The sequence below is a fragment of the Ixodes scapularis genome, unplaced genomic scaffold, assembly GCF_016920785.2.
Source record: "Ixodes scapularis isolate PalLabHiFi unplaced genomic scaffold, ASM1692078v2 PGA_scaffold7__128_contigs__length_106722199, whole genome shotgun sequence".
NCBI classification, from domain to species: Eukaryota; Metazoa; Arthropoda; class Arachnida; order Ixodida; family Ixodidae; genus Ixodes; species Ixodes scapularis.
This window is the reverse complement of record NW_024609882.1, coordinates 48923284-49067462: the sequence shown is the minus strand read 5'-3', so window position 1 is coordinate 49067462 and position 144179 is coordinate 48923284. Positions and strand designations below refer to the sequence as shown.

Below are 144179 nucleotides of genomic sequence, written 5' to 3'. Positions count from 1 at the left end.
TGTCTTGCATGCCGAAAAATATACTCACTTTTGAAAAAAAAAATATTTCGCACTTTCGACTCTCGATTTATCTTATTTTCATTAAAATAAAATAATTTAATAAGTGTATGGATGTAACTTCTTAGTATGCTTTTTTTCTTTTAGTTAGGGTACTCACGCTAGTGAATGTGCGGTGCGCGAACACGTTGTTTCTACTTGCGATTACACAATCATCAGCTGAAATTGGATTCTCGATTTTAACAATGAGTAATGTCAAAAAATGAGAGCTGTAGACAACGTAGAACGTCGCAACAAATATTTTATTCGTTCCGCACTAGTATATATTTTCGGCGAATCCCAATGATAGCATTTATCACGGTATGACAGTATAGCAACATTTATCGCTGAACACGACAATCAAACACTACACTTCCGAATGTCCTTCATCCAGCGAGCAGACTAAGGTTCGTTGGTTCAATCTTTTGGAATCATGTACAAACCATGTTGAATTAACCTGAGACTGGGGTAGGGAAGAAACATCAAAACGTAAAAGTGACAGAAAATAGACTGGACGACGCTCAAACTCAGCTAACTCGTTTATTTAGTCCACCTCCTTATATCGTCTCAATCTCAAGGCCATCTCCACTAACACAAAAGCACGAAGTCCATACAGTTCAAGCGCCACAGTCTTCAGGACACAATGCAAGAACGTTGACAACCTTTACAGATCGGCAAACGGATTGTTAAGCACGAAACACACGTACGACGAATCCGTCCGATCCGACGTCCGATCAGGAAATACGACGGTCGGACGCGGCTTGTTTGGTCGTGTCGCAACGTCGGGACGGCGTTGTGGCATGCAACCAACTGTTCAAAGATGGGGCCGATCAGAGTATATCAGTACAGAAAGAGAGTAAAAGAAACAGGGAGGAAGGTGGTGGAAAGAAAGAATGCAGGGAAAATCAGCTTTAACAATATACAGGACACAAAAACAAAAAATAAAGCAACAGTTGCATAATAATTCATTGGGGAGCTCATTACTGTTTTTAAGCTAGAACGGAGGTGCTAAGAACGAAAACATGTAGGGCTAAATTCCAAGAAATTGACACTCTATGCAACAAATGCAATTGCGAAAGGGAACTATATATAGAACATGTAATTTTAAGGTGCATGGGGCTTCGTCCCATCCTCTTGGGGTGAAGACTACGGATTTGGAGGGGGCACTGGGGGATTTGCAGATAATGATGGACGAATGGATGTGGAAAGAGTTGCGGTAACTAAGAGGAGATTGGGCGATTAGTGGCAAATATCTAGGGAGGGGTAAAAAATACAGATAAAAATAAGGAATGGAATAACCTTAAAGGGGGTGTGGTTGTGTTATTAAAAATTTAAACAAATTAAAAAAAAAGGATTTCCGAATATTAGCCTAAGTGGCGCAAGCTGCCACCCGTTAGAAAGGGTATGGCCATTACCTTCCATCCATCACTCCATCCAGCAAGTGCCAGATTTAGGCATCAAGGCTGATTCTTCTATTTATACGTGGGACCTTCAGCCCAGGATTTTCACTTTGAATTTATGTGGCGAGCATTATAAAAGCAATAAAGAAGCAAAGGTAAAATACTTTGGCACTAACCAACGCCTTGGAGCGTAGCTGTATTAGTTCTGAGTTAGGACCCTAGTATTGCCATGCTTGTGACAAGTAAGTGATGCTGTGAGGTGCTACCTGGAGTGTTCTTTCGAATGACGTTGAAGGAAGTAGCAGTTGCCACTGGTATAATAAAATGTCTTAATTATTGTATCGTATAATGGTTTTAAGATATTCCTACTCGGGTAATTGTTCTTGTGGGACCTCGGGACACAGTTAATCAAGCATATAGTTGTGGTTTGTAATTTTCTTTTGACCACAAGTCAGAATATTAACCTAATCGGAAAAGGCTTACTATTTCTTGTTGTATGCTCGTATAATAGTGTTAGCTATGTTTCGAGATTACCCGAGATGAACGAAAGATTGTAGCAGCCAAAAGATTTTTGTTGGTATCAAAGGTTTTACAAAGCGGCCGCTTAGTGTCGACTATTTCAAAATGTAATAATTGATTTTTTTTAAATGAAGTACGTACACTTCCAATTATGTGCCCTTAAACAAGATCCAAAATTTACCATTCACGTTTTATTTATTGTTTGTTATTTGTTTTATTCAAAGTACTATCCGTTCCTTTTTAGAACGGACAATGATAGAATTGAGCAATAACAAATAATAAAAAAAAATCACAAGTAGCTGACAAACCGAGCACACCTAACTCCACATATGTAAAATGCCAGGATAAAGACTAAAACTTACAGGAGGTTTGTTAGTTATATTTAGGCTTAAAACTCTCGTGACAAGTAAAGTGTTCGCCCTGAGGTGCTATCTGGAGTGTTCTCTTCTAGTTATTTCCTAGTTGTTTGAAATTATTCTTTCAAAGCACTCCAGTCAAAATGCCAGAAAAAGGCATATCTCCGACAAGTTTCGCAATCCTAGGCTCCTGACTTGGGCCTAATACGGATTTGCTCCTACCCGTGGGACGAATTCCATGGCTCATTTTGGAGCTCGCCCGGATCAGCAGACCATATCCGAGATGAGGCACGCGATCCGAACGGAGTTGATCCGCCACCGGATTCCTAGTGGAACGTTACTTTTCCTCCGAGATCGTCGGATACCTTCCTGTTATTCACCTTCCCGGGAATCCCCTTCCCTCGGTCTCGGATTACGAAGCGCAAGTTTCCCAAACCCGGACCTACCAACATGGGTTCAACGCAGGATCGAAGTTAATCATGATATGAAAGTTGTGTGTCGATCAGCGCTGTGCATCAGCGTAGCCCACTCGCCTCTTTATCGGAATACTTGTGAACGGTGTGCAAGTACGTTTAGATTTTCAGCTTCTTCTTCGGAGGTCAGTAAAGGCAGTGGAATTCAAGCGGGACATAGAGGCAAACCGCGTCGTCAGCTGCTATTCGAACCGCTGCTGCTCGAGGAGCTGCTCGAGCAACCTGACAATGAATTGTCATCAAGCAGCAGCAGCAGTAAAGTAGGAGACCCTTCACAAGTGGCCATTGCGAATTCTTCCTAGTCGAGATGCCCGGCGAGAAAGGAGGTCACCTGTGCGCGACGAGTGTTGGCCAGGCTGGCTTCCGGCCGAATTCAACGAAATTGACGCGGTGACATTTTCTGATCTTTATCGATATCTGGAGTGAGAGCTGATTCAAAGCGACCAGTGGGACACGTCCGTCTCTATCCCGATCGCCCAGTAAAATAGGCTCGTTCGAGAAAATTCGGTCCCGGCGCGCTTCAAAACCACCAGTTGAATTCGCAGGCGTTAGTGCCAGAAACTGTTCCTTTGCTTTTCTATGAGTTTCCTCTTGCACGTCACATAATTTCCGAAATGCCAAACTTGAGCCAAAGGTGCCACGTATCAACCGAAGAACCAGCAAGGAAGTGTAAATCTGGCACGTGTTTGTCAATTTAAGCCCAAAGTTGTCACATAAACATTGAAAAAAATCAAAAGGGGAAGCCAACCTCTGGAAGGTATTTTGCGATGTAGGCCCCAAGATGCGAGATGTGTGCCGTACCAGCAGCGAAGCCTAACTTTGGAACTTGTTCGGCTTGGCCAAGATGCCAAGACTCTGGACAAAGAAAGTCACACTTGGCTTTACTTTGGCTTCTTTGGGTTTGTAATGCACAAAATTGCCAGGCCAATACTAAATTTTGACCCAATGAACTGTGTTACGTGAAACAGCACACCCGTCGTTTATTAAAAAAACATAAAACGAAAGGAACTGAGAAAGTAGAATATTCCTAAAACCAGCATAGCCTAATCAAAATAAAAGAACTAAAAATAATGTGTTCAAAATTTGACTCATATCTTACTGAAGTGTCTAAAAAATGAACGAATGCCTTATACACTTCCTTTGTAGAAATATTTGAAGATGATATCTGGGTTTCAAGGAAAGTTCGGTTCTACCCATGCAAACCACAAAGAAAAAAGTATTATTTCTACTATATATATCCATATCCACTGAGAGTTTAAGAAACTCAGGGCGTGACTAATTACATTCATGCGTCTTGCTTCGTGGGTCGTTGTTCGGCCTTAATGTGGAATGAAGACGCTATCTCATTGTCCGCTGAGTGATAATATAATGTTCGGCCCTCGTAACGACCTGTATTTTTCAGGAAGTAACAGGCTACAGATATGTAATGTTAGAGCCCATTTAAACTGCTCCACGTGTCATTCGACGGCGGTCGAGGTAGGAGTGATTAACGTATCTCCCTAGCCATTTTTGATTTTACAAACAATATGTCGAAGTGGCTTTGTGAAATGTTCAGAAATTGTCATGATAAAAGTTTTTCACGATAATCCGTGAAAAAGAAACACCTTTTGAAAGCATTTTATACGTGAATGTTAAACAAATTCATGTCTCACAAATCACACGCATGGCCCATCTGCACGGGCGCACCAAGTGACAGTCCCCCAAACATTTGGGTAATGCTTATTTTCATTACGGAGCAGACGGGGACGCTCAAACCACACCCTAAAACACAGAGGGTGTAGTAACCGCCCGTCACATAAAATACTTCCCTGCCGCGAACACCTGCAGTGCGACACAACTTGGACAAAACGTGTTCGGGGGGAGTTTATTGGATGTTAATTATGCAACACGAGCCCAGTACACACAAGGAAGAACATTCTTGCAAAGGGCTCCCCGCTTAGGAAAAACAAAACACGAGCCACTCTCAAGCAAACCCAAACTACCTGCGAATGTTTAGCCCAGAACCGCGACTAGACACAGCTAAGAAGGCGTCCCTTCAACTCGAAAAAGAGGTATACAAATATGTAGAATAAAGCAATGATAAATATAAAATGTTGAGTCACGTTATATACAGCACTTTTTCCGCTTCCCGGGCAGGTAATAACTGTGGTCTTGCCACACGAAGTCCTTGTTCATTCAAGCGGACCGTATATCTCAATGCATGCGCCGAGTTGGCCTCCAGTTCTCTTTGGAACCAGGGACTTGCTAGCTTGTAATGTCTTTCTTCTCGAGCGTATATACGGGTACAATGCTAGCGTTTTTAGAGCCCAATAAACCAGTGTTTTCTGTTTTCGTGTGACGCTGATCGCGGTATGGTTAGTATGGAAGCTCTTCTATGTTTTTTTTTCTTTTTCTTTTTTTTTTTTGCAATCATGCTGTAACTTATTTTTTAGTCATGTTATAAAGTCGCTGAGAGAGTTGAAAGGCCTAAATCAGGATAATAATTACGTATACAAATTTACGCTGGGGCGTAATAATCACCGAGTCATCACCTAACGCGTTTCTGGCTCGAATAGTTCATTTGAGCCCAGGGATTTGCATTTGCTGCCCACTTTTAATAGAACAATTTCATTCTGTGTTTGCAGCATGCGTGACGCGCCTTATCTTTAATTCACTAGAAGTAGGTAACAGTACATGGGACATCTCGTGACGTCTGGGGTTTTGCACGCGAAGTGCTTCAGTGAGGTTTTCTTACGTGCTTAAAAACCCAAGTTCCCGCGATGCTTTGCGGCAGTGTCGGCGTAACCAAACTGGAAGGTGAGATCCGTCTATTTGTTAGTCCCAGTGATTGGCTTTGTGCCTAGTGTATAGAAAAGAAGTCGCTGCAAAATGTACTAATGTGTAGAAGATCTGATGGGGGAAGGTAGAACAACGAAAACTGTATACGATGAAGAAGAAAAATGAAAGCTTTTCGTGTTTTTTTTTTTTGTTTTGTTTGTTTTTTCGAGAGGCATGGCCGGGGCAACGTGGACTCCCAGCCAAATCTATAAAATATTTAAAATCGTAGATGAACCAACGTTGGCAACAGTTACAGCTAGGTGCATACATACGTCACCAAACCAAACACCATGTAAGCCAATACTGGCAACTCCCGCGGAGCGTGGGCGAAAAGTGATCGCAGCGCCCCTGGCGAGCTCGGAGTCTCCGCTAGCAGAAGAATTCTCCACAATGCATTGGTCTTGCCTATGTCCGTGCGAGGTGACCCATGAAAAAAAATTGTCACGGTTATTCGCTGCTTTGAATGTTAAATAAATAGGCGCAACCTCATGAGGGAAGGACATTTTCTTCGCGTGGGGAATACTTTAGAGCTTTCTGGGTGCTATATTAGGGCTTTCGTAAAGAAAACACTTTGTCACAACTTTTGTAAGCCAAGCAAAACACGAACGTACCTTCGCGCTGTTTTTGGAAGAAGGGCAATGCACAAAAATTTCAGAACATAGCTGCGTTTAAACTTTACTGTTCTTATCAGTCAATTGGTTTTGTTGTTGCAATTCCCATTTCTTGTGAATGTCTTGCTTATAAACGTTTTGTTGAATAGGCGAACTGGCTAATCCCGTTAAGAACGTCTCCGGATGAAGAAGCAAAAGGCAATTTGGAACCATGTACCTTATTACGATGTCAGTGTGCTCTGGAAGAAGTAGATTGCGCACCTGCAAATTTGGCGCTATACTGAAATTAATAAAAGCGGAGTTACAGAAAAAGCAGACTTCTTGCACGCGCAAACGGAAAAAAAGAGGAGCGCGCGTTGTAGTGCAAATTAAGGCTACACGGTGCACACATTTTGATTGTTATCACCGGGACGAGTAACGTCTTCTGCGTCTTTAATAAAAGCCGGCACCCGTTGGACCATTTGCAGCTCCTTCCATTTTTCACATTTCACTCTCTTTTTTTATGTTTGAGGCGACGCTACGCCGGCGTGGTCTGTCTTCATCCTGCTTTTATGTTGGGCTCTTTTTTTGTGTTGCTTTTTTTTTCTTTTTTTGTTTACTTGACATTGGACCCATCGCGCATTTTGCTTTGCCTTGTTTGGCTAGTTTTACTCTCTTTCCTTCACTTGGGTGCTTACTAGCGCCGGTTCGTTTGCTCTTCTGCTACGACGCTATCCTCGGACTGAGGGCCGTCTGCAACTTTATGGTTGTTTTTCTTCTCTACCACTGTCGTCTTTGGTGACCTCCTTATTTCCGCCTTCGATTGAGTTTCTAATCCGAAATATTCATATATGCTTTTGGATAGTTGCTAAATATATTAAAACGTGTAAGCTCGGTATACAGTTCGATTCAGATTTCATTTGTGTACGCGGGCATATCTCCCATGGGTCATCGGTTGTTGATCAACCAGGTGACTTCGGGAAAAAAAAGTGAAGCACTTTTTATATTAGTTTCGCTGTGTTGGTTCCGCTTTGTTTGTTGTGGACTCAACACCGACGGCGAAAACCACCTGCGCTACGATCGTCGATCATCGTCGTTGTAGGAGCTTCTTTGCTGGTGGTTTGTATCCTTTTATCGTGTGCTAACCTCTTTGTTTTATTCGCCGTTTCTCACGACTGTCCCCCATTTCTTTTTACTTTCTTCTGGGATAAGGCGCCCATCTTTCCTGCAAGGTTCGAAAAGTGCCCGCACGGTCATTTTTCTCGTTACATTTTGTTTTCGTTATGCTGCAGCGGCTGGTGCGCTTGCTCTAGTAATCTTAACATGTTGTTTGCGCACGTTTTAATGATCACCTATTCAGATAGGAAATTGTAATGACGCAGTTTGTAACGGATTAACAGTAACCTCTTACGACATAGTTCGAGAAGCTAAACGCTTTTTTCCCCGCTTCCCAGATGCCCTTCAAACACGTGTGATCCCCTGAGTGGCGTTTGAGACTGCTAAAAAAACTACTCTATCTTTGTTCCTGCGCGTCTTGTTATGTGATTGTCGTCACAGTTGTGATCAGTGGATTCCGATTTGCAAGCAGACTGACCGTAACGAATTGTTTCAGCTGTTGAGGTGGCGAAACGGGGCTCGCAAAGCTCAAGGACGTCGCGGAGCCTATACTTTTCCTTTGTTTTGTTTGTTTCCGTAGACTGCGAGTCCGCTAGAGACGCCACAGTCGCGTTCGCCGTTGCTCCAATGGGTTTTTAGAGGAGTTTCTAGTATTGGGGAAGCTATATGGTATTTGACCAAACCCTTGACGACCAAAATAAACAATAGAAAAATAGTACACGCTAAGCCTTGCGTCGACCAAAGCTGCGATCTGATGATGCCCAAAAGCGGGTATTGGGAGGTTTCTTTTCTCATCTCTACCCAAAATCGTCGTTGTTACCGCTGACGAAAGAAATGTACAGTCGCTTTGTTTGGAGTTCTGACTCGATCGTACACTTTTGCATCCTTTTACCCCGGAGCCAATGTTTTCGGAAGCGGTAACGATTTTAGGGCGAGGAGGTTTCGTGTCTTGTCCCGATTTAAAACAATGGGCATCGCCAATGGTTGTGACAGGTTTCGTGCACGTCGTCAGGGCTAATTCCGACTCTTTCCTGATCTCGGCTCTGGGGACACCATAATTTGCTGTAAAGATTACTCTTTTTTACCCTTCTGACATGATGGCATTGTTGTAGTTAAAATAGGGAACTTTTGAAAGTTCCGATTAAATGATTTCCGAGTCTATACTTCTCTGATACGTGTGGTCCTTTCCGACTTTAGAGAGCGATGCCGTAGCGACCATCGGCACAAAACACATATTCTTGAATCGGACGTCGGCATTGTAGCATAACTGTGGCCAACCGTGCTGCATGAGTTGTTCCTTTGAAATTTGTTCAGAAATCAGCGACCAAATGCAATGCAAGTGGATCGCTAGCTATATTTTGGGGTATTTTTTGTTGTGCATGCCCGAAACTAGCTCCCCCTTTTCTTCTGTCAAGATGTGAATGGATGTAATCAGCAATAATTTCCCCCAGACTGCATTCTACCCAACCAGGATCGTCGTCCTTGGCAGACATTAGGTAGAACATAGCTCTGCCAAGAACTCTTTGCATTTCTGGCCCCTCCCCCTCTTTCTCCCCCACAGCTAGAAAATTATAACCCGGCGTTGACTACGATTTTAAACATTATTGAAGTTGCGCACTACGATGACTTTCTGTTTTGTAAAGCGTGCGCCAGTCGGCGCTGGTTAAGGGAAAGTCAAAGAATGGCGTGTATAAGGCTGTACAACACTAGAGCGCACGACACAAGAGCGCTGACAGTAGAGCGGTACGACGTTAGCGCGCGCGACACTAGAGCGCCGCGACGTTGGAGCGCGCGACACATAGAGCGCAGCGACATTAGGGAGTTTTTTTAGATCGTTTTCACCGTCCCGCCACGCTCTCCGCAACCCGTTAAGTTACCCGGAACTGCACAGTCAAGGCCATCCGCGCGCAGACGCAGAGCGGTTTCTTCGTAGCGGAGGGTTTGGCGGAGGAGGAAACGCGGTCTACCAAAACTCCCTGCAGGCGTGTCCTTACTCCTTAGCGCCCGCCAAAAGAGCGCACAACCAGTCCAGCGCGAGTGGCCCGACCGGACCGACCACTTGTTCGGGCATCGCGTGTTTTGTATAAAATTGGCAGGGATTTATGCTGCGGAATTCAGCAATAACATTGCGAAATGAGTCGACGAAATTTTTGCGTGTGACAAACCAAGAAACTTTATAAGAAACTGACAGCAAAAAAAAGATGAATATCTGTAGCGTGCATTTTTGCAGAAAAAACACTGCAACTGACCTAGCTTCATTAATTCTTTGATTTTGTATATCACAGATTTGCAGGGGAGGTTTTCCTGTATCCGTCAAAAGACTGGAGATATCTGCATCCGATAAAGTTGCGCTGACCTTTCCTTCGATGTGTTTTTGACTGATACTTTTTTAGCAGTGAGCTCTCTTCATTATGGACGTGGACGTCAGAATACCATTTAAGCTTATGCGAGGGACGTCTAAATAGCCACCAAATATATCGGAGCCCAAATGCCTGTAAAGTATAGACCAAATATGGCAAACAGCGAACTATTTATAGTACATCCAAGAGGCGCACCGCAGCACTGTGAAGAAATCTCTCGCTGCTCCACTCAACTGCAACCTTTCCCGGTACCTATATGCCCCAGCCCACTCCCCTGCCCCCTTTTCTATCCGATGTCTGTAAACAATTGGTTATGAAGAGTCATAACCGTTTTATTTTTATTTTTTATTCAAGGAATATTCAATGAATCAAAAATCACCAATGCTTCAGTCCGACGATGCGCATAATTTTCTTATGTCTGTGGAGTCGCGGGTACATCACACATTTTGCGGTGTTGGCTCAAATGGGATGCGCGCTCAACTGGTCATGCGCTCTCGTGACATGCGCTCTAGTGTCAAGCGGGCTACTGTGGCAGCGCCCTCGTGTCGCGCGCTCTAACGTCGGCGCTCTAGTGTCGTGCGCTCTAAATGCGCTCTCCCGTGTATACGGGTCGTTGAAAGGGGGTGCGAAACCCATGCTTCAACCACGGTTTGAAGTCAACGCAAGGCGGTCTGTCTGTGCAGACATAGCCGGTGTCGTGGACTGCCGTCTCGAATCTGTGATGCTCCTCTGACTCGACAAACGCGGCACCAGCTGCAATCTTATTTTGGCGGTGAGATAAACATTTTTTACCTCTAGATTTGTGCGCTTTTCTTCGAGTTAGCCTCCCGTCAGCTGACAGGACCCCATGAGTATTCCGGCGAAAATGTTCCATCCCCACAATTTTTCGAAGGTCCGATTGGCTGCGTTCTCAGGTTATTTCTATTTAGAAAAACGTTGAAATGTGTTAAGCCGGGGTCATACTGCTCATACAACATATAAAACACAGTCTGCAAACACGAGTCACCGGAATATCAACAGTTCGAATGCCGAGTTCCTACTTTCTCCTTGGGCTCATTGCCATGGGGTACTCGAAGCACAGATCTCGCGGTGATTCGCGTTCGAAACTGTATTGAGATTGTATATTTTAATTCAGACTTTTCAATGCGATCGTTTCCTGATATTTTTTCGTTCGATGTTTGTGTGTCGGGCGATTTTGATAATTAATTGAATGTAAACATCGAGTAGGGGATTAAATATATCGGTTGACGTGTGCATGCTAAGTTCACAAGAGCAATCCTCCTCTCATAAATTGGATATTTTTATTGTAAAGAGCTATCACTCCTTACAATAAAAAGGAGTTCGTTATATTCGCATAATACTAAAAATCACCTAGAGTAGTTTGAAAACGTTTCTAATAATTGTAGATTATCGTAATATAACACAGCTGTCTTGTCTGCTTGTTCATTGATATTGCCAGGCGCGTCGCCGAGCAAGCGGGTGCATGGCCAAGTGGTTACCGCGCTTGACTTTCGTGCGGAAGGCCAAAGTTCGGTTCCTGGGAGTTATTCATTTTTTTTACTCTTTTTACTTACTTATTTATTTCAGTACCTTCAAGGCCCAGGGGGCGTTACAGAAGGGACTGGTGGAAAACATAAAAACAAACAAGAGGCAGTTAATTCAGAAATTTAACCGAGAATGAAAAATGCAGACAACGCAGGTTATTGAGAAAGTACATAACACTCAATGGCGGATGTGAAAGTGAAATCGTCGGTGGTCGTTGATACGGAGGCGGGCAGGTGGTTCCATTCGTTACTAGTCCTTGGGATAAATGAATAAAAAAACAAGTTAGTGCGACAATGTGGCACGCCTACATTGTTATGGTGGTCCGAACGAGATGAGACGTATGATGGTTCTGAAAAAAGTTCTGTTTTGAGTTGCGGGTTATAATTATATATGTTATGAAATAGCGTGAGTTGTGATATTTTTCTCCGCAGAGAAAGGTTCGGGAGGTTCAAGGTTGCCTTCATAGAAGATACGCTAGATGAACGGGAGTAGTTTCACAAGACAAAACGCGCGCTGCGATTGTGTATCAATTCTAAGTTATTGATAAGAAAATTGCAGGCGTCGGTCCCACACCGAAGATGCGTGCTCCAGTTTAGAGCGGACGAGAGTTTTGTATAGGAGAAGCTTTGAGACGTCGCCTCCTTGTGGCCTCTTTTCTTCTCGTCCCTTTTCCAAAATACCCCAGTCTCGGGTTAAACAAAACTATAATTAACTTCCACCAGCTCGCCTGCACCCTTACAATTTTTTCACTTTAAAGATGTTGGTGCCATAGAAACGTTACAACGCAAATATCCAAGCATACGGTTAGCGTTATTTCTTATATGTTTGAAATTCATTTGCCAAGACAGATTAGCTGTTATGTGAACCCTTGTATGACGTTGCTTGTACAAGTGAACTGTCTGAAAGTTGATAATCGTAAATGATGCCAGAGACGGTCTGACCCGTAATTTTCATTACTTTACACTTGTTAGTATTCAGACGCATTTTTCAGATATAACACGAATTAGAGATTTCGTTAAGGTCAGACTGAAGCACATAGGAATAGGAACTAGTAAAAATAACTCAAAAAATGACACAGTCGTCAGCAAACAACTTGATGGATGAGTCGATAGAGTTAGGAAGGTCATTAATGTAGATGAGAAAGAGAAGAGGGCCAAGCACAGACCCGTTTGGCACACCTGAAGTAACGGGGTACGAGGATGATATGAAGTCGTTAGCAACTACCAATTGGGTTCTGTCAGACAAGACACTTTCAATTCATGCGAGAATGTTAGGGTCAATATTTAATCTGCTTAATTTCAAACAGAGTAGCTGATGAGATACGAGGTCGAAAGCTCTAGAAAAGTCCAGAAATATGCAGTCAACATGAGATTCATTATCTAAAGCAGCGAAAAGTTCATGTGTAAATGAAATGAGTTGTGCCTCACAGGAGAACGTCTTACGAAAGCCGTGCCGGCATGATGTAAAAAATGCGTTACTCTCAAGGAAACTAACAAGGTTAGAATAAATTATATGCTCTAGGATTTTACAAGGAACACTAGTTAAAGATATCGGTCTGTAATTAAGGGGACATTGCGAAATTCCTGATTTAAACGAGGGTACCACCTTGACCACCTTCCAATCGCCGGGCACAATACAGATATCTAGGGACTGTGAAAAAAGTTTCGACAAAATTATGGAGGAGTATACTTTGATGTTCTTCAGAAACTTTGAGTTAATATCATCAGGTCCAGATGACAAAGAAACTTTTAAATTTCGGATTGAATGCATCACACCAACCCAGTCAATCAGCACAGGATCCAAAGGAAAAAAGCTCGAATGAGCAACATCAGGAAGACAAACGGAGGGTAGATTCAAGAACGACTTTGCAAACACTTCATTAAACACAGAGTAGCATTCAGACTGAGGAATAGTCACACTATTGTCGTCGTTTAGGTATATCTTATTCTGTTTCGGACCACCAACGACGTTCCAGAACTTTTTAGCGTTGTTTATTAGAAACGAAGAAAGCGTGTTATTAAAGAAAACCCTGTTAACTTCATTCACTGCGCTCTTAAACAGAGCTGTAAATTGACGATAAGCACACCGGTTGACATCACCCTTGCTTTGTTTGGCTTTGCGATATAATCGCTTTTTCGTATTTTAAAGACGCTTTAATGGAACGTTGAACCAAGCGGCTCGATGCTTGCATGAGATTACGCGTAATGGTATGTATTTTTGTACTAAGAAGTTCACCTTGTCCCTAAAAAGATACCAATTGGTTTCGATAGTACGTTTCGAAAAATCCAGCATGTGTTCATCTAAAAACGCTTCAAGCTCTCTGTTTTTGGATTGATAGCCGGCTTTGCTGTAGTCCCTAATATATTTGGTTTACTGACTGAACAATGAACAGATCCTTAAGGAGTGAAATTAATAAAGCAATGATCACATAGACCGGGCAAGTAGGTTATTAAGTTAACCAAGTCAGGAGATGTTGTCAAAATAAGATGAATATTGGAACTCGATGATAAAGTTCGTGTAAGTTCTGTTACCATTTGGGAAAAATTAAAATCAGAGCAAAGATTAACAAATGCCGTGGATTCACTATGTGACTCGGAAACAACCGGGCATCAATCATTTCAAAGTATTTTCGGAAAGTTCAAGTCCCCTAAAAAAAATAGACGAATGAGGGTACCTTACGACAATATTATTTAACAGGCCGTGATGGTCATTACATAACGTGGAGGATGCGTTTGGTTGCCGATAATAGGCGCAGAAAATCACGTCACGGTGGTTAATACGTATACCTGCGCAGACAACCTCTAAACACCGAAACAACGGGGACATAAAAAGATTGATCAGCAATACCGATTAGGACACCTCCTCCAGATCTAGTACCGCGATCACAGCGATAGATACTAAGCGACTTTTCACACTCAAACACTTCATTGTTAGAAATCTTGGCAGATAACCACGTTTCTGTTGGTATGACGACATCAGCTTTACAAGTATCAATAAGGGACGACAAGTCATCACGCTTGTTTACAACGCTCCACATGTTTGAAAAAAGAAAGCAGACGTCACGGAAAGGATTATGTTCACGAGGTGATTGTTATGTCGAATACGATTGAGACTCGTTTGGCACAGTTTCAAGATGAGTGGCAGGATCAGGTCCATCATTGTGGGAAAGCATTTCACAAACACTACCAGATGACGAAAGATAAACGTAACACCTCTTGTTAATAAATAACTCATCGTACCGAATTGAAAACTGCTGACCGCTAGCCTTGCCGTATTCCGTTGGTTTCCTGCGTGAAGTGCGAGTAGCAATGCAAAAGTCTTCGCTGACACTGATATCGGCAACTTTCAGTTTTAATCTCGCCTCAAATATAGCATCTTTGACCGTAAAACTGGAAAATGTAGCGATCACTGGACGACACTTGTTTGGTAGGTACAGTCGGCACGGAATGAAACGCGAACAGTGGGTGCATGGTTTACACTAGATGCTGCACCACCTGAACCAGATGGGAGCTGCAAGAAGATGGCTCCTTCTTCGATGTGTTAGACTCTTGCTCAGTGCATCCAAACCTTCGGTGTTGCGTCTCTAGGTGACTCACCGTGGGTCGAAAACCATGCGCTCCTTGTTCGCGTTTCATTCCGTGCCGACTGTACTTGTCCAAAATCTATGTGCTCGTGCAATCGACTCTTCAGAAAGCTGCATGTTCAGCGTGGACCAAAGGACTTCACGGACACGTTTTTCTAAATCAGACCACGACTCTGAGAATACGTCGGAAAAACCGTGAAAAAGCAAGTTTTCTCGCCGCGATCTGTCCTCGATTTCGTCGAAACGACGTGCAAGACTAGGTGTCTCAGAGCCTACAGCAACAGATACAGTGCTGGCAATGTCTTGCTCAGAGCAGCCCTCTGATGCAGCCATCTTTTGCTCAACGGTTGTTAGCCGCCCATTGATGTCGGTCATTTGTTTTTCCAGATTTATTTGAAATTGTTTAACTTCGCTAAGTTGCGAGAGAACGTCAGAGTGATTTTCATCATTTTTGACGACAGTTCTTTCAAAAAGAATGTTACATCGTTGAATTCCGCGCCAGAGTCCCCCTTACTAGGCCCGTGATTCAGTTCAATGTCCCCACCCAAAAGTAGCAGTTTAGTCACATACAGGAATTCACAGGCAGTGTTAAGAAGAACGGTTGCGCATGGAAAGAGCAGCAGATTCACATTGTTCGTTCGTTTACAATGCAAAGGAGAGCTTGGACTAACCTGCACAAGAAAGCAGAACATGATTTGGTGTCTGCATGGCTGCCGCTCTTTCAAGCCACTGGTGAAACAGGTCGACAGCACTTGCTTTAAAGGCCGCTGGAAACTTGATGTCTGTGCCGATGGAATCGATGAAGCCGAAGATGGTTGCGTATCGTAGGCGGAGCCAACTAATGAAGACGCTGGACAACGTTGATTGGTCTGCGATGAGTGATCCATGAGATTTGACGAACTCGCTGACTCACCACGCCGAAAAGGAGGAAGGCACGTGCCGTTCCCCGAGAAAATCTGCACAAGAAAGCAGAACATGATTTGGCGCGTCTTCATGGCTGCCGCTCTTTCATTCCCAGTTTAATGTTCTGTTAAATTCCAGAACTCTGTCACACGTTCGAGGTCAGAATGTTCTACGCACCGAATCTTCTACGCCGATTGTTCCAGAAGCCCATGTGCGTACGTCAGGGCCTGCGCGTGGCGAGCTGGGGTCAGTCTCGCCCCAGCGTTCACCCTGCTGTTTCGCCGCCATCGGCGCCTGCGGCGGTAGCCTTTTTCTATCTTGTTTTGGGCCCCAGTTCACCGCATTACACACTAAACATCGTAACACCCTTGTGGGTGTAAATGACTTGTCCTATAACTAACACCCATTTGGGTGTAGCAAACACCCCTAAAATAGGGTGTTTTTCCCTAACACCCTTAAAGGACGGCGTTACTCCGAACACCCTTAAGTTAGGGCGTGATTCCACTCTACACCTTTTTATTAGGGTGTTATGATTGCGCAGTACGCCCCCTAAATTGGGTTTATCACCGCCAGAAAGAGAAATGAAAAAAGGCGTGATTAGCAACCGCCATAAAGTAGGGCGTAATAACCCCAAAAAGTGCACGAAAAAATGACTGCAAATGCATGGTTCACTTTTGATTATTTGATCAAGGCTCTAACAGGTTCTACAAAATTCTCTATAGACGATTGCAAGCAGGTCATCTGGCCGCAGCCATGTCTCTGCTTATGCGAGCAAGTGTGTGCAATTACAAGCGTACCAAAGGGCAAAGCTACGGTCACGCGCACGTCATCATACTTGGCGAAGGCAAGACTGAAAGAAATAGTTCTCTTTTATCCTCTCAATTTCACCACGACCAAGGCGCTTATAAACCAGTGGCGGTCCGTGCGTGTAAGGTCATGAATATTTCAACCGGATATTGTTTTATAACCCCTTCAAATTGTACAACCAAAAGCCCTAATTGAATCGCAAACTGTACTTTTCTTGTGACGTTTATGCTTTCTTGCACTGGTCACGTGGACAAAACTGGCAGGCTTGCAAAGACGGTACGACCGGGAGTTTCTTGGGACGTAAGTGGCAGTTCATGTTTGTAAACAGTAAAATGGTTTATTGAAACGGAAACAGGGGGCTATGTTCGACAAATTTTTCGCTTCTCCTAAAAATAAACGGAAGTGACGATATCGCGTTTGATTGGTTATAGGTTCAAATGACGAAAGTCACCTATTTTCGCCATTTGACCTTCTAACCAATCAAACGCGATATCGTCGCTTCCGTCACTTCCGTTTCTTTTTAGGAGAAACGAAACATTTGTCGAACATAGCCCCCTTGGACTACTATCAGAAGCATGCTTGCAGAGTACTTACAGATAAAACAGTAATCTCATGTAATCCGTGATAGATGCATAATCCGATTCGGGCAGCACAGAACTATCCACAAACACAATGTCGAGGATGAAGGTGGTCGATCACATTCAACGAAAGTCTCGCGGTTGCCGATGAGCAGCTCTCTGTCGTGATAGATGCGTAATCCGATTCCAACAGCACAAAACAACGCAAAAACAGTGCCGAGGTTGAAGGCGGTCGATCACAGTCAACGGAAGTCTCGTGGCCGCCGATGAGCAGCTCTTTGTCGAAACGCGTTCAACAAACACAGCACAATAATTCCATGGACTCCGACGAAATAAACGACCATTTCCGAAAAGTTGGCATGGATGTATTCCGGCCGTTCACGACGAAAAATCACGGCCGCGACTGAAATGCACGAAAAACAGGAATACACTGACGGGCGCCCCTCTTTTTGTAAACCGGGCCTACGTGGCCCCTTCAACTCACCATAACTTGGCATGCGGCAAAGACTACGGCCCCAGTAGCCCATCAGCGCGTCAGAGCGAGTCACGTGACAAATTTTCGTTCAAGCGTCCTTGTCCTACGGAGAGCGGTCACGTGTTTCGCGCCACCCCTCTGATTTGCTAGAAGCGGCCTTCGCAATCGCTCACAGCAACACGAAGACACAAAAGAAGGTTTGGAGGCTTATCAGAAGACGAGGTCAAAGGGGGTCGGACAAAGCAGCTAATCTCCCTCTGCTGCTTTGTATTGCCACCTGCCCCGCCCAGGGAAGGTCGCGAAATCGGGCTCGCCAGGACTTGCTTTGCGTAGTACAACCTTGAGCGTCTCAAACTGCACTCATGTAGACGCGCATGCTCTGGTGCGGACCGCGAGATCACAAAATAAATACGAAAAACAATTTTGAACGCCGTCGAAGAAGCGGTTTCACGTGTACCAAAAAAAAAACCGGAAAAAAAGAAAGAAAAAAAAAAAAACGCCGGGAAGCTAGATATTTTGGTGTCATTACGCAGAGATAAGAGTCGCGTCCCTGGGGGTGTCATTAATCCGGCACTTTCGACTCTCTTGCGACATTGTTTCTTTAGAGCTACACTCCAAAATAAAGTCTAAGCGAAAGTGCAATAAGTAGTGCAAAACCCAGTCAGGTGAGTTTGTAATATCCGAAATGAGGGCGCCACAGTTTGTTCAAGTCTTCAGCTTAAAAGGTCTTTCTCAGGTTAAAAGTAAGCAGATTCTCTTTCGCTTAGTCTTGCTTTGTTTTGCTTTTTAACGTCGGATTTTGGGCAGTCAAGAAATAGAGATACCTCGCCGGCATAGCCGATTCACGCAGCACACTCTTGACAGTCAACCAAGAACGGCGCCACGTACGGTATGTCAGGATAGCGTCGGCGCGACCCATCCTAGTTTTCACAGATATTGGCTAGACCAAAATAGTACCAGCACAATCTTTCCGATTTAATTCCACAACAGCGCAATACTGTGTGCTGCCTAGGTTGTATATTTACACATCTTCGTTTTTTTTTCTTTTTCTGCGAGCGGAGATGATTTTTTCTTTTTTATTCAAAGTTGAACCGATAAAACTGATGCACGGGCGAAACGTACTTTTAGGCTCTTGTCGGACGAAGAGTTCAATAGGAGTTGCAAAAACTATTCTCTAGCACTTCCTAATCATACGCGACTCCGTGTGCGATTTATTATACTCGATGTTGGTACCGCCGTACATCAGCAACAGTTTCACCAAAGCAATAAAGATAAACGGTTATGAAATCATGGGTGTATTTGACAGCATCACCATTACGCCCCTTTCACACCGTGTGGATGAAGGGCGTAAAATTCCCCCATACACCCTTTTTACACGATTTCAGACGCCATCGCTGCAAGTGGGGCGTAAAGAGGGCCTGCAAAGGGTGTAAAACGGCAGCACACCCTTTTTACACCCACCGATATTCAGAAATCGTGTAAAAAGCGTGTAAAAAGGGTGTTTTTCCTAGCCTACACCCTTCTTGCACCCTTTTTACATGATTAAGGGTGTTACAATGTTTAGTGTGTAGACGTTTAGTTTGCTTCAGTTATCATCGCCTCATCAGTTGTCATTCGTGACAGTTTTGTGGATGTGCGGGGCACCGCATTCTATGCCCGTGAAGTATACCCTCTGAAGGCATCCCGGCAAATTGAGGTGCTCAGCACCCGAAAACTACCCTTCGAAGAAGACTCCGACGCCCCAGCAAGCCGCCGTATCAAAGGCCAACTCCCGAAATTCGGACCGCTGCCGCCAAAGCCGAAGAAGAAGATCCTGATGTTGACAACTCCCTTTGTCGTCGTCCTGCCCGTCGCTCGGCGGACATCTACCCCCCTCCTCGGCGAGATCTACGAGGACGTCGAAAACTGGATCAAACAGTAGGAACGCGTGGCTCGCCACAACGGGTGGAGTGACGAACAGCGCCTGCAAAACCTTTACTTCTCACTTGAAGGAACTTGAAGGCGCTGGTTTGAAAACCACGAAACTTCGTTTACCTCGTGGGACATTTGCAAGAACGAGATAACGCGTACCATCGCCAGTTAATACCGAAGAGAGAGGACCGATAACCTGCTGCAATCGAGGACTCAGGGCCCCAAATGAGAACGTCAGAAGCTTTGTGGAAGACGCCGTTCGCCTGAGCTCCCGCGCCGACCCTAAGGCCAGGGAGGAAAAGAAGCTGCGTATTCTCATGCGTGAGGTGAAGGACGACATTTGGTGGACTCGTACGCAACCCACCGACGACCGATCAAGGATTTGTCACGGAGGTGACAAATATGGAACGTGCCCTACTAGCACGCGCCAGAAACTACCGGCGACTTCCCGGCGTCACTTCCTGTCGTCTTCCAGATGCAACACCCTGGATATCTGTGAGATCATTCGGGACGCCGTGCGGGAAGAAAGTAAGAAGCTTCTACCTGCCGCCGCAAGCCCAGCTTCGCCCTCAAGGGCCGAGATTGTCAGGGAAGAAGTCCAGCAAGCACTGCAGCCAGAGATTCTCGGCAGCGCCGCTCCGGAACCACCGACGTTGAGCTACGCCGTAATGACCCGACGAACACCGCCAGCTGCTCAATATTACCCGGTGGCGCCTTGACAGGACTCGCCACCTCAAGGGTACCCCCAACGCCGCGACGAACTACATCAGTACGACCACCGTGAACAACCGCTGACAGAGAAAACCGACGTATGGAGGACAGTGGATCGTTGACCATGCATCTCCCCTCACTGCAGTGAAGCCAACCACATTTACCGTCGATGCCCCTACCGACAATTCGGGACCCGCGGGTTCCACCCAAGCGACCCGCGCTCAAGGCACGGCAAACGCCCTCGCGACACCAAGGAGTACCGTTTACGTTCCCCATCCTCAGCTCCACCTCTTCGCCGTGAATCCGGCTCACCATCGCCCAGACGTTCAGCGTCTCCAGCGCCACGATCCCGCCGAGAAAGCCTGTCTCCACTGCGTCACCGGGAAAACTAAGCGCAGCAACGCCTGGAGGTGGCGGTGCCGAAGACAACCGAAGTAAAGAGCCTCCAAGAACGCCGGCGCGCTCCCACTCTCACGACGAAACGTAGTGCAACGACGCTTCGGCAACGGTGCCCAACAACCTAAACGTTGTTATCGACGGCGATTACGATTCAGCACTCGTGGATATCGAAGCAGACTACTCAGTCTTGAGTGGAAGACTCTCGCCGATTTCGAAAAGTGGCAGCGCCGTGGGATGGGCCGCAAATATGGACCACTGGAGGACACCTCATCTCGCCGGTCGGAAAGTGTACTGCTCGCGTCGAGATCCATGTTGAGACGTTCCCTGTGAATTACGTCGTTCTACAAGACTGTGCCAGTGACGTCATTCTCGGCATGGAAATCTTTGTGAATATGGCGCCGTCATCGACCTTGGAGAATATTTACGCTGCGGACCCCTGTGCGCCTTCAGAGAAACCCCAAGCAGCGTCAGCCGCCGTCTGAGTCCCTGTCGACCAGGTGAACCTGCAGCGCTAATGAAGTGTTACTGTACCCGCCGTGACCGATGCAGCTACTTGCGGCGACGTTGTTCTGGAAGGCAACATTCAATTGCTGTTGGAAAGAGGAATAAGCGTCGCAAAAGGAGTAGCTGAACTTCGGGATGGGCGCACTGTGGTGCTCGTGATGAACTTAAGCCAAGAACCGGAACACTTAACGAAAAGTGTAGCTCTTGGCCAAGCTTTCGGAACTCCGGAACTCCGTTAAAATTGCCACGATTATTGAAGAATCCTCGCCACCTAAGTAAGACAGAACATCGCCAGTGCAGCTCGACATTCGCCCTAAGCTTCGGGACAGAAAAGACGTCAGCTGATTAACCTTCTCGCCGAATACCGCGACTGCTTTGAGGCGTCGTCGAAGGTGCTCCAAACCGCCGTTGCGAAGCACCGCATTGTTAACGAGGATAACGCGATGGACGTCACAGGTGTGCTGGTCCTATGATTCCAGATCGAAGAAAGTGTTAATTTCTTATGACTCGGTCCACTCGACATTGGCGAAAAGGGTCTTTGCTTGGTCGTGCCTTTGGGCGTATTTGTTAAAATCCTGTCACCACATGTGTGGGCTAAGTATTGTGTCTCAGGCTGAAAGGCCTGCCTCTGCGGGCTTCCCTTCGGTGGTTGTTGTGGGTGTTTCTGAGTCTCCTGTGAGAATGTTTAAAGGGTACACTAGTCATAGAAGAAAAAAAAAGCCATCTACCAGACACGTTGTACTCCGGTATATTCATGCCTTGTCGCACCGAATGAATCACGTTGCCAGTAAGTTTGAGGCGCCTGTCGTCTCCTCGGCGCCATCTAAGCTGTCCCGCCTTTGTGCCGCTGTAAGCAGAGAGGGACGCCCTTTCGTTTAATGTGACGTCAAACATCGCACCCCATACGTCGCTTGTGCGAGCGGGGTCGTGTACCAGCTACCCCTGTCCTGCGGCAAGGGTGAATATTGGTCAGACTGGGCGGTGTGCAAACATAATTGCGAGGGAGCAATCGATTTCTTTGCGTTCCTCGCCCTCAGGGAACTTAGCTTTCCATCGTGATTGGTGTGGCTTCTCGCCGTCATTTCATGATATAAAGATTTTGCCTCGTCACAAAAAGAAGTTTTGCAGAGAAACAGAGGAAGCGTGATTTATGGCGTCTGTCAGAGTTGCTGACACGTGTGCGAGCGCTCCTTCTGTAGCCCTTGCACATGACGAAGTAGGTTTTTTAAAAAAGTGTGACAGGTTCGTGTGACAGCGTGTGGCCGTGGCTGATGTCGAATGTTATCGGGTTGCTTTGTTCGCTTTCTTCCCTTGATCCTTTCGGTGTTTATTTCTCTTTTTGCAGAGCAATGAACTTTCAGTTGTAAGTCAGCACCCTGCCTGTGTGTTTCTTTGTCCTGGCCCTACGTCTTTTTTGCGCTGTTCCCACCAAACAGGATGACGCGCGCCCTGTGCATCGATCGCCGTAAAGAATAACCGTAAAATAAAGGCAGGGGATCCAGGAGTAAGTTCAAGAGATGCTGAACGACGACATAATTCAGCCATCAAGCAGTCCGTGGGCCTCTCCAGTCGTCCTGGGTAAAAATAAGGACGGAACTCTTAGGTTCTGCGTGGACTACAGGCAGCTGAACGCGGTGACGAAGAAAGACGTCTATCCACTCCCCCGCATCGACGACACTCTAGACCGGCTGCGCCATTTTCGATATTTTTCATCGATAAACGTGAAGAGCGGCTACTGGCAGACAGAAGTCGACGAACGGGACCAAGAGAAGACAGCTTTCGTCACGCCGGATTGGTTGTTCGAGTTCAAGGTTATGCCCTTCAGATTATGCAAGTCGCTTCTGAAACAGGTGCTGGAGGAAAGGGAGCGGGGTAGGAACAGAAGCATGCAGTTGAAGCTGTCAATCGTTTTGTTCCCGTACGGAACTCCCCATGTGGTAACTGGAAAGACGCCGGCAGAGCTCTCTCTTGGTTACTTGCCACAAAACACGTCCTGGCTTGTTGAAACCCTGTTCTGGTTCTTTTCAGCGAGAAAAACAAAATAAAGCCAAGAAGACCGTTGACACCAAACAGGCAAGGCCAGGGGAATTTAATGTCAGAGACAAAGCGTGGATGCGAAAACAGACAGGGGAGGAAACGGAATGCGCGAGAGGAAAGGTTACGAAGAAAATTACTACTCTCACATAATTGGTGCGAGTCTTTAGTGGGATTCTTTTTGTACACTGTGATCATCTGAGGCCAAGATCCCAAAATGGATTTGATACAGAACGAAGCTCGCCGGTGGACCACGGTGAGCCGGCAGCATCCACGGATTCAGATGACCAGACTCGGAGCCTGAGAAACATTGTTATAATCATGACGATGACGAACCTGGTGTGCCCACTGCTTCTGTAAGGCACAGCGCGCGACAGGCCTTCTTATTACCTGGTTGGCAGACCAAGTTGAAGTGTTGCTGTTGTATTGTGTAAACGTGTGTTTCGGATTCGCGTGGGGAAATGTAGTGACTGAATGAATTACCTCCGCTAGGAGGGCGTCGCGTGTTTTATCTTCCTCTTTGTCTCTCAAATAAACGCCCCGTGGCAGTTGTAACGCGAATGCGATCGAAGCCGGCTGTCTGTTGTCTGGATCCCGGTCGACGCCAACCGAGGCGAAGTTACAACAGGTTAGAAGGGGCAGCGGAAAGAAAAAAATATACTAGATATTCCATGAAGATGCTCGCCTAGTTTGGGGTCATTCTTTTCCCCATCGTGGTGCCACTACTTTGGAGACAGAAATTTTCGTGGAATTCAAAGCCATTACGTTCGAGCACGAGAGGCGAAGATATCCCTCCTAGATATTCCCTAGTTGTTTGAAGTTATTATTTTTAGAGGCACCCCAGGCAACACGCCAGAAAAAGGCAAATCTTCGACAAGGCACGTAGCCAGGATTTTCTTTCGGGGAGGGCCCGCCCATGACAAAATGTTGTATGAGGCGGAGGTGGGAGAAGAGGAGCCAGCAAAATGGAAGATTTCGGGGGGGGGGGGGGGGGGGCCATGGGCCACCTCCCTAGCTACGCGCCAGTCTTCGACAAGTTTGGTAATCCTAGGGACCTATTTTGATCCTAATACGGATTTGCTCTTACGCGTTAGACGAACTCCAAGGTCGTTTTGGAGCGCTCCCGGATAAGCAGACCAGATCGGAGATGGAACACGGGATCCGAACGGAGACCGCCACGCCGCCAGATCCCCCGTCGAAAATGACCACTCTTCCGAGATCGTCGGATACCTTCCCGTTATTCACCTTCCTGGGAATCCCCTTGGCACCGTCCCGGATCACGAAGCACATGTTTTCGAAATCTCGACGCTAGCAACATGTGTTCAACGCACGAGCAAAGTTAATCATGCTGTAAAAGATGCGGGTCTATAAGCGATGTGCATCAGCGTAACCCGCTTGTCTCTTGATTGGAATACTCGTGATCGGTGCCCAAGTACGCTCGGAAGTTTCGGCTTCTCCTGCGGAGGTCCGAAAAGGCAGTGCATTTCATGCCGGACATAAAAGCAATACTCGTAGTCAGCTGCTACTCGAGCCACTGCTGCAGGAGGAGCTGCTCGAGACTTGATAACGAACTGTCATCAAGCAGCAACCACAGAAACGCGGCCGGCACTTCGCAAGCCGCCATTGCGAATTCTTCCGAGTCGAGATGCCCGGTGAGAATGAAGTCACGTGTGCGCGACGAGTGCTGGCCAGGCTGGCTTTCGGCCGAATCCACGGAAATCGGCGGGGCGACATTTAAAGATCGGGATCGATATCTGGTGTGAGAGCTGATCCAAAGCGACCAGCGGGACACGTCCGTCTCGATCCCGGGACGCTTCAAAACGACCAGAGAATTTTCCTATGCCTTTCTATAGGCTTCCCTGGCTCGTCACATCATTTCCAAAAAGACAAACTTGAGCCAAAGGTGCAACGTTTGAACCGAAGAACCAGCAGCGAAGCCTAAATTTGGCACTTCTTTGGTAATTTAAGTCCAAATTTGACACGTAAAATACCTAAAAAATCAAAAGGGAAGCCTACCTATGGCACATACTTGGCGATGTAGGCCTAAAGATGAGAGATGACAGCCCTACCAGCAGTGAAGCCTAACTTTGGAACTTGTTTTGCTTATTAAGGCCAAGATGTCCAACCTCTGGAGAAAAAAAAAACAAGTTTTACTTTACTTTGGCTCCTTGCGATTGTAAGGCACTACATTACCAGGCAAATCTAAATTTTGACCCAAAAAACTGTGTTAAATAAAACTGCACACCCGCACTTAAAAAAAACAAACAAATGAAACGTGAAAGTGGAAGGTTACACTCCAAGAAAAAGGGAGCGTGACTTGCTCCCCTAAGGGAGCAAATGCGCTGACACAACCATTGGTTCCCTAGGGGAGCAACGGTAACGGGAGCAACTCTTGCTCCCCTACCGTTAGTCCTTCACAGTTAAACCCCCCGGAGTAACCTTTGCCCCATTGCATTTAGGCCCCTGGGACTAAATGTTGCGCCCTTACCTTATTTAGTACCAAATTGCGCGCTTGCACACCCAGGTGGCGCTAGTCAGCGTCAAATTCAAAGTTGGTAAAAAAATATAGTATCGCTGGGGTAGATCTTTTCCGCGCTCAGTACATTCACATACGAACAACGCTTATTTCACATTTGCACACGTTATACACATTTTAACATAGACGAGGAATTAGAACACAGATGACACACGCAACACACGCACAACATGCGCGCACAACACTCACGCGACGACACGCTATTTCAACCGTCACCCAAAAGCCTACCCATGCGCCTTTTATACTGATCATATGAGAGGAGTCGTTTTGTCAGTGACCATCTCAACCGTGAACGACGTTACAAATATGGTGCTGCTTTCGCACCAATATTGTTCTCCAATATTGTTGCCAAACTTTCCAAGGAGTGTATGTCTTACTAGGAAGTAACGGTACACACAGTAATTATTTGTGACAGTCTATAAAACAGCGTCCCCATAGGCTCCCAGGAGCCATGTTCTCGCTTCCCCGCATAGCTTCCCCACTGTGCGCATGCGCGTCTCCATGGCAACACCATCGTCTTTTTCGGAAAGAAAAAAAAAAGATAGTAAAGAATACAAAAAGAAAAGAAACCAGAATTTATCTTTTTTGTCTTGGAAACGTTTTTACCACGTGCTAAGTGATAAAAACATTTTTCTAGGTTCCAGTTAAACCAAAAAGAAAATATAAACGCTTTCACAGCACGCTCGCAAGTATGCAAAGGGGAAGGACGCCAGGGCAGTGCTCAAAAGCGGCATGGCCAGTGCATGAGCAATTGCTGCGCTTGAGTCAGCGGCGGCTTCCACGACGGGCTGGTAGGGCTCATTCACACTGGAAGCGGATCCGCGTTCGCAAAGCGGTTGCGAACGCGGTTGTATAAGGATTCAGTACAATTGCACGCGCACACGATGACACCAAATGCGCGTGCAATTGCACTGGATCTTTATACAACCGCTTTCGCAACCGCTTCGCGAACGCGGATCCGCTTCCAGTGTGAATGGGGGGGGGGGGGGTACAGAGGCTGCGATCGTTATAAAGACAGCTTCAACCCTTAAACATGCCCCCCTTGCAATTTTTGACGCTACGATTGTCTGTGGATACCTCCCCCTGCGTTCCGAAACAGTAAGTGCATCGCTAACGCTGGCCATCGGCAATGAAGCAGACGCCGCCATCTTGTCCGCGCGTCTTTTGCTCCCGCGCTCTCGCTCCCCCGCGCCTTTCGCTGCTTTTGCTGCTGAGCTTTTGCACCCGGGGCTGCTTTTGCTCCCGCGCGCCTTTCGGTTAGTCCTGGTCGAGTACAGTTAGTCCCCAGCATTTGCGCACGGTACCTAGCTCGAACCAGATGGTCTCTTCGGGGAGCAAATGGGAGTTCAGGGGACCAAATGCTGCCGTTAGTCCTTTGAGACCATCTTTTTCCTTAGAGTGTAGTAACACAAACATAGCCTAATCAAACTACAAAAACTAGAAATACTGTGTTCAACCTTCGTGTCATGACTTACTGAAGTGTTTAAAAAATGAACAAACGCCCGTTACACTTGCTTTGAAGAAATATTGGAAGACGATATCTGGGTTCTAAGCAAATTCCGGTTCACACATGCAAACAATAAAGATGATCTTATTTTTTACGATTTACATCTTTATGCACTGACCGCTTAAGAAACTCAGCATGTGTCTAATTACGTTCAATCATTTTGCTTCAAGGTTCGTTGTTTGGCCTTAATATGGGATTAAGGGGCTGTCCACTGTTCGTGGATTTATATTATGATGTTTGGCACTCGTAACGCCCTCTATTTCTCCGGATCTAACAGGCTACAGATATGTAATGTTAGAGCCAATTTAAACTGCGCCCCAAGTCATTGGACGGCTATCGAGGTAGGAGAGGTTAACGTGTCTCCCTAGCCATTTACGATTTCACAAACAAAATGTCAAAGTGTCTTCGTAATATTTTCATAAATTATCATGTTAAATTTTTTCCATGGTAATGAGTGAAAAAGATAACATTTTGAAAGCATTTATTACACAGATGTCTATCCCTTTTATGTCTCACAAATTACACGCATTGGCAAGCTGCACGGCCGTACCAAGTGACAGTCCCGCAAACATTGGGGTTATGCTTATTTTCACTACGGAGGAGACGGGGAAGCTCACAAACACACCCAGGAACACATACGTGTTAATACCGGCCCCTCACATAAAATACCTTCTTGCCGCGAAAACCTCCAGTGCGACACAGCTTGGATAAAACGTGTTCGGTGAGAAGGTTATTGTATGTTAATTATGCAACACAAGCCCCGTACACACAAGGCAGACCTTTCATGCAAAGGGCTCCCCGCTAAGGAAAAACCAACACGAACCACTCTGAAGCAAACCCAAACTGCCTGTGAAAGCTTACCCCGGACCGCGCGTAGACACTGCTAAAACGGCGTCTCTTCAACTCGAAGTAAATGTATACAAATATGTAGAATAAAGCAATGATAAATAGAAAAATGTTGAGTCACGTTATATATAGCACTTTTTCCGCTTCTCGGGCAGCTAATAACTGTGGACTTGCCACACGAAGTCCTTGTTCATTCAAGCAGACCGTATATCTCAATTCGTGCGTCAAGTTGGGCTCTAGCTCTCTTTGGAACCAGGGTCCTCATAGCTTGTAATGTCTTTTTTCTCGATCGTATACATGGCTACCATGCTAGCATTCTTAGAGCTGAATGAACCAGTATTTTCTGTTTTCGTGTGACAAACAAGGAGGAGACGCAGACACGGCGCTCAAGCTCTGTGTCTGTGTCTCCTCCTTGTTTGTCCGTCGTCTTGTTGCGCTTTTAAATCATTATGGGCCCCGGTTGTTCGAATGGTTCTTGGGATCAGGCTGTAAGTTATTCTTAGTCATCTTATAAAGTCGCTGGGAGAGTTGAAAGGCCTAAATCATGATAATAATTATATATAAAATTTACGCTGGGGAGTAATAATCGCCGAGTCATCACCTATCGCGTTTATGGCTCAGGTACTTTATTTGAGCCCAGGGATCAGCATTTGCTGCCCTCTTTCAAAATAACAATTTAATCCAGTGTTTGGCGCATGCGTGACGCGCCTTATCTTTAATTCACTGGAAGTAGGTGGCAGTATACGAGACATATCGTGTCGTCTAGGGTTTTGCACGCGCAGAGCTAAAGTGAGGTTTTCTCACGTCCCGAAAAATCCAAGTTCCCGCCATGCATTGCCGCAGCGGAGGCGTAACCAAACTGGAAGGTGAGGTTCGTCTATTTGTTAGTCCCAGTGACTGACCCTCTGCCTAGTATATAAGAAAAGAAGTCGCTGAGAAATTTACTAACATGTAGAAGCTCCCATGTGCGAAGGAAGAAGAGCGGAAACTGGATACGATGAAAGATAAAAATAAAAGGTGTTCGGTTTTTTTTTCTTGGTCGCAGTTACAACGTTTGTCGCAGTTACAGCTCAGGGCATAGATATATCAACAAACCCTTGATGAACAAAATAAACAATAGACAAATAGTCCAAGCTAAGCCTTTCGTCGACCAAAGATGCGATCAGTTCGTGCCCCACGGTGGGTATTGGGAGGTTTCTTGTCGCATCTCTTCCCGAAATAGTCGTTCCAACCGCTGAGGGAAGGAATGTGCAGACGACTTGCTTGGAGTTCCGACCCGCACGTGCACTGTTCCATCCTCTTACCCGGGAGCCTATGTTCTCGGAAGCGGTAACGATTTTTGGGCGAGGAGGTTTTGTGTCTTGTCTCGATTTTAAGAAGGGCATAGCCAATAGCTGTGACAGGATCCGTACACGTCGCCAGGGCTAACTTCGACGCTTCCCCGATCTCGGCTCTGGGGACACCATATTTTGCAGTTAAGATTACTCTTTCTTACCCTTTTGACCTGAAGGCATTTTTGTTGTGAAAATAGGGAACTTTTAAGGGAGTTCCGAATAAATGATTTCCGTGTCTATACTTCTGTGATACGTGCTGTCCTTTCCAACCTTACAGAGCGATCCTGTCGCGACCATTGGCACAAATACATTTTCTTGAAACGGACGTCGGCGTTGTAGCATAACTATGGTCAGCGGTGCTGCATAAAATGACACTTTTAAATGTGTTCGGAAATCAGCGAAACTATACAATGAAAGTGGATTGCTAGCCATACTTTAGGGTATTGTTCTTAGCGCATGCCTGTAACTGGCTCCCCTTTATCATAGGTCAAGGTGTGAATGAATGAAATCAGCAATTTCCCTCAGATTGCATTCTACCCTGCCAGTATCGTTTCCTTGGCAGACACTAAATGGTAGACGATAGCTCTGCAAAGCACTAGAAAACTGCAATTCGGCTATGCAACATATCCTAATCATTATTCAAGTGGTGCTTCACGATGACTTTCTGTTTTCCAAAGCTTGCGTCAGTTGGTGCTGGCAAAGGGAAAGTCAAGGGAGGGTGTGTATACGGGTCGTTGAAAGTACACTCTAAAAAAAGGGTATCACCTTACACCCTTTTGTCCCATTGAATACACCCCAAACCTTGACTTCGACGTACAGCGCCCTGTAGTCGAACAGACGGCCCCAAACTTTACGTCGGGCTTGATAACTGCGCGATATAACTTATTAAATTGCTAAAGTACGTATCATAGACCAAAGAAGGAAAACACGGAGTTTTCGCAGTAGGGCAAAGAAGACTCCGATAATCTTTTTTTGTATTCAATAATACGTACATTGGTTATCTTAATAAGTTGTACCAGACGGCTATCAAGCTCCTCGTAAAATTTGGGGCCGCCTGTTCGATTATAGGGCGCTGTACGTCGAATTGAAGTTTTGGGGTGTATTATATGGCACAAAGCGTGTAATAATATACCCATTTTTCTGAGAGTGTAGGTGCGAAACGAAGGCTCCAACCACGGTTTGAAGTCAACTCATGGCCCTCTGTCTGTGCAGACATAGCCCGTGTCGGAGACTGCCCTCTGCACTCTCTGATGCTCCTCTGACTGGACAAACACGGCACCAGTTGCAATCTGATTTTGGGGTGAGATAAAGTTTTTTCCTCTTGATTTGTGCGCTGTTGTTCGAGTTAGCAATCCGTCAGCTAATAGGACCCCATAAGTACTCCGGAAAACAAATGTTCAACCCTCATATTTTCTGGAATGTATGATTGGCTTCGTTCTCAGACTATTTCTATAGAGAAAAAAAAACAGAAAAAAAAAACATTGAGGATGTGCTAAGCCGGGGTCATACTGCTCATACATGATATAAAAGACAATCTCCAAACACGAGTCACCAGAATAACAACGGTTCGAATGCCGTGTGCCTAGTTTCTCATTGAACTCATTGCCATGGGGTATTCGAAGCACGGATCTCGCGTTGATTCCCGTTCGAAACTGTATGGAAACTGTATTTTTAATTCAGATTTTTCAATGCACTCTTCGCCTAAATTTTATATTATATGTTTTTGTGTCGGGCGATTGGGATAATTAATTTAATGTAAACATTTAGTAGGTAAAAAAACATAACACTTGACATGTGAACGTTAAAAGAACAATCATCCTCTCATAAATTCAGTACTCACTTGAGAGCTCTCACTTACAATATAAATTAATTCGTTATATTCACATAACATTACAAATTATCTAGAGTACAATGAAAACAACTTTTCTAATAATATTAGAATATCGTAATATAACACAACTGTTTTGTTTGCATTTTTTTATATTGCCACGCGCTTCGCTGAGCGCATGCGTGACCGAGTGGTTACAGCGCTTGACTTCCGTGCGGAAGAACAGGATCCAATTCCTAGGAGTTACCGGTCTTTTATTTATTATTTCAGTTTAATGTTCTGGTAAATTCGAGAACTCTGTCGCATGTTCGAGGTCAGAATGTTCTACGCTCCCAGACTTCTACACCGATTATTCCAGAAGCCCACGTGTGTACAAAAGGGGCTCCGTGTGGCACGCCGGAGTCAATTTCGCCCCAGCGTCCGATTATGCTGTTTCGCCGACATCGACGCCTACGACGCTAACTTACTTCTATTTTGTTTTGGTCACAAGTTCGCCCCATTAAACGTTTAGTTTGCTTCACTTATCATCGCTGTATCAATTGTCATTCGTGACAATATCATTAGAAGAATACTGGAAATGAGCGTAAACGTTTAAGTAAGAACGAAACCACCTTATTTGGCAAATTGGTCCCAAACAAAAAAAAATACTTTTGCAAAAAAAAAAAAAAATTTAGCACATTATCGATTATTTTTTTTTTGTTGTTTACTTCAGTCGCGTGGCACATCTTCTACTTCACTTTATTTTGAAATTGTGCTTGTTTGAATTTCGCTGCTTCTCAATTCTTTGGGAAATATGTCTCCAAAATATATTTTTCTGTAGATGTAATACACTCCTTAGACACTACAGTTTGTTCCATAATAATTGGGAGGATTTATATCAACTTTATACAATCATAACTATTTTGATACTCATAATAAGCTGTACATTTGATTAACTTGGATACTATTCGTAGTGGCAATACAGCAAAATGTTTATTCGATTGAGGAAGCTGCAGTTTACACATCATCATCTTGATATGTTGGTACATGGATAGCTGTATACGATAGAATTAAGTAGTAGCATGGCAAAGTATTCAAAACGTAACGTGTCCCTGTTATGGACAGTAGAGCGCTATATAGCTACTACGGAGCAGAGTAACGCAATCCCTTGATTCGTGTGTTTTGCCGACAGCATGGCCGACAGGGCAGCTAGGCGCGAGGAACATGGTACTAACGTTTTCAGGAGTTTATAGGAAAACACATGAAAAGCGACGCAAAAAAAAAAAACACAGCCGATTATCAAAAAAAAGCCTGAGTTCACATTTTTTTAAACTAGTTTGTCGTGAACTTGGTAAAGTACAAAACACTTTATAGAAGTTTTCATAATATTTTATGCTTGTGAAATATTTGTGAAGGTTATTTCCTAGGCAAAGGGCGTTTGAAGCAGACGATTTTTTTACGCAGCGGAAATGAACAGTTTAGGTTGGCCGGAGTGGGTCACGTGAACGATGTGACGTTTTTTTCACGCTTTTTCCGAACAGTGTGAACAAGCGTGGATGCACGTCGAGCAGCATCCAGGAGGTCGAGAAATCGAATCTCGGAAACTTGTCGGCTATAAAAAGATTCACAACTAGGGTCTACTTTGCGTTGGGCAGATTCTCAAACACGGCAGGCTGCTATGTGTTCAGTTGCAGAAACTGCGTTGAACAAGATAAGCAGCCTTCCAGAATCCCGGAAGGACGAGCAAAACGCAAGTGTCAGAGAATTTGGCTCTACCAGATCCGCCACGACAGCTTTGTTCCTTGGCGTTGAATCCGCCAGTACTCTGCGCACTCCATGCCGCTCGCCGAAGAACTTCCACAAGCGTAACGAAGCTCAGCTGTATAATTACGGTTCGAGCAGCAACAGGAGAGCAAAACTTCGTACTAATTTGTTTTTGATAATAGAGCGTTTGTCGAAGTGCGAACCAGTAGTAAAGAAACACGTACGAAATACAAGCATTCCAGAAATACTTTACCATTTCGAGTGTTTCCAGTCAATCGTACATTACAAAGCCGATTTAGAACACTTATTACCTTCGCGCACACGTAGTTTACTTGATTGAGAATTATATTTGCAACATTTGGCAACCGAGCCGGAGCACCTTGAGCTGAAATGACCGGAGCGGCCGATGAACCAGTGTTGCTGGTTATAACTGCTTCTGAGTGATCGTACTCTAATGCGCCGCGTCCTCTGATGCATGATGTCGCCTCGAAACTTTAAAAATATTATACGTACTTACGTCGCAGAAAACAGCGTACATTATTGTAAAGGGTTCCTTTATTATATCAAAAAGTATAGCTGTTCGGTGCAGCCTCAAAGTATTGAAGAAAAATGAATTTCTCACGTTCCCCATGCGTTTGTAACCGGAGTTGCAACCTCCAAGCGTTCGTCGGTAGTCGCCGAGAGATGGCATTCTAGATTCCGATACTCTGCTCTAATGAGGTATATAGTGCTCTAATGGTCAAATTTGTAAATAATTCGTAAGCTTCTACGGGAGCGCTGCTGCAACCCGCTAAGAGATGGCGCGAGCACACGATGGCACACATTTCTAAAAATGCATTTTTATCAGAGTGTCTGACGAGTGTCGTTTGGCGCCGAGAGCTCGACCTTGATATTCCAATTAGGGATAGTAAAAACGCATATGGATGGCGTTACATGTTGATATTGGTGTGTCGGCGCAGATCTATTTTTTTTTTCGACTTCATTTTATCATGGTATTGCTTTCCATTCAAAAACGGTGCGTCTGAAAAAGGAACTGGCCTAGAAGGGAACTCAAGCGTCCTTCACATTCGAATGTTTTAGTCATCCTGGTATTCAAACTTTATTTGTCTTTTACTGCAACATCAGACACAAATATATCAGGTCCTCCTCACTCTTGAAGAAATTCACCTGGCGCTTGCGGTAAGTGCCACATAAGGAACGAGTTGTTTAGCGGTACAATATTTATTATTCAAGAGTAGCATATTTAAACACGGTTGCTGGGCACATATCATTTGGCGTTGTTTTGTTGAAGCTAAATTAGTACGCCTTCTTATAAAAAAATGTAAGTATAAAAACAATTACAATTTATTGTTGAAGATAAACATGTATGGCGTGATTTACTCCCGAAGACTCTTTAGGAAAACAGTCAACAAATAAAATTACTATTATTTTAAAGGGCATTCGGTGGAATCAGTGATAATATTAAATGTATTTCATTTATTTTTAGCAGCGCAATGCGGTTAACATTTAGATATGTCCGAATCAATATGACATAAGTAACAGCTTCTCAGGCCAAAACATTGATTTTATTTATTTATCGAGCACCTGTTTCGACAGGATGTGGCCTGGTTTGTTCGCAGACCTTGCCAGTAATACAAAATAATCCTTTTCGAAATATCTTCTTTTGGCCACTCGGCCATGGAAAATGTGTTCACAAAATAAACACAATATTCAAAAATAAACATTTTGTGAAAACTTGCATCATGTAGCGCAAACCTACGGTTCAAATCAACTGAACAAATTAGTATCACATAATTTGAATCGTGATTCAACAGTGGAAGCCGCAGGCTAAGCTTCAAACTTTCATACTTTAAACATATATTTAATAATCCTCATAAGTTTTTATGCCTATTTTAGAATAAACTACGTTATACCGGATTCATATTCCTGTGAGTGCGGCGTTTATAGAGAGAGAAAAAAAACTGCTTCAGTTGCCAGTTTGTTGCAGCTCTTACTATTAAAACTTTAAACCAATTGAATACGGACCTTCACACTATGTATCTGATTAATGCAATTATCTTGCAGTTAATCACGCTTGCAGTTTATTGGTAATACTCGAATATGTAATGTCCTAGTTCTCAACTTTAATGGCGCCTCAATTCACCGAATAGACCTGATCAGTATCAGGAAAATATTTTCGTCTTCAGTCAGAAGGAACCTAAAAGCATCAAAATCCTCTCTACACACAAAACGTAGATATTTCGACTAAATTTGAATTGCAGAAACTATGTCGTCAGATAGGCGCATTTGCGATTCTGGGAACTCCATCGCCCTAAACGGCTCACATACAACCATTTCCACGTGTTCATACTTAGCGAGTCAATTTCAAGACAACGTAAAAGGGGTCCAAAAGCTCCATAGTCCACCGTATCGGCAAAGTGACAAGTCGCGAAATCTCCGCGCTTCGTCTACACACTAGGGACAGCGGGCAACATGAACCTTCACTTTCGCAAAGGTGATATTCCTGAGAGGGCTCTTCAGCTAAAAAGAATGGAGAAAAACAACAAAAAGCTATAAAGCCCTTAAAGGGTACTTTCAGCGACGTCTCTGGAGAAAAGCGCAGTCTCCTTGCGTCGATTATATGTTAAATTGTGGAAATGTAAGGACAAAACAAAAATAACTAAGTAAGGGCAAGCGAAGACAACTTCGCATCAAGGCGCAGCCTAAGGAAAGGGTTCGTTTAGGTGAAGAATATGGGTTAGAAAATAGTGGGGAAAAGACGCCGAGATTTTTGCTCGCCTTAGAGAAGCTCAGCCGCGATAAAATATAGAACTTGAACCGGTCTAAATCTTACCTACCGGTGGGTCCGATGGAAGTTTCTAGGACGACGTATTCTGCTTAGATGCCGATGTCAACGGTCGGTTAATTTGAAGCTTGCCCCCTGGTGGCATGACACTCGCTTTTGTTTGTCCGGTGCATCCGCTGCCATCGCTTGGGAGTTTTTCCGCTGGGAGGCGCGGGATCTATGAATCGAGAGGGAGGAGATCGGATTCGTCTATTTACAAAGTGTGTCGGGGACAACTCTATTTGGGCGTAAAAGCAATTGTATAAATAGATAAATGAACGGCGTGCAATGAAAAGATTTACAAGGGCGTCTTAGGTGGCCAATTTATTATACTCGAGTTTTACGAGTTAAGGTTTTAGTTAATATTTCATGCCTAAACGTTCTGGCTTTTTAATATCCAAACCAAACTAAAAGAAAAAAAAATGTTCTGGTTGACGCTGACACTCACAAATGGCAAAGCATAAAACGAAAACGTGAATGCTTCTTTGAGATAAACACTCAAAAGCCGATTCAGTTGATCGGGGCGTATGTGGCACAATCTAGCTATGAGTATTTGAACGTAAACTTTCGAAGGTTTTCCGGGACTTTCCGCGTGGTTACCTGAAGCCTTTCTTTGAAACGTCCATGGTCTTCGAGATATCACCAACTCAACAAAAAAAAAATCGCCACCATAAAAGGAGGCGAAAACAAATACAAACAACCCTTGCAGAACAGGCCGAGCTGGCCTCAAAACGTTGGGTTCACAACTACTTCTTGGTTGGACGTCCTCAGGACTCACTCTGTTGTCTGCTGGAGGCACCTATTTGGAAATGACGCCAAAAACACACGCATTACTGACTATGTTGTCTGCGAACACGTCCGTGTGGACTTCGGCAAGTTTTTTGGTCTCGATTTTTACAGAAAGGAAACCAAGTTTTTAAACTTTGCAAGAAAAAGATTGATCACGTGAACGCATTAATTATAATAGATTCAGCTTTGCTTGTGTAGGCCCCATTTTGTTTCGGTTTTTACAGTGTGAGATGAATTGGTAGGCACCAGATAAAGGAAATTGGTTATGTACATTTAGTTTGCAGAAGCACCAGCTGTACGGCACGGTAAAAAACTAAATAGATATATTTTTTTTTATTTTTACGCTTTTTGTTTTGTTCTGCACGGCGAGAACTATACCTCGTTGAATTATGTTCAATAGTACAGCGAAAGCTCGAGGATTGAGCACGGTGCCTTGTGCCGTTCTGCCTTTCGCGACATTTTGTGCTAATCAATTGCTATTCGATTAAATATTACCGCGCTGCAGTTTCGACTGCTTGTTTTTTTCACTAAAATGACATTGCATTGCTGTTCTTCTGGTAACCGTCTCCATCCGAGAAAGCTAGGGTCGCTCGCCTCAGTTGATGTTTTTCTTAGCGAACACTCAAGACCCATATTTAAGTTTTTTAACCTAGAAATATTAAAGAACTGTCGGTGCACTTTTGGCACTCAAATTAGGAAGATACGATTTTATATTTCGGGTGGTTTCTGACAACACAACTGATGTATATTTGGATACAAGGCGGTTTATTTAACGACCTTTACAATTACATTCATCATTTCGGAAAGATTTCCGAAATATCGTTAATATATACAGCACGAAAACTTGGTAGGATTTTATGTTGTGGGTTTGCGAGTTTGATGTGCAATTTCGAAGTTTGACGATAACCAAACAAGGAAACAATAAATCAATACATTTTTTAAAACTATGTGACTTTCACTGAGCAACAACAAGCCATCAGGGCGGCGGGCTCTAATTTATTATGCTCTTTGATTTTATTTTGAACGCTGAAAACAAAACAAAAATGTCACCCAACGTTGCATATAACGGAGACTTTATAATGCACGTTTGACATCATTTGAGGCACAACAATTTGTATAAAAGAATTATGCACATATTGTAATGAACATAAAAAATACCAAGGGGTGCGAGAAAAATATTTATTCGAAGCTTTGGTTGTAACAATACGTTACTTACTTTTAAAGCGTTTCATCCCCGCGATTTCACAACGCAGCTGCTTCTTAAAGAAAAAGAAAAGTCGCCTTTTTATGAGGAGGATTTAGTTTACATAAAAGTAACATTATATGAGTAAAAAAAATTAAGCATTCAAAATATACTCAGAAGTTTTCAGCATATTGTAGTGCATTCTAATACAGAGGAAATTTGAGGGCCTGCAAGTGCATGGAACACGTATTACGCAAATTCAGGATTCATGTGCCTTGGTAAGAAGCATTAGCCTCGCGCAGCGGTTTGTGAATGATGCATTCAGTGACCTAATATTTTATAACATGGTTCTGTGTTTGTGTTTTAATATGTTGCCCAGAAGCGTGCAATCTATTTTAGAATACGCTGCTAAGCATTTTTAAACCCTAAGAGAACGAGGAGGAACCACACTTCCACCCTATGCTAGATTTGGCTCCTTAAACAAGTATGAAAGTTATCTTGATCGCTCTGATAAATAAAAAGATTTTTAAGAAGGTAATTACATGTTGGTCTAGCAACGTTTGGTAAATAACAGTCATCAACAAATAGTAGAATGGTTTATTTAATTAAGGAAGGTAGATCTTTAATATAGGTTAGAAGGAGTAGGGGGCCGATAATGCTAGCTTAAGAGACATCTGAGGTAACCGGTAATAACCTAGATAAAAAAATTGTTTACCGCGACAAACTGCTCTCTGTTGGTTAGGAATGATGTTACCCATCTAACGAATGATGAGTTCATCTGGAGGACAGAGTGTTTCAGGAGTAGGAGGCGGTGCGGAACGGTATCTGATGTATTTGCGAAGTCTTTGAATATAACGGTAGAGAGTACTGAGGTATTACTGTTAAAATGAAGGTTTTTGACGAAATCGAATAGTTGACTGGTACAAAAGTATATTTTTAAAAAACAAACGATTTGGGAAATTTGAATTTACATTCGTCCATGTACTAGATGATATGAATATGAAGAACATGGCCTATGAGCTTATAGGGCAGATGATCATCGGAATATAACGGTACATGGACCTTATTTGACACGATTTAGAAATGAAAATTATATTGTTCTTATATGTTCTTATATAGTTGTCATATAATTATTAAGTGCCTCTTATATTTTCTTATATAAATTGTATTATTCATGAGTTTAATGGACACATAAATTTATCAAACAAATTTGATTTTTCAATAAGGCACTGCAACGTGCATACTGTTCTCTAGCATGCAGAGTTTGGTTCTAATTACCCACATTTTATTCTAACCGGGGGCGAGCACGAGGAAACAGGAACAGCGTGCTGCACCAGGCTGGGGCCAGGCAGGAACGATGGAGCCGTTCTGGCTGGTCTGGCCCATGGCGATCCCCGGAGCGTTCGGTCAGCGAAGTACGGATCAGGACCGGCGGAAACGGCGAGCCCTGTTCATGCTGGCCTAGACCATGACGATTCCACAGTGGTTCCACAGCGAGATCGGAGTGGTTCCACAGTGAGATGTGATAGCCCGGAAGAGCTTGCCTATGCTGCGCTGGCGAGGGAAGGCCGAACTGCGGGCATGGACACGGACTCCGACTACGAGCTGTGAACGACGGGTGATAGCCAGGGTCGGCGGGTCCATAGTGCCCGCTCTCGAAGCCGGACAACTGGGAAGTACAGTAAACCGATTTGCTCTCTTCTCGTTGTTTTTTGCCATTCACTGGGAGACGAGCGAAGCACATCTCGAGCGGGCGGCGATTCTTATAGAGTGACACCACAAGTGGTAACGACAAATCAAACTCGTGTCCAAATGACAACTCTAGAATATGCTTGCCGGCTGGCTTTGCTGGGTAACAAAGACTTTCGAACTGATAGCCGCCCGGAAATTGTTCTTTTGTAAAGCTATATATTCAGGCTCGTATCGTTCGCTGAAGATTAAGCTACAAGTGTCTCAGCAGATCTAATAATGCGAAATCCCCGAATTGCAACGCAGCAAACACAAAAAGAAACGAAGAAATATCCTTAACTTCCTCGTGACTTGCTTCCATGGATGTTCGTTATCCATCTTTCAAGCTCTAAGGAGCTGGCGGGCCGAAGGAAGTAATTACCGCCGCAAATTCAGCTTTCTAGAGCAGAAAAACAAACAAAAAATAATGTTCTCGAATCTATGTTTAACTATGCCACAAATACTCTGCACGCAATCGATGAGACGATGACATCTTCCTCCTAGCGGCCGTTTGCCCAGTGGACACAGACGCCGCCGACAATTCCCACCACTTCCAGCGACACAAAATTTTGGCATTCGCGTCTTTTTTTAACTTTTTAAGGCACAGTGCATCTCCCGGATACATTCAATATAATAACAGTTTTTTGGGACCCAAAGCAATACTCAGGCGAAATGTTCAACGTATTTCAGGAGATACATGTCTAGTTTCGTTTTCGTGGTCTCGAATTGTCGCCGCCAGGGGTTCTCCAGGTAGTCCGTCGGCTCCAATGTGCATGGCGGCGCACAGAATGCGTCCTTCTCGTCCACGCCGTGCTACGCACTTCGACCTGCTGTTTGAAAGGCAAGCAGTACCTTGCTATGAAATATGTTAATTTTGCATTTTTAAAGGTTATAAATTCCATAGCGCAGACGTATTTTACCCTGAAACGTATGTAAGTCGGGAAAAAGGTACATAGTAGGTATGCGTAACATGTGAGAGAGGAGTCGCATAGTAGCTCTGTGATTTCAGTGGTGTTCCCTTCCTTGCTTAGATTTGGCAGTTTTAAGATGATAAGTGCTTAGCCAGGTAAATAGATTGGGTGATAGTGTAGGGGCGGGCGGGCGTTCACTCTGAATTGGACAGACCTATGCACGAGGAATCAGCTGTAATTGTCGGGAAAAAGCTACATCCCTATGTTGACCTTTTTACTAATAGAACTTGACGCGGTGCTCTTTTATTTCAGATTTTGCTATCCTCTGCTGCCCGACGGAAACTACATTGGGATGTCTCTACCAGACACGGAGTCGGCAATTTCCCTGTGGGGTTTTAATTCCGGAAAGTGGAACAGTGTCCGATGTGGGATCTAGTGATAGTGAAGTGAGTGACGGTGCCGATTGGGCCTTGCTAACGAAGGGCCTAACAACAGAACTTCCAAGCGATAACGGAAGTGCAAGCGGAATGGCCGCCTGTCCAGTTCCGTCAACACCAAGAAAAAAAGCAAAAGTCACCGCCGAAAGTTTTCGACTGTCGAAAGGAAGACCGGCTTTTTGTGGAGCCTGCGGTATCCGTGTTTACGGCTTGTGATGACGTCAAAAGCCCACTGAAATATTTTCAAGTTTTCATTGATGACAAGCTACTGACGGTAATTGGCGACGAGACAAACCTCTATTCTATGCGTCAGGCTGGGGCGTATGGGTACACTTTTGTTACACTGTGTCAGCATCTTGCGCAAAGTGCATATTATTCCAACTGAATAGTTGCATCGCCCCTTCAATTAAGCACTTTATAAAATCAAATGTGGTGTTCGAGCTCAGTACATATTATTTAATTTTATAAGAAATTTCATTCAACACCAGACATATATCCCTAATGTAGGCTCACCACAGGCACCCTTGTGTGTATATCAGGCCAGTTTAGTGTGTCGTGGTGTGCACATTAGGTTTGTATGGTGGGGCAGAGTGAGCACATCATGCCATTCGAGTGTGCTGTAGTGTGCACATCAGACCTGCCTAGTGTGTTTTGGTGTGCACATCAGACAACACTATGATGGTGTGATGGACACACCAAGAAGCCTAACGTGTTCTGGTGGGCACACCATAACACGATAGGCTGGTTTGTTGTGTGCAACAGAACATATCAGGCAGGTCTCATGTTCACACCAGAAAACACTAGGGCACACACCAAATCGGTCTGGTGGATTTTTCAATAGGGGACACTATCCCGGCCAGTGCGATCAGATGATGTTTGGATTTCAGGGCGATTAAAAGACTTACGTTTTGCAGCGTGTCAGCCATTTGGTACACTAGTTTTGAAGCGCGGACAAAGCGATACAACTGAGTCACTGTCGTAATTGTGAACGTATACTTGTGTATCGAGATGTAGTTTTTGTTGTAATTTAGTTTCTACCTCGTCTTGCGTTCTGTGAATTTTTTTGCCCGGCTATCGTGCTTAATGTTGTAGACGTTCCCCAGAAAAGTAACGAAAGGTCGTCCCTCGTTCCTTGATTTTTTGAACGCATTCCCGTTACAAGTTTCAAATTTGAAAAAGGAACTCGTTCCCGGTAGAGTAAAAGAAAAAGATGGAACGTATCGCTACATATATGCGGCATTTTTAATTTGCTGATTAGCATATTTAAATAAATCGATTAATGTTTTATTCATTCCATCAAATGGGAATAAACGAATTTGAATGTCGTGATGGAAGGGCATCAGGAGACGAAAACAAACAGAAGCTGGGTTTTATTTGTTGATATATTCACTTGCATATATCTCAGCTGTTAACCATATTTATTTTTATGGTGGACGATTCAGACGAGCCAAATGTACTGGTATCCCACATTCCACGAGCATTTTACAACAACATCACACGTTTCAATCTAACAAAGTGGCTTATTCCAAATTAACAACAGCTGCTTCTTGATGTTGCTGTCCCCAAGGCGCGCAAGAGAAGAAAAGGGTAGGGCTTTTGGATAGTCAGTTTTGAGAACTACCAGTCTTTCTTGTGGAGGTTGGATTCGTTGTTCAGTTTGAACGTGGGGGACAAGGGGAGAAGAAATAAAGTTTAATTTTTTTTGTATCCTCTAGTTGACCAACGTACAGGATACCAGGGTGTGTTGGATGTCTGGTAGCCTGCCACTTTGTTGCACCTGTAGGTCTCTTTGCGGAAGTTCAGTGATGGCAATAGTTGTTCTTAGATTTCTGGGTGTATGAGGATTGGTAGAAGCAAAGAAAAGGGCAGAGTTTAAAACGTCCCTCTTTCTGTGTGTTTTCCTTCAACTTATCTTTGCTTTTTATACCGCAGTCTCGGCCGCTGAAAAAAGAATCGATGTCCACTAACTCTCTTTCACCCGACTGTTACCATAAACCCTAAAATAAACGCTAAACAATGACCTTACTGGACGAAGAAAAAAAGGAACGCCGTTCTGTTTTCCGTTTCAGTGAAAATGAAACGGCGTCGTTTCTTCGTTCTACCTAAAAATAATGCGTTTCAGGAACGCCGCTTCCTGGTACGCTGTTCGGTACAGCACTGATCGTACTTTATCAAAGAGATCTTCGAAAATGATTTCTCGGACTACGGGATATGTCCAAGGGCACGTGAGATTTAGGGAAGACAATGTGCTTAAAACTCGAAATTTTGAATGAGCAGCAAGGTTCAAAGTAGAATGTTCTAGGACAATAAATTTTAGAAGTTAGTTTGTTCGGGACAAAGGTTCTGCGCAATAAGCGCTAGGGCTCCCGTTTCTTTCGAGCTCTATCTACTCAGCTGATGACTCCGGTTGTTGTTCCTCCTTTTCAGCTAATAGCTTTTTTAAGATTTGTTATACTTAAATTACCTAGATTAGGGGCTGTATTTCTGTATTTCACTGACTATAGCCCTCCTTTTTTGTTCAGAGGCCTCTGCGAAAAGGGAGTCGTTATGACTTGTATTGTGAATACGTACTTTAGCGTCTCAGACTGCCACGCATGCCAGACATGCGAAAGCGAGACCACGAACAAACTTAAAAAAAGAAAAAAAAAGAACCTTTTGAACGCCGTCTAAGCACAGGTCAAGGCTAAAGGCTGGTTCACACATTTGCAACGGTTGCGTTCGCATGCAACCGAAACGACTGTAACGACAAAGTCACCGGGACAAGTGTTCGCCGTACACAGCATGGCAAGTGATGCAAGAGGTAGCTTCGTGAAGCCATCCATGAGTCACGGTTTTTACGGTGTTTTGGTCGTTACGGTCGTTTCGGTTGCATGCGAACGCAACCGTTGCAAATGTGTGAAACAGCCTTAAGACAAAAAAGGCCATTTCATACATGCAGTGGAACGCTTCAAGCATAGCGCTGACCTCGCGCTAATCGAGTACTGAGGAGAGCGTTCACCATCTTCGTATCACACCGTCAAATCTGTTGCTCGTGGCAGACGATAAGTCGCTGACGACACGTGAGCAGCGCTACATCAGCGCTTCGCTACCTGTGAGAGCCGGTCTTAGCCAAGAGACGCGGTTTCACGCGTTTCAAAGAAAGGAAGTGAGAAAAGAAAGCCTCAGGACGCCAGAAATTGTAACGTAACCACGCACGGATGGGAGAAGCGTACACTAGCGGTGTGGACATAAATCTGGCATAATCGGTTTTCTAGCGGCGTTTAATCTAGCTCATTTCGGACGGGGAAATATTTACCCGTTCTCTAGTACTACACAGAAGGCTAAAAGAAAGCAACGGTGCCATAACTAGTGCGAGGCCCAGTCAAGTGAGCTCGTACTACCCCAAATGAGGGCCCCACAATTTGTTTAGAGCTAGAGCGGAGGAGGCCTATGCGGAAAGGAAGTTCGTCTGCCTTTTGCACAGTGGTTGCGATGATAACAGAATTCCGAGCTCTAATTGGCTGATTTAAAATGGTAGACCTCAAGCAATCTAGAAGTGAGGTCTACCCACTGTCATTTCAATCAAAGCCAATCAGATCTTGGTGTCGTTCTGATGTCACAGGAAGTCCTGCGCAAGAAGCAGAAGACTTTCTCCGCATTGTCCGCACACGGTGCAAAGTGCACAAAAACAAACTTGGGGTAAAAAATAAAAAAAAAAGATCATTGGATAGTCCACACGCGGTGCATAGGTTGAGCTTAGTGCCTATTCCGAACGTAAAAAGTATCACACACGGTACACTCTGACAAATGCAAGCCGTACTAGCTCACAACAGATATTTATCATACATAAATCAACATTAATATACTCCAGGATTTATGAAATTTCCTTCGTCTTGTCACAGTGAACGATCCAAAAAAAAATCATTGTATAATCTGTAGATACTCCGCATCAGGTAAAATTTCAACTTATAAACATGTGTAGTCTGCGGAATATACTCGTGCAAATACGGTGCTTATATTTATAAGCGAATTAATAATGAAGGTGGTGACGTATAGTATTTTTAGAAGAGTGGTAATAGCCGTTCTGTTGTGACGTTCTGCAAGGATCCCCTAGAAAATATTTGTTTATTACTTTGCTGTTTGATAAAAATTCAGTCACGTAGAGCCCTCCTTTATACTGATAATGCCTGCCCAATGGTTGGCTTCCCCATGCTTCGTCGTCGTTGCGCCTGTTTCACATATTTGCTACTAGAGGCGCCAAAACCCCATACAACAATGCAGACGACGCTTCTCCGCTGCCCGCTGCTACAGTCCACTGTGACGCCATTTGTGAATTGAATACATTCGGAACCCGTGCTACATAGCTAGCGCAAAGCACCGTCAGTATAGTTTTCATATATAAAAGAAGTCTTAACCTTTCCTTTAGCTTTCACTTCTTGGTTTCCTTTCTATGCTGAAATGTTACCAGACCTCTGGTGCTTGTCATAGCGACAACAGTAATAGTCAATCTAAATTAAAAAGAAGACAGACAGGCTGGCGAACGTTCACGACGTTGCAACAGCAACCACTTAGCGTTTTTATTGCTTCTGGAGCAGAGCCGCAAAACATACGGCCTGCGGACCGCATGCGGCAGTCAAGGGATTTTTCTCAGGACCGCGAACGAGCTTTCGCTGATCGAAATCCGGCGCACCGGTCGGCAACGCTCTGACCGGTGACCTTAAAATACATTTTCAATCTTTTTTTTTAAGCTCACAGTTTTTTTTTTAATGTTTTTGACCGGTTTCTTCTGGTCTGCATTGTTTTTCACGGATGCAGTTCTAGAGCTTTAACGATTTCCTAGATAGTGGCTTGTTGAAGATCTTCTTGAGGTCATGCTTGTCAGTCACGGATGCAGAGTAGTTTGTGAAAATTGGCCTGAAATACTTAGTACACAGAATTTGCAGGAAATCTTTGTAACGATTGACATCTTTATCTGCCTTTGCGCATTTCAGAGCCCCATGGTGCAGAAGTGTATCTAACGCAGTCTCAACAGCTGCATGCAAAGGCTTTTTAAGCATAATTCGTTTTTTCAGTAAAACCTCTACGGAGTTCTTCAGCGCACTACTAGCTTCTCCGATGGATAGTATAGTCCTCCCCTGTCCTGGTGCCGGATGAGGGAATCACTGTGAGCCGTAGAAGCATGTTTAATGACCAGTAGGAAGCAGTCACTGCAGTTGACATGTTCCTTCACCACCCGTGCCAAATATCCACCTACTACTAGATGACGCCACACGCACACCGCGTGGCGTCACGGTGTGTGTGCCAGGAGCCGCAGACAGCCTCGTGCTATTGAGCTATGCCGGCTATGGCTAAGAGCTCTAGAGCTCTGCGAGTCGAACGACGACAGAAAGAAGTTACTCGTGTCACAAAAACATTACGTGATAACGTGACCTATTTGAACACGTAAGGTCACGTTACCGCGTAACCTAACATGGAAAACTTGCGTTATCACATAGCTTAATGTGATAACGTAGTTCACGCTAGCTACAGTGAACTGTAGTAGCAGACAGCGGAAAAGCGTCGTCTGCTTTTCTGTATGGGGTTTTGGCGCCCCTAGTAGCAAATATCTGAAGTAGGCGCGACGACGACAAAGAAACCATTGGGCAGGCATACGCATAAAGTTAAAGAAAATTAACTTTGCCACTAAACATACTATTGTCTGAGAAAGTAACGTAGAATTATGAATTGCAATACTTGAAAACTGCTATTTTATATCAGCTTTTCAGCAGATCCTGAACTCTAATCAGCGCGGAGCGTCCAAGGTCACCATGGGAGTACACGGGCGAACCGGCAACGAGAAATACGCAGCAGACAAAAAAGGGAGCGGACGAGCGGCTTGCGTGTACCTTGATTATAATGCAATTAAATGCAACGGTGTAAGCGAGCTGGACGAGAATGACGAAAATAATCCCTGGAGAAGGGGAACAAGAGGGACAAAGGACAAACACAAAGCTGTGTTTGTGTTTGGAGATTTGTTTGAAGTGTTTAGGAGCTGTGTTTGGAGATTTGTGTTTGTCCTTTGTACCTCTTGTACCCCTTCTCCAGGGATTATTTTCGGCATTCGTGTACCTCCATCATTTTTTTTTTTTACAGCGGAGCTGTTAAGGGCTAGGTTCCCGAGGATCGTGTTCGGTACCAAACAAATATCGACACAAAACTCTGGACAGTTACTGCCATCTATGAGCGCCGTGCCAACCAGAAAACCGGCTTGCCGGCCTCGCTCATGAAAGGCGGCAACCTTTCCACCCTTTCCACTCTGGTTCCCACCAGAGTGGAAAGGCTGAATTTCTCTAGGCGTCGTCCTAGACGTCGTCCTTAAGGTCGTCCTAGAATTCGTGTTTGAGGTCATCCCAGACGTCGCCCTTGAGGTTGTCCGAGAGGTCGTCCTCAATTTTGTCCTTGAAACCATCTTTGAGGTCGTCCTAAAGGTCGTCCTTGAGGTCGTCCTAGACGTCGTCCCTGAGGTTGACCTAAAAGTCGTCCTCTAGGCATCGTCCTTGAGGTCGTCGAAAAAGTTGTCCTTGAGGTCATCCTACCATAGTACAGCTTCACTGGTCCCCCTTTTCCAGCAGAGTGAAAAGGCTGAAAGTTTTTTTTCTGATATCGTCATCCTTTTCTCTGAAGCTTTTAAAGGGAAAAAGAAATGGAAAAAAAGTTTTTAAAGGCATATTCTTAACACGTATATTTTTATATAAGCGTCGCAGATTGTTTTTTTACAACATTTTCACGTAAAAAAATGTTTGCGCAGTAGTTACAGTGTCAGACACTGTAGGTGGATGTAACCCGCCCTAGACTCTGCCCTGGAATGTTGTCAACGACGTTTCGTTTCTCGACTCTCATTGGTTAGAGAGATAGTTGACATGTGGATTGTTTATTGTAAAATTGTTTCTCAGTGCCGTAATAGTATTTTGAAGCGACAGGTTTAAGGAGTTCATGTCACGGAAAATCTGGCGTCACTGTCAGTGGCGTAGGAGGGAAAAACTCTGATTGGACGGTACGGTCATGACGTCACAGTGGGTTGATGTGGGGGAACTAAGGATGACAAAACAATGCACTTGAAAACAGTGAGTTGGACTGAGCAAATGATGAGGAAGACGACGCAGTAAACGTCGTGAAGATGTGAATAACAAGAAGACAAAAACCGCAATGCGAGAGCTAGAATCATTAAATGACCTTCGCTTAGAGTATCGATCGGCACTCCGTTCCTTGACATTGTTGTGGGCCCCGACATTGTGGTGCTTGTGCAGAACCGACGCAACTGCCGATCGTTATCATACAAAACAGCGACTTCCTCAGCATTAGATTTGGTGTTAGGGAGCTCATTAAATATTGATCTACTTTGTCGCGAACAGTTTAAACATTTATGGAGGACGTAAAAAGTTTACTGAGATTTCAGATAAAGCTTCAGATAACTGGCAACCATGATTTTAAGCCACAATATGGCTGATTGTTGTTACTCTGAAGCGTAGCTTATTTAGTGGCACTAGAAAGAGCTAGAGATGGATATAACGAAAAATTAAAACGACGACGTAATGACGAAAAGAGGACACAGGCTCGTGGTACGTGAGAGGGCGGGCACGACACGGAACCCGGCTCGACAGCGCTCGTCCCGGCAGCCAAAGAAGAGCCCAGACGGACGAGTCCAGGCCCGTGGGGTTGTAACCAAGCTTGCTGGGAAACATCCGCTTGTGTCAAGGAAGCCTGCTAAGCATTTCCGGGAAAGGACTAGTTTCATGCCAACAGCGAAGTACAACACCGTGCCGTAAGCTGATTCGCCGGAATGAACTTTGTGTATATATCTACAGTTTTATTTCTTACTTATTTTTCTTACCACTGTAAATAATATCTTCCTTCTTATATTCACCACTCTGGAATTCCGAGTCCCTTTATCCCTTACACTGTGGGGTCCGCGACAGGACTCTCTTTTTTTAACATCTTATAGAAAGCAGAATTCTAGACGTTGGGGTAAGAACGATTACACTATCAATCCCGACAAATTGCTATCAGTCGGGAGAGAGCTCGGGTATGCGGGAAGGAACACCACGATTGGGTCGAAAAAAAAATAGTCAGTCAGAGAGAAGAACGGGCCACGATGAGAGAAGATGCCAGAGAGACAGCTAAGGAGGTGCAAGAGATGGCTGATAGAGAAGCTCACAGATTCCAACAAGAACAGGGAGGGCTGCAGCTACATCTGCAGTTGAGAGGAAACAACAGTTCAGCTCGAGATGAAAATCGGCAGGATAATAGCAGTAGAAAAAACCCAGGGAGGCAAACATGTTATCGCAGTCCTCAGAAATCAATCCCACCCTTTAATAAGAAAAGGGGCCGCCTAGATGCCTACATCCGACGTTACAAACGAGTGTTCGAGCTCTCAGGAATGGCCCCAAGAAAAGTGGGCGATGTCGTTAAATCTGTTACTCACCGGTGAGGCCTTAACGATTCATTGCAGGATAACACCTGAAGATTCGTAGGAGCTTTTTAAGCTTCAGGAAAATAATTTGACCAATGATCGCATTCAGGAGGAGTTCTGCTGGCCTGGAATAGCAATGAACTGTGAACATCAAACGATTTGTGAAGTCGTGAAGCAGTAATTACACGATTATTGAGGAAAGTTCTCGAAGTTGTGTCAAAAGTACATCACTATTTCGACGAAGTCCTAACCTCAACTGACACTCCGGAGGAGCACATGAGGAGAATGAGTTCATTCTTGACTAAAGTGAGGGAAGCTGGACTCACCGTCAAACCAAAGAAAACGGAATTCAAGTTCACTAGAATGACTTTTCTTGGCCAAAACGTTGGACAGGGGACTTTCCAGCCCCTAACAGAGACGCTAGATAAAATTCAAGTCGCAAGAAGACCAGAATCTAAAAGAGAAGTCCGATCCTTTCTAGGGCTAACCGGTTATTACCAGGAATTCATTCCCAATCACGCCGACACAAAGGTCCCACTGTTGAAGCTGAGAGGGAAAAGAGCTGCGAACAAGGTTATCTGGTAGGAAAAACAAGAGAGAGCGTTCGAGCAACTGCACAAACTCCCTCTCCAATAAACCAACTCCCAAACCTCCAGATCTGTCGAAGGAGTATAGTTTAAGAACAGACTCGTGGCAAAGGTGTCTGGGCGCCATCCTAACGCAAGAGCACGAATGGGTTTTACATCTGGTCGCGAGTGCAACCCGGAAGTTACTACCACGAGTAGTCACCTCTTCCACCATTGAGCGTGGATGCCTAGCCCTCCTGTGGGCAGTGCAGAAATTTTACACATTTTATTTGGCAAACGCTTCACTGTTCAGAGAGACCACCAGCCGCTTGAATACATTCACTCTGCGAGGTATCTGGATACTCGCGTATTGAGGTGGGGTTTATTACTCGCAGAGTACGATTTTAAAGTGGCGTACATAAATGGCTTCCACAACGTTGGAGCTGACTATTTAGGTCTTATGTAATGCACCCATGGCAGTTACGGGTTTTTGGAAAGTAATAGTTTACCTACGCATGAAACACGCTTCGTGTTTGTAGTTTTTGTTGGTACCAATTGTTTGCTTTTAATTACACAGGTCTTATTCACTAGTTTGCTGTAAAATTTTGGTAAACAATTGTCTTGAGACGGGGGTAATTGTGATTATTTGGGGGAACCAAGGATGTTAAAAACGATGCACGTAAAACTGTGAGTTGGACTGAGCAAAGGATGAGGAAGAAGACGCAGAAAACGAAGACTGCAAAGCAGAGCAAGAGATGGATATAACGAAAAAGGAAAATGACGACGTGATGAGGGGAATAGGACGCAGGCTCGTGATGCGTGCGAGAAGGGCAGGCACGACACGGAATCCGGGTCGACAGCGGTGGTCTCGACAGCTAAGGAAGAGCCCGGAGTGACGCGTCCAGGCCCATGGGGATATTAACCAAGCTTGCTGGGAAACCTCCGCCAGTGCCAAGAGAGCCTGCCAAGCATTTCTGGGAAAGGACTAACTCCATGCCAGCGATGACGTGCAACACCATGCCGTAAGCGGATTCGCCGAATTGAACTTTGTGTACATATCTCCACCGCTTTATTTATGACTTATCTCTTTCACGTCTGTAATAATACCTTCTTTCTTCTATTCACCGGCCTGGGATTCCGAGTCCATTTATTTTTTTTTTCTTCACACACAGCCACATACATGATATCGCGTGTGAATTACAATCGACACACAACGCTCACGTGAAATGGGACGTCACGTGTTGAATGAAAGTGAATAAAATAAATATATAATGCGAACTAAAGGTCGCCGCATGTCTCATTGAATTGCACTTTATAAATTAATTTATGTGCCTTACAAAATAAATCGGCTTCGAACGAACGGGGGTTTATATTTATAGCTATTATATTCCACTAATAAAGGCGAAGCTTAAGCGTCATCCTGTAATATTTATTGATAATATATTTATGTTTGTGCAGCAAATGATCCAGATGGAGTCATTAGTGTTTTCAAAAGTATGGCAAGATTGCCTTTTCAGTTGGTGTGAAACAATAACAAACATCGCTCCCTGTGTCTGCGGCGTGCTCAACGAGCCCAGCTCGTCAGGCTCGTCTATTTGTATGAGTGCGAGTGGTTTTTGTTCACTGAGGTGTTCAAAGGAAGACATCCTCGACCGACGTAGATTGCAACAAACAACTGTCGGAAGTACTCGCCTTCGGAAGTGTTGTGCGGATACTTGTTTTCTTAAAGCGACTGGCCTAGGTCTAGCGCCCCACGTCAACTATATTGCTCGATCTGGCTTGAATCGTATGTTTGCGCATGTTGATGCTGAATAAAAATGTAACTTTCTGTAAAAGTCGGCCCCGCTACCTTGTGAATTGTGAAACCGTCGTGATTGAAAATATGTTTTCAATACCGAGCCGATATTTACACAGGTAAGCACTTGTGAGCCGTTTGGCAGGAAGCGATGGTGCGATAGGAACGCATCAAATTTCTCAAGTATGCTCCCATCGTTTCACTTCGAAAGTCAAGTAGCTAAATATTTACAGTTCACCTGGCATTCCAAAGTAAATATTTTTAGGTCACGTTTTAATTGTGAATCAGAGCGCTGACTCACCTTAGTCCCGAATTCCGCGCGAAAAAAATAACAAGAACAGAAAAGCTGGAATGACTGCATACTGTAAACGACTTAATTTTCGCGGGCTCAAAATTTCGCGAATCGGGCCAAAGCTCAAAATTCGAAATTATTCGCGGGTTCTAATTTTCGCGAAACAAGTGTAGCTTCCGTAGCGTTCACATATTGTCCGGATTGTTCCCGGGACGTATTTTTTGTGAATTGTAGGCGATTCGCGAAATTCGCAAAAAATAGGTCCTCGCGAAAATTTAGTCGTTTACAGTATTTATTTAGTTGGTTCTTTTTACTCCTCATGATCACTTTTTACCCCAAATCTACACACGCTGACAGACGCATATATTAGACCGTGGCTCTTGCATGAGGAAATGCTTGAACAGCGCTTTTATGGTCGCGTCTTGGGAGCGTTGCTGAAGATTTGGAGGGACGAAGGCGAAAACGGACTCCGACGGGGAGCTTCCGTGTCCGCGTGTCACGACCATTACAGACGAAGACAGACGCTGTTGGAATAACAGACGATGCTGGAGGCTGCCGCGCGCCTTCTCCAACGAATGACGAGTTGTGCCAGATGCCAGGCTAGACGCACCGGATGTCGCGAAAGGGACACAGTAGTCTTGTTAGCGTGTTCACCCGACCAGCCAAGATAATCGTACAGCGTATATCGTTATGACGTCGGACCGACGGTACCAACATTCAGGAGCGGCTTGATAGCCCAGGTGTACAACGTTTTTTTTTTTTTTTTTTTTTTTTTGTTTTTTTTTATTGCTAATGCACGTATGACTTAGTGAAAATGAAGTAATCGTTTTTTTTTTGTGGCCTGATTGCAAATACCAGAGTTTTTTTCTCTATATTGTGATACGTACTTTAAGTGTTTATTATGGTATATCGCACCGTAATCAAGCCTCTCGTAAAAGTTGGGGTTGTCACTTCGACATCAGGGCGCTGCACGTTGAGCTGAAGTTTTGGTGTATAGTATATGTAACAAAAGGTATAATTGTTACAAAGCTTTTTTTTTTTAGGGGCGAAGCTCCTTAGGGTCTAGCCTTGTCCGTCCGGCGTCCGTGCTCACATTGATTGCCATCCCATCTGTCTTCAAAAGAAAAAATATTTGCGCAGTCGACAGGATTCGAACCTGTGCGGGGAGACCCCAATGGATTTCTAGTCCATCGCCTTAACCACTCGACTACGACTGCGGGACGAGTAGGGGGCTCTGAGATGTGGTAGTAACTCAAGAGCTGGGGTTTCTGTCATGGATGAAACGTTGTATGTAGCCGCTCAACGTCTATACAGGAGAAGGCGCTGCGGTCAAATGCGTATATAATCGCGTTAAACTTTGCAGGCATTGGCTCAACGTTTATAGACGAGAGGGCGCAGCGGTCAAATGCTGAAATGCGTATGATGTGACTCAATTTTATAGATATGACAATTTAATCGTGGAGACGTCAGTGAGCATTGTAGTCATTCTAACCCGTGTCTCCTCGTGATGATCATTGTCCCGAGGGCTCGAGGAAGACGTTTTCTTCTTCTTCCGCAGCCACCACAGATACTCCCCTCGGTAGAAACGAAGTTATATGCTAGACACATACATTGCAACTAAATATTTTGGCACTGGACACTGCCATAAGGAATATGTACAATTATTTACACCGCTAGAAAAATTGTTAAGTGTTAATCCCAATGCACATGCAAGTTGCGTTTCACCGAATGCGATGGTTGTAACCGACTTGCTGGTTTGTTTCTGTTAAAGTATTGTTTGTAGCTGCATTCGTCTGTATAAGCAGGTTTCAATCTATCAGTAGAGATGGTTTCATGGCGGTCGCCCATGTCAATGGTGAAGAACTTCGACTTTTGGTTGAGGACCTTGAAAGGACCTTGGTATGGCTGTTCAAGTGGCTTCTTTGTTCTATCGATGCGAACAAAAACATGAGTGCAGGTGTCAAGGTCGGGGCTGATGAAGGAAGGGCTGTTCTTAATCTCTCGTGGTGCACATGTGCGAAGTTGTCTGAAATGTTGTCTGAGACTGTGAGCATAGTTTGTAAAATGCTGGGCACACGTGGGCACATCATGTGACGTGTTGTGAAGAAATTCGCCAGGTAGACGTAGCGTAGTGCCGTAGACAAGCTCAGCAGTAGAGACCCCAATGTCCACTTTGAGCGTGGAACGAATTCCTTGTAGAGCAATGGGTAGCGCTTCAGTCCAGGGGATGAAGCTGTGAGCACGCAGTGATGATTTTAGTTGGCGGTGAAATCGTTCAACTATTCCATTTGCGGCAGGATGGTACGCCGTTGTGCGAAGGCGTTTGATGCCAAGGAGTCGCATCAGTTCAGCAAAAAGGTGCGACTCGAGCTGTCGTCCGCGGTCCGTAGTGACTATTGATGGTACTCCAAAACGGGCAATCCACCCTGTGACGAAAGCTTGGGCAACTGTTGCAGCTGTCATGTCGGGAATCGGGACTGCCTCGGGCCAGCGTGTAAAACGATCCACACATGTTAAGAGGTATGTGAAGCCGTTGGAATGAGGTAATGGACCGACCAAATCTAGATGAACATGCTCAAAACGTCCCGTAACTTGTGGAAATTTCGCGAATGGCGTTATGGTATGACGATGAACCTTTGATTTTTGACAAGTTGTACATGATCTTGACCACGTTCGGATATCTGTATTCATCTTTGGCCAGACAAAACGGGTGCTGATAAGTTTCTGCGTAGCTCGTATTCAGGAATGGGACAGTCCGGGTAGGGCATCGAAGATTTTCTTGCGGAATGCGGGTGGAATATAGGGTCGTGCTGTTCCCGTTGAAAAATCACACAGGAGTGAAATATCTGTGTACGGTATGTTTGTTTTCTTTAGGTGCGGAGATGTACCTTGTTACCCAGTGTCCTGGAGTTGGTGTTTTGCAATAGCCGGAAAATCAATCTGTTCGACGCCCGGTAGCTTCAAAGCAGCAATCTCCACTCGTGATAACGCATCAGCAACCACGTCGTGCTTCCCTTTGATGTGCCGGATGTCGGCCGTGAATTCACTGATGAATGCCAACTGCCTTTGTTCTCTAGGTGTATAAGCATTGCCGTTCGATGTTATGGCAAATGTCAGTGGTTTGTGATCCGTGAGGATAAAAAATGTGCGACCTTCAACGAAATAACGGAAATGTTTGACGCTGAGGTAAGTGGCAAGAAGTTCACGCCCAAATGCGCTGTAGCGGTTTTCTGTCGCAGTTAATTTTTTTGAGAAGAAAGCGAGAGGTTTCCATTGTCCACTCATGTATTGTTGTAGTACTGCTCCGACGGCTGTACCAGAAGCATCTACCATAATATTGGTCGGTGCTTCAGGCTTAGGGTACACTAGCAAGGTGGCGTTGGCAATCGCAGTCTTAATGGTGCTGAATGCGGCTGAGGCTGAATCAGGCCACGTGAATGGAGGTTTGGAATCTCTTGGGCCAACCAATAAATCATTCAGCGGTTGGACGATTTCCGCGCAACCGGGAATGAAGCGGCGTTAAAAATTTACCAGTCCGAGAAACTCTCTCAGCTGCCGTATGCTGGACGGTGTTGGATAGTCGCGAATAGCTTTCACCTTGTTGTCGAGTGGTCGAAGCCCCTGATTGTCAACATGGTGGCCTAAAAACTCTAGAGTTGGTACCCCGAATTCACATTTTGCGATAATAATAACGACGCCATGTTCATCTAAACGTTTGAATAGTTGATATAGGTGTCGTTCGTGTTCTTCGTTGGATGCGCTGGCCACTAGAATATCATCCAGATAAGCGAAGCAGAAGTCGAGTCCTCTGAGAACTTGGTCAATGAACCGTTGGAAGGTCTGGGCAGCATTACGTAACCCAAACGGCATCCGAACGAATTCGAAGAGGCCAAGTGGAGTTACAATTGCTGTTTTTGGAATATCGTCAGGTGCGATGGGCACTTGATGGTATGCTCTGACAAGATCTATTTTTGAAAATACCGACATACCATAAAGATTTGCAGAGAAGTCTTGGAGATGAGGAATTGGGTACCGGTCAGGGATTGTGTTGTCGTTGAGGGCACGGTAATCTCCGCATGGTCTCCAGTCACCACTTTTCTTTGGTACTAGGTGTAACGGAGATGCCCAGTTGCTAGAGGAAGGTCGTATCAGTCCCAAGTCCATCATGTGCTGAAATTCTTGACGTGCCACTTGCAGTTTTTTGGGAGCTAGGCGACGGGCGTGGGCATGCACGGGAGGCCCGGTGGTTGTGATGAAGTGTTGCACATCGCGTTTGACTGGTCGCTCCGTGTTGCATGGTTGTGTCAGGCTGGGAGAGTTTCCAATGATGGTGTCGTAGTTTGTCTTTGTCCTCAGACGGAAGAGTGTAGGACTCAGCAGTGGTGGATTAGACACGACACCGCGCACGCCAATTTGAGTAGTGGCGTCTAACGGTTTGTGGTGCATCATGTCCACCAGCAGACCGAAATGAGTTAGAAAATCAGCTCCAATGAGGGGATATTGAATATTTGCAATTATAAAGACCCATCGGAGCGTACGTCGTAGTCCGAAATCTACAGTTACTGATTTCTCACCGTAGGTGGTGATGGCAGTTCCATTGGCTGCTTGCAGAGCGTTAGTAGTAGTTTTGATTTTGCGGTCTTGTGAGGTGGCAGGAATAACACTGACTTCTGCTCCTGTATCAATTAGAAATCGGACATGTGTTTGGCGATCAGAAACGAAGAAGAACGTGGGGCGGCCGGAGGACGAGCCAACTGAACTGGCCGCCGTCAGTGGTTGGTCCGAGTGTTTCCCTGAAAAGAGCACGGGTTCTGGCACTGGCGTGCGTAGTTACCAAACTTGCGATGGTACCAGCATATTTGACTGTTCGGAGACGATGCTCGTGGGCTGCCGCGAGAGAAATTTCTACGAGGCGATCGGCTGTCTCGTCGAGTTGAGAAATTATCTGTCTGATGCTGGTTTGTGCTGCGACGGCTCGGTTAGCGTGGCAGTCGCAGAGTTGTCTCAACCAAATGAGTGAGGTGGCGTACTTCCTCTCGGAGTTGCTGAACTTCTGACGTTTGAGGGCTGACTGGAACCAGTGCGGTAGTGGCCACAGAAGGTACAGCAATATCCAAAATTTTGTCCGCGAGCTCGGCTAAGCAATCCAAAGAAATGTCGCTGGACGTCGCCAAAATCGTGCGCGCGTTTCTCGGGATTCGTTGCAGAAAGAGTTCTCGCAGTATGGTGTCGTCGAAGGAAGCTGCCCGATCTCCGAGAAGTCGCCGCATCAATCTTAGCAATTGAGATGGCTTGCGGTCCCCTAACTCTTCAGTTGTGAGAAGTTGTTGAAGACGTCGTTGCTCTGATGCCGTCGTGCGCTTTATGAGCTCTTCTTTGATCTTGCCGTATGGGTGAGTGGCGGGGGGGTTCATAATAATATCCCGTGCTTCTCCAGCTTCACTTGGTTGGAGGGCGCTGATTACGTAATGAATTTTTGTCTCTTGTCGTGATATGTTGCGTGTTGCGAAAAGAGACTCAATGTGCGCCAACCAAAGACCTGGATCTGCTGGCCAAAAGGGCGGGAGCTTGACCGTCACGGCAGTAATGGCTGAAGGGGGCTCACCGGCAGCTTGCATGGCCTGTGTTCTTTGTCCGGGTCACCACTTGATGTGACTCAATTTTATAGATATCACAATTTAATCGGGCAGACGGCAGTGAGCGTTGTAGTCATTCTAACCCGTATCTCCTCGTGATGATCATTGTCTCGAGGGCTCGAGGAAGACGTTTTCTTCTTCTTCCGCGGCCACCACACGTATATAACCACGTTCCATACCACACATTCTCTTTCTTACATGGACCGTTGGCTTAAGCGGTGGAGATGCGTTCCCACGGCTTCTAACGGATCCAAGCTGATCCGCTAGAAGAACCACTGGCTCTGCATTTCACCGACCATAAAGCAGTAATAATGAAGTCCAACGCAACCCGCAATTCAGCGCTACCTATGAGCAATAATAAAAAAAAATCAGCACCATTAATGCTACCTATGAACAAAATCACTATCATCAGCACCACCAGAGCTTCGCCCCAATCAACATCATTCACCACGGGGAGATACGGTAATTTTTTTAGAGTGCGGTAATTAGCAGGGTCACTGATCCATGGGCGGCACTTAGAGTGTGCCATGACCTCACCCTACATTGCGTGTAACAGCGTAATTATTTCCCGAACATTTATTTTGTTTCGTGCAAACATTACAAACAAGTTGTGACCCATTTTTCTTTTAAAAAACGTATTTTTTTCGTTCATGTGTCCCATTAAATCAGTGTGGCCGTGTCGGTCTTACATTTTTCAGGTGCGCAGGTGGCGTAGAACGCAGGCGTCACCGCATGAGCAACAAAGGGATTTTTCTCACGTCCCTGGGGTGTCCCTCTTCGACAAAGCGCCAGATTAGACCCGCTGACTTTTCAAGCAGCCTTTTCAGTGTCTGAATAGAATAGAGTAGAATAGAATAGAATATAATGGCTTTATTTCCAATACATACATGCGGTCAATATGCGTAACGAGGACCTGAGGCCAGATGGTGCAACCCAAAGCTTTCTGAGAAATGTCTGGAATCCGCAGAAGCAAATCGACTGCAGTTATCCGATATCAAAACTTGGGGAATGCCATGGCTCACAAAAAAAAAGTTTCAACTTTGTAACAAACACAAGAGAACTTGCTGACGGAAGCAGTGCAATCGTGAAAAGAAGGACAAATAGTCAAGAATCGTAAGGTACCTTTACCTCTAAAATTACAAACCGGCGCCCCAACTTTCGCAACGGTAGAGCAGGAATTTCTGACATCATTGGTTCTGACCTTTGAACACAGAGTTTCGAACATTCCAGGTTATAATTCACTAGACTATACACATTCGAAATCAAAACGGGACACCAGACAGATTAGCGAGCTCTAGTGGCGATTATGATCGGTCTTAAATTGTAAATCTATCGCTTTTAGACAGCCTTCAAATCTTTCTGCTACCCACGTCAGGGCTAAGGCTTTATTTTCTTTTTCCGCATAGCGCTCCCCATATTGGAGATTTAAAGAACGTCCAAGGATAAGCATTGCGGTGTCTTTGCCGATCTCGCTGTACATGAGTTAAAACCGCGCCGACGCGAAACGATGATGCATCGCCTGATACGACAGTGGGTAGCCTTGAATCAAGTTTGGCAAGAAATTTCTTGGATGAGATGAGCTCTTCCAAGGTAACGAATCATTTTTGCTGCGACATATTCAAAACCAAATCCTTATCTTTCACAAGCAACACACGTAGTGGCCTTGATATGTTGGCCAGATTCGGCATGAACCATGTCAAGTAGTTAAACATATCGTGCACCGTGTTAGTTACTTCCGCCAATCCGTCGTCCAACAGTTCCCTCACCCGCCTATGATAGTAGGGAACGCGACAGAACAGCGCACGACAAAACAGCACGCGACAAAACAGCACGGTCAAAACAGCACGCGTCAAAACAGCACAGCGTAAAAACAGCACGGCGACAAAACAGCACGCGTCAAAATAGCACGCGACAAAACAGCACGGCGTCAAAACAGCACAACGACAAAACAGCACGCATGTAAAAAGACTGTAATAGGTAGCGTTTTATGAAAACAAAACAGAACGTAAAGAAAAAGGATTGGACATTGCATGGCATTATTTAGCAGCTAGTGGAGAAACAATAAAAAAAAATTGTACGCTGGCGGTGAAGGTATCGCACTAAAGTTAGTGTCCCGAGCGCTGCTGCTGCGTGATTGCTAAAAACAAATAAAGTTAGCAGTAGTTACTACTACTTAAGTACGCTAATCTCTGAAGAGATTGGGTAGTTAGAGGGGATACCTTCGCGTCGATGTTGGCTGCGTTGTCTGGTCTTTTTTGAAGTATCAGGGAAAGAGGAAAAGTCATTGGCAAAAAAAAAATATCCCTAAGTGCAAGTTATGAACTGCCTGGTTTGTGGCGGTCCGGTCAGGTTCCGTAGTACTCATCGTTTCGTAATTACCACCTAAGCGTTGAACGTCCCCTCTCTCCCCCCCCCCCCCCCCCCAGAAAAAAAAAAAGAAAAAAAAAAGCGGTAGATGCGCCGATTACAGATGCACTGATAGAACCGGTAGGATAAGGTGACATTAATGTGGAGCGTATTCAAGGTGTACCATGGGCACCAATTCTGCGGGGATCATTCGCCTTGAATAAAATCTTCTGGAAACACGCGGCTGGAGCTTGCAGGCGAGAAGTTGTAAGGTTTTGAGTTAAATTCACAGATTATTGCGGACGAAGGCCTTGATCGAGTGGAAACCGGTGGAGCAGTAACATGCCGCAGCCTCAATGCTGTGGCCTTACACTGCAGCATCGGCTGAACACACCGTTGCCGCACACGCTTTCTGTTTTTTTTTTTTTTTCTTTTAACAGCTAACGACAGCGCATTGCCGTGCGATTGAAATATTTATTGTAGACGATATCACCAGCAAACTTGCGCCTCAAAATGAGCAAAACTGCTCGAAAAAATTGCGGTGGCTTAGCTCGGTTATGCCAGGATATACGTAGCATGAGCTTATGCGAACAAAAGGAGAGGCGCTATCAAGCGGCTCTGGTGCAGCGTCAGACTTGGCTACTGCGCAACAGAGGCGCACAGCTGGGCACGCGGTGGCGCCTGTGCGTCTGCCGCGGCTATGATGTCACTCCTCTGGAATGCGCAGACCGGCGAGGCGGGCGCGGAGGCGGCCTCGGCGCGCCAGCTGTGCGCCTTGTGACGTCACTGCTCCTCGCGCATGCGCAGCACGAAGCACGGCTCATTATGCGAGCCACGCGAAACTGCTCAACCTCGGCCAGTCTAGCTCACGCTACATAATAGACAGAATACGCACCAGCGGGGGGGGGGGGGGGGGGGGGGGGGGCTTCGGTACTGCCCAGGGAACCGTCATGCGCGCATCGAGTATACTCCCCACTCCGAACTTGTTTCCAAAAGAACAGATTCGAAAAATTGACCGTCGACAAGTTTGCCTTCGACAAATTGGCAAAAAAGAACCCGGTAAAGGTTTCGTCTATTCAGATTTATCTGATAAATTCTGAATTTCGAAGTGCCAATCCCCTCCCCCTCCCCCTCCCCCCCCCCATCTGCCACACACACACACACACATATATATATATTACAATTAATGGTTTAATCAGCGCGTAGGGTAAATGGTCCTGGGAAAATGCCACCACACATATCTTTCAAATTTCGTTCAGGACAACAGGTCATTGTACTATCGGGTCAAGACAAAAGTCACTGTTTATGTTTCCGGTTTGGGTCATACTATTTGTGCCTGAGAGGAAGGAGAGGCTGTGTTCTTGTAACCGTGAAAGCTATGGACCATAGAAATTACATAAAGCGGGGGAGAGGACAGTTGAAACTTCTCTACTTCATCCTTTTCCCCTCTACCTCTTGCGGCCGTGTGGTAGGTTGATGGAATAGCATGGAATGAATACAGACTTCCAGAGACTACCTCCAGTAGGTTATTAATTTTAAGGTATCGACATTTATTAAAATAACACTTGTGTGCCACTTTTGTTGTAGGACAAATTAGTAATGTCAGTCGTTATGGCACCAACGCCAAATCCAACTGAAAAAAAAAATTAATTGATACAATCGCATTTTTTTTTTCTTTTTTGTCCAGCAAACGTTTACGTTTGGATGTTATTTGTTTACTTTTAATAAGAAACACTGCGAAATTGAGCTCCCAATTTTGGAGAATTCGGAATGAAACAAAAATAAACACTGATAAACTCCGAATTTTCGGCAAAAAATAAACTCAGAAAAACATCCTCCGAACTTGACGAATACTAAACTCCGAAAACACGGAACCCAACTCATTATCGACCATATGACCACTTCCTTTCGCAGTTTTCAGCGTGTCTGCCGAGATCGGTTCACCTTTTAACAAAAGCGCCGGGGGCGCAGGGGTCTTCAGGACGAAATCTGGGTTTTTCACCTGATAGGGATGTGTGCCGAATTCTTTGTTAAAGAAGAGAGTTTAATCGTGAAATCAAACAAGGGAAATGAAGAGCGTCCGTAAATGCCACGCATTGTTTAGCACCCCTTGCTTCCGTCTACTAGAGGAGGGCATAAATTCGAGAGTTTTATTGTGTTTTCTGCCGTCGGCGGGAATTTATTACCTCTCGCAGTCGCGAAAATCGGGGAAAACGCAACAAGTACAATGCTTGCTAATTTCTGCATTTTTATATTTGCCTCTCCGACCGAACGGGTACTGAAGCTCATGCTCGTCTTGTGTACAAATACGAGCACACGACGATAATCTCAGATCACGATAAGGCCCCCGTGCGTCTTACATAACAGGTCGCGTCGGCTGCCAAAGACGGCAACAAATAAGAAGACCAGTACCTGGAACTCAATATACAATTTACACAAACGCTTTTAATTATTGCATATTCGTTAGTATACTGGTTTTCGCCAATAGACTTAGCTAATACAACTGAGAAATTTATGAGTCTAGAAATATTCACCGCAATAAACCGAAAACTTGTGTTTGGAATAAAAACCGAAAAAAGTGCGTGGAATTTCAAATAATACAAACCGAAAACGCTGAACCCTAGCTATATTGCCAATGTCACGCTTTGACGCTGTGCTGTTTGGTCGCTGTGCTGTTTCGACGTCGTGCTGTTTTGACGCCGTGCTGTTTTGGCACGTGCTCTTCTGTCGCTGTGCCGTTTTGACGCTGTGCTGTTTTGTCGCGTGCTATTTTGACGCGTGCTGTTTTGTCGCCGTGCTGTTCTGACGCTGTGCTGTTTTGACGCGTGCTGTTTTGACCGTGCTGTTTTGTCGCGTGCTGTTATGTCGTGTGCGGTTCTGTCATGGTGCCATGATAGTAGACTGGACCAACGCCGATTTTAAATGTCAACCGTCGGAGCCTGTATCGGCCAGAGAAGGTAATGAAGGTTCTTGATATCTGGCTTTCAGTCGCCCCAAACTGAACCTGGTGAAAACCAGAATGAGCTTCTAACTTCGTGAACTACGAAACTACAGCCAATTGACCTTGTGTATCGTCAACTGTTGGCAAGAGAAAGCGTTCGCGCAGCAAGCATTTGTTCAGCTGACTCAGGTTTAGACAGAGACGAACTTCACTTAAAAGTTTAAATACAAACACCTGGGGAAGGGCGATTCTCCGGGGGGCGAACATCGGGAAAGGTGCGGCGTCCATTTTCAGTCGAATGGTGTACTTGCCAGACATTTGCCAAGACCAGAAAAAAAGCAGAGGGTACGTGAATTCGTATTCTTTATCTTTAAGTGAATGGAAACATTTCGCCAGTCCGAGATACTTGATGTACGAGAATCCTAGCAATACACTATGTACCGGCTCTATAACGTAGACGGTCTATCGCGTAGTCCGGCGCTTCCAAACAATATCCGCTTCAAACGTCCCTTTGAAGCAAACGGGCTGGTTCCCTTCTTCATATAGCACTGCAAGAGAGGCCGTTATCCGAGACGGCACACCAGGAAAGTTGGGCGGTAATACCGACACTTTTGTTCCAGAGTCCACTTTTGCAGATATCGGCACGCCGGTAATGGACAGTTGCACAATCCTAGCTCTTAAACCGCTAACTGAACCAATAAAATAGCTGAAGTGGAAGCCTCACATGGAAGAAACGCGTACCTTTTGGCACTCCTTGCTACGGAAAACCACGGCAAAATGTCCTTCGACGTCACAGTAGTTGCACCGTGCCGAACGTTCAGGGAACCAAGTCCTGATATGGGTTGAGTGTACTGAAAACTGACACTGCTGCTGCTGCTGAAAAGACAGCTCATTATTCGTGTTACCAGATGTGCCGTATCTTTGGCGTGTTACTTATATTGAGACTCGTTGACCCAGAGCGTTGATTTCCCTCGGCTGCACAACACAAGAGCGCACGACACAAGAGCGCCGACATTAGAGCGCCGACAGTAGAGTGGCAGGACGTTAGCGCGCGCGACACGAGAGCGCCGCGACGTTAGAGCGCGCGACTAGAGAGCGCGGAGACATTAGCTCGCGTTTTATTAGAGCACCCGTCAGGAGAGCGAGCAATGATTCCAGTGCGGGTGGCCCGACCAGACCGACCACTTGTTCGGACATCGCGTGTTTTATGTGAAATTGGCAAGGATTTACGCCACGGCATTGAGCAAGAACATTGCGAAATGAGTCGACGAGACATTTGAGTGTGACAATCCAAGAGAAGTTACAAAAACTGACATCAGAAAAAAAAAATCAATATCTGTAGCGTCCATTTTCGCAAAAAAAAACAACAAAAAAAACACTGCAGCTGACCTATTTTCATTAGTTCTTTCATTCTGATTGATAAAGTTCACCACCGACTTTACTAACATGTACTTTTAAATATTTGTAAACGTTTAAAAGGAAAGATGTAACATGTAACAAGCTTCGCCGTATTCTGGCGCTTTTAAGATCAATTTTGGGAAAGGAGCTCCCGTGCCAAGTGTCATACGCCAACCATGCATATTGTCACAAACAGGGATGAGCAGTATTTGAAATAAAAGTATTTGAAATACGAATTTCACATACTTTGTGTATTTTGCATTTGTATTTAATTACAAAATTTGTAAAGCTTTTGACGTGTGTATTTAGATACTAAAACGTGGGTATTTCAAATACACTTGTAATTAAATACAATTTTGTGGGCGAAAATAGATCTAGTTTTTATGCATCTGGTTGTAAGATATAGTCTCCATCCCTTATGCGGCAATGGAGCTTTTTCTTTTTCTCCTCCGGCTTTATTTTAAAGGCACTGTCCAGAGCAGGAAGAAAACTACGTCTGCACCGAATGCAGTGTCTCTCAATCAAGCACAAGCGTTTAGTGACTTAGTGATTACGGTGCTAGTCCAGGGCAAGAATAGGGACGAAATCGACGTTCACAGGCAGACTGGCTAAGTAAGTGCCTGTGACAACTTGTGATGCTTTCCAGCCTGATTTCCATCCATATTTTTGCCTGGAACGTTCTAAATGCGGGTGTCGTCCAAATTTTCGTAACTGGTGCGAGTTGCAACAATAAAAATTCTCTAGCTAGTACAGCGCGTCTTGGTGGTCTCGATTCTTTGTTGGTCCACACCAAAACGTAATCCACAAAAAAAGCTGCTTGAAGCTCTGTACCTTTTTCACCTATTACGTCCAAGCTGATTACTTTTTTTTTTGTGATTATCGCACACTAACTCTCGAGTGTGCGATGCAAAATTAAAATCAGATGCCCAGAAACCCGTTTCAGGAGCCCTGAAGTCGCTGACGGAAATTTTGAGGAATGTATTCGCAAAAGTATGTGGAGGAGACCAAATACATTTGGTTGTATTTGTATATTGTACATAAATGCTTCTTAGAAATGTAATTAGATTTGTAATTAAATACATTTTTTGGCGAAGTATTTCGTATCTGTATTTCGATACATATTTGCATGTATTTTGCCCATCCCTGGTCACAAATAACAATTGTACCAAACGCTTATTCTGGGAACCTGTGCCGACAATGACATATAAATATGCGTTAATGCCAGCGTAGCAGAGGGATAGAGCGCTGGGTGAGACCGACAGCATCCGGTGCGGCAGGCACAGTAGTCTCTCCGCTTCCACGAGCATTCTGAATCAAAGCACTCTCGTTCGGCCCTAGAAAATTGGACTACTTTCTAAGAACAAAGTTGGAGAAGCTACGGTTTTTTAGAATGCAAAGAACGGAAAAAGCGATAGACAACTCTTTTTTCTTTGTAGACTCTTTTCTGAGGCATGCTAAACGGGCATTGCCTTAAGGTTGTGTTCTATGAACAACAAAAAGTGACGTCGTCACCGTACCGGACGTGTCAACGAATTAAGATTTTCGAAAACAATTCCTAAATATATTTCAGAGATTTACAGGGGAGGTTTTCTTGTATCCTTCTAAAGGCTGGAAGGCTCTGCATCCAATAATATTGCGCTGAGCTTTCCTTCGATGATTTTTTGACTAATAGTCCTTCGAGGTGGTCTTTCTTTATTACTGTCATGGACATGACAATAGTGATTAAAATTATGCGAGGAAATCTAAATAGCCACCAAATATATTGAAGCCTAAATACCTGTCAAGAATCGACCAAATATAGCCAAAAAAACAAATTATCTCTACAGTATATCCGAAAGGTGCACCGCAGCACCGTGAAGAAATCCTCGCGATTCCACCCCAACTGCAAACATCCCCGGTACCTATATGCCCCACCCTACTCCCTTCCCCGCTTTTCTTTTCGACGTCAGAAAACGTTTGGTTAGAAAGAGTCGTGCTCGTTTTATTTTTTATTACAGTCATATTCAATCAATTAAAGATCACCAATACTCCAATCCGATGAGTCGCAAAATTTTGTTCTGTCTTCGGAGCCGCGGCTACATCAAACATTTTGCGGTGTTCGCTCTAGGTTGCGTTCTCGTATCACACACTCAACTGGTAGTGCGCTCTTGTGTCGCGCGCTCAAGTTGTCATGCGCTCTCGTGACATGCGCTGTAGTGTCAAGCGTGCTTCTGTCGCAGCGCCCTCGTGTCGCACGCTCTAACGTCGTCGCTCTAATGTTGCGCACTCTAATGGCGCTCTCCTGACTTCTCCCAGGGCGGAGGGTGGGACCGTAGCTCTTGCTGCTAGCGATGAACACTTTCCTTGAGATAGGCTTTCGCTAGGGCCGTTTCCAGCGAGAGGCCGGAATCCATCTTAAGTGATGCGGATAACTTAGCATACGTAAGTCCCACGACGAGGCGATCCAGGATCACTCGGTTTCTGAACGCTGCGAAGTCGTAGCGGCTGCCGAGTTCGTGAGGGCGGTTACAAACTGGTGTACTCTTTGCCCGCATTCTTGGCTTGGACGATGGAAACATCCGCTCTCGTAAACCCCAATTCTGGCGGCACCAAAATAGCATCAAGCTTGTTCTTGACCATCAAGCTTGTTCTTGCAAAGACGGACGTGCCTGAACCCGCTTCTTTTCCTGCTTCAGGTTGGTGAGCCTTATTGCATTCCCACATTCAAGAGCAATCGTCTATGTCTTGTTGTGCTGCCCTGCCCAAAAGTGTTGTGTGCGAGTGTTACGGGTTGCTTTGACACATTCTGTCTCTTAGTCTTACTCCTAAGTGGTGATGTCGAACTAAACCCCGGTCCCTCAATGCAAGAACAGCTCGCTGCAATTCTGGAGAACCAAAAAGGCATTTCCGCTGATATAAGCTCAATGCAAGCAAAGCTTGAGACGCACATGGCCGATTCCAACAGGCGATTGGAGGTGATTGAATCCAGATTGAACGCGTTAACGGCGACTTCCCAAAAGGCAGAGCAGTGTGATAAGAACTTAAGGCAACTCCAGGATATTGTAGCGGCATTAACGGAAAAAGTTGACGACCTGGAAAACAGAGGAAGGCGAAATAATATAATCATCCACGGAATTGAAGAGTCTCAAGATGAAAATACAGAATCGCTGAAAGGACTGGTGCTTACCGAAATTTTTGAGAACAAGCTAGGACTTAAGGTTACCAGCGTCGAGCGTATTCACAGGATTGGGAGAGCTGATGGTCGCAGGCCATGACCTGTGATCTTGCGACTCTATGACTTTAATGAAAAACTAAACCTGCTCCGCAATTCACGTAGGCTGAAGGGTACGAGAATATTCCTATCCGAGGATTTTTCCCGTAGGGTTCAGCTTGTGCGTAGGCAACTCTGGGACACTATAAAGGGCACACGTACATCAGATGATAAAGTCTTCTTACGGTACGACAAGTTATTTATAAATGGTGAAGCATTTACGTGGGATGAAACAACACAAAGCCGAATTAAATTACAAAACTCTGCACCCGCACTACAGGGAAGCGCATAACTAGTTCCGCGGAAAAGGCTAAAGTTAAGGGCTAACCAGTCGAACCTCGATGTACTTCTAATCAACTGTCGGAGCATAAAAAACAAAATCGATGAGTTTGCAGAACTTGTCTCAACAACAGAACCGTCCATTGTAATAGGTACCGAATCTTGGTTATCAGAGGCTATAAGTGACGCTGAGATCTTCCCTGAGCAGTATGTTGCCTATCGCAAAGATAGAAATACGCATGGAGGCGGCGTCTTTGTTCTGGTCTCCAGTGCCCTTCAGAGCTCGGAATTAAATGTATCCCGCCCAATTTGTGAATCTGTCTGGTGTAAAATTTATCTGTCCTCTGGAGAGACTCTAGCTGTTGGTTCATATTACCGGCCACCTGGATCAAACAATGAGTCACTAATGCACTTATCCGAAATACTATCCTCTATTGCAAGTGATTACCTAGTATTGGGGGGCGATTTTAACCTCCCTGATGTTACCTGGCGTGATGGCCAAGTTAGTGACTGCAACTCTTCAGTATTGTACTCCACATTTTCCCATCTTGTTTCAAGCTTTGGACTGATTCAACACGTTACGGAACCGACCCGAGCTGACTCGAGGCGCTCGAGCACGCTTGACCTTCTTTTTTGTAATTCCCAGACAGCTATATCCTCAGTCACCCACCTTCCAGGAATCAGTGATCATGACATAGTAACTGCAAGAGTGAAGTGCAAGCGTGTTATGGCGGTACGACCATGCCCACGGAAAGTACATTTTTATAACCAGGGCAACTATGCTGATCTTGCAGATGAATTGTTCGACTTTTTTGCCGAATTTGAAATGAGCTCCTACGAGATGGATGTTGACAATTTGTGGAAACTCTTTAGGTTTAAGCTCAGAGCTCTAATGGACACTTATATTCCGAACAAAGTAATTAGACCCAAGAAGCGAAACCACAAACCATGGATAGATAAAAATCTGCGCCGTTTATTACATAAGAAGCAACGTGCATATCAAACACATCGCAGAATGTCTAATGCAGCATCACTGGCAAGGTTACGTAACCTAGGGAAACTATTTAAAGTCAAACTAAAAATCGCTAAGAGGATTTTTCATAGCACTCTAAGTGACCGCCTAAAGAGAAGTCCCAAGGAATTCTGGAAGTTGGTAAAGAGCAACAAGAAGGACCAAGTTGGTATCCCGCCGATTGATGTATCTGGTCAGACCCTGCACGATGGCCAGGAGAAGGCAACTTGTTTCAGTAGTTACTTCCAGTCGGTATTTTCTCCATCTCCTGGCTCAAATGATTGTCCCGTTATGGCCCCTACCGCCACCCCGTTACACGATATGAAGGAACTTGTGCTTAACTCTGATGGTCTAGTTAAACTTCTACAATTACTTAACCCCAATAAATCAACTGGTCCTGATGGCATACCAAATAGGGTTCTCAGAGAATGTTCAGGTGTGATTGCAATGTTTTTATATGTCTTGTTCACTAAATCACTCTCTGATTGTACTTTGCCTAGCGCTTGGGAAGAAGCATATGTAGTGCCCGTACATAAAAATGGTCCCAGAAACAAAGTAGAAAATTATAGGCCTATCTCGCTCCTTAGCACGTCCTCCAAACTGATGGAGCACGTCATTTACACCAGCATTGTACAGCATTTAAACGCTAACAATTTCTTCACCCCTTTCCAACATGAATTTCGCCCGGGATTGCCTTGCACAACCCAGATGGTAGAATTTTTTCACGAATTGGCACAAGCATATGACAAGGGCCTTCAGACAGACTGTATTTTTCTTGACTTTCGGAAGGCCTTCGATCTTGTACCACACAAATTTATTCTTCATAAATTATCAGCCCTCAAAATATCTCCTAACGTTTATGGATGGCTCGTTGACTATCTTAGATCTAGGACTCAAGCAGTGGTAATTAACGGGAAATTGTCCGATTCTACCCCAGTTACCTCCGGTGTGCCCCAGGGCTCCGTGTTGGGACCGCTTCTATTTTTGATATTTATTAATGACATTGTTGAAAACGTTTCATCTTCTATACGGTTGTATGCAGATGACTGTGTTATTTATCGCGCAATAAGAGATTCCGATGAATGTGCTGCCCTCCAGGAGGACATCGATCGTATAGCGACCTGGTGCTTCACTTGGGGAATGGAATTGAATGTAGCGAAATGTCACTTTGTGAGGTTCACGAAGAAACAAAAACCTGTAATTACCACGTACAATATAAACAACATTGTAATCAACTTGTCACTCAAAGTAAAATACCTGGGCGTCTACTTCTCTCATAATCTTTCGTGGAATCACCACATAGAATATATGACAGCTAAGGCAAACCGGATGTTAGGTTTCATCAGGCGTAACTTTAAAGATTGCCCACGCGAAGTAAAAAATACCCTTTACCTCACGAACATCAGGCCGATTCTTGAATATGCCTCCGAGCTATGGGACCCTTACCAACAGTACCTCATCAACGACATAGAAAGTATTCAGAATAGGTCTGCCAGGTTCGTTCTTAACTCCTATAATTGGCGTCAAAGCGTGACCGCCTTAAAAGAGGAGCTCAAGTGGGAGCTTCTCCAAACTCGCCGTAAATGCCTTCGATTAAAACTACTACACGCGATCCATTACGAACTCTCTGGAATTGATAAAGGAACATACTTACTTGAACCACATTTCATTTCCCAAAGACGTGATCACTCGAGGAAAATTAGACCTTTCTCATCCAAAACTGACATTTTTAAACATTCTTTCTTCCCGAGCACTATTCAGAGCTGGAATGAATTACCGGAGGAATTAGTGTTAGAGAAAAACAACTCAAACATTTTTCAAGCTCTGCTAGGCCTTTAGCACTCAATGTATGCTGTCTTCGTTATGTGTTATTCCTTGTTACGTGTATATTGGTGCAACAATGAGCGCGTTTCTCTGCATTACATTTTCGCAGGGCTGGTTTCATGTTGTTCTATGCCTTGCTGCAGGCTGCGAGTGCCTTTACTTAATGTTCTGTGACGCCTTTTGTTTTTCTTCTTTTTGCCCCTCCCCCACTATAATGCCTTCACGGGCGCTGTGGGGTACATGTAATAAATAAATAAATAAATAAATAAATCTCAAAACGTTTTGACCGCACTTCCCTGAGGCTTAATGTCTGGAAACCTTTCCTTGCCGGCCTTCCATGATATACAGGAGCGTCCATACCCCGGCTTCTTCAGATATTTCGTTCAATCCGGAAGCGTAGAGATACTCATCGAACTCCAGTATCCACTTAGGCCATTCTGATGTTCTGTCGAAGTTGAAATTCTTCGGCGGAGGAATCGCCGGAGGAGCGAATGCCGGTGGAGCTGTCATTATGCAGACCAAATGTCAGATTAGGGACGTTGGAGCAATACAGACCAGGGCAAAATGGACCGAAAGCATCACACCACTCCTGACACCACACTAAAAAAAAAATCGTGTATTTTTACTCTTTGTGTCATATAAGACGCTCCAAAACTTCAGTTCGACGCACAGCACACTGACATCGATCTGATTATGGTACTACCTTTCACAAGAGGCTTGATAGCCGTGTGGTACAACTTATTAAAATAGCTAATGTACGTGTTACTGATTGCGAAAAAAAAAATCGGGGTTTTCTTAGCGCTACTGCCACCCATCAGTGCTTTCTGTTTGTGGTCTTTGATACGTACTTTAACTATTTAATAAGTTATATCGCGCCGCTATCAAGCCCCTCGTTAAATTTGCGCCGTATGTTCGATTATAGGGCGCTGTACGTCGAAATGAGGTTTTGGAGTGCATTATATGGGACAAAAGGGTGTAAGGTGATACCCTTTTTTAGAGTGTATGTCATGTGCCCTTAAAGGGACACTGACACGCCCCAAAATGTTCGTTTCACTTTTTGCCAGGTGATTCATTATAGTGTCGAAAGATTACCTAAATAATCTTTCGCTACAGAGTCACGTATATCTTTAATAAAGTAAAAAAACGCAACTGCTCGGAACCGGAACCCAAACCTACGCACGGAGGTCGGAGAAGAAGAGAGGGGAGAGTGAGCGGCGGAAGGCACGTAGCTACACCCGACCGTGCGCTTTTTTTTTTTTTCCTCAGTTTTCCTCTGTTATGTTTATTCCGCTCGTGGTTCTGTACTTCAAAATGAGTTCTTTTGTACATTGAAGAGTTGGAAATGAGTAGTGTGCCCGTGGTGTCTTCCCGTGGTTGAATCTAAAGAAAATAACCCCAAGATGTTGCGCGCAGAGCTGCCTCACAGGTTCTGCATCCAAAGTGGCATTGTGCGGCAGAGTCTGCATAAGTGTCCGGAAGATCAGCGGGATCGGGGCCAATGGCTGGCTACAATTTCTGTAGAATATTTAGGGGCACCCCAGAAAGGGGACGCTACCCGATTTACATGCTCCTTGCATTTTGTGGAAAGTGACTACATTGAGTTCGCTGGTGTCAAAAAGGGAATCCCATACCATTTAGTTCAGCGACGATCCGTTCGCATCATTTGTTTCTTTCAGTGATAATTGTAAAAACAGAAATATGAACATCGCAAAATGCTTGACAAAAAAAGAAAAAAAAGAAATTGGTACATCCACACTTGGGATCGCACTTGGGTCCGGTGCGTGTGACACGAACATCCTTCCACTTAGCTACTGGGGGAACCCTTTGTAGCAATGCAGCCGGTCGACTGTAGGCCGGAAGGTTTGCTGCCGATTTCCCTCCAGAAAAGGCTCTCCCGGCTCGAAGTCGGGCAGCACCACGCATTGGCCACATTCGCGCATATTAAAGAAATCGTACAAGTGGATATTCAACTCGAAGAACGCACTTCGTGCTTGGAATTTGCGCGAACGATATCTTCAGCCACGAGAAGGAGACGACGCCTTAGCGACGACTCCGTGCAAATCGGCTTGGAGGTCGGACGTGTCGTACGGAATGAATTCCGGTTATTTTGATCGGTCCAAAATGTATCTTTCAAAGGAAGACAGAATTCGTCGGTACCAAGAACGACAGTTCCGAAGCAGGAGTCCCACACCCATCGTCCGCTGCCATCGCCGTCCAGCCCACGTTTCGCGTCCCACGATACGCGAATCGACGCCATATTGAATATAGCAAAGTGAACGCAAAGATTACTTCCGGTTCTCCGTGTAACTTATTTTCCAGTCAACGTATGTGCAGCTTTTTAAAAGGCAAAAAAAAAAAAAGGTTTCATTTTCTTCTTGTTTTTAATGCTGAGTGTGTGCCTTCAATAACTTACGCCGTTGATTATATTTGGTGGTTGTGTCTAAACCTTAGAAAACGGCCCGTGACCAGGGACAAGAGAGTGAGCGTCACTCAAACCGGCCAGTTCTCGATGGGCGGTTTTCTGGCAGAAAGGAACCGAATTTCGAGCCACGAATTTTGTTCTGGGTAGTTCATTTCATTTTCATATTATTTTATTAACCTCACTGTCGCCCAAAGGACCTATTACATGCGGGGAGGTTCAAAACAAGTGACAGAGGTTAAAAAACAAACAGGATACCAAGAAACGGAAGAGTGAAATGTGATCACGAATGCACCCAATGTCGTCGTTAATCAAAGCAAAATAAGGAAATAATAAAGCAAGAACAGAGTACAAAAGCTATTATACAAAAAAGAAATCAAGGTGAGTAATCATATAATGGGGAACACTGGTCTCTAAATGAAATGGGATTGTTTTCAGTAACAATATGATCAGGTAATGAATTCCAGTCTCTGATGCAAAGTACTACGGGGGAGAAAATGAAAGTGCTAGTGCGACCGAAGAATGGTTCTAGTTTCCAAGGATGATCTAATCTTGGCGATGCAAGACTGTCAGGACGGCAGTAAAGTGATTTAAAATGTGAATCGTTGTAATAGATGCCATGAAAAAAAAACACCTTTGAGCTATTCTGTCTTTGTTCTAGGGGAGTGAGATTATTGCTAGCTTTTTAAGGCCGTGACACTACACTGTTAGCAAAAATAACACGCCCAGACGTGTAAACTGTTGTCCCATAGCGGACACGTGGAAACGTGTTCGTTTTACACGGAGCCATCTGTGTTTTTCGTCTACACATGAGGTGCTGTGTAACGTTAACACGCTACACCGTGTTTGCCTTCCGAGAAGCACGGTTCAACGTGTTCCTTACGAAACATGGCGGCCAGCAGCCGAGAACAGGCGAGGGACGAGCCCAGCCAGCCGCGCCTTTCAGCCGAACTGAAAGCATACAGGACGCGTTCGTTCTCGTTCGATGTCTTTTATGCACAGTAAACAGTCTCCGAGCGGCGGACGTAGCTACGTGCAAAGGTACCTACGTTCATCGTCGGCGGTCGGTGGCGTCGGCAGCTACGACAAAACCGCTAGACAAAAACAAAAACAAAAAAAGAAAAACGAATATTGAACTTACATGGATAAATAGCTCAAGCAAACTCTTGTAATCGGGCGGTAACTTGCGCCACCTAGTGCGATTTCTAGCAACCAATGAAAAAAACAAAAAGCAGGAGTCGGTTAATAGGCTGGGAACTATCACGAGTAGACTGCTACTCTACATACATCACAGACAACACGAGCACCACGTAGGACACAGCAGCGACACATACACAAACACAACACCGACACTACACCCGACACTTCCTACTAACAACGGACTCTCCCCGCGGCGTATATAGACCTTTCCAATAAACGCCGTCTGCGAGCTGCCATTTTTCTTTGCTGGGCTGTGGAACGCCTTCTGAGCACGCGCAATAGCTCCCTTTGCAATATATCGTACGCTGCGCCTGCGTCCACAGCCCAGTGACTCGGCATTTTTCGCCCCAGTGATAAGCGATGGAAAGGTGTATATGCTTGACATGTACGGGTGAGCTCTTTGGTCGCTGACCGTTACCGATTTATAGAAGAAGACACAAAACACGGCACAATGGACAGCCGTATGTAAGAACTGTTTGCATTTAAAAAGTATGCAGGCAAAATCTGTAAAATTAGTCCTTTGCGAAAAACAGCGATGTACTAACAATAAATCTTAAACCGGCCATGAAAAAGTTCAAATTTTTGTTATTTTCATGCTCGACCAGTGTTATGAGCAGTCCGACTCGCTTGAATCAGATAGAAAAACAAATGATTGGGATTTTATCAGTACGTATTCAATAATCAATGGAAATTATACTTGCGCAAGGCATTTTTTATATATATTATTGTGAAGGACATCCACCCAACACTTCACTTCCGCTAGTTGTAGTACGCGTACGGGAGCAGACGCCTTCACTTTTGGGGCGTTTTGATGCAGATTGTTGTCGTATGTCGTGTTGGTGTCGAGCGAAGTGGTGAGGCTTGGGAGTTTGTGACCGGTGTTATTCGTGATCATTAATGTGACGCTGATGCGTTTTTTTTTTTTTTTTTTTAATATTTCTATATAGCCACATTGAAAATTCACGAGCCCGTGGCACTGCATTATGCTAAAATCGCGAGCTCCTTCTCTGTTGACGTCGTTTTTCTGGTAGCACTCGTGCATACTGCAAGCGTTTAAACAGTGCACAGTCTCGCCTACATCCGCGGTGACGTACTCGACCTGGTGAAACTTATTGCTTGCGTCATTTTGGAGTACGCAAGGCAATTATCTCGCTGCTCTGGTTTCGGTTATAAAAGCAAGGCAAAACGCTCGTAGTTCCCGCCCTCAGTACACGTTGGACATCTTCCACACTTTGACACTGGATAACTGGATGAACGAGGATTTGCATTTACTTCAGAGGTCACACTCGCCGCTTCCTCACCGTCGAGCAGCAGGATCAGCTGGCGACAAGCCGCGTATGAAAGGCTCGAGCATCTACAGCCCTTGTGCACTCGGTGCCGATGCGGGCGATGCGGGTTTCTGTCAACCGCTAGCCCAGCACAGACCGTGACCGTTCCAGCTCTTCGTCATGACGCGGTATTGCAGAAAGCAGCGTATAATACCACTACACGGACCACCGAAGCGAACGCACTGTTATCGTAAATCTTGGCTTGTGATTGCACCTAAATTTGTAAATAATCTTATTCTTTTTTCTGGAGACGCAAACGAAGGGCATAACAAAATCATTTGCATATTCCGCATACCTCGCAAAAGCATCAGTCACCTTGCGAGAAGCGCAAAACACGGTGTCCGCACCGTCCTGACTTCCCAGTATTTTACCTGCTTTAGAGCAGTTTGTACCTGTTAGTAGGTATGTCTACTGAAACTGCAACTTGAAACTTGGGGCAGTGCCAGAGGGAAAAGAGACAAATTCGGGCCTCTTCCCAATGTAAAGAAAAACCACTATGTTCTCTACGTAAAAAATTGGTCTCAGTTCATGCATCTGTGGGCAGGTAGAAAATCTTGCCCTAGTTTATTCACACCGCATGATGAGCGCAACAAACTCACACGAGTCACACGAGAGTTACAGGAAAACATCGGTGGTGACTTAAGTTTCCCTGAAATTCTGTATAACCGGTCGTTTGCGGGACCGAATCATCTACTCGAGCGGTGTGCGTCGCTGTGCGAACACGTCGCTGTGCAAATGCAGTCTAACGACACGAAGCATAGAAACGGCAGATTTAGGGAAACTATCCGAAGTCCCTTGTTCAATTAAAACGACGTAATTTTGTTGAAAACGTCCGCAGCATTTTACTCACGGTATGCGGCATTCTTCCACATTTTGAAACGGAACGAAGGAAGATTTACTTTTAAGAACGCTCGCTGCGTCCTCCCCGACCAGCTGGACCGGATCAGCTGACGACGACGGGGCTAAACCCGTCAAACGCAACCCCACAACAACCAATATGAGCTCCGCGTTAGTGCGGGTTTCTACCTACAAGCACCGCACCACACACCACGAACGTTTCGGCCCTTTCTCGGATCGCCGTGTTGCCCCAAACAGAACGAGATCGCCGAAGAACGCAGCGCTGTCGTGAACCTTGGCTTGTGGTTGCGCACTCGTGGACCCTGTGACTCCCCTCGCTTTCAAAGCACACACGACGAATGGTACTTTCCGTCTTCCGGGAACATCACAGGGGCACTTCTCCGGTCACGTCTTCACTATGTGCTCGCAAACTGCGAAGCTCTATGGGAAGCTTCTCGCGTCCCGTCAAACCAAAACAAAGCGGCTGCCAGAAATTTCTCCGGTCAAACAAAAAGAACGAAAGCCAACCGGCTCTTGCTTCCACCGTACATCGACGTTGCGCTTGCGCCATGGCCAGATCGGCCAGATCGCTTGCAGTTGAAGCAGTTGAAGGTTGAAGCAAAAACGAAACCAACTGCAATGTCACGTGTTCACATCGAAGAAACGCTTTTTATATCCATTTTAACTGTTTTGAACAAATAATTGGACCCATGACTTTATTTGTGGTGTGTAAAAAACTATTATCAAGAGCCCTAAACTAAATGCAAACATGGGCGACATGAGGGAAGCCGCATTGCCATCGACCAGAAAATGGCGGCGAGCCACGGTAAGCGCGGGTTTCGCCAACGTCCCGCGACATGGCGTAATTGCTTTTGGTGCATATCTGTTTCCGAGACATGTTTCTTTCCGCGGCATTTGTCTCGACGGTCCTTTCTAAGTGTGTCCCCAAGCATTCCGGTGCTTCGATAGCCGGCGATGCCGCGGTCGTCGCCGGAGGCGATGCGTGTTATCGAGGTCGGCTACACGGTTATGCGTGTATGACCGAACCAAAACACGTTTTTTACAACCTCGCATGATATCTGAAGGTATTATCCGTTACTCATCGTGTAAATTTATGGTAATTTGTGTAAATAGCGTGTTTTTCACCCCAAATATTCACCAAATACACGGCACTTGCTAACAGTGTAGTTTCCGGTGAGTAGTTGTTGCATATAAAACTTGCTGCTTTGTTTCTTGACAGATTCGAGTCTTTGTAGAAAGTAAGTTTTGTGGGGGTTCCAAATGGTATATGCATATTCTAATTTGGGAAGGACTATCGTCTTGTATGCGAGTAGTTTGTTTCAGGTGGGGCAAGATATATGGTTCGTCGCAAGAAGCCAAACGTTTTCAATGCATTGATTGAGATGTGTTAAATGTGCTCGTTTCATGATAGAGTGTCTGTAAAATCTATTCACAAGACCCTTGCAGGATGCTACATGTTCCAAGTGCTTTGATAAGAACGAATATTGTAATTGTTTTTTTTGTAGAAGACTTAGTGATTGACATTTGTTTACATTTGCGAATGTTTATGTTCATCTGCTACATACAGCACCACGAAGATGTAGTATTTAAATCGTCTTGAAGTAGAGTTGAATCTTTATTTGTAATACTTTTTTCGGTAAATAACGCAATCGTCGGCGAAACGCCCAAATGCGGAGTTTATGGAAGACGGAAGGTCAGTGATGGTTATTAAAAACAAGGGATCGAGAACACCACGCTGGGGACCCCGGGTACAACAGTGGACGGACGCGATGATGATTGGTTAATTTTGACTACTTGTTTTGTGTTTTCAAGAAAGAAAGAAATCCAACAAATGACAAAAGGATCAATTTGCAGACGAGAAAGTTTAAGAAGTTTCTGATGAGGAACAGTATCGAATGCTTTGACGAAGTCAATAAAGTTGATATAGGTATGAGCAGTAAGATGAGTATTAAAGTGGAGATCCGTTACAAATTCGAAAAGTTGACTAGTGCGCGAGTGACCTGTTTGAAACCCATGTTCATTAGAAAAAGAAAGAAGTTACACTTGTCTAGGTCAGATATGATATGGCACGCTGGTATGGGAAATAGGGCGATAATTTGTAGGATCGGATTATCGCCCTATTGTGTTGGGCTCTCACATGTCACGTACAGCTAAAAGCTTCTCGAGCATAAATATACCCTGCCAGTGTCCCTTTAAGAATTGACGAGCGAATCTCACAAGCAGACAGTGTGACCATGTGCAAAGTACCCCATAGCTTTTCTCCGAGATCGTATTCGCTCACATCCGCCGCTTGTCCGTCCAGATAAGACGTGAGCGCAGGCTACCAGGCAAGCGCAGGGCAGCCACCATAGCAATAGCGTAGGATGGCATGCAAATACCACGAATTGTATCAGTTATATAAAATATCCTGTCTTATATCTCGCCTTTTATAACATAATATAAAGACTGCATAAGGCATTTTAATTCAGCATACCCTTCTAATTCAAGCGTAAATCCCCTTTTAACCTTTCGCATTGCACTTGAGGGTCATAAAAGTCTACGTGTGCACTTATTATATCGAACAAAGAAAAAAAGTACCTTTGTGCTTTGTAAAATTAACCCCGTATAACTTAGCATGCGTGAGTAATAGTAAGAGTACCAGCTACAAGCGGTTTTTGAAGATTAAACAAATTGTGTATAGTGCCAGGAAAATTCACCATCGCAATTGCTGTAAATGATACAACTTCAGTTGAGATTATTTATAAATTAGTCCTCAAAACTCAATATTCCACGTAAGCTCCTACATTATAGGGACGAAAAGGCAAACAGCGCACAGTAAACGGAGACTAAAGGAAGTGCAAACAGGACAAGTGCTGGTCTTATCACCCACGCTCAAAGAAGGGTCTTCTTCCGTATGATTCACCGCACTCTAAGCTGGTCAAGAGAAGCATTGCCTCGTCTTGCCTACAAGCTGCACTCGAGAAGTCATGTCATCATGTGGTTAACGATAGTTTTTCCAGGCAGGTTGAGAGACTGACAGTGGCAGGTTTCCCAACTTCGGTTTTATTGAGCGTTGCGGAGAGTTTGTTAAAGAAACTCAAGGGTGAACCCCGTCCCCGGAGGGAAAGGCCAAATAAGAGAACGCTTGTAATACCGTATCTCCATAAAATTTCACGCAACTTGAAAAAAGTTGCCTTGAGGTACGATGTGCCATTGGTGTTTTCCGCTCCGTGTAAGCTGGCGCAACTTTGCGCAAGAGTTGCAGATAAGAAGGACAAAGGCCCCGCTTGCTCGGTGAAGCATGAGAATCAATATGTTGTTTGCAAGGTTGGAGTTGTTTACACGATTCCACTAACCTGTGGGAAAGCCTACGTCGGTCAGACGGGCCGATGTGTTAATCACACACTGCGGGAGCATGACTTGTCGTTGCGATCATTGGTGGGAGTTGTAGGGGGACGTCTGGCCACTCCATTGTCATGGATGTGGGTGTGAACCTATCTTCAGTAAGACGGGTATCATTGGCTATGGAAGGGACAGAGTGAATCGAGAAATTTTAGAGGCGCATGCAATTATAAAAGCAGGCGCGAACTGCGTAAGCCAAACGTCACTGGGCTTGAGCAGTAAAGAGATGGTTTTTTTGGACACATGGTGAATGTATCATGTGGCATGGGCGGAGTTGCTGTTTTCTTTGTTTTGTTTTCATGTGATTAAATTTCAGTTGAGAACAGCGCTTGTCCTGTTTGCACTTACTTTAGTCGCCGTTTACTGTGCGCTGTTTGCCTTTTCGTCAGTATGAACCAACTAACCCACATCGCCACCCTTATACATTATAGGTAAGTGCTTGCACGGTTTACACCACTTGTCAGCCTGCTGTCGTGTTTAGACCTTCGCGTTAATGACGTTGTTCTCTTAATTACCCTTTCATTATGCTTGATTTGCCCCCGCTCAATAAGAAGTTTTTTTTTTTTAAGTTTTGGGACAGTTTGTATTAAACCTAGTCACAGAAAACACATCATAGCCAGGCTTAAGAACGTTATTAATGATTAACTTTCTAATTGTACACACAATATTTAGCAAATATTCACATTGGTATGGTATGAAGACAACCATATCTCAAAGTTAATAGGATCTTTCACGAGTAAGAGCGCCTTTTAGAAAAACATAAAAAATGAATGTCCAGTTAAGAGCGATCCTCAAAGAATTTATTTAGTTTCAAGTAATTTCCGTCAGTTAAGTTGTCCGGATCATAATCCCCAAAACAAGCTCCGGCACCTAATATATAAAAAGATAGTATTCTAAAGGGTGTAAAATACACGTGTGCATACTGCAGAATTTACGAAATAAAAACTGATTTTCCAGTCCTTTAAGATTTTATATGTCCTTTTGGCCATAGGGATAGGAGTATATATACAAACATATACTCGTTTCATCTGTTGAAAAAAAAAACACAAAAGCATGGTGTAGCTAAAATTGGAATGTTAGAGAATCTTTGTGTGGTATCTCGATAAGCTCAGAGATAACCAATACCCGTAGAAAGGTAATATATAAATATTTGACAAGTTTCTGAGTAATGAACCACTAATCTGACAATGGGTGTTTCATACGTTAGTGTTTTGTTTAGTTCATAGCTCTACCTAAAAGATGTAGATGATATCTGTCAACATATTTGTTTAATGATTTTAACACTGTCATTTCCTCGCAAATGAATGCGTGAAGATTAGGCTAGCACTCACACTCGTTCGTTCGCGTAAGTCCCTGGAAAGAGCAGGAAAAGATCTCAGTACACAAAAAAAAAAAAACATGTTGTGAGTAGCAGACAAATCTCTGTGCTCTCTGAATGGCCAAGGTAATAAAAAGTTCGAAGTGACGTTGAAGTATTTCGTTCTTCTTTTTAACCCTTTTAGGGAGAGTTCCTAGGACTGGTCTTTAAAGTGCACTTCATTTGAGCCACTCCCTCTTCATTTGGCGAAGTTTGACAGTTTACCCCAGGACGCCGTTTGAAACGCGGCGCAGTAAGAACTAAATCATTCTTTTTTTTAATTTTTACATTAGCCGCAGTTGTTGTAAGCAATATTTCTTCCTTTCTTTTTGCTTAGAACAGATTTTTTGGAAGATAAAGATCTACAGTTATGTTCTGTATCATAGACCACTCTGCCTCTGCAAAATAGTATCATAAAATTGCTCTTTACCCTCATCAAATTGTTAAAATAAATTCAAGAAAAACTACAATTTAGGGTGACCGGGACTTTAGTATGGTCATAGGCACTATAATATATATTAAAACATACAAAAAATTTCCCAAGATTGATCCCTAAAAAAATAAAAGACGAAATAAAATTTGAAGTAACACTCAGAAACCGGAACAGTCTCTAAGCAATATGGCACAAGTTTCATATAACTTATATTTGTCCATATAGACTCCTCGTCAAAATATTGATGACTCAATTTGCTAGACATATATTCATATCAAGATGTATTGCATTGCACTGTCATCCATTTGATACAAACGTACCACCCTATTACAAATTTGAAGAAAAGTTAATCTCAAAAACAGGCGAAAACTGTTTGGCTCTTTGTAATATAACACTCGCCAAATCAAGAAATAAAATAAAATCTTTAAAAAAGTTTGTTTACTGGCTGATCCAATTCTTTTCAATGGAAGACGAACTCTTGAATAGCAGTAATTTTTATTTCCTCCGCATAAAAGCTAAAGAGCTTTTATGCGGAGACGGACGCTAAAGAGCCAAGTAATTATTGAAGTTGTGCCGGGTAGTCTACATGTGCCCTAATTTTAAGAAATAACCATATACCTAGTCAGATTCGGTAGCAATAATTGATATTACACGATACTGTCCACGTAAACAAGAAATCGCCATTTTTATTCTTTTTTTTTTATTTTTAAAGATCAAAAGGCTGAGAATGAAACCTCTGACAGAGTGGAAATGCTCATAGAACTAACAGAAGCGGTGAAGGTGGGTGTTCGGGAACAGCTTTTCGTTAGAGCAACCTCTTTCCTCCCGGAGAAGGAAGACGAAGTTTCAAGTGTTCGGACGAGCTGACATTGAGCTCCGCCAAAACACTGGATTTTCACCAGTTTCAGTCACTGGATCGCATTGAAACAGCCGTTAATTATCTACGGAACACGTCTTAGACACGTGAGTAAATTTTTGACCAACCACGTAGAATTTTCGCCCTCTTACGAAGAATATTTAAACACGGAAGTAAGAGGTGGCGCTTGGCCTAGCGCCGGCTAGGTCAAAGAGCGCTTCGAGCTCGCCCAACCTGGCTGTCGCTTCTGCTCTTCACACCATGGAAATCGATGATCTCAACGAAAATGACGGATCATGGCAGACAGTTGGTCTGGCACCCCGATCTTCCCAAGCGGCCACCATCATCATCCGCTTTGGGTCGGCCATACACCTCGAAAAAATTGACGCCCATAACCTAGGAGCCACAATTCTGGAGGCAGCGCGCCTTACACCCAAAGAGATCGGAGATACCTATGTCAAGGTACGCTCCCTGCAAAACCTAATTGCCATCGACACGTACCGCACTTCCGCCGAAACTAAAATCCTAGCGCTCAGTTCGCTAACCTACCAAAACGTCAAGCTTCATGTGAGGTCTTACAAGGCCAACAGTCCAAACAACGCTAGGGGGGTTATCCACGGCATCAGGCCCCACTACTCCGACCAGTACATCCAAGACTCTCTCATTCTTGAGCAAGCCAAGCTCCTTGCTGCACGAAGGATTGGGGAGTCTCAAACCATTCTCATCACGGTAGAGGGACCCAGGCTACCCAGATATGCATTTGTTAACCGAGTCGCCTACCGTCTGTATCCCCATCGACCACGCAGCACCCAGTGCGCGCACTGCTACGATATAGGCCACCGTGCGGACGTCTGCCCATTCAAAGTTGCACACCACACATGCCCCCGATGCAGCAAACGCAACCCCTCAAACCAGGACCCCACGCAGACCCCCCACGAATGTGAACCGCACTGTGTTAACTGTCAAGGCGAACACCCTCCCAACTCTCCCCTATGTCCTAGAAGACAGCAAGCTGACCAAGCCGTCCAACAAGCCGCAATCGAACGCCGCAACGCCTGGAAAATCTCCAACGGATCCTCCACAAGAAACCACTCCACGCTGGCAGGATTCTCCAACAACTACGAAAAATGGCCAAAGCTGCCGACGTCAAATCGCTTCTCCCTACTCCAAAGTGAGGAGATTCCACCCAGAGGATCTCAAGCTGGCGCCAACAACCCCAAACATAAACCAATCGACCCTCAGTTTGTCGGAGAAACTGGCATGCATCATACAAGAAACACCTACCCCAAGGAGGCGCACCCCCCCAGCTCAAGACCGGGAAGCACGAACCCCCCAACACATGAACAAGAACAGGGCAACAAGCCACACCAGAAGAACATCAAAGTGACGCACTTAGAGCACCCGTCGTGCAGCTATGCTCATGCCCTACAGATTGCACGAGAAAATCCACAAACAGAAAACATTGCAGAAGCCATAAAAGAAGGGATTATATCAAGAAACAACGGATTAGAAATTCCCCAGCACACAAAAAGCACGCACGAGGCACGCCTTAACGCACTTGAAACCAAAATGAACAGCCTAGAGACCAAGGTCGACAACATTATGGTCAAACTCGACTCTTTCATTAACGTCGTCCAAACTTCGATAGAGGCAAACAACGCTAGTAATCAAGCTAGAGACAACCTCATACAAGAGATCGCCAATAGCCTAACCCAGATATCCAAACAAGTTGAGGACATAGAGGCCGCCACGATCAAAAACGAGCAGCTTATTGCCAACCTCCAAATCACCAGGAAAAGACACGCGCTCTCACCGAACAGGCCCCACAAAGCTCTGGCCGCATTACCTGAGAACGACGACGGAACCATCAACGATGAATAACTCACCAACGGAAACTAATACTCATCCTCGAAAACACACATCACATGTTTATATACTTCAGTGGAACTGCAGAGGTATCCGCCGCAAGAGAGGAATATTCATACAGCATCTCAATTCACTAGAGTTCAAACCCGACATCATAGCCTTGCAGGAAACGAACGGGCCAGTCTCTTTACCTGGCTATGACTCATACGCGCAACCAAGCATAACCAGCAAGAAGGGAGACCAAACACAAGCCAAATCCATGGCAGTTACTCTAGTATCCAAAAGTCTGGCCTCCATCCAACTGGACACTACCCATCTCAACACGACAACACAAGAAACAGTCGCGGTCAAGATTAAGCATCCGGACTCACCAGACTCCGCCTCAGAGATCCTTGTTATTAACTGCTACTGGACACCACGACAGTACAAAGCAGAGACCAAGCTATTAAGAAAGCTAATGAAAGACAACAATAGAGCTGCAACATTGCTACTTGGAGACTTTAACAGTCAACATCAATCATGGGGTTACACAACTAATACCCCAAACGGAAGGAAATTGGACACCCTGGCCTCGGAACAAGCACTGACACTCCTCAACGACACGACAACCTCAACACGGGAAGGCAACAGCGTCGAGAAAGATACTTCCCCCGACCTGACATTTTACAAGGGCCAACTTAATGTCTCTTGGACAAACACGCAAGAAAATCTTGGAAGTGACCACTTTATTCTTGAAGTCACCGTCCAGATTGGAAAGGGACGCACAAAAAGCGGACCCACAACCAATATTACAAACTGGGACTCCTTTAGACAGGAACTCGCAGAACAAACGGACTATCCGGAAAACCTTAGTTCATGGATTCAAACTCTTCACAGAACCCGAGACAAAAACACAAAAAAAATATGCAGATCTGAAGACTTCCCTCAGATTGACACACACCTCGTGGCGCTATGGGATAAAAGGCATAAAATCGTTCAAAAATGGCGCAAGAACAATAAAAACCGTAAATTCAAGAAAGCCATACAAGACATAACAGAAGAAGCACAGGACTACGCACAGACACTCGTGACGAACAACTGGCTCGACCTTTGCGATAATCTAAACAACCAATTCCACACAGCAAGGGCATGGAACATACTCCGCACGCTCCTCGGACAGGCTAAACCCAAACACTCTCTAACCAAGATACAGCTCCGAACGGGAAACACTAAAGAACAAATAGGGAGAGCACTGATCGACCAGTTCTATCCTAGCATTGCATCTGAAGACGCTGCAAATACAGAAGAAGAAACACCTAGGGAAACGGACGAAGCAGAAGGAATAAGCTCGCCTTTTACGTTGAACGAGCTCACCAGAACCCTCGCCAACATCAAACGAAACTCTTCCCCAGGAGAAGACGGTGTAAGCTACCGAATGCTCCGTAACCTTCCAGACAACCAACTTGAACACTTACTAAAAATCATCAACGCCGCTTGGGAAACTGGCAAAATTCCCCAAGAATGGAAAATAGCCACAATTGTACCAATCCCCAAACCAGGTAAATCGCCCGACCAAATCTCAAATCTCAGGCCTATCTCATTAACATCATGTATAGGCAAAGTTATGGAGAAGTTGGTCCTTGAAAGACTGCTTTGGCACATCGACAAGAACGAATGTTTACCTCACACGATGGTAGGATTCAGATCCCACGTCAGCACACAGGAAGTCATGCTCCGCGTTAAAGAGGACATATATGACCCTGAAAGCACCACCCAGATGCGGACGATCGTTGGACTTGACATCAAAGGGGCCTTTGATAACGTCGCTCACGAAGCAATAATCCAAAAGACAAAAGACCTAGGAGTCAGAAATAGACTAATCAGATACGTCCAAGATTTTTTACGAGACAGATTTGTTCAGGTCAGAGTCGACGACCATACTACTCAGCAACACAGAGCTGAGAAAGGAGTCCCACAGGGAGCGATATTGTCGCCCACTCTTTTTAATATAGTCATGAAAGACCTTCCGAACAGACTTCAGAACATACCCAACCTTAAACACGCCGTGTATGCAGACGATATTACACTATGGTGTAACAATGGATCCCCAGGGGAACAACAGGAAACAATTCAAAGGGGTATTGACGCTGTACATAAATACACTAGTGAGCTCGGGCTAACCCTCTCCCAAGAAAAATCCGAATACATAGTTGTAACTAACGCGACCGGTAGGAAGGCCGAAGAAACTAGAAACCACATATATCTCAACATCGCAAACACACAGATAAAACGCAAAGACGGCATACGCATCCTGGGCTTCTGGCTTCAGGACAATGGAAAATGGAACGTTTGGCTAACGAAACTCACCGTACAAATACAACAAATACATCACATGATAAAGAGAATCACACGCAAGAACAGAGGCGTACGAGAAGAACATCTGAGACGTATACTTGAGGCCCTCGTATACTCTAGGACTTTATACCAACTACCACACATCCGACTCACCAAGACTCAAACATCCAAACTTGAAACGATTCTTCGCAAAGGCCACAGGCTTGCACTGGGCATCCCACGATTCTCAGCGAATTACCGTATCGAAGCAACCGGCACCTTTAACACGCTGGAGGAGCGGTGCGACATACAACGGCAATCCCAACATGACCGCCTACTTACCTCGAAGCAAGGAAGACAGATCCTCAGGCAGCAGGGTTACCTTACACCTCCCCCTGAAGAGATCCCCGACATCCCTCCACCGTGGGAATACATCCCGAGACTAACGGTTCTACCTATCCCTCGGAACATGGACAACGAAAGATACGCCACAAGGAGGGCGGCAAGGATCAATAGACTCCGCACCTCTCCAATCCCGGCCCACGTCACACTATACTACACAGACGCCTCACACAAAGAAGAAATGAGCACCACATCAGTCTCCAGTCACTACCTCAACTGGCGGAACAAACACGTAGAAATCCCCACTCCAGAGGAAGCAGAGATAACAGCTATCGGCGAGGCAATAACACTACCCTACCACCCTACTGAAGACATCCTCATCCGGACGGATAGCCAAGCTGCATGCAGGGCTTTCCGAGATAACACGTTGCCTTCACACATTAGGCAACATATCCAGGATTACCTGCATCTGCGAAGGAACATAACGGTCACGATACAATGGACACCAGGCCATGATGGCCTAGAGGGGAACGAGGAGGCTCACCTCCTCACCCGAGAACCTTTGCCGGGACCCCCTGCTATATGGCCGCCTGAGTACAACCCACGCACCGAGAGAGCCATCTGCAGAACTACAAGGAAATTCACACTTAAGCAACTAAAGGAAAATGTCAGAACTCTGCCCCTTCCTCAACGCTCGCTTGGGAGGAAGGAAGAAGTACTCCTAAGAAGAGCGCAGACATTATCGCTGCTTACAGACAACTTCGTCCATTATATATCTAGAAGTGCTGGACACCCAACCTGCAAACATTGTGGAGGATACCCAGACAACCACCATACACTCTGGGCATGTCCCAATGCCCAATCTTCAAAACGCACGGCTTTATCTTGCATATCACCTACTCTGCGGCCCTCATCCTACGAAGAATGGCTCCGTCCACCCAAACACCTCGTCACCGTGTACCAAGATACTCTCCTCCAACACATCATAACCACCCTCCCAGAAGAGGAATCGTAAACACCCCACAATCTAAAAAAGGCCCGTGTGTCGGCTTTCCCGCGCAGCGCTTGGGGGGCCGGTCGCCGCGACTTGCGGAGGCGGCTCGGCTGGTGGCGTTGCCGAGGCGTGTGTTTGGGCAGGGGGGCGCGGTCTGAGTTGTGACATTGGGCATTGCAAAGCGTCACGCTTGCATTGCTTGGTGTCACGGCTTGGAGTGCGTTTTTTGGTCTGGACATGTGTTTCGGCATCGCCGTTCGCTGGGCTGCCTCCGTGGGTTGCGGTGGTTGGCTCTACGGGTGTTGTGCGGAAGAGTGGACTCACGAGTTTTTTTTTTTTTTTTTTTTTGTTTAGAGTGCAAAACCTTTTCAGCGAGCGCCGGACCAGGCGTACAAAAATAAAGTTTACTCTCTCTCTCTCTCTCTTTCCTCCCCGACCTTTGGCTTATGCGAAAATAGTTACAATATACCTGCAAAAATGTTACCTTCGCGACTCTTATCAACGTTGTGTCTATTAGTGGGCGGGTTAGAGTCCGGCGTTCAAACGCAGGCCCTGCGCGAGGGGCAGAGGACGCTGTTGTTTACTGTTACTGGCGCGAGGCAGAGGGTAGAAAAGTAGACAGCTATACTCTGTTTCACCTTTTGATGTACCGCAGGAAAGGCTACAAGCGCGAGCTCCTTGCTCTATGGCACGTCTCGGCGGCACAAGCTCTCGTGCGTTAAAAGCAGCTTCCAACGCTAAGAGCTCGCGCTTCTAGCCTTCTCTGCGGTACAACATAAGGTGAAACGGAGTATAGCATTTGCGTCTACCCACCATCAATCCTGTCGGAGCTCGGCGCTCTAGTGCACGCTCTGATCTTCTCATCTCCCGTAAATCTTATTTGTACATAAACGGAACGGCAGCGCCGTTCAAAGAAGGTGCAGTGTGGGTCTGATAAACCCAATTTATAGTGCTGTCATTTAGTACATTCGTGGAGATTTGTGGTAGATATTTTTTTTCTGCATGATGTATTAATGCAGCGAAATGCAACATAAAAAATAATCTTTGTACAATCTAAGACGGAATTTCGCGTGCAGTTTTCGCCTACTTGAATGTACTGTTGACAGATATCGGAAGCGTCAAAGGCGCAACGGCGCCAAACTTCGGTTCCTTCAGGGGTCCCCGAGTGAGATTTTGGATGTCGGAAAAAAACTTCCTAGAGTTTTCATCCCGCGTCCTCTAGAGCGGCGCATCTTTTTAATGAAGACCATCCGAAGTCCGAGGATCACCTTATCTTAAATAAATAAATGCAAACAAAACTAGCTACAAAATATAGAATTTATCCGCAAAGGTCCCCCACCATTTGTCATAGGGAGGTGATAGGGCGAGGCGCCTCATCCTCTAGTTTGTGACGGTGCGCCAACTGTCGGCGATAAATTGAAGCATTCGAGCACCGCCTCCGGAGTGTCTTCGTAGATGGCTCGAAACAGGCTAAGTTATTACCTTTAGATAGAGGTAAGTTTATCGAATAAGATTTTCACAAAAGAATTACCCAGCTAGCGCTATCTCTGTAATAAATCGCAACGCGAAATGTTGAAGACATATTTTTGTTGCTTTAAATTTATTAGAATCATTGGCCGAAACGAATGGCGCTGGTTACTTCATCATGAAACATCTGTGGTTAAACATTACAGACTGCTTCTCGTTTTCTTTAATTCTAATTGGTTTGAGCGTTATGTGCGGCGAGCTAAACCAATATTTTCTTGTATTTCCCCCCCGACGTCTAAACTCATTATGTTCCCAGTGTGTTCTATAACCTCGGTATTTTATTTAAATTTGACATTCGACAAATATAAAAACTAACAAAAAAACAAACAAAAAAACAAACAAACAATATACAATTAGAGAAACATATTTATTGCCAGGCTACTTTCCTTGCGCTAATAATGCAATACCCTATATATTCAATCAAACCCACTTGTACACAACATACTCTATTTGACCAACCGAAGACCAACTTATCGCTGTATGGACGCCTTTTTAGTGATCTACTTATGAAAGCTATCCCTATTGAAAAATATTTTTTACCGGAATGTAATTTCCAGTAAAAGTCTATTTTACTAAATTATGGGACTGTTTTCACTTCAAGTAAAGCCGTAGTTTACCGGAATGTCGCCGGATTTTTTACTGGAATGTCACCGGTTCTTTTACAGGAATGTTACCAGATTTTTGCCGGAATGTAACCATATATTTTACCAGAATGTCACCGGATTTTTACCGGAATATTATTTCCAGTAAAGATCTATTTTACTGGATTATGGGACTTTTTCTCTTCCAGTAAAGCCAGAATTTACCAGATGATTAACAGATTGGCCGGAATTTACCGTGTTTTTTCTTTCTTTTTTCGGACGTCAACGTAAGGCACTTAGGAGGAAGCCTGTGAACCGTGGTTGATTATGTTTACCGGATGCTGGACGATTCTGTAACAATTAAAGTAGTTAGTTCATGTAGACCTGATGGTTCTATGTATTTATTTAACAGCGTCGATACCAGTGAAACGATTTACACAGCTGTAGACAAGAGCTATCAGACCAAATAGAAACAACCAGTGGCGTAGACTTTCCATTTTCCCGGGGGGGGGGGGGGGGGAACAGGCTGAGTTCTCCCGGGGGGGGGGGGGCGGGGGGGGGGGGGGGGCAAGAGGGGGGGTTCTGCGCGTTATTTTTTCGCCAGAACTAGAGATTGAAGCTAACGAAAACACGCTGGAATTCCTTTTTAATGTAATTTGTCAATAAAGGCGACGCGCGCGTTATTTTGTTTACATGTCGCTACTAGAAGCTCGTTACATGGCACATAAACAGCGTCTCGGTAAGGATCATGGCCCGGGCCCGGGGGGGGGGGCTGTGCCCCCCCCCCGGATTTATTTAGGAGGGGCACGAGCCCCGTTGCCCCCCCCCCCCCCCATAGTCTACACCTATGGGGACAACCGAGTTCTTTGCCGCAAAAGATATCTTTCACGGTACTCACAATGCCGCTGGGTAAACTCCTAGACGCACGGTAGTTCAACTAATAAAACCGCGCAGGTGCACCACACGGAAACACACATGTATACTGTCAGCAGCACGTTTAGCGAAAACCACAAACGCGCGGGGCGAACATGCGCCGCCATTAAGAAATACCGGGCACACTCACGATGTCGTCCCTGATGCCGTCACCGCGGGTGCACCAGGCGTCAGTAGCACGCTTAGCGAAAACCACGACTGCGCGGAACGAATATCCGCCGCCGTTGAGAAATCCCGGGCACACTCACGATGTCGTCCCTGATGCCGTCACCGCGGGTGCACCAGGCGTCAGTAGCACGCTTAGCGAAAACCACGACCGCGCGGAACGAACATCCGCCGCCGTTGAGAAATCCCGGGCACACTCACGATGCCGTCCCTGATGCCGTCACCGCGGGTGCACCAGGCGTCAGTAGCACGCTTAGCGAAAACCACGACTGCGCGGAACGAACATCCGCCGCCGTTGAGAAATCCCGGGCACACTCACGATGTCGTCCCTGATGCCGTCACCGCGGGTGCACCAGGCGTCAGTAGCACGCTTAGCGAAAACCACGACCGCGCGGAACGAACATCCGCCGCCGTTGAGAAATCCCGGGCACACTCACGATGTCGTCCCTGATGCCGTCACCGCGGGTGCACCAGGCGTCAGTAGCACGCTTAGCGAAAACCACGACTGCGCGGAACGAACATCCGCCGCCGTTGAGAAATCCCGGGCACACTCACGATGTCGTCCCTGATGCCGTCACCGCGGGTGCACCAGGCGTCAGTAGCACGCTTAGCGAAAACCACGACCGCGCGGAACGAACATCCGCCGCCGTTGAGAAATCCCGGGCACACTCACGATGTCGTCCCTGATGCCGTCACCGCGGGTGCACCAGGCGTCAGTAGCACGCTTAGCGAAAACCACGACTGCGCGGAACGAACATCCGCCGCCGTTGAGAAATCCCGGGCACACTCACGATGTTGTGCCTGATGCCGTCACCGCGGGTGCACCAGGCGTCAGTAGCACGCTTAGCGAAAACCACGAACGCGCGGAACGAACATCGGCCGCCGTTAAGAGATCCCGGGCACACTCACGATGTCGTCCCTGATGCCGTCACCGCGGGTGCACCAGGCGTCAGTAGCACGCTTAGCGAAAACCACGACTGCGCGGAACGAACATCCGCCGCCGTTGAGAAATCCCGGGCACACTCACGATGTTGTGCCTGATGCCGTCACCGCGGGTGCACCAGGCGTCAGTAGCACGCTTAGCGAAAACCACGACCGCGCGGAACGAACATCCGCCGCCGTTGAGAAATCCCGGGCACACTCACGATGTTGTGCCTGATGCCGTCACCGCGGGTGCACCAGGCGTCAGTAGCACGCGTAGCGAAAACCACGACTGCGCGGAACGAACATCCGCCGCCGTTGAGAAATCCCGGGCACACTCACGATGTTGTGCCTGATGCCGTCACCGCGGGTGCACCAGGCGTCAGTAGCACGCTTAGCGAAAACAACGACCGCGCGGAACGAACATCCGCCGCCATTGAGAAATCCCGGGCACACTCACGATGTCGTCCCTGATGCCGTCACCGCGGGTGCACCAGGCATCAGTAGCGCGCTTAGCGAAAACCACGACCGCGCGGAACGAACATCCGCCGCCGTTGAGAAATCGCAGGAACACTCCCGATGTCGTCCCTGATGCCGTCACCGCGGGTGCACCAGGCATCAGTAGCACGCTTAGCGAAAACTACGACCGCGCGGAACGAACATCCGCTGCCGTTGAGAAATCGCAGGAACACTCACGATGTCGTCCCTGATGCCGTCACCGCGGGTGCACCAGGCATCAGTAGCACGCTTAGCGAAAACAACGACCGCGCGGAACGAACATCCGCCGCCATTGAGAAATCCCGGGCACACTCACGGTGTCGTCCCTGATGCCGTCACCGCGGGTGCACCAGGCATCAGTAGCACGCTTAGCGAAAACAACGACCGCGCGGAACGAACATCCGCCGCCGTTGAGAAATCGCAGGAACACTCCCAATGTCGTCCCTGATGCCGTCACCGCGGGTGCACCAGGCATCAGTAGCACGCTTAGCGAAAACCACGACCGCGCGGAACGAACATCCGCCGCCATTGAGAAATCCCGGGCACACTCACGATGTCGTCCCTGATGCCGTCACCGCGGGTGCACCAGGCATCAGTAGCACGCTTAGCGAAAACCACGACCGCGCGGAACGAACATCCGCCGCCGTTGAGAAATCGCAGGAACACTCACGATGTCGTCCCTGATGCCGTCACCGCGGGTGCAACAGGCATCAGTAGCACGCTTAGCGAAAACCACGACCGCGCGGAACGAACATCCGCCGCCATTGAGAAATCCCGGGCACACTCACGATGTCGTCCCTGATGCCGTCACCGCGGGTGCACCAGGCATCAGTAGCACGCTTAGCGAAAACAACGACCGCGCGGAACGAACATCCGCCGCCGTTGAGAAATCGCAGGAACACTCACGATGTCGTCCCTGATGCCGTCACCGCTGGTGCACCAGGCATCAGTAGCACGCTTAGCGAAAACCACGACCGCGCGGAACGAACATCCGCCGCCGTTGAGAAATCGCAGGAACACTCACGATGTCGTCCCTGATGCCGTCACCGCGCGTGCACCAGGCATCAGTAGCACGCTTAGCGAAAACCACGACCGCGCGGAACGAACATTCGCCGCCATTGAGAAATCCCGGACACACTCACGATGTCGTCCCTGATGCCGTCACCGCGGGTGCACCAGGCATCAGTAGCACGCTTAGCGAAAACTACGACCGCGCGGAACGAACATCCGCCGCCGTTGAGAAATCCCGGGCACACTCACGATGTCGTCCCTGATGCCGACGCCGCGGGTGCACCAGGCATCAGTAGCACGCTTAGCGAAAACCACGACCGTGCGGAACGAACATCCGCCACCATTGAGAAATCCCGGCACACTCACGATGTCGTCCCTGATGCCGTCACCGCGGGTGCACCAGGCATCAGTAGCACGCTTAGCGAAAACCACGACCGCGCGGAACGAACATCCGCCGCCGTTGACAAATCGCAGGAAAACTCACGATGTCGTCCCTGATGCCGTCACCACGGGTGCACCAGGCATCAGTAGCACGCTTAGCGAAAACCACGACCGCGCGGAACGAACATCCGCCGCCGTTGAGAAATCGCAGGAACACTCACGATGTCGTCCCTGATGCCGTCACCGCGGGTGCACCAGGCATCAGTAGCACGCTTAGCGAAAACCACGACCGCGCGGAACGAAAATCCGCCGCCATTGAGAAATCCCGGGCACACTCACGATGTCGTCCCTGATGCCGTCACCGCGGGTGCACCAGGCATCAGTAGCACGCTTAGCGAAAACAACGACCGCGCGGAACGAACATCCGCCGCCGTTGAGAAATCGCAGGAACACTCACGATGTCGTCCCTGATGCCGTCACCGCTGGTGCACCAGGCATCAGTAGCACGCTTAGCGAAAACCACGACCGCGCAGAACGAACATCCGCCGCCGTTGAGAAATCGCAGGAACACTCATGATGTCGTCCCTGATGCCGTCACCGCGCGTGCACCAGGCATCAGTAGCACGCTTAGCGAAAACCACGACCGCGCGGAACGAACATTCGCCGCCATTGAGAAATCCCGGACACACTCACGATGTCGTCCCTGATGCCGTCACCGCGGGTGCACCAGGCATCAGTAGCACGCTTAGCGAAAACTACGACCGCGCGGAACGAACATCCGCCGCCGTTGAGAAATCCCGGGCACACTCACGATGTCGTCCCTGATGCCGACGCCGCGGGTGCACCAGGCATCAGTAGCACGCTTAGCGAAAACCACGACCGCGCGGAACGAACATCCGCCACCATTGAGAAATCCCGGCACACTCACGATGTCGTCCCTGATGCCGTCACCGCGGGTGCACCAGGCATCAGTAGCACGCTTAGCGAAAACCACGACCGCGCGGAACGAACATCCGCCGCCGTTGACAAATCGCAGGAAAACTCACGATGTCGTCCCTGATGCCGTCACCACGGGTGCACCAGGCATCAGTAGCACGCTTAGCGAAAACCACGACCGCGCGGAACGAACATCCGCCGCCGTTGAGAAATCGCAGGAACACTCACGATGTCGTCCCTGATGCCGTCACCGCGGGTGCACCAGGCATCAGTAGCACGCTTAGCGAAAACCACGAGCGCGCGGAACGAAAATCCGCCGCCATTGAGAAATCCCGGGCACACTCACGATGTCGTCCCTGATGCCGTCACCGCGGGTGCACCAGGCATCAGTAGCACGCTTAGCGAAAACCACGACCGCGCGAAACGAACATCCGCCGCCGTTGAGAAATCGCAGGAACACTCACGATGTCGTCCCTGATGCCGTCACCACGGGTGCACCAGGCATCAGTAGCACGCTTAGCGAAAACCACGACCGCGCGGAACGAACATCCGCCGCCGTTGAGAAATCGCAGGAACACTCACGATGTCCTTCCTGATGCCTTCACCGCGGGTGCACCAGGGATCAGTAGCACGCTTAGCGAAAACCACGACCACGCGGAACGAACATCCGCCGCCATTGAGAAATCCCGGGCACACTCACGATGTCGTCCCTGATGCCGTCACCGCGGGTGCACCAGGCATCAGTAGCACGCTTAGCAAAAACAACGACCGCGCGGAACGAACATCCGCCGCCGTTGAGAAATCGCAGGAACACTCACGATGTCGTCCCTGATGCCGTCACCACGGGTGCACCCGGCATCAGTAGCACGCTTAGCGAAAACAACGACCGCGCGGAACGAACATCCGCCGCCATTGAGAAATCCCGGGCACACTCACGATGTCGTCCCTGATGCCGTCACCGCGGGTGCACCAGGCATCAGTAGCACGCTTAGCGAAAACAACGACCGCGCGGAACGAACATCCGCCGCCGTTGAGAAATCGCAGGAACACTCCCGATGTCGTTTCTGATGCCGTCACCGCGGGTGCACCAGGCATCAGTAGCACGCTTAGCGAAAGCCACGACCGCGCGGAACGAACATCCGCCGCCATTGAGAAATCCCGGGCACACTCACGATGTCGTCCCTGATGCCGTCACCGCGGGTGCACCAGGCATCAGTAGCACGCTTAGCGAAAACCACGACCGCGCGGAACGAACATCCGCCGCCGTTGAGAAATCGCAGGAACACTCACGATGTCGTCCCTGATGCCGTCGCCGCGGGTGCACCAGGCATCAGTAGCGCGCTTAGCGAAAATCACGACCGCGCGGAACGAACATCCGCCGCCATTGAGAAATCCCGGGCACACTCACTATGTCGTCCCTGATGCCGTCACCGTGGGTGCACCAGGCATCAGTAGCACGCTTAGCGAAAACCACGACCGCGCGGAACGAACATCCGCCGCCATTGAGAAATCCCGGGCACACTCACGATGTCGTCCCTGATGCCGTCACAGCGGGTGCACCAGGCATCAGTAGCACGCTTAGCGAAAACAACGACCGCGCGGAACGAACATCCGCCGCCGTTGAGAAATCGCAGGAACACTCACGATGTCGTCCCTGATGCCGTCACCGCGGGTGCACCCGGCATCACTAGCACGCTTAGCGAAAACAACGACCGCGCGGAACGAACATCCGCCGCCATTGAGAAATCCCGGGCACACTCACGATGTCGTCCCTGATGCCGTCACCGCGGGTGCACCAGGCATCAGTAGCACGCTTAGCGAAAACAACGACCGCGCGGAACGAACATCCGCCGCCGTTGAGAAATCGCAGGAACACTCCCGATGTCGTTTCTGATGCCGTCACCGCGGGTGCACCAGGCATCAGTAGCACGCTTAGCGAAAGCCACGACCGCGCGGAACGAACATCCGCCGCCATTGAGAAATCCCGGGCACACTCACGATGTCGTCCCTGATGCCGTCACCGCGGGTGCACCAGGCATCAGTAGCACGCTTAGCGAAAACCACGACCGCGCGGAACGAACATCCGCCGCCGTTGAGAAATCGCAGGAACACTCACGATGTCGTCCCTGATGCCGTCGCCGCGGGTGCACCAGGCATCAGTAGCGCGCTTAGCGAAAACCACGACCGCGCGGAACGAACATCCGCCGCCATTGAGAAATCCCGGGCACACTCACGATGTCGTCCCTGATGCCGTCACCGCGGGTGCACCAGGCATCAGTAGCACGCTTAGCGAAAACAACGACCGCGCGGAACGAACATCCGCCGCCGTTGAGAAATCGCAGGAACACTCACGATGTCGTCCCTGATGCCGTCACCGCGGGTGCATCAGGCATCAGTAGCACGCTTAGCGAAAACCACGACCGCGCGGAACGAACATCCGCCGCCGTTGAGAAATCGCAGGAACACTCACGATGTCGTCCCTGATGCCGTCACCGCGGGTGCACCAGGCATCAGTAGCACGCTTAGCGAAAACCACGACCGCGCGGAACGAACATTCGCCGCCATTGAGAAATCCCGGGCACACTCACGATGTCGTCCCTGATGCCGTCACCGCGGGTGCACCAGGCATCAGTAGCACGCTTAGCGAAAACCACGACCGCGCGGAACGAACATCCGCCGCCGTTGAGAAATCGCAGGAACACTCACGATGTCGTCCCTGATGCCGTCGCCGCGGGTGCACCAGGCATCAGTAGCACGCTTAGCGAAAACCACGACCGCGCGGAACGAACATCCGCCGCCATTGAGAAATCCCGGGCACACTCACGATGTCGTCCCTGATGCCGTCACCGCGGGTGCACCAGGCATCAGTAGCACGCATAGCGAAAACCACGACCGCGCGGAACGAACATCCGCCGCCGTTGAGAAATCGCAGGAACACTCACGATGTCGTCCCTGATGCCGTCACCGCGGGTGCACCAGGCATCAGTAGCACGCTTAGCGAAAACCACGACCGCGCGGAACGAACATCCGCCGCCGTTGAGAAATCGCAGGAACACTCACGATGTCGTCCCTGATGCCGTCACCGCGGGTGCAACAGGCATCAGTAGCACGCTTAGGGAAAACGACGACCGCGCGGAACGAACATCCGCCGCCATTGAGAAATCCCGGGCACACTCACGATGTCGTCCCTGATGCCGTCACCGCGGGTGCACCAGGCATCAGTAGCACGCTTAGCGAAAACAACGACCGCGCGGAACGAACATCCGCCGCCGTTGAGAAATCGCAGGAACACTCACGATGTCGTCCCTGATGCCGTCACCGCGGGTGCACCAGGCATCAGTAGCACGCTTAGCGAAAACCACGACCGCGCGGAACGAACATCCGCCGCCGTTGAGAAATCGCAGGAACACTCACGATGTCGTCCCTGATGCCGTCACCGCGCGTGCACCAGGCATCAGTAGCACGCTTAGCGAAAACCACGACCGCGCGGAACGAACATTCGCCGCCATTGAGAAATCCCGGGCACACTCACGATGTCGTCCCTGATGCCGTCACCGCGGGTGCACCAGGCATCAGTAGCACGCTTAGCGAAAACTACGACCGCGCGGAACGAACATCCGCCGCCGTTGAGAAATCCCGGGCACACTCACGATGTCGTCCCTGATGCCGACGCCGCGGGTGCACCAGGCATCAGTAGCACGCTTAGCGAAAACCACGACCGCGCGGAACAAACATCCGCCACCATTGAGAAATCCCGGCACACTCACGATGTCGTCCCTGATGCCGTCACCGCGGGTGCACCAGGCATCAGTAGCACGCTTAGCGAAAACCACGACCGCGCGGAACGAACATCCGCCGCCGTTGAGAAATCGCAGGAACACTCACGATGTCGTCCCTCATGCCGTCACCACGGGTGCACCAGGCATCAGTAGCACGCTTAGCGAAAACCACGACCGCGCGGAACGAACATCCGCCGCCGTTGAGAAATCGCAGGAACACTCACGATGTCGTCCCTGATGCCGTCACCGCGGGTGCACCAGGCATCAGTAGCACGCTTAGTGAAAACCACGACCGCGCGGAACGAAAATCCGCCGCCATTGAGAAATCCCGGGCACACTCACGATGTCGTCCCTGATGCCGTCACCGCGGGTGCACCAGGCATCAGTAGCACGCTTAGCGAAAACCACGACCGCGCGGAACGAACATCCGCCGCCGTTGAGAAATCGCAGGAACACTCACGATGTCGTCCCTGATGCCGTCACCACGGGTGCACCAGGCATCAGTAGCACGCTTAGCGAAAACCACGACCGCGCGGAACGAACATCCGCCGCCGTTGAGAAATCGGAGGAACACTCACGATGTCCTTCCTGATGCCTTCACCGCGGGTGCACCAGGGATCAGTAGCACGCTTAGCGAAAACCACGACCGCGCGGAACGAACATCCGCCGCCATTGAGAAATCCCGGGCACACTCACGATGTCGTCCCTGATGCCGTCACCGCGGGTGCACCAGGCATCAGTAGCACGCTTAGCGAAAACAACGACCGCGCGGAACGAACATCCGCCGCCGTTGAGAAATCGCAGGAACACTCACGATGTCGTCCCTGATGCCGTCACCGCGGGTGCACCCGGCATCAGTAGCACGCTTAGCGAAAACAACGACCGCGCGGAACGAACATCCGCCGCCATTGAGAAATCCCGGGCACACTCACGATGTCGTCCCTGATTCCGTCACCGCGGGTGCACCAGGCATCAGTAGCACGCTTAGCGAAAACAACGACCGCGCGGAACGAACATCCGTCGCCGTTGAGGAATCGCAGGAACACTCCCGATGTCGTTTCTGATGCCGTCACCGCGGGTGCACCAGGCATCAGTAGCACGCTTAGCGAAAGCCACGACCGCGCGGAACGAACATCCGCCGCCATTGAGAAATCCCGGGCACACTCACGATGTCGTCCCTGATGCCGTCACCGCGGGTGCACCAGGCATCAGTAGCACGCTTAGCGAAAACCACGACCGCGCGGAACGAACATCCGCCGCCGTTGAGAAATCGCAGAAACACTAACGATGTCGTCCCTCATGCCGTCGCCGCGGGTGCACCAGGCATCAGTAGCGCGCTTAGCGAAAACCACGAACGCGCGGAACGAACATCCGCCGCCATTGAGAAATCCCGGGCACACTCACGATGTCGTCCCTGATGCCGTCACCGCGGGTGCACCAGGCATCAGTAGCACGCTTAGCGAAAACAACGACCGCGCGGAACGAACATCCGCCGCCGTTGAGAAATCGCAGGAACACTCACGATGTCATTCCTGATGCCGTCACCGCGGGTGCACCAGGCATCAGTAGCACGCTTAGCGAAAACCACGACCGCGCGGAACGAACATCCGCCGCCGTTGAGAAATCGCAGGAACACTCACGATGTCGTCCCTGATGCCGTCACCGCGGGTGCACAAGGCATCAGTAGCACGCTTAGCGAAAACCACGACCGCGCGGAACGAACATCCGCCGCCATTGAGAAATCCCGGGCACACTCACGATGTCGTCCCTGATGCCGTCACCGCGGGTGCACCAGATATCAGTAGCACGCTTAGCGAAAACAACGACCGCGCGGAACGAACATTCGCCGCCGTTGAGAAATCCCGGGCACACTCACGATGTCGTCCCTGATGCCGTCGCCACGGGTGCACCAGGCATCAGTAGCACGCTTAGCGAAAACTACGACCGCGCGGAACTAACATCCGCCGCCGTTGAGAAATCCCGGGCACACTCACGATGTCGTCCCTGATGCCGTCGCCGCGGGTGCACCAGGCATCAGTAGCACGCTTAGCGAAAACCACGACCGCGCGGAACGAACATCCGCCACCACTGAGAAATCCCGGGCACACTCACGATGTCATCCCTGATGACGTCACCGCGGGTGCACCAGGCATCAGTAGCACGCTTAGCGAAAACCACGACCGCGCGGAACGAACATCCGCCGCCGTTGAGAAATCGCAGGAACACTCACGATGTCGTCCCTGATGCCGTCACCACGGGTGCACCAGGCATCAGTAGCGCGCTTAGCGAAAACCAGGACCGCGCGGAACGAACATCCGCCGCCGCTGAGAAATCGCAGGAACACTCACGATGTCGTCCATGATGCCGTCACCGCGGATGCACCAGGCATCAGTAGCACGCTTAGCGAAAACCACGACCGCGCGGAACGAACATCCGCCGCCATTGAGAAATCCCGGGCACACTCACGATGTCGTCCCTGATGCCGTCACCGCGGGTGCACCAGGCATCAGTAGCACGCTTAGCGAAAACCACGACCGCGCGGAACGAACATCCGCCGCCGTTGAGAAATCGCAGGAACACTCACGATGTCGTCCCTGATGCCGTCACCTCGGGTGCACCAGGCATCAGTAGCACGCTTAGCGAAAACCACGACCGCGCGGAACGAACATCCGCCGCCGTTGAGAAATCGCAGGAACACTCACGATGTCGTCCCTGATGCCGTCACCGCGGGTGCACCAGGCATCAGTAGCACGCTTAGCGAAAACCACGACCGCGCGGAACGAACATCCGCCGCCATTGAGAAATCCCGGGCACACTCACGATGTCGTCCCTGATGCCGTCACCGCGGGTGCACCAGGCATCAGTAGCACGCTTAGCGAAAACAACGACCGCGCGGAACGAACATCCGCCGCCGTTGAGAAATCGCCGGAACACTCACGATGTCGTCCCTGATGCCGTCACCGCGGGTGCACCAGGCATCAGTAGCACGCTTAGCGAAAACCACGACCGCGCGGAACGAACATCCGCCGCCATTGAGAAATCCCGGGCACACTCACGATGTCGTCCGTGATGCCGTCACCGCGGGTGCACCAGGCATCAGTAGCACGCTTAGCGAAAACTGCGACCGCGCTGAACGAACATCCGCCGCCGTTGAGAAATCCCGGGCACACTCACGATGTCGTCCCTGATGCCGTCGCCGCGGGTGCACCAGGCATCAGTAGCACGCTTAGCGAAAACCACGACCACGCGGAACGAACATCCGCCACCATTGAGAAATCCCGGGCAAACTCACGATGTCGTCCCTGATGCCGTCACCGCGGGTGCACCAGGCGTCAGTAGCACGCTTAGCGAAAACCACGACCGCGCGTAACGAACATCCGCCGCCGTTGAGAAATCCCGGGCACACTCACGATGTCGTCCCTGATGCCGTCACGACGTGTGCACCAGGCGTCAGTAGCACGCTTAGCGAAAACCACGACCGCGCGGAACGAACATCCGCCGCCGTTGAGAAATCTTGGGCACACTCACGATGTCGTCCCTGATGCCGTCACCGCGGGTGCACCAGGCACCAGTAGCACGCTTAGCGAAAACCACGACCGCGCGGAACGAACATCCGCCGCCGTTGAGAAATCCCGGGCACACTCACGATGTCGTCCCTGATGCCGTCACCACGGGTCCACCAGGCATCAGTAGCACGCTTAGCGAAAACTACGACCGCGCGGAACGAACATCCGCCGCCGTTGAGAAATCCCGGGCACAGTCACGATGTCGTCCCTGATGCCGTCACCGCGGGTGTACCAGGCATCCGTAGCACGCTTAGCGAAAACCACGACCGCGCGGAACGAACATCGGCCGCCATTGAGAATTCCCGGGCACACTCAACATGTCGTCCCTGATACCGTCACCGCGGGTGCACCAGGCGTCAGTAGCACGCTTAGCGAAAACCACGACCGCGCGGAACGAACATCCGCCGCCGTTGAGAAATCCCGGGCACACTCACGATGTCGTCCCTGATGCCGTCACCACGGGTCCACCAGGCATCAGTAGCACGCTTAGCGAAAACTACGACCGCGCGGAACGAACATCCGCCACCATTGAGAAATCCCGGGCACACTCACGATGTCGTCCCTGATGCCGTCACCGCGGGTGCACCAGGCATCAGTAGCACGCTTAGTGAAAACCACGACCGCGCGGAACGAACATCCGCCGCCGTTGAGAAATCCCGGGCACAGTCACGATGTCGTCCCTGATGCCGTCACCGCGGGTGTACCAGGCATCCGTAGCACGCTTAGTGAAAACCACGACCGCGCGGAACGAACATCCGCCACCATTGAGAAATCCCGGGCACAGTCACGATGTCGTCCCTGATGCCGTCACCACGGGTCCACCAGGCATCAGTAGCACGCTTAGCGAAAACTACGACCGCGCGGAACGAACATCCGCCACCATTGAGAAATCCCGGGCACAGTCACGATGTCGTCCCTGATGCCGTCACCGCGGGTGTACCAGGCATCCGTAGCACGCTTAGTGAAAACCACGACCGCGCGGAACGAACATCCGCCGCCGTTGAGAAATCCCGGGCACAGTCACGATGTCGTCCCTGATGCCGTCACCGCGGGTGTACCAGGCATCCGTAGCACGCTTAGTGAAAACCACGACCGCGCGGAACGAACATCCGCCGCCGTTGAGAAATCCCGGGCACAGTCACGATGTCGTCCCTGATGCCGTCACCGCGGGTGTACCAGGCATCCGTAGCACGCTTAGCGAAAACCACGACCGCGCGGAACGAACATCGGCCGCCATTGAGAATTCCCGGGCACACTCAACATGTCGTCCCTGATACCGTCACCGCGGGTGCACCAGGCGTCAGTAGCACGCTTAGCGAAAACTACGACCGCGCGGAACGAACATCCGCCGCCGTTGAGAAATCCCGGGCACACTCACGATGTCGTCCCTGATGCCGTCACCACGGGTCCACCAGGCATCAGTAGCACGCTTAGCGAAAACTACGACCGCGCGGAACGAACATCCGCCGCCGTTGAGAAATCCCGGGCACACTCACGATGTCGTCCCTGATGCCGTCGCCGCGGGTGCACCAGGCATCAGTAGCACGCTTAGCGAAAACCACGACCGCGGTGAACGAACATCCGCCGCCATTGAGAAATCCCGGGCACACTCACGATGTCGTCCCTGATACCGTCACCGCGGGTGCACCAGGCATCAGTAGCACGCTTAGCGAAAACTACGACTGCGCGGAACGAACATCCGCCGCCGTTGAGAAATCCCGGGCACACTCACGATGTCGTCCCTGATACCTTCACCGCGGGTACACCAGGCATCAGTAGCACGCTTAGCGAAAACTACGACCGCGCGGAACGAACATCTGCCGCCGTTGAGAAATCCCGGGCACACTCACGATGTCGTCCCTGATACCGTCACCGCGGGTCCACCAGGCATCAGTAGCACGCTTAGCGAAAACTACGACCGCGCGGAACAAACATCCGCCGCCATTGAGAAATCCCGGGCACACTCACGATGTCGTCGCTGATGCCGTCGCCGCGGGTGCACCAGGGCCCGTTTGCTCGAAGCTGGTTAACTAACCGCGGTTAACCGGATTTCCCTACGAGGGGGAATTTTAGGTCACGTGACCTGCAGAGTAGGGACGCCGGAGTAAAATAGTACCTAGCATCAGACAATATGTCCAATATGGCTGCTACGGCCGCTCGTCACGCTTGGGAACATTTATTTTTACGAAGATGCGTCATTCTCGTGTCACGAAAAGGACATTTCAACACAAAGTCTACTGTCGGAGTTGACGGCGAGCATGCTGTGGGAGCAGGGCCACGCCTGACTGGTTTCGTCGAGTTTGAATAACATCACGCACCGCCCTCTGAAGTGGACTTGTTTTATTGAATGCTACAGTCAGCGGGATCTTGAAAACGTATATCCTAGGTAAGTGCCGCGATGTTTCACGAGAAAGTTATGAGATTGTACCGCTATCAAAATTTCATGTCAGCAGAACTTGCGTTGTAATCAACGTCCAGCTTTCTTTTCTTTTTTTCACTTTTAAAACCTACCTCGAGCCCCAATCGCATGTTAGTGCAACAAATCTCTCTCCGAAAAACGGCCTCTAATCGCGGAGTCTGGTTTATAGTACAGTTCGTCGTGTTTTGTATTTGCAGCGCATCCACAACACCGACGACCCCCTTTAGCGACGGTTCAACGAAGGCAAGATGCAAACTAAAAACTTCCCTCAGAAGCAAAGATTCGTTACCTCAACAGAAGCTGCCGGCACGGATGCCGGCACGGCATTCGATCGAACTTCGGTACTGTCGTCTGCGAACTTGTACAACTGGAAAATAAACAAAGCTTCTATCGGAAAAGAAGTGTGCATATTTTCTCTTGCGCTTGTCTTTCTGCAATTTATTTTGTTTCAGATAACTAGATGTCTTATTAGGATTATAAAGAGAGACATAATTACGTAGCAGACGATCACAACCAATCTGAAATCTAAAATGAGTCAGGCGAATGCAAGCATCACCATGAAACGGCAGAGGAATTGGTCATTGGATGAACAATTAGAACTAATTCGGGCAGTGGGGGAGAGGAAACATCAAATTATGGGCAAGTTCAGTGCTACGGTCACGACCCAAACAAAAAGGCAGGCATGGGACGAAATTTACAGAGCCATGGGCTGTTTGCGTACCCCATACCAGCTACAACAGTGCTGGAGAAACCTCCTAAAAAAGACTAGACAACTCTACAGCTTATTCAAGAAGCATGAACAGCGCACCGGTAAGTTCATTGTGTTCTTAAGTTCAAAAGATATTGCATTGCTTTAGTGATAATACATGAGCAACCAAACCTAGAAACGTGAATGTGGACATTTGTATATTCGTTCACCTTTGCCCTCTGCTGGGAGTCGACTTTTCACCTTCCTTGAACAGCAGCAAAAGCAGTGTTACAGCATCAGAAAACAATTTATTCCAGTTTATGTACAAGTTCTGCACAGGCTGTATGGAATTTGTAAAACAGTTTAGTGGAAGACCCAAAACTTCGGACAAAATATTAAAACAGATTATAAGAGAGCACAATGGTAGAGGCCGACAGGCCAAACTGTAAGAAAGTAAAAATTGCACGATTACACAGTCCACAGTTTCAGCAGTGTTATCTAGCAGTTAATGAATGTTTAAAAGAATGTCTCATGCAGTATTTGTTTATTTTAATTTCCCATGAAAGTTCCATTTACATACTTGGTTGAACAGTGAACCCCACCTCCTCTGTTTTTGCTCGTAACTCGAGTAAGTAAGAGTCGAGACGAAATTACTACGCCTTAATTCATAGGTGCTGGGCCAAACCCCCACGTCCTGACGCCCCTCGTCGAGGCCGTCCTCGAAGTGATCGGCGAGGACTCGCCCAACCTGTGCGGGTTGGAGGCCACCATAGGTGACACGGAAGAGTAGGTGACTGGTTTCTAGACCCGATTGTGTGAAGAGTAAATGGTTTTAAGGAACCGGTCACAGTAACACAGAACTGTCGTTCCAGGCGAGGTTCTAAAAGACGAGGACAAATGATGATAAGAAGATGGGCATGTTGCCATTTGAATGGCATTACTGCCGAGTACTTTTATATAAAGACCAGAGGCCGGATGCCCGAAACTTTCTTACAACAAAGTTACAAACTTTTGAGTATTCCCGAAGCAAAATGTTTGTAAGTTTTGCGCAAGTTCTGACGAAATCCGTAGCTTGCGCAAAACTTACGATCTTTGTGCTTCGGGAATACTTAAAAGTTCGTAAATTTGTCATAAGATAAATCTACTAACTTTTTTGTCGTAAGAAAGTTCCGGGAATCTGGCTTCAGTTCTATTTCAACAACAAAAGCTCAAAGGCGGTTCGAAATATAAGTCACGAAACCGTCTTCCAGAGTGCACTCTAAGATCTGACGAGGCACCAGCGCTACCACATTTCTAATTATTTTCAACAAGGCTGAAACAGTTTCACCGAAGCTACAAATTCATGCAATAACACGGCATGCAATGAGAAATCAGGTGGTAAAGCTGTTTATTACCATCTTATAGAAATTAAATGCAACAAAGTGGCAATGGCTTTTCTTTAATGCTAACTGTAGCACGCTTTCAATATGCAAATTAAAAGATCACACACAGTACAACCATCCTGTTGCTTGTTTTACCAACTTAGGAAAATTGGCTCAAACATTAACTTCATTCTGGTCAAGAAGTTAACTACCCCCATGATGGTAACCTGTGTGAGTGAAATCAATACCAGTGAAGCTATGTGCTGTAATGTTTGAAGTTGTCCTATAAATGTGCAGTGCATTGTGGTTTGACTGCACATGTGACCACTAAATTTATGAACTGTTAATCGCATAGCGACACAGCTGCATTCTAACCTTTAGAATGCAGCTGTGTGCTCTTCACAACCAAATGCACATTTTCCTACACCATGTACTGGGCAATTGTGCAAGAAGTAACAACACTGCGTTCCGACCTCAAGCCTGTGCGTCAGTGTATAAACCAACTTGGCTCACAAACTTTGTCCTCTGTACCAACCCGTATGAATGAATTTTGGCGCAGCATCGGTGTCTTTATCAGGGTTACAAACTTTGCACAGTGTGTTTTCTTTGCCCATGCTGACAAGAACAAAACCTGACCACTTTTTACACATGAATTTGTCGCAGTGACAGCTCCAGGGGAATAGATCCACAGCCTGGTCCCTCTGGGAGCGGAGCAAGTGCGGCAGTGCTGCATGAGAGTCGGCCGCTGGAGGCGGTGCAGCGGGCTCCAACAAATGTGCCATACAGCCGACGTTGGTGCCGGGAGGCTTCACAGCGCTTCTTGCAGGAGACAGAAAGGCAGCAGCAGCTCGAGGGAGCTAATCTCCTGCTGGAGAAGGAGAGCACAGAAATGGTTAAGCAAGCTGCCACGGCAACAATTGCAGCAGCAACTGCTGCCGAGGAGTTCTACCAGCAGTCAAAAAAATTACTAGAGGACCAAAAAAATTTAATTCAACTGGAAACACAGCGTGCAGAATTGGAAATCAAATTGCTAAAAAAACAATTAGGAGAAGAGTAAACATTGACATATTACGCTGTTTTTAATTTTCATTTTGAATGTATATATATATGACAAAGCCAACACAGCTGCTGATAAATAAAATCCATTTTACTTGCAACTGTATATTTCTAGATTCAGATCTGCTATACTCTGTCTCGTCCTACGATGGACTAAAGCCCAATGCTACACGCCGCCGGGTCCAATCACGAGCCTGTTTGAAACCATGTGGTATATTTGCTCCGTCAAACATATCGGTGCGCCGAAACGTGTCATGCGAAGACAAGTTTTTCATCTGCTTATCGAGAACTAATGGCGGCTCCGCCTGCTTGCAGGGTTTTTGCTCTAGTTCCTTGTCACAGCACGAATAGTTGCGACGCTCAAGAAATCTTGACTGCTGATCCATCTCCGTGTGCTCTGTCCGTACCGCCGTCAGCCTCGTATGCGCCTCAGTTGCCGCTAAGACTAAAAGCCTGCCTTGCATGTACTCATCGGAAGATCGTCTGGCTAATTTTATCATTTGCCTAATTTATCTTCGTATCTCCCTGAACCATAGCCTATGGTATTCGTGTTCCCGCTGCGCCGGGGTAATCGGCAGCAGTAGTCAAGCGTAATATGTGGGGACGGCGTGGGCGAAAATTCCACTCTCTTCCAACCTAACGCAGAAACAACATTTGGTATTCCAATGTTTGATCAATTAAAAACAAGCAGAATGCACTGGTACTCAAGACCATGCAAAGCAGCATGTGCAATATATTGGTATACTTACGCTCAACCGAAGAACTGGCTGACGATGGCATCCCGAGCCTCGTTGCTTTCATCACGGCCCGCTGCCACGGGCTCGACGGGAACCACTTCGGGGAGGACAGTCCTTGGCATGCTGCAGGGGTATGTCTTGGCCAGGTTGTGCAGGATACAGCAGGCAACAGTGATGTCGCAGCATCTCTCTGGCTGCATCCTCAACTCAGCATGGAGGCAATGAAATCTCCGCTTGAGCTGGCCTATTGTCCTGCACAGTGTATAAATAGAGCAAGACCTGTTATCCTTTTGAAGTGGTTTATAAGAACATCTAATGAGATCGGCATGCGATGTCTATCATCGCTCCAGCAATCGAAAACATGGTATTATGCCTAATAGTTAATATTTTTGTTGGAATATTTTAACATAGTAATGAAATGCAGATTTTGTTAAAGATTTCAGTGATGTGATTGGTCTGAGTCATTTTGGAGCAGCCCTTGGAGCAGTCAAAAGTCAATTATGGTGCAACAAAAAGAACTTTTGTAGCATAAGCGCACATTCATTTTTATTGATACCAATGCAAACATCACGTCAAGATTAATTTTTCGGCCTGTCCAACTAAAGGGCAAAGTCTACGTTGCCTTCTCACATACGTTCAAACCTTTGTTAGCATCAACTGCGCAGCAAGAGTTCCTCAAACACAAAACTATAGCGTTCAGTTGCGTGGAGAAGCACCATGACAGGGTAACAAAAAGGTGAGTGATGAAGGACAGCACAAACTCCTTTAAATGGTTATTTTAGGTACTGAATGCCACTAAATTAGTACAATAACATTGGTCACATAAACTGATGTTTCCTTCAAGTTCTAGAGGTTGTAATAAAACTGCAATTTATAAATGAGATAAAAAAACAAAGTAATTATCATTTGATTATCAACATAAATTACATTTTATCTGTAGAACTTCAGAGCAAAAACGGCATGTGAACGAAACTTAAAAACAAACCCGCCGAACTCATTCAGGCTCTTCCTGAGATTTCATCCACTGCTCCTGTCAATTTAGTTCTAACCTACTCGCACCTACAGAAAATTGATAGCTAAACAAATGAGTTGGCATAAATAAATAAACATGCATAAGAGCATATATAAATGCTCTTGCAATACCAAAGTACCCTTACTAAATCTCGAAATTGGAAAAGGTGCCGCCGGGATCTTGTAATCCATCATATTTACGAGCCGAAGTTGTGTTCAGGAATTGTGTTGAGTCTCACTTTGGAGGAGAGCTTTCTCCTTAACACAGGGTCCGCTGCAGAGAAGCAAGACATACAAAGTTGCGATGCCTACTCCGTGGTGTTTGCTTCTTTGCAGTACACCGGTGCGTGGTGAAAAGCGCATTCAACGACACTATAGTCCGTTGCAACCTAAGAACGAAGTGCGAGGGTAAGACGGGTTGGGGAGGAGGAAGCAGGCGGAACGCTAAAGAGAGAAGGAGGTTTCCCCCTCTCTTCTCTAGCGTTCCGTCTGCTTCCTCCTCCCCGGCCTGTCTTACCCTCGCCCTTCGTTCTTAGGTTGCAACGGACTATAGCTAACCCTCCAGAAGGAACAGACGACTAACATAAAAATTATTGCGAAACTTCCAGATATTGCCTGTCATTCATACGAAATGTGATGGAATGGTATCGTATACGAGACTATAATCAAAAGTTTTGAAAACCTGAAAACTTGCGTAAGCATATCGTGACGGTCCGGCCGGGCAGCGAAGCCCGAGCTATTATATTTTCAGTATTACTAAAATGAAAATAAGTTTTGGTGCTACGTTGGTGCAAATTTCTCACATTTTTGTTAAATGTAGCAGGACGTAGCAGGGTAATCACTTTGGCGCAAATGGCGCAGCAATCCCATCACAGATATAATGAAAATGTTCTTCGCAAAAACTTGCAAGGAAAATTGCAGTTTGAGATAAGCAGTATTTAATAAGATATGCTTGAATAAGTCTGTACACAAACTGTCTAAAAACAGAACCTGCCTAAGCCAGTGTTTTTTTTTCACATTGCAAGCTGTTTTTTTTTTTCTAAGAATTGCTTTACATTTAGGCAATATAGAGTAACAAAAAAAATTAACTGCTATTGTTTGAAATGTGTAAACAGCTAGTAAAAACCTGTAGGTTAATAAACCCAGTCATACAGGAAGGATATGTTTCAGAGAAGTTCTAACTTCTATTCTGGAGTTTATACAGAAAAGAGCAAATGAAATATAACAATTATTGTGACATATAGAGTTAACTGGCTAATGGTTGAATTTTGTGAATTGATGTTCTTCATTCCCACAATGCTGGCTAACCTTAGAATAAACATTTCAGGCTATGGCAGTAGGTTATAGCCCGTAGTATAAATAAGGTATAGTAGAGATACGCCTTCCTCTCCTTGCTTCTGAGCAGCCGTAGCCTACTATGCAAGAACATAAAAATGGCAACAAATGTAAAGCTCAGGCACAACCATATAAAAAAGGTTAGGTGCCTCAAGGTACCGAAACACTGAACCGTCGAACCAGGACGCATAGCCTGGCTTTACCGTTCCACGATGCTCCTCGTTGTGCTATGTGACGCATTGTAGGCGACCTCCGCTGCTGATGACGGAGACAGGAAGGGCGTCATCAGCCATGGCCTGCAGGTGTAGCCGCTGTCTCCAAGCAGTAGGCCCTCGTAAACGCCATCGGCCAGCTTGCCTGACAACGAGCCCTCGGTGAATATCCTAGAGTCGTGGGTGCTTCCAGGCCATTTTGCAACCACATTGCGGATACGGTAAAAGGCGTCAACCACTAACTGTACATTTATTGAATGGTACAGATGGCGGTTAACGTACACCTCCTCATGCACTTGTGGTGCCTGTATCCGAATGTGAGTGCCATCAACAGCACCCACGACCGAAGGAAACCCACCGATCTCAAAGAAGGCCTGTTGTAAGGCATGACCCTCAGCTTCACCTGGCCACCTGCATTGTAGATGGATTTCAGTGAGTCTGTAGCACTATGACATTAACAGTGACAGTTTTGTTGTTATGATCACATGCTTCAAAATAACACAGCTATCATTCATCGTCATCAATAGTGAGCAATAAAAGCCTCGTCTGCACAATGACAGTACTCAGTAGCCGCAAGACTAGCTCAGTAGCAACAAGTGCATAGTTGGGAGTGCAGAAACCAGGCTGTTTGTAAATGTCTGCACTCCTACTTTATTTGTAGATTAGTTGAATTTGCACCTGCACCAATAATAGGTACTAAGGGAGTCATTTTGTACACTCCAGTTGGTTCGTGTAATTTTACTGCCCAGTTCACTGGTCTGCATGTCACACTCATTACCAAAAAACAAATATCGAGTGCTGAAGCAACACTTTTAATGATCCTTTAGGGAGGTACCAGTATACGTGGGGATCGATGCGCTGGCAGATATTCAGGCTAGCAAGCCTACAGCTTAGGAAACAAAAACGAAAGGGTCATTGCGCAGGTGGTGCGCCGTAAATAAATTGCAGAATAGGTGTGCGGAGAAGACCACCTTTAATGAATTCGGGGGTTTCAGCGAACACAATTCACGCACCGAAATTTCTATACAAAGGGTTTCTGAAATAATGGTGATTGCTCATCGAGCAATCTAGGCCCAGGCTTTTTTTCTCGGAAAACTGGCCTGCACATGCGCCTAATATCGGGACGCACCAGAGATGCTCCAGACCACTTACCCTATGAAGTCTTGGGCACGACGTGCCAAGGCCTGAGTCACCCGCCTCACAGTCCGCGAAGCAGTGGAGACGTGCACACGGATGTAGTCCCCTGCGGTGATGAGGAAGTTCCCCGTGGCGTAGAACTGTAAGGCGACAATGACCTGCTGCTCTGCAGAGAGGGCGCGGCTGCGACGCGTCGGCCGCTCCAAGTCCGGGCGCAGTGTGTCGGCGAGGAACACAATGCCCGCGCGACCGAATCGAAAGCGCTCCTGCAGTTCGTCCTCATCGAACTCCTCCAAAGGGTTCAAGCGGTCACGGAACACACGCTGCCGTCCCATCATCACAACAGCGTACTGGGCGAACACGCGCTCTCTTCGATGTCGGCGTCGCGTCACAGTCGACATTGCGTCCCTTATCTTCACCAATCCGTCCGCAAATCAGTTGTCAGTCAGTCCGGTAGTCAGTCGGCGAGCGAGTCGGAGGGTCGGTTGGGCAAACGGCAGGAGAAGACAAACAGTGAAAATCAGGTGATAACTAAAGCGCGGGAAACGTGCGTCGCAAAACACGGAGAACAAAACAACCAAAAACAACGAATCTATAAAGACCGTTGCCAGACCCGAAATCAACACTGCAAACTTATGCTGTGTTTGGCGGCACAATAGATGCATCAAGATATTTATTATTTTTTTAAAGTACATATATATTTTCATGCATAAAAAGAAACATTGTGATACGATGTTGTTTTTATTTTTCTTAATAAAGACAAAACTAGCAAAAACGTTTCTTAAAAGGCTATTGTTTGCTTCGACCGGAAGGTGGCGGGAGCTACCGCATAATAATAAAACACGGAGAAATTGTGCGTTGAGTTTTTGTCGAACGCGGCTAGGTACTCGGATGTACCTAGGTAGGGAAACGCGGTTAACTTTTAAGCGCGGTTAGAGTTAACCAGCTTCGAGCAAACGGGCCCAGGCATCAGTAGCACGCTTAGCGAAAACTACGACCGCGCGGAACGAACATCCGCCGCCGTTGAGAAATCCCGGGCATACTCACGATGTCGTCCTTGATACCGTCACCGCGGGTCCACGAGGCATCAGTAGCACGCTTAGCGAAAACTACGACCACGCGGAACGAACATCCGCCGCCGTTGAGAAATCCCGGGCACACTCACGATGTCGTCCCTGATACCGTCACCGCGGGTGCACCAGGCATCAGTAGCACGCTTAGCGAAAACTACGACCGCGGTGAACGAACATCCGCCGCAATTGAGAAATCCCGGGCACACTCACAATGTCGTCCCTGATACCGTCACCGCGGGTGCACCAGGCATCAGTAGCACGGTTAGCGAAAACTACGACCGCGCGGAACGAACATCCGCCGCCGTGGAGAAATCCCGGACACACTCACGATGTCGTCCCTGATACCTTCACCGCGGGTCCACCAGGCATCAGTAGCACGCTTAGCGAAAACTACGACCGCGCGGAACGAACATCTGCCGCCGTTGAGAAATCCCGGGCACACTCACGATGTCGTCCCTGATACCGTCACCGCGGTTCCAACAGGCATCAGTAGCACGCTTAGCGAAAACTACGACCGCGCGGAACAAACATCCGCCGCCATTGAGAAATCCCGGGCACACTCACGATGTCGTCCCTGATGCCGTCGCCGCGGGTGCACCAGGCATCAGTAGCACGCTTAGCGAAAACTACGACCGCGCGGAACGAACATCCGCCGCCGTTGAGAAATCCCGGGCATACTCACGATGTCGTCCCTGATGCCGTCACCGCGGGTCCACGAGGCATCAGTAGCACGCTTAGCGAAAACTACGACCGCGCGGAACGAACATCCGCCGCCGTTGAGAAATCCCGGGCACACTCACGATGTCGTCCCTGATACCGTCACCGCGGGTGCACCAGGCATCAGTAGCACGCTTAGCGAAAACTACGACCGCGCGGAACGAACATCCGCCGCCATTGAGAAATCCCGGGCACACTCACGATGTCGTCCCTGATGCCGTCGCCGCGGGTGCACCAGGCATCAGTAGCAAGCACAGCGAAAAACACGAACACGCGAAACGAACATCCGCCGACGTTGAGAAATCTCGGCCGGAGTCTTTTTCGCTCGCCGGATGCATCTGTAGACGGACGGACAAAGAGGCGTAAGAAACAGGTCACTGAAAAATATATTATTTTCATCTGCACACCCAGCTGCTTTGGAAGATACAGGTCGCACACATGGAACGAGAAGCCGAGACTGAGCGTTCGTTCCTGGCCGGCCGTTGCTCGATTACGGACAAAGAAACCGCTTTTCTTCAAAAAAAGAAAATCATCAAGACGACCCTCTTGCCTTCTCACCACGAACCCAATGCGAGGGAGAGAGGGTGCGTGGGGACTCGTCCTTGGTGCGAGGCAAGATGATTACACACCCAGTCCCCAGCTCGTCTCCGCTTCCCCCTCGCCTCGTGTCGGCTTCGAGAGAAGGTCGGTAAACAGGGAAGAGAGTCACCCGTTTCGGGTATAATTTTTAGGAAAATCTGGTTGTCTGGATACGAAAGGGGCTGTCGGTGACATTTCAGTGAAATCTGTTTGCCGGCAAATAGTCTACCAAAGATTGGTAAACTGGTTTCGGATGAAAACGGCTGAAAGTGCCCACCTTTTTGGATCGTCAAAACAGTTCACTGCACGCGTTTTTTGAGGATTGCAACGTCGTCCCGTGCTAAAACATGCACTCACAAGAATGCCGCTCGAGTGGTTTCGTACCTGCTCTGGCCCAGACTTTTGCCTGTCGCAACTATCAAGTTGCCGGTGATCACTGCCCACCTTTTTGGATCGTAAAAACAGTTCACTGCACGCACTTCTTGCAGAGTTCCAACTTCGTTTCGAGCTAAAACACGCGCTCGCGAGAATGCCGCTGCATTGGCGGCCGCCATTACAAACACAGGACTCCTGCCTGTCTTGGCTTCCTTGACTTTAGCCAATCCCCTTGCGTCGGCTTGAAGTGATGTTCGGTGTCCGGCAACAGGAGTGGCTTCCGGTAGGATTCCAGCGGCGGGTAATTGAAAGTGGTTCTGGTATAACTTCCAGCGAAAGTGGCTACGCCGGTTTCTGGAGAAAATGAGTGGAAATTAACCCGCTTCTGCCGAATGTCACGCGACGTTTTCACCGGAGTTTAACCGTAAGTGGCTCCGGTAAAAGGTCCAGCGAAATATGGTTACTAGAAGTGGCGGCCGGTAATATTTCCACCAAAGACTGGTAAACTACGCCGGTTTCTGGTGAAAATGAGTGGAAATTAACCCGATTTTACCGAATGTCACTGGAAGTTTTTGCCGGATTTTTCAATAGGGAATATTACAAGGCAATATCTCCAGTTCATCTATTCGGCCAGCTAAACATAATATAGTGAAATAATCGTCACGTTCAATTGGTTATTTAACTATAGTTCGTTAATTACAATCTTGATCATTGCGAAAAAATATGATTTTAATCAGAACCTGGTTGAGCGTGATCGAAAACAACCAAATACGCACATTTTAGACGTATTTCATACGTATGAGGAATGTGGTGATGCGCTAAACTTACCGCTCATCCAACATGCACAAGGCTGGTGGTGCCAAAACCCGCCCACGTTATTTCTTCTCTTATTTTCCGCGTTTTTTCACCCCCCCCCCCCCTCCTCCCCTGCACTAGCGGCCGATAGAATACGTGTTAAATTTAACTCATCACCGCCTTTCCCACGTGCCCGAATTGTTTTCTACATTTTACTTATTTAGTTGGTTTCGACGACGCTCAGCAAGTTTCTAATAGAAACCAAGATTTACAGCATTTGTTTATTTCCAACAATTTAAAATAAAAATTGCGGTGGCTTAGTTCGGCTAGGCCAGGATATACTTAGCGTGAACTTAGGCGCACAAAATGGGAGGCGCCATCAAGCGGCTCCGGTGGAGGGTCAGACTTGGCTACTACGCAACGGAGGCGCTCAGCTGGGCACGCGACGGCGCCAGTGCGTCTGCTGCGGCTATGACGTCTCTCCTCTGGAATGCGCAGATCGGCCAGGCGCGCGCGGCGGCGGCGGCTCCGGCGCGCCAGCTGTGCGCCGTGTGACGTCACTGCTCCTCCCGCTTGCGCAGCAGGGCTTTTTGGGAGCCACGCGAAACTGCTCAACCTCGGCCAGTGTAGCTCACGCTAAAAAATAAAAAAGTAATTCATTATACGAATTGACGTAACGATTGTCTTCCTGTATTACGTACCCTTAGCCCTATAACTCATCTGCACAAAACGCATTAGCGTCGCTTTCACTGCTTCTTTAAAAAGACATCTGTAAAACCTAACAAAAAACAACATATATGCGACTACTTGTTTCTCCTCACTTGCTCGTATGAAAGTTTAAACGAATCATTGTCTAATGTTGAATTGCACTAACATTGCGCTGAGCTGAACTTGAAAATATGATAAAATCGTCAGTTTTACACACAACACGCAAAACACTGTCCGCACGTTCTTTTTTATTTTATTTACTTGTGTAAATTAATGCATGGATATTGGAAACACGCTTCTAGCCAAGAACTTTATTTACGGTCGTGGACAGTATAAAGAGCCCCAAGCGAGCGCGTCGCCACGAAGACCTCCAGTGCTCTCTGACGGAAAAAAAGCTGAGATGTCATCTAGGATATTTTGTAAACAACCGCCACTTACAAGTTTTCGTGTTATTTTTTGCTGCTTCTTTTAATATTTATTTTGTTGGCGAACGACTGCCGAGCCAACGGCGATAGTGGTAGTGCTCAATGAAATATAATGAAACCGCTTATCAACTTTTATTCCTATAACGTACATCAAATGAATGAAAACTGATCGCTCCGCCTGCCGACACGGTTGTTTCAGCCACGAGTGACTTTGCCTTATTTCGCCAAACGCCTTTACACGGCGCTGGAATCACCCTTAACTCAGCAATAGCTGGTAAAGCGGGGAATGACGAAAAAAAACTTCAACAGCCGCTAAAGCCACGATAGTGGTTGAGTTCGTTCTTTCTTGTAGATAGCGCGGCAGGCCTTACAAGCCACGTGCTCGCCTCGACCTTTTCATGTCATCCGCGACTCCAGGAGAGTTGGAGTCGAAAGACCTGCTTGGCTGAAGAGGGTAACACGGAGCAAACACCGGCAATTACTGCTTAAGTGAGTGTACGGAGACGAATTGCTACATTTTTTCGATTGCAAAATCAAAAGCCTGTTTGGGGGAACACCGAAGAATTTATTTCCCTGTGTTGGCTCTCGCTCTTCTTCAATAAACTAATCATAACCCTCCCGAAACGCTTTCTGACCATCCGTATTCGTGTTATGCTCGTCCTTGGATACAGATATCCGGTTCTATTGCATACGGCTAATTCTTGAAATGAGAAGTTGTGCTTCTAGAGGGCAGCTCTTAGGCGCCCGTTTCCATCTTGAGTGGTGTCGCCGTCGACGTCGGCGTAAACGCGCGTAACCCTCGTAACCCTCGTGAAGGTTAGGAGGGTTACGAGGGTTACTCTCACGAGGGTTACCCTCACTATGATCACGGGGATTACCCTCACGATAATCACGAGGGTTACCCTCGTAACCCACGTGAGAGTAACCCTCGAACCCTCACGAGGGTTACGAGGGTTAGTTACCCTCAAAAGGGTTACCCTCACGAGGGTCACGAGGGTTATCCTCACGAGGGTCACGAAAGTTACCCTCACAAAGGTTACTAGGTTTACCCTCAGGAGTATCACGATGGTTACCCTCACAAGGGTCATGAGGGTTACCCTCACGAGGGTCATGAGGGTAACCCCTGAGGTCACGTGACCCCCTATGTCACGTGACTCCTGATGTCACGTCACCCCCCTGAGGTCACGTGACCTCAGGGAGTCGCCTATCCCTCAGTACCTTTCCATCCAGAGCTGCGCTCTAATCCGGCAATACAGGGAGTTGTAAACGGCTTTCCTTTCACCAACACACCGCCCAAGAAACTGGTGGAAATGACGCAGGTCTGGCCGGCTGATTGAAGGTATTGTATGCAAAAGGCACTTCGATTGGCGGTGCTGAAACTAGTACATGAAAAACGTTGTTAAAAGTTACTATATCGTTATTTTTTAAAAACCTTTGACTTGTGCTTTTCTAAGCGTTTCATATTACTTGACTAACCAAAAATGTGTCAGTGCAATAAGAATTATTGCATTGCATTTCGGGCAGCTAACAACGGCTTCTACGATCAATCTAAAAATTTGGTATAAAAGGAAAATAATGCTCATCTTAAAAAACTTTTGTTTAAGCGTTGTTAAATATTAAGTATTATATTGTGATTTAGGTTAAAGCTATACCGGGTGTTCATTTTTAATTCGGACAGATTTATTAAAAAAAAAGCCGTGAAAGTTACACTTTTGCTGCTTGTGTAGGTGAGTTATACGGCCAGGAGTACATATCATAGGGGGCTAATCGTAACAATCAGTTGGCTAATTAACTAAAATTCGATAATTAACTTTTTAATTAATGAAAATAGACATATGGTTACAATTAGAAACTTGCTCAATCTCATCGAAAAACACTGAATCTGTCATTTTCAGAAAGACTTTAAGCGCGTGAGAAACGTAGTAGTGCACTAAAGTTATCACTCGTGGAGCAGGTACAAAGCTAGCGGTTGCGGTAAGGTGCCCGCGCGATTTTTCCGTCTCTTATCTATACTCCGTTTCACCCACGGTGGTTTCACCTTATGTTGACCACAGCGAAGGCTAGAAGCGCAAGCTCATAGCGTTGGCAGCTGCCCTTGATGCACGCGAGCTTGTGCCGCCGAGATGTACCCTAGAGCAAGTAGCTCGCTCATGTAGCCTTTCCTGCGGTACAACACAAAGTGAAACAGTGTATAGCCCCAGCCTTGTGCCTGCTCCACGAGTCGTAACTTTAGCGCACTACTACGCTTCTCACGCGCTCAAAGTCTTTCTGAAAATGACTGATTTAGTGGTTTTCGGTGACGCTGTGCAAGTTCCTAATTGGAAGCATATGCCAATTTTCATTAATTAAAGAGTTAATTAACGAATTTTAATTTATTAGCCAACTGATCGTTACGATTAGCGCCCTATAATATGTCCCCCTGGCCGTATAACTCACCTGCACAAACCGTATCAGTGCATCTTTTACGGACTTTTTAAAATAAATCTGTTCGAATTAAAAATGAACACCCGGTATATTTATGACTACGATGCACAATACATTTTATACACTGATTTAACAAATTTGGCGTGTTAATGGCAATTCTACCTGAACCACTCGACACGTGTTTCTTTAAAAATAAATGTTTTCAGTTCACTCGACGTGCGCTACTTGTTTGAACACTGATTCTCTTTCACCATTTACTGTTCAACGTTCTTTCACCGGCAGTTCGGTGGATATCATGAGGCACTAGAGAGTTTTAGTAAACCGTTTTCATTTTCCGCTCCGCTTTGGGTGTGCCAAACTGCGCATGCGCGGCCTGTTTCGCCGGAATGGAAATCGGAGGTCAAAAAACGCGTTTTAGTAGAGCGTTTTTCTTCAGCGTAAGAGCGTTTTGAGCGGGTTCGAAAAATTTGCTTGCGTAGCCCAACAAGTGGACGTTTATAGTACTAGTAAGACAAAAAAACCTAAACGTTAACACCAAGAGAGTGAAAGGGAGCGTGTTTGTAGAGGTAGTAAAAACGATGGCGACAATAATAAACACAAAAGAGTAGGCACACACCTCAAAAATATTAAGCTATAAAATATAAATATAATCATTCCAGCTTGTGTGCGAGTGAAGCCGAAGGTATAAGCATGAGCATGTTGCTCTATACGGTACTTGCACTGCACGAGCGCGCGTGCTGGTCAAGGACGCTGAAAGGCCGGCACTCGCTCTTGTGGCTTCTGTTCCACTCGAATTAAAAATTAAACAGATTTACTTATTCTAAGTAGAAAAATAAAAGAAAAGGACGAAGTTTGCGCATTGCGAGTACATCCTTTTGCATAGTACGAGTACAGTGTTGCTCAAAACTAGCAAGGCATCTGCACGATGAATCCCCGCTGTTCTCAAGGAAGGAGACTTCTACTAACAAGATTAAGCTGGCGAGACATCAAATCTATGATTCGTATCCCTCCTGCCATCAAGCGCCGAAGCTTCCTTTCCGAACGCGGTTTGCTGGATATTTCCAACGTAGAAGAGAAACCCTTTAGGAGGCCATCCTGCTTAAAGAAGGACCTGGGGTGCTATGTTGCGCTTTTTACACTCCCAGGAGACTTGGAAGATGGAAGTGACGTCAACGACTAGAGCAAACGCAGATTGGATGTTGACAGAAGAAAACAAAATCAACATCCAATCTGCACTTGCTGCGTTGTTGACGTCACTTCCCTCTCCCTAGTCTCCTGGGAGTGCAAAAAGCGCAACATAGCCCCCCTGGCTGCTCTGCATGCGGGTCTCCAAATACCAGCACCCGACAGATCGGCGCAGGGTGTTGCCAATCTGGCGAGACGCTTTGCATGGTTCTTCCTGGACTGGCCTATCCCAACCGTCTGTTCGTCCTTGGATGAGCGCTTGGACGGAACTCGTTTGTGTTCTTCAGTTCTGTGAACCTTATCGTGGGTCACATCAACGAGAGGTTCGGCCACCTGCTCGGTGACATGAACAAACATAGATGGTTGACCCTAGCGAAACTGCAGCTGTGCTCACAGGTGAGTCCCTGCATGGTTTGTGTAAATTTCGCGTTTCAATTGTTTCTGGCACAGCTGCTTTGTCTGGTAAAACTTTACATTTTTCTATACGCCAAAGGTGTACATGGGCAGTGTCAGGACAAGTCACGACGAGCGCGTTCGTAATCTGTGAGTATTAGTAGGTCACTTTTATGAGCCCTCTTTGCTCTACTTTACGCTCTGCGAGAAGCATCGTCCCCACCGCGCATGCGTGGCCCGCTCTGAGTTGGAGCGTACAGTTAGCGGAGTGAGCGTGCGCTCCGCTTCACAAGTTCTAGAGCGGATTGCCCTCAGCCTCCATAGCGTGATCGCTTATACCCCTGTCAGACGGGCTAGTTTAGTGTCACTACAAGCGAGTGCACTTCAACTCGTCGAAACACACACCAAGTGTGTTGGTGCTACACGGGAAAACTTAGTGTCACTCCAAAGTAATGGCAGTGGCGATGGGTAAGTAATGCGCATGTAAAATATTACAGTGCATACGCATTTTTTCCTAAATACCTTCGCCGTCTTGTTGGAAACAGGTTACCACACATTGTTGCGCTAAGTCACGAGCTTTAATCCAAATTTAAATCCGATTTGATCATTACGATCGGCCATTACAACTCAGTGATACACGTCCGCACGGCGGTACGATGCTCATCTGTAGGGATTGAACCCAGGATTTCTGGGTTCTGCAGCGCGAGCTTTCCCTCCGCGTGCTCCGAGCTGGTGTGCACGAGCTCACTCGGTCACTCGCCACAACTAGAGCCACTCGGTATGGCAGCGTAGCTGCCAGAGTAGCGCCACGCTTTTCCCTGTGCCGCCTCTCACCCTGACTGGTCACACGCGGTACCATAGCAACGAGCCGAGCTGGCTCGGTTCCTTAGCAACCGAGTGACTACTCGTCACGTGACCTCGCAAGAGCCGTGATGTCACCGGTAATATGGCAGCGCCCAGAGCGGGTGGATTTGAGTTTGTTCGGTGCCCGGTAGTCGTAATGTGCCGCTGCTTGCCGACGATTTCGGACTTCTTCGTGCTCTCTGACGCAGGTATAACGTGAAGATCTGTAAGAATGTGACTGTACACCTTTTCTGTGCAAGATCGCTCTGGATGTTAGCATCAGTCATCGCCGTAGCGGTACTCATATTCCTGGATGTGTTCGAGGATTGATAAGACATTTTCCATGCAATTTTCGCATACTCTTAGCCTTGTTTGAACGTTGGAATGTCTGAGAATCAATGCGAAGTGTATTCGTCGCATGTTGGACCTTGGGGAAGTTGTTTCAGCCCCAGGTAACCGCGTAATCACAAACTTTTAGCGAGGAAGCTCCTGCGATCTTTACGTTTTGTACTAACCAACAATCTTACGATATAGCTTTTAGGATAACATTATCGCATATTCTAGCTTCCTTTGAATGTTGAAATTTCTGAAAATCGAAACGAAAGGTATACGTCGTGTGTAGGGCTTAGGGGAAGTTGTTTCAACCCTCGGTCACCGAATAATCACAGCAACTTTAAGCGAAGAAGCGCCTGGGACCTTTAACCTCTTGTACTAATCGACGATTTTACAAATCGACAGTTCTGAAGATTTTGATATAACGTGCTTTTTTAGCAATAGCTTGCGTTTGATCGTAGTGTTTTGTTTTTTTAAGTTACAAGCTGGCGTTTGCTCAAATGACATATATTAAATGACCTGCTCTATAAGAATGCATCATCACACACTATTAAATGTATATGCTCAGAGGTGTGTTCGTCTTTATAATTAACAAGTTACAGACAATTATTTTTTACGAGTGCAATATTTATTTTCTGTAGCTGGGCCCGTTTTGTACTCGTTAATGTCAGTGTGCTATGATGCTATCATCAAGTGTGTATGGTTCTAAATATCCTCTTTGCAATGCCTACGAAAGCCAAAATGACGTCAGCCGACCCCAGCTCACGCATTTGACACAAAAACTGCGTCACTCGGACGTATGCGCTCGTCAACAATCAATTCGTCGATGAATATTTGAATTCGCGTTCGTCGCCAATGAGTGCACATGAGCGCACTTGCGAGTGACAAGTTCTATAGTGTGCTTAAAAAGCACGGTAGAAGCTTGGGGTCATCGTACCGGTGCGCTAGCATGTCACGACCGCGTGATTCACTGTTCTCTTTTGAGTTGAGGATTAAAGCTAAGGAGAAGTTAAAGAATCATTTCATGGCCCCTTTAACACGGGTATTCGTGCTACACCAGATAAAAATATTGACATTTTGCATGCCGGTAAACTTCCGGACGATCACTTGGCCTGTCGGCAAGAACACCTCATATCCGGCGTCCGTCTCTTTTGATAGCGTTACAATCCTCTGTAGACCACCGTGCTGTCCTTCTTGGTTTAACCCCGTCGACTGTTCATCGCCCAAAACGAGGGTGATACCGTCGTCGACGTCGCTCCCCGCCAGTCGGTGAGATAATCACATCTTGAATGAATGATTGGGTCTTGAAGAGGTATGGTGCTAAGCATACATTCTCTTACTATGAGGCAGTCGAGCAGCAGTCGTCCTGTCGTGGGCAATCGTCCTGTCGTGGCCGGTGTAATCGGATTTTGTTTCATAGGAGCGAAGCCCGAAAGTACAAGGACGATACGTTCGTCCCACGAAGCCGCCGCCCTCTCGGCGGCGCGGAAAACCACTTTCCTTGTCCGTGCACGCTGCAAATCGTCTCATTTCACAGAAGAACAGGCACCGCTCCTCCAGAGGCCCATGCCGTACCACCATGCAAAGCGTCTTTTAGGTCTTTTACCACTTTTCAATTAACGAATGGAGATATCAACTAGATAAAGGTTGCCGCCCGGTGTCGCTAGCAGTACGGTTACCATAGAGACCTCCCAGGCCCAAAATGGAGATCACTATAGGCGCTTCTGACGTCGTGTATCTAGATAATTTTGCGTCGTGTCGCTACTCTGGCAGCTACGCTGCCATACAGAGTGGCTCTAGCCACAACGAAACATCATGGAGTCTGTGGAGGACGAGCTGGAGGGCGATATCCGCGATGTTGGACAGTGGAAGCGCGTGGTTAGGGCACTTTTCTCCGTGAGAGCCCAACGCCTTTCAGGTGAGAGGCAGCTGGAATTGGATGCCGACGCACAGGCAAGAATTTCAAGTGACATCGATCAGCAGCTGCAGGCCAATGCTTTCACCATAGCCGCCCTCATGACCGACAACCTACCCGTGATCGGTCGAGAACGGTGGACTTTCCAGCGGAACGAACTGTGGTTCGAAGACACCTTGCCCCATTTGGGTGAGTTCCATTTCAAGAGGGCCTTTGGCGTCTCTCCTGCCTCCTTCAGAATCCTGGTGGAGTCTTGCAGGTGCCTCCTGGCTGTCGCTGTCGCGCAGGGGCCAAGGCTGGAAACTAGATTAGCCGCTTGTTTTTCTACAATGCACTGCTTTCCTGCCAACAGAAAACAGGTGCGCATCTAATATTACTCCAATCAAAATAATACTAATTTTACGCAGCGTTAATTTCTTCTATTATTTTTACTCCTTGAATACTGCTATCGAGATTACACACTCGGTCTACCGAAGCGAGCGTAGTGTGCTCCCCGAACTCACTTCATTCGAAGTGTGTTCTTCGGGCAGTGCTGGGGATTTCTCCAGCGCGAGCTTTCTCTCCCCGTGCTCCGATCTGGTGGGTGCTAGCCCACTCGGCCACCGATACCCCTTAATCAAGACACGTTAAAAAATAGACGTTTAGAATTCTCTGTATTGCCGAATTGGAGCGCAGCTCTTGAGGAGGAGGGAGGAAGGGTACGAAGGGGAGGGTATACCAGCTGCTCCCCCTCCATACCCCCTCCCCCATCCTCCTCTCCTGCTCCCATCCCACTTAGCGTAAAAATTTCGCTAAATTTCCCGCTAAATGTAGCCGGGAAATTTTCCCGCTGAATTGACGTGTGACGTCACATGACACGTCATCTGAAATTTTAAGTGTAACGTCACGTGACGTCAAGCGGTAAAATGTTTTCTCTAAACTTAGCGGAAACAATTTCCGCCAAACTTAGCAAAAACCTCTACCGCAACATTTAGCGGGAAAATTTTACTCTCCTGACGTCACACGTGACGTCACGTGTGACGTCATTTTCGGAAACAGCCTTTATTGCAACGCGCGGTTACGCCAACGCCGCTCCCTCAGAAATGGGTGCCTAGGAGCTGTGCTCTAAAACGACGTTACATAAATGAACGATTTTTACGCCAATCGGATGATTCAGATCGATCATCGCAAGCAAAGATAAAGAACAAAGCATATTCAACTTTGCCGTTCCTCTTCGTTCCACGGAAGTCTACGAGGAGGCCGTGACACTGCCTAATTAGATCATCATTATCGTGTTGTCTCGAATAGTTACATGCTGAAACAGAAGTAGGCTCTATCATTCTCTGCTAACCAAGATAGCCATGAATGACTGACTTTGTCGTCGTCTTTTATTAATTAACCGCTGCGCTAATTTTGATTCAGATCAGCCTAAAGTCAGAGTCCAACCCCACTATTTTTTTGCAATGCCACTCTTCTACATGTCGTCTCTTTCACGAATTTCTGTTTTTTTATAAAATAAAACTTACGCCACGCTTTTGGTTTCTGTCTTGTTATGTTTTACTGTTGAAACACTTCTATTAATGCCACGCACTTGATCGAGCGAAGTGAGTTCGTCAAACTCACTCCCAGCCAAGTGTGTTCCTCAGGAAGGAGCCGTGTGGCACACCACAGAAATGGCACTAAGGGCGAAGTGCACTCGCTTGTAGTGACACTAAACTAGCCCGTCTGACAGGGGTATTAGATATCAAGATGGCTGCACTTACTCAATATGCGTCGATGTTTTTCACCGTGACCTCAGCTTGAAAGAGGTCGAATCAAGAAGTAAAGCGTACGCCCCGCGCGTGAAAAGTAAGCCATTCGATTTGAGTTCTATGTAACAGAAAACATCATAATCAAACGAAGTGAACGAGTATCACTTTGCAACCAGCACGGCGTCGGCAAAGTCGTCGCCTTTTTGTAGACGTCCTATGGCTATGCAGTCGGATGTACGGGTGCGCGTGCTTGAACGCCTATTATACATCTGCAAGCGCCCTCCTGTCGAAAATACCACTGAAAGGTGAACACGAGCATAGGGCTCGCAAGCTGCACCAAAAAAACCATTCCCTCTCAGCTTTATTTATTCACACTCGCTCGAAACTTTTGAATTGCTTAACTTTCCTCAGGAAATGTTCGCATTGGATTTCCTGGTAGATTTAGAAAATAATTGAAAATTGAATGCAGCCTTTTTAAAAGTGCAACCCATGGTGCCGCTAGTCTTCGAGGCCGCCTTATTTTGGCCAAGTGTCTAGGAGGCAAGAGAGCTACGTCATTGTTTGTCGCGGATGCAAGTCTAAATGCATTAGACACGAATGCTGCGTCAATGCTGAATATGAAATCGGTTCTAGTCACAAGTCTCGCACTAAAAGTGATGCCCAAAATATGGCGGCCGAATATGTTACCCGGTGGTGTTTTGAAAAGAGTTACCAATAACGGTCGAAAGAATATTCCACGTCAATGATTTGTCTGGTGAAAACCAGACAGGCATAAGCAATGCAAAATTTAGAAAACGCAACCCTGAACTTTTAAGCAATAGTGGTAGATTAGAACAGTTTTCAGAAGTTTCGTTTTGAATTCCGGCGTAGCGGACCTCGCATGCACAGTTTGACGGCCTCAAAGCTTAGCAAAATTTAGGAACCACTATATATATATATATACATATATATATATATATATATATATATATATATATATATATATATATATATATATATATATATATATATATATATATATGTCCATTTACGTTACCCAGTTTTTTACAACCCTACAATGGAAATACGCTTCATCTTAAAGGAGTAACAAGTCCCATATCAGATGTTTTGGTATTGTTTAAATACTGCCGTGTCGTAAGAGTGCTTTTTTTTGTTTTTTTTTCTTAGGCCGTCAAGGACAAGGGATCACCTCTGGACAACTGTTGGGGTTTGGTTGACCGCACAACATGCCCATATGCCGTCCATCAAAAAATCAGAAGAGGACCACAAGAGGGTTTTCGTCGTGAAGCATGGGCGTACCAACCGGGGGGGCAAGGGGGGCACTTGCCCCCCCCCAGTTCTCAGAGTGGGGGGGCAAGGCATGCGTTTTGCCCCCCCTGAAACGGCCACCACTGGGCAGAGCAGACACAGGCCGGCGGCGCCCAAGGAATACCAAGGGCACTGCCCCCCGACCCGCGCGGGCATATTTTTTAACGCGCAGGCGATACAAACCCTAGCAACGGTGCTCACGCACGCCGGATTGGCTGGTTTGTGGAGCCTTGCCCCACGAACAAGGCTACACGGTAACCTAACGGAATCCATCCGCGAGACATGGGCCGGACGGGCCGTCCAGACCAGGACGTAGGCCCTTACACAAAATAAAGTTTTGCTTGCTTGCTTGGAGATAGGCGCTGCCGCCGTCAACATAGGCAGCGGATGCAATGCGAGTTTCCGAAGAGGTAGCGTAACTTAGTGGTGAGATGTCTGCCTCATACCTGTCAGACCCGGGTTCTATTTATGGTGTGGGCCGGCTTACTTCTTTTTATTTTTTTTCTCGAACATTTTGTTTTGTCGAGGCATTTGGCGATATTTACATTTCTTTTTTACCATTAACACTAAAAAAACGAATGTTGTTGACGAAACATCGCTAAACTAAATCGTATCGACTCTATTTACAGAAGTGCATGGGGGGCAGCGGGGCTTGGGTTGCCGACCGGACGCCGCAAAGCGGCGTGTACGGGGGGTGGGGGGGCTAGGTGGGTTAATAGATTTGTAATTAGCAGCTGCACACCGTCACCGCGAAGCGGCGTGAACGCAGGCGCGGGGGTGGGTTAACGCGCTTCGAGTGATACACGAGCAGCCCATCCGGCGTGAGCGTCGTTGTTAGGGGTTCTATCGCCTGCACCGTAAAAGGAGCAGTGTGTGCACCTCCTGTAGTGGGCAAGAATTCCTACATTGGAGAGAAGCGGGGACAAGCCCTTTCTTCAAATGCGTCAAGTCTCCTTGAGCTTCGGAATACAAAGAAACGCCACTATTCGGAGCTAATCCCACAGTTACTCGACCTCTCTTGCGTCGTGTCTGTTCGCTCCCCGCGCCTCGTAGCAGTGTTGTTGCAGTGGGGGGGCTCGTTAAAATTTTGGGGTTTTTTGGACTATCTAAATCACTTTCTTCCTTCCCATCCCCCCCCTTTTCTACTCCGCATGCTTCCCCCTCTGCAAATATCAGCTGACCTTCCGACATCTTTTCTATGTTGATAGGCAAAACAACCACTAAAATTAGAAAGTAATTTGTAATTTGAGTGGAAGTCACTCGGAAAAGTAGTTAAAGTAAACTACGAATTACTAGAATATAAATGTAATTAAAAGTTACTAAACTACCCAGAAAAGTAGTTAAACTACAGTAACTTGAGTAAAGTAGTTGAACTACGTACAAGTCTGGCCCGGCAGGCGCTCTGCGTAAGGGTTTTCACCTATCTGCCTAGCCCCGCACACCATCACATGGGCCAAGAAAGGTGTAGTTTTACTGCAGAGGAGAAATCAGCAGGGTCCAAGATGGTGACAATGGAGGATGGGGGACTGTTCCAGTGGCTGATGGCTTGAGAAAGGAATGACCAATAGAAAGCGTTAGTAGAGTCAGAAATGTGCTTGATGGTGCAGACGTTGTTGAGGCGAGAAGATGTTCGGTCGGGGGGTAATAACAAAGTGGTTTTGAGGTCGGGAATGTGGTAGTAGATTTTGGGAATAAAGCACAGCTGAGAGACTTTTCTGCGAAGCTGCAAAGAGGACATGGTTAGTTCAGTTTTTAGCGCTGAGACACTGAAAAAAAAAGTCATAAGTGGATGAAATGAAGCGAGCAGCTTTGTTCTGAACTGCCTCTACAGGGTATTGATGAGGTACAGTCGATGGGTATTCCAGATGGTTGAAGCATATTCTATTTTTGGTGTGACGTACGTGTCCAAGGTTAGCTTACGAACAAAGGGTGGAGCCCTTTTTAAGTTACGTCTGCTTAGTCCAAGAGTTCCAGATGAATCGGCAGTAATGACTTCAATGTGGTTATTTTAGGGAAGGTCAGATGTTAGTCTTACACCAAGGTATTTATACACAGTAGCGGTCTCAATCAGATCCGAGTACAAGAAGTAATTAAATGACAGTGTTAATTGTTTTTTTTCTTGGTGAAGTGGATTAGTTTGCGTTTATACTTGTTTAATGACATAATCCACTCTTTGCACCAATTGTTAATTTTCTCTAGATCTTCCTGAAGCTGGTTATTATTTTACACACAAGTTACTTTGTTATGGATGACGCAGTCGTCGCCGAAAAAGCGGTTTTTTGAAGAAATCCCAATGGGGATGTCATTAATAAATATTAAAAAGAGTAAGGGCCCAAGTACGAACCCCAGGGGAACACCAGGAGATACATTTATTAAGGAAGATTCATGATCATCATGGACGTGACCTGTACACGGGAAAAAAGAAAGTCACGAATCTATGCAAACGGTTATTTGGTCGAGGCAAAAAGATGATAGCTTAGAAAGAAGGCGTTGATAAAAAACACGGCCGAACGCTTTGGAAAAAAAAAAAAAAAAAAAACTGCGTCAGTTTTTTTATTTTAAGGTTCAAGGTTCAAGGTTAGTGTGCAAGTCATGGATGAAGTCGCAGAGTTGTGTTTCGCAGGAAAGTACAGTCTCCGGCGATATGAAAGACCCACTGGGAGCGCGTGGCCGAGGCGGTGGCTGGTGGGGGCGCTGCGAGCGCTCCGGGCAGTTCCATTCTGCTTCGAGGGGAGGACGCTCATTCGGCACTCGGCACAAACTGATAAGCGCGTTTCGCTTTATCTGAGCCCGAGTGAGCGTCCTCCCCTCGAAGCAGAATGGAATTGCCCGGAGGGCTCGCAGCGCCCCCGCCAGCCACCGCCTCGGCCACGCGCTCCCAGTGGGTCTTTCATATTGCCGGAGAGTGTACCTTTTTGAAAACCGTGCTGCTGTTTAAAGAAAAGAAATGGGATGATAAGTGTCTCATGATATTGGAGTAGAGGATATGCTCAAGTAGTTTGCAAGAAATTGAAGTCAATGAATTAGGACGATAATTAGATGCGGAAGAGCGGCTGCCCTGTTTAAAGACTGGGAATTACCCTTCCCACCTTTTGGTCAGATGGAAGGCACCTTTGAGATAAGGACTGAATAAAGATAAGTTTTAAATACTCACGCCAAATAACACTGGTGTTTCTTTTAAATTTTAGAGTTGATGTTATCGGTTCCAGCGGACGAAGTAAGTTTTAGTTTATCAATCAATGTTATAATACCGGCGGAGTTAACGTTAATAGGATGCATGCGCTCGTAAAGCTCTTCAGGGAGAGTGGGGACGGAGTCCAAGCACTCGTTAGTAAACACTGATGAAAAAGTATTCGTTAAACACAGAACTATCATGATCGACGTTGCACATCCGACCATTCCTAACTCTCCCCATCTTCCTAAACGTCCGTGTGTGTCCGAACACCAGAAACCGGAATTTTAAAGGTTAAAAACGGCACGTTGCGAATATGGAACGCGCACTTTCATGCAAAGCTGACGTCAAGTGACTCAGATCGAAAAACATGCATATTTACAATATTGTTATCTCTTCTGGTGAAGGCTCAGCAACCGTTGCATCCGTTTTCGCGCACGAAACGGCGACTACCAGAGAAAGTAAGAACGCAGTGATTGCCTTTATTTTAACAATGTAAACACACTTGCAGGCGTGCGCTGATGAAGCCTCAAAATCAAAGCTCTCGTAGTGTGATTCGTGACTGTGCCGGCTACTACCCAACCTCGTTGTCACGCCACTTTCTGGAAGCATACACCAAAATTACAAGTAAACACACAAAAGCGACATCGATACAATTATCTTCTAGAATATCACCTTATTTAGTCATAACTCTTTCAATAGGCACTACAAGTTGTATTTATTTTAAGAAGAAGAAGCAAAATTTTTTTCGTGAGAAAAAACAAAATATTAATGTTAAGTCTGGTAACGTTGTAATTTTGCCGAATCATTGCCAAATCTTTAGAAAAGTTGGACAAAAGTTGCGCCGAATTTTCGATTCGGGGGGGGGGGGGGGGAGAGGGTCTGGTTTGCCCCCCCACTCAAAAACAAGTTGGTACGCCACTGTCGTGAAGCACCAGGCAGTGATGTGCGCAGACGGCATAATTTGACGGCTGGACGAAACCTACAAAGACCATGGGCATTTTTTTGTTTGTTCAATATTACTATGCATAAAATTATCACAGTAAATCGTATTCAAGCTTTTGCACTGAGCGAAATACCTGTCCAACTAGGCTGAAACGCATCTAGAAATATTTTAATAAAAAACGTTTACTAACGACTGCCATTTTACTTCTCAGTTGTGCGTGTGAACATTGCATCTAACCAAATTACAGTTACTGTTTAATTCAGCATTGTAAAAGTAGCCTATGTTGCGTGGCCTTCTATTGCAAGAAAAGACCGTAGCACAAGTAAGGCAGAAACAAGGGAGGAGCTTAAGCTGAAAAACGCACTTTCATAAACACACAAAAGAAATAAAAAGAAGTGTATAGTCAAGCAAAATGGTTTCATGTCACCCCCCCCAAGGCAGATACATACACTGCGCTCCACTGTTAATACGAACACGAAAAAATCGCTTTTATTTTCACTTTATTTCGTTGACAGCTATTGAAAGAGCTGAAAATTTGTGGCTCAGGTTAGTGCCCCAAAAAGAGCGCTTTATTTCACACCAACAGGCAAATGTCAGCCCCTCGAATTTAAGGTGAAAAATAAGAACAGGATATTGAATGCTCCCGCTAACAGTGCCGCGCAGTGTACATAAACACCAAGGCACCTTATCACAAACCGAAGCATACGAAGAAGCAAAGACGCATTTCGTTGGGGAAAAACAGTAGAGATATAAATGGAGCACTCACTTTCACTAATTTTCATTGTCTTGCTGCCTGAAGTAGCCAAACAAAATATCTGTCCGTTTGCCGACTGCTTTAGTCTTTGGTCTTTAACCATTAATTTCTGGCTCTGGAGAGCCGCGGCACCGCGGAAAGCAAGAGCCCGTACCACCGAGGCCCGCGGTGCCGCGTCTAGGGAACATGGTAATGTGATGGGTATATACGTGCAAGATGACGACGACATCGGTTGTTGGTATTGGGGAGGGTAGCAGTCCGATTCACAGAAGTCCAGACTTCGTGGAGGTGCGTTGGGCGGGTGAGCAGCGAGCCATGAGGATCTTGCACGCCGTTCGATCAGTGCATGAAGGAGCACCAGGAACATAATGGCGCTATTGCTCACTGGGGTCCACTGGGGTCAAAAAATCATGCTCCAAAGAGGTAGCCCAGCCAAAGTAGAAGCTGCCGCCTCTGAGGAATCGAGGCCCAGGGCTCAGATTGAGACACCGCCGTCGCCCGGTGTGTCATCCTCTCAACGTCGTCGTCGTCATCTCGCATAGAAAATCGAGCCCGCTGGCTTAGACAAGGCAGCACCTGTTCCCACCTTTCAGGGGCCGTGAAAGGATTGCGGCCAGCGATTTCTCGAAGCAACCAGGGGTTCTTGACCACGGTGAAATGTTTTCTGGAGGACGCCTTTTCAAACAAAGTCTGCGCAGCCATCTTAGTGCAGCGAGGTTCATAATGGTCAAGCGCGCTCCCAAGCATGATTTCAAGTAGCGAGCACCCACCTTTCCAGAAAAACGCCATCGAGTGAACCTTTACTGAGAGTGGAACGTACTTCTTAAAATGGCGACGAAAGCGGAGCTGACGCTTCACGCTAAAATCCCAGAGCGGGTCGCGCATGCGCGATGGCGACTCCGCTTTCCATAGAGCGGAGCGAGAAAGCGAAAACGGTCTACTAAAACTCTCTATTACAACGATCCTACGCTTTCCTACTCTTGCGCCTTCGCTTCTGTTAAATTCAATATGAATATAAGATTCAGTTCATATAAGAAGATTACTGGAAAACGCAATCTTATACAGCGAAATATAGCAGCTATTTAGTAGAGGTATCGGTAAAGCAGCGTACTAGTTTTTTGGTGTTAAACCTTTCTTATTCAATTAGAAATACCTGACCAAGTATGGGCCAAGTGAAAAAACGACAGGCTTATTAAATCGCGAACATTTTATATTTGAAAATATCCCAAGAAAATGTATTAATTTCATGTAAATCTCAACACGCATACGTCCTAAATAAGACACACATTCGTGTACACGACGGTAAGATGCTGTGATAGCTTAACCTAAGTAGCGTTGCTAAAAGTTCTGTTCATATCTATATTAAAACTTTCTAAATACTGTGCACGACTTAATGCTCTCGAGGACCTAATTTTTGAGAATTTCGCAAATCGCCTACAATTCGCGAAAAATAGGTTCCGCGAACAATTCCGGTAACACGTAAACACATCCATTAAATGGTTATTGAGATCCCACCGAGTCGTGAAAATTAAAGCCCCCGAATTATTCCAAAACTTCAGCTTTGACCAAAATTGCGAAACATTGAGTCCGCGAAAATTGAGTCTTTCACAGTGTCTTATTTTAATACTGCACAGTAAACTATAATTCATATGTGTTTAGCTGTCGGTACATAGTGTATTTCGAAACAAAAATATCTAATAACCAATTTATGAAAAAAAAAATGGTGGAGATTCTGCCCAGATATTACAATTCTTTTTATTATAGCGGTGATAGTTTATGCGGTGTTAACAAAATGGTTTTGAGACTTAAGTCACTTCAAGACTTAGTAATTATTTTCTGCCATGATTGTTTTAGTTTTATAACTCTTTGACGGTGTGTCAGATGTCGTGCATAGGCTAGACGTGTCACATAGCTCTGTGTTAGGTCAGAACTAGACTAGTGCCAATGTTGGCGATATATATTCAGGCAGTACCGCGTTTCGGCGCTCTTGGTAAAGAATAACAGCTAGTACTTTTCTTCATTTTATTACCATAAAGACAACACATGGGGCCGGTTCCCGTGTTTCTTTACGGAGCTGTGAATGAGATTATAGAAGCGACAGTGTGTAAGGGTCCAAAGGGAACCATTCGGCACAAGACATCGCAGTTCGTTTTTGAGAATCAGCGACGGAGGACCACTATCTTGTAAAAGGATAAAGCAGTACATAAAATAGGTACCAGAATACAAAACAGAACAAGTACAATGTTTGCGTGCAGTCTCTTCTTTTTTTTTTTTGTCATCACTGCTGATCTTCTTGAGTTTCTAACAACGGAACGTTTTTTCGCGCCACCTATATAAGGAGTAGAGGAACAACAATAAGTACAACCTGATTGTAAATGTTGGTGAGGTCATTATAAATTTATGAAGCTTAAACAATGTGGCTTCTATCAAAGAAACGAGACGAAGGTACATTAAATTAAATCAATCCCATACAACTGATCATTATCATATACACTGAAATAATTTAAGAAGTGTAGCTTAGTGGTATCATTTTGACTCACATTGAATTTTTCTTCCCAAGCCTTCAGGACATAGGATACTTTATATTAAATTTAAATTATTTTTTTTTATATGGTCCCTGCTTGGGGGGTACATCACACAAAGAAATGAAATTTCAGCAAGCTGCGAACAACGAGGCATGGATTGCATCCTTATTGAATGAACCCAGAACTTCTTGTTTATACTTTTTTTTAAAATCAGTGTTCTCAAGTATAGTGAGGATTTTATTTTTCATTGAAAGTTAGATGGTTTGCGTGCAATCAGCGTTTTATTGACCTTAACACAAATTACTTTTTATAGGAGCATCTTAGCATTGTCTTTAAAGTATAATTCTGAAAGTAAAATTACTTCTACAAAATGTTACAAAGCAGTCGACGCTACGTCATGAGGGTCACGTGACCTCACTGTTACACCGACGGCGACGGCGAGGCGTCGCCGCCCGGAGGGAGGAGTAGCGGGCAGGATGAGAAGGTGAGGAGGAGCGAGGAGGAGTATATCCTTCCCTCAGTACCCTTCCCTCCTCCTCCCCAAGAGCTGCGCTCTAATTCGGCGTTACAGGGAGTTTTAAACGGTTTTCATCTTTTTTAGAAACGATGCACATGATGATGCTAGCGCGCCGTCGTGACATTGCATGATAAAAGCATGTGTTCCAAAATTATAAAACCTTCGCTGCACAATCCGTCCTGCCTCGTAGTGCTCGTGACACATGTCGTGCGGATATCGTCCGTCTAAAAATGAACGCCTTTAGCCCTGTACTTGCAGTTTCCTTTTTTTTAAGTCTCCGTTTACACGGCTGCACGCACTAATTTTTCTACGAAGGCTAAAAGTAAAGTGTGCGTCACGTGCATTTTAACATTTTATAACGTGATATATACACTACAATGAGTAAATAGAGGCATGAGGTAAGCAATGGGGTATGTTGGGGAGAGAGATACAGTAACAGGGTAGAGATGGCACAAGTTTGGCAATCCTAGAGGCCTAACTTTGACCTAATACGGTATTGCTCCAAGGGGTTAACTGACACAAGACAACATTTTGTTAATTTTCGATAACCTTTTGTTCTCTCCCCAGGTAATTACGAAAATACCGCGTATAAAGTGAAGAACCAACAGCCAAGAATACATTTATCACATGTTTGGAAATTTAGGTTGGATATTGCCACATAAACGCTGAAAAACCGGAAGGGAACCCTTAACCTGGTATATTCTTGGCAAATTAGGGCCAAGATACCCTGACTCTGGCCAATGAAGGTCATGTTTGGTTTTACGTTGGTTTCTTTGGGTTTTTTAAGCCTGTATATTTTAAATAAAAAAACACAGGTGGGCCTCAAGATTCGTGCTACGTGTGTAATCCCTTGCTAATATGGCCACCTCGACTACAACGAGAAAAAATGCATGCATTTAGCCAGTTCGCCCCCGAAAATGTTATCTTCATGCCGGGGTATTTATATTGAAGGGTTCAGTATTAATAAAACATGACTACATTAAAAAAAAAAACGTAATTACGGCATTTTTTTTGTAGTCCTGGGTTTTGAAGTTTTGCATGCACGATAGAAACTTGCTCGGAAGCTGCGTCCTGCATGTAAAACCCTTATTACGTGGAACGTTTTAGGGTGGGCTGTGAGGAAAGTATAAATACAAAAATATTATCTAGATCGTACAGCAGTAGTAAACAGACCCATATTGACTTCTGCTGGAAAAAAATTAAACATAACATAATTTTTGTCCCCCACTCTAGGCAAGAAAATTACTCGCATGTTCATTGGACCAAACTCGATAACCAGCAGTAGCTTTACAGGAAAATCGTTTGCGAAAACAATTAGTAAAATAAATGATATGGTGATGAATTGGTCTTAATATGCCTCGCGCACATCTAGGACGGCATCAAGGTTGGCGTCTAGGACTAAGTTAAGGACGACTACCTAGACGACGAAATCAAGAACGACGTCTCAAGGCCTGTCCAAACAGGATACTACAAAACTCACGACTCCGGCAAATCGTGCCGCGCTCTGCCGCGATCCGCCTCCGGCCGTCGGAGGGAAATTTCCCTCCGTCAATTCTTCCCGGGGGGAAACTTCCCTCCGTCAAATCTCCCCCTCGCTTCTTCCACGGCGGCCTTGCTCTGCTCACCACGTGGGTCCGGAGAGCCAATCACACGCTCTGTTGGCTGTCGGTCAATCGCTCAAGGCCTCCGCTCACAATACGGAACCGCGTCCGACGCCATCACGACGAAAGTGAATCTCGACAAAGAAAGCAGATACGAGGCGGGCGAAACGCACCCTTCGACGCAGGAATGTCCCAAAACCACCCGAAGCTGGACCCCCTTGGCCTTCGAGCCGAGGCGACAACGGTACGCGAGGTCGTTGGCGAGGTGAGCCAGATACAGGTGGCGTGTGACGTCAGAGAAAAGTGGAGGAGGCGAGGAGAGCAGTCGTGATCGTGAAAATTTTCACGACTCCTGCAAAAATGTTTACGACCCCGACAAATCGTAAAAATAAAAGCGTCCGCTTCGATTTTCACGATTTGTCAGAGTCGTGCGTTTTGTAGTGTCCTGTTTGGACACCCCTTCAAACGACCTCTGATACGACCTAAAGAATGACGTAAAGGACGACGTCGCGGACTACATCTAGGACAAGTCGAGGACGACCTCTAAGACGACCTCTAGGACGACCTCAAGGACGACGTCTAGGGCGACATCGAGGACAATGGTAAGTACGACGTCTGGGACGACCTCTAGGACAACCTCTAAGACGACGTCGAAGACAAAGTCGAGCTCGACGTCGTAAAGAACCTCACTGACAACCTCTAGGACGACATCGGAGTCAATGTCAAGTACATCAAGTCCCAAAGGTAAAAGCGCTAAAAGACAACGGAGAAGTGAAAGAGACGAACAACACAGAGAGGTACTAGGACATCAGGTCACGTCAGCTTACGTGACTGGCGCTTATGCGACCGGCGCTTCAGCCAGGATCACTTCAGCAACGAGTATTACGTGACCAGGATAGGGCCAGCGTGAACTTGGAGAGGGAAAACATAACATTCAGAAAAGCTGGCCCTATACTAGTTATTCTCCAACTAGCTCCTCTGAAGCCCGTAACTCGTTATGTAGCCTTGATTACGTTACCGTGCACTTCAGCCCCGGGCATGACGTTAATTTGATAACGTGACCTTGAGCGTGGTAGGGCATATAAAGCTACTGCATTAAAACGACACGCAACATAAAGGCGAGACTTTCAGTGTATGTGTCGTTCTTTTCACGCAGTCTCGGAGTTTATGTTATGTTCAATTTACACCACCTCATTCTCGGTGAAATGAGTGTTAAGGCGCAGGCGAGCTAGTTTATGTTCACGATTAAAGACAATGCTAAGAGCTGGGAAACAAGAAGGACAAACACGACGAAGCTGTCGTTTGTATTGCATGTTTTGAGACTTCGTCGTGTTGGTCCTTCTTGCTTCTCCTGTCTAAGGGTTGTCTTAAGTCAATCTTGCACTTACATCTAGTACAATTATGCCGTTGTTTATGTCCCATGTAATTTCTCTCCACTCTAAGTACGAGTTCTAGTAGTTTTTTGTTTTTTATCAAAACCAGTGCATGTTCAAAAGCAAAGCACTAACGGTCTCAAAGTCTAACGCTCATTAAAACTTTGGAATTGGCTAGTTGGGCCATGGTAGGTATAATGTTTAAAAACGCAAACAGATAGCAAAAATAGAAAATAACCCAAACGGCAAGGAAAAGGCGCCTTGTCCCTGTCGCTTCTGTTATTTTCTATTGTTCCTGTCTGTTTGCGCTTTTAAACTTTATTCCTGCCTACCGCCAATTTATGTTTTGTTTCTTCTGCTGCTGGGCTTGAGAGTCACGGCATGATTAGTGTTTTCAAAGCGGTAGCTTTATAGTCCCAACCACAGTCAAGGTCATGTTTTCGTCCTCTAGATCACGTACCCCTCGTAGCGGAAGGGCAAGGTCGTGTACAAGGTCAGGTAGTATCCCTGGAAGAAGTGCAAGGTCGCGTAATGAAGGTCATGTAAGCGCTGGATAAGGAAGCTCTGTTCGCAGAAACGACGGTCGCGTAAGTTCGTAAGCACCGTACCTGAACCTGACGGGATCGGACGTCCTTGACATAGCCCTCTGCGCCGTCCTAGAGGTCGTTCTTCAGGCTGTCGCTCGGGTCGCCCTAGAGGTCGTCCTTGACATTCTAGAGGTCGTCCTTGACGTTGTCCTCTATCACGTAATCCTCGACGTCGTCCTAGAGGTCATAGTAGAGGTTTTCCTGGACGTCCTCTCTGAGGTCATCCTAGGAGTCATATTATAGGTTTTCCTCGATGTCGTCCTTGAGGTCGTCCTAGGGGTCTTAAAGGAATACTACAACGAAATTTCGGCGCTCATTTTTTGGTCTATATGTGTTCAAAAGAGCAGCATCACATGGAACATACCAATATCTTGTTAAAAAAGTCTCGAAAAGAAATTTTAAAAAGAATTAAACGATTAGCAAAGAGCACCTGGTGGATGTCGTTAACGTCTCGTTTGTAATGCTCGTCTAGGAACCTTGACAGCTAGTGACGGAGGTTGTCTCGTCTCCGGCCACGACGAGAGAAGGGGGGAAGGAGGAACTCCCCTCTTCTCGAGAATCCCTTTTGTGTGTCGCAGAAGTCTCTATTGTCCCCCTAAAAGATTATAAAATATTAACCCGTCACTCAAAACTCGTACAAAAGCAGCCGCTTCGGTGGCTGGAACGACTAGGCCATCCTCTCGACATCAGCCTCGCCGTAGCTTTGCTCGTCTTGAGACGACCTACGTCACGATTACGTTGGATGTCACGTGCTCTAAGCTGGGCCTTCTCCGAGCGCTTGCCAGAGTGGGCCGTTTATAACGAAAAATACAGCCGTCAGGATCAAAATACAAACGTGCGATTGTCATTTACAGATATTGTGGATCATATTCAACCTATTTTTGAACACGACGGGAATATTTCATATTTCGTTGAAGTATCCCTATAATATAGGTTTTCCCCGACGTTCTCCTTACAATCGCCCTGTACGTTGTTCATGAGGTCGTCCTAAAAGTTGACCTTAAAGACAACCTCTAGAATGATCCAAGAGGTCGTCCTCGACGCCGGCGTTGACGTCCTCCTCGATGTCTTCGTTGAGCTTCCCTTTAGCTTCCGCGCTAAATATAGCGAGGGAACCGAAAAGATGTAACATTTACACAAATTCAGTTTCCCCGCTTAATTTCGCGGAAAAATTGACGTCATGGGACCTATGCACAATTTCAATTACCCCGCTATATTTTGAGGAAAATTGACCCACCAGTCACCTAGGTGTGTCTCGAAATTTGTGTTTGTCCTTTGTCCCTCTTGTTCTCCTTCCCCAGGTATTACTTTCGGCATAAGAGTATACGTTTTTCGTTTGGTGCAAGCAGGTGGACGCATGATATCTTGCTGTCCTATATATTGAATAAGCTAGGTTACGCTCAAGCACGCCACACACGTGAGAACACCGTCGTTAATTACCGGAGAAAAACTTGTTCGTAAATATTTCTGAGTCTCGAAATTATGTTTCAGGAAGTCATTACCCTGACAAAAATGACATATCTGGTGTTATATAAAAAACAGATATGGTATATAAAAATGGGCATATCTGGCCACATAAAGCATATCAGTTCATATTATGCATATTCGGCAAGATATGCCCAATTTGTAATATATCCATATCTGGGTCTGCCAAATAGGGGTATATCTGCCTCCCATATGACACCTGATATCTCCCAATCAAATAAGGCAACCTTTATATATATTGTTGTTTTTAAGAAATATCTACCAAAACTGACTTCTCATCTCTATAAGAAAAATACCAATTGGATATTGAGCATGTGCCAACTTTAATTGATTTTTACAAGAGCTACTTTACAAAACTCCTGATTTCGCTTATTTCGCTCAACTTGGCTCCCAGGGAAGGCAGTGTTATCGACATTCGCGTAACGAATGTCGACGAAGCATGTGTCCATGAAGCGTGTATCCACGAAAAGGTGGCCGTTGAACGTGTTATCACGAAACGAAGGGAGAATAAAAAAAAATCAGTATTCTACCTTCAGTTTTGACATGATTTCAGACGGCCAATGGTAGGCAACTGATGGTAGAATTTCGGGGAAATTATTCTCCCGGTTGCCACAAGATAGACACGGCCTAATTCTAGAGGTTATCTGGAAGAGTACCTGCTGGAAAACAAACAATTGTCGCAAGGTAGGTTGCAGCGCACTTATGTTGATAATACCGGACTTGAAAGGCGTAATACAAGATATATTTCGACACGGGCACGGCAGAACAACCATTCAAACAAAAAAACAAGAAGAAAGGTGTCCGGAAAGATTCAACATGATGCAGCACAAGCTGTCATTTGTGGAACGAAACACTAAACGCATCACAAAAAAAGTCGAGTTTCTTTGAAGCAATCGCCTGTTGCCAATATACGGGTAGAACTTTTCGAACGAGATACCATTTATAACAGAAGCAGAATCCACAGCAGCCACGCAGGCCACACCACACGCCAAACTAGGCTCGCAAGCAGGCATTCCGATATTGCCAACGGCTAATGCGTCATCTGTCACGCCACGCGACCACGCTTCTGCCATTTCCTGCGCACAGGAAGCGGAGTCAAGCGATATGAAGTCTACGGCTGATTGGTTCGGCAAGTGCGCACCTTCTACTACGCTTTCAGCTTAGAGAGAGAGAAAAAAAAAGAGAGAAGGAAAGACCAAAACGGGAGTGCACACACAAAAGTCTTAACTTCTGGGGCATCCCAACAATGACCACAACGAGAGGATTTGTCACTTGTACCCAAAGTTGGTAGTGCAGTGAACGCTATGCGTGGGCCTTGGGCTTCAGGCAGGTGCCGTGTTCTGCCTTATCACCAGCTTCTAAACTGTAGTAACGGGACCCGAACCGGAGACACGATTGGCGTAAAACACGCATAGCGTCTGCCCTGCTGTCGATACGAAGTGTGCAGGACAGCTTTATGAAGTCCAGATTTTAATCTTCCAACGAACCTGTCCAGCCCAAAAGTGACCAAAACGGCGGAAGTTTCAAGATACTATGTTTTACGCCGTATAACCAAAACTATAATTTTAAATGAAAAACTAAGCGCGGCTGTTTCTTGCGCGCAATGTCCGCAAAGATAAATATATATATATATATGCGTGTGTGTGTGTGTACGGTATGGTCTTTTTACCAACAAATTAAAAATTATGTGTACACTGTTAGGTTCGCGTTTTTTTAATTAAAATTTTTTACGAAAGATTTACACATAAAATACACAACACAGAGCACATCTTCCGACTTTCTACACACGATGAATCTCCGACGCTCGCTAACGGAAGGCTGCCATGCTGCGCGGAAGGTTTTTGAAAGATGCTGCATAGGGTATTTCAGGCGCAACGACTTCGCAGCCGTTCGAAGGGAAAAGGATTCTCGGCGACGAAGTAGCGTCTTGTATCTTCAGTAAGCTGACGGTTGTTGTTTTCCCACTATATTCAGCGGGGAAACATGAACAAAATTAGTTTCACTGCTACGTTTAGCGGCAAAATTGACGTCACGTGACCAAACACCAATTCAATTCCCTCCTTAATTTAGCGGCACGGTTACACCGATGCCGGCAATGCTTAACGCAGAAACGGGCACCTAAGAGCTGCGATCTAAAATCCATTATTTGGTTAGCTCGCTTTCCGATCAGATGCAGTTCGTCATATTGTCACACGTCAAACATACAACCAAGTTTCATTTGTCCTTCAATCTTCAAAAGCACAATTGACTAATGGGTTCTAATATGAGAAAAAAATTCAATTTAAGGATGTTAACAATAGTTAAACAATTACATGATACTCATGCAATATAGAAAAATCAACAAGTGTCTTCGCGAGTACATATGACCGTTTGCTAGCACGACCGAAACGGTCTCATAAATCATCATCAGGGGATATATTTTTATCCATATATGTCGTGAACGGTCTATATATGGCGTTATTCGAAGTTTTATAGAGCGATATATGGCCGTATTTGCATGCGTATATGGTGATATATGGCCGTATTTACACACTTACAGGCCATATATGACAGTATTTGCCCACTCATATGGCGATAGGTGGCCGTATTTTTTCCCATACATGACGGTATAGGGCGATTTTTGACTTCTTATATTATCATATAGGGCCGCATATAAACTATATTAGGGCCACATGCGACATTTTCGTGCTGGTATACACTGAGAGTGATACTCACATTAGTTTATATCAATTTAACTCTACTATAAACTAATAAAATTCAAAGAGTTGCTAAGTTCAACTGCTACGAAAAAAGTAGTACTGCCAAAGAAACATAAATTTTTAGGCGATGTCGTTACATATTTATAGCAGGCATGGAAGTTAAACAAATAAGATTTAGTCTTTAGTCTGTAGTCTATTCGTTGGCTCTATAGAGCCGTGGCACCGCGGAAAGGCAGCAGCAGCCCGTACCATGGAGGCCCGCGGTGCCCCGTCCAGTGAACATGATAATGTGGTGAGTACATACATGCATGACGACAACGACATGGATTGTTCGTATCGGGTAGGATGGCAGTCCAATTCACAGAAGTCCAAGTTTCGTGGAGGTGGGTTGGGCGGATCAGCAGCGAGCCATGGGGATCTGGCACGCAGTTCGACCGGTGCATGAAGGAGCCCCAGGAACATGATGGCGCGGTTGCTCACTGGGGTCCACTGGGGTCGAAGCATCAGGCTCCAAGAAGGTAGCCCATTCAAAGTAGAAGATGCCGCCCCCGAGAAACCGAGACCCAAGGCTCAGATTGAGGCGCCGCTGTCGCCTGGCGTGTCAACCTCTCAACGTCGTCGTCGTCATCTTGGTTCCTAATGCAAGCTACATAAATCTTCTGAAAAATCTACTCCCGTGATTGCATAAGAAATTAATTTTAATAACTGCACCGAGTACTACACTGAATGTTTTATGTCAATGAGGAAAATTCTTAATTTTTAACAAAACAAACGATAAATCTCACTTGTTTTGTTCAATGTTTAAATCAATATGATAAGCATAAAACATGGATCTGCGATCCAGTTTAACGGAAAATTTCTGAACATGCATGGGCACATTATTGTCATGAAGTGGGCAGGGAAATTGTTTTCATGAAAACATTAACTCTCAAAAGTGAGTAAGTGTACGTTAATTTTCAAATTTAATGAAAACATCTCACGGCAAAATTTGCGATAAGAGAAAAAATTCGACGTTTCAGTAGTCACATATATTTCATGATTTCACATCGCTACACTCTGTATGTTGATGAGCTTTTAAGCTAGATACAATGGACTGAAACTAAATCCAATAGACCTTTGCCAAAAACATATGCGCTCAATGTAAGTTTATATACATGTTTATAAACTACCTCATTGTTCTGAAAATTTCAAACTGTGCAGAATGAAGAAATATAAACGCGCAAACCTTGTGACAACCTAATATGGGGCTCGGTGCCGCCATGTGGAACGCAGGCTGCTTACCACGAATATTTCTTCAGGTACTACTTGTAGCCTGGACGATCCATCTACATCCATACTGCAGCGCCAATGGCCTGCCACGGGTCAACGAAGCTTCGACGAAGCCCGAGCAGCATGCCGACTTCCCAGCATCCTCGCCGCTGGATATATCTCGCTGCGGCGGGACGTCTTGGCAACCGGCTCCACCATCACATGACCACATTCTACAAAACTACACACCTCGTTGCACGGCACTTTCAAGGCGGTACTCAGTGTCGACATGTGGAACGCTGGCCGCTTCCCACTCAT

The 144179-nt window shown here is 46.5% G+C and overlaps 2 protein-coding genes across 2 annotated transcripts; both read right to left on the bottom strand.

Moving 5' to 3' along the window:
* Positions 1-56666: 56666 nt before the first annotated feature.
* LOC121833121 lies at positions 56667-80146 on the bottom strand (the record flags this gene model as incomplete). The annotated part of the gene is made up of 3 exons (XM_042286223.1): positions 80141-80146; positions 56923-57206; positions 56667-56727 (listed from the first exon to the last, which is right to left on the bottom strand). Coding segments are annotated over exons 1-3 (351 nt in total), but the record flags the coding sequence as incomplete, so codon positions are not given.
* Positions 80147-111001: 30855 nt separating this feature from the next.
* LOC115308927 (putative nuclease HARBI1) lies at positions 111002-112756 on the bottom strand. The gene is made up of 2 exons (XM_042286425.1): positions 112167-112756; positions 111002-111425 (listed from the first exon to the last, which is right to left on the bottom strand). Exons 1-2 carry the CDS (start codon positions 112550-112552, stop codon positions 111002-111004), a joined length of 810 nt encoding a protein of 269 aa, XP_042142359.1. The 5' UTR covers positions 112553-112756.
* Positions 112757-144179: the final 31423 nt, after the last annotated feature.

What these genes read in the sequence shown, in the direction of transcription:
- LOC115308927 (XM_042286425.1), bottom strand. Translation starts at nt 112,552, where the DNA reads ATGTCGACTGTGACGCGACGCCGACATCGAAGAGAGCGCGTGTTCGCC. An exon ending in CGTGCCCAAGACTTCATAGG is followed by an intron (nt 111,426 to 112,166) that starts GTAAGTGGTCTG and finishes TCTACAATGCAG; the next exon opens with GTGGCCAGGTGAAGCTGAGG.